The sequence below is a fragment of the Aricia agestis genome, chromosome 2 (genome assembly GCF_905147365.1).
Source record: "Aricia agestis chromosome 2, ilAriAges1.1, whole genome shotgun sequence".
Lineage (NCBI taxonomy): Eukaryota > Metazoa > Arthropoda > Insecta > Lepidoptera > Lycaenidae > Aricia > Aricia agestis.
In genome coordinates, this window is record NC_056407.1 from 16,310,163 (window position 1) to 16,411,950 (window position 101,788).

The window sequence follows — 101,788 nt, forward strand, 5'->3', positions numbered from 1 at the left end:
TAGTCGGAAGCATTGTTATATTATTATGTTTTGTTGTGGACCCCGTGGCGTCAATGGGCAAGGTTATGATTTGACCCCCGCGCTCATATTACATGATAGTAGTAATATACAGTACACTATCCTTATGCTGCACCACCTGTATCACATGAACGTGACATCAAATAGGAATATTATCACGTCGCGAGTTATGGCTGCGATTTCATAAGATTTGCGTTGCAAGGAATTTGTTTTAGATCCAATAGAATCGGTGCTGCGCTAGTAAAGTACGGCAAATATTAGGAAATTGAATTAAGGCGATTCTATTAGGTACTTCAGAAAATCATATACCTCGTGCAGCTTCGGTTACACGCACCTAACTTGCAAGCTATACAATCTTTGTTTCAAGGACCGAGTTATTCTACTGTATGATATATTTTGTGGATGAAGCCGCGAGCGCGTTACGGAAAATGGAGTACACCGGCAATTATTCACCTCGATAGCGAAGTTAATGAAGCACCGCCGGGCGGCGCGGACGTGTCTGTGGGTTTGTGTGTCTGTGACAAGATGGCCGACGTCGAGGGCCAGGGCGAGGGCCCGCCGAGGACGGGGCCGCTGCGGCTGTTCCTCAGGAGCGTGTTCCACGGCCTGTACCTGCTGGGCAACCTGGTGGTGGTGGGCGTGGGCGGCTTCGTCATGATCAGCCGCCTGGCGCAGGGCAACCTGGACGAGCGGGTCATCGTGATGGCCAAGTTCAGCGCCGCTTACTTTACCAACTGGAACTTTGTAAGTGTTCACATCTATGCCAATATGTTATTCCAAGTGAAAACAATAACTACATATATATAATAATACATTACTTATTCTTAAATGAACTAAAAAGTATTAAATATTTCTCTTTAGTAGTGCCTCTTTCAGAATTTGCCTAAACTATTTCTGTACTTAAGTATACAATCTTCACTATTTTTAAGTCGGTAACAGCTCAGAATCGAAAATTCTATGATACTGGTACCGACTTCAAAATTATGGAGACTGTATAAGTAGAGTAAGTAGATAGATGTAATAGATATTAGATATACTGTCTCGGCGAAACATGGCGGTAGCGGTCATTGACTCCCTGTCAAAAACTTGGCATTTTCTATATAAACCGCGATTGACAGTGAAGTGTCAGATGTTGTCAATCGCGGCTTTGTATAGAAAATGACAAGTTTTTGACAGGGAGTCAATGACCGCTACCGCCATGTTTCGCCGAGATATATATAGCGTTTTAAGCATCTCGACCTGTCTCGGGGCAGGGCAGGCAGGTCGAATGGATACGGAAATAGCCGAAAAAAAACCGATGATCCACGAAGCACGTGGACTAAGTAGGTACTAGTGCAATACGTAGTTTATTTTCTTAATTTAAACTTCGGCTATTTTCGTATTCGTTCGGCCCGCCCTGCCTGCCCTGCCCCGGGGCAATTCGAGATGCCGAAAACGCTAATAGATAGATTAAATTAAGCTCGTCGCATCAGGTTTTGGTAGCTTGCACCGAATATAGGCGAAAAAAAAAATAGACTTAACAATTGTTTTCACAGTTACAGATTCCGCCTGCAATGTATTTAAATTACCGATGACACACTAGGCCGAAATTCCGTCGCGTTATATTGTATGTGTTTGACATTGCTGACGTAATCATGCGGAATTTCCGCCGCGGAACTTCGGCCTAGTGTGTTTAGACACCAGATGTGGACTTGGTAATGCTAGTAAGCGAGCTTACGATATACGAAAGTAATATAACATAATATTTTATGAAGTAATTTCTAAATGTATATTATATGACGTTAAGTAAATACAGCGTGTAATTTAAGTAAAAACTAGCTGTCCCGGCAAATTTTGTTTTGCCATAAAATAATTTACCCTGTTTTCCTGCTTTTCTCTTGAAGTTTTTTCAAAAACAAAATTCTATATGCCTCACGGAGCCCGAGACCTTACCAACGAATGCAAAACCGTGAAAATCGGTTCGTGCGTTCTGGAGTTATAGCGTCAGGAAGGAAAACCCGACTTATTTTTATATAATTTATATTTTCTTTGTTAATCTTCTAATATTATTAGAAGATTAACAAAGAAAATATAAGTAACAGGCAGTAAATTACAATGGAAAACAGCAGTAGAAATTAAAACAGCAAAAAAACTAAGCATGTTTACGTATTATAACAATATAATAAACATTTATATTCACAACGGATACATCCACGAACAAGTTTTTGGCTGTAGCTTGTAAAGGTCAAAGCCAAACTGGTAGGTTTTTAAAATATAATGTAAGTCCTTGTCACTACTATAAACGTTTCCGAATTCCGCCGTTCCGGGGTCTTAACAAAATTACACTAGTGTGTCCTCGGCCTTTAACCCAATTTTAAACCCTAAAAGTTGTCATATAGGGTTCAATATGGAATACGATATCTTATTTTAAAGTCATTGTAGCCATCTTTAAACCTGTCTGAAACGTCTTGGAAAATCCCACTTATAAGTTGTTATTATGTACGAAATAATAATTAGATACCAGCTGTTTACTTCGTCTCCACCAAACTTAGCAAAATAATTAGCCTCTTAAAGTTTTAGCAAAATATAATTAGCCTCTTAAATTTTACACTGTATCTACATAGTTTCTTATTATTTAAATACATCGTTAATGTTTTTCTTGCATACAAACTTTAACATAAGTTAAATGTACTTATAGTTAAGGTTTGTTTTTTTTAACTAAAAAAAGACTTTATCATAGAACGATAATGCCTTCCTATTATGGTTATCGTTTGTCATTAAATAGATTTTATGTCATTTAATTTTTTTCGTGTTTACAAACGTGGTTACATTTACTAGCCCCAATTTCACTAAAGTTAACGTTTCTTATGAATGAAAGAGATGACATAATAATAAGTTAAAAAGCTGTTAACACTAACAGGACTTGTGTTGGCTTATGCTTTCAGTTGTTTAAGCAACGCCGAAATCCCCGAACCTGTATCTATAAGGATTCAAAAGTTCTGTTGGGTACCTTCGGATCCAAGGTTAAACCTGGTTCGAAATCTTACTTTTTTGGTAGCATTTACCTCGAATGCTTCAGAAAAATTTGAAACCACTATATGTTTCCATACAAATTTCAAGGAGTCCCCTCGATTCCTCCAGGATCCCATCATCAGATCACCACTTTTGTGAACATGGTACCAAATTCGAGTTAAACCCTATACAACATAAAACGAATTTTGAAAATCGGATCATAAACGGCTGAGTTATCGTTGAACATACAAAAAAAAAAAAAGATACATACAGCCGAACGTATAACCTCCTCCTTTTTGGAAGTCGGTAAAAATGTATTTGACCCATAGATTCGATTTTCCAAAAGGAAAGCCGACGGGAATCGGGTTACATGGACTCTTCGCCACTTCACGGTAATTTTATCGTTACTGTAATATTCACGTGTTTCGCCACGATTCACACGAATTTTGTCTTATCTTCGAATCGAAACTTTATTTAGCTTACAGCGAATTAAATTATTGTTTGATAAAAAATATAACAAAAACGAGTGCAAAGTACAACGTGTGTTAATATTATAATCTATACTAATATTATAAATGCGAAAGTATCTCTGTCTGTCTGTCTGTCATTCTCGCTTTCACGGCAAAACTACTGAACCGATTGCAATGAAATTTTGTACACAGCTATTCTAGAGCCTGAGAAAGGACAGGTTACATTTTGATGTGGGAAAATATCTTATTTACATGAAAATATCGATGAAAATGAATTCGCATTGTAGTTCTTACATGTGACAGTAGATGTCGTTTTTGCCGATGGCTCCGTAGCTCATGTGGTTAAGCGCGTGGTCAGCGCTCTTCCGGGGGGTCCCGGGTTCGAGTCCCGCAGGCGGAACAAAAAGTTTTCAATTTTCCTGGGTCTTGGATGTGTATTAAATATTATATAATAATTATTATGTATCATAATAATATTTCAAAAATCTTAAATATATTTTATGTATAATGTTGTAAAAAATCCAGAAATATATCGATGCAATGAACATATTTTTAGTTCTAATATATAACAAAGATGGCGTTTTATTTTTTACTTCATTGTAACATAGAACTAATCATACTTATTATGTTTTTGTTTATAGTTTTTAATACGTTAGAATATTATGTTTAATAATATTATCACATAGTATAATAATAATCAATCTATCTTATCTTATAGAATTCCTACTGCATTTCTAATTATGTGACAAGTTGACAACAGAAGGCGCTCTAAAATAAAGGAGTTCGAGTGTACCGTGTTGGCCTATATTCCATCCAGAAAATATATCAATGCAATGAACATTTTAATTCTAATATATGAAAACAGACGGCGTTTTATATTTTACTTCATTGTAATAGATTACAGAACTAATCATACCTACTTTATTATATTGTTTTTATTCATAACTAGCTGTTGCCTGCGACTTCGTCCGCGTGGACTTTAGTTTATAGCGCGCTGTGTCAACAAAATTTGTGTCAAATTTAAAAACTTTTTAAAACCCTGGTTAGTGGTACCCCTAGGGCCGCGCTACACCGGAATGGCAGCGCTGAAAGTGCTCGCTTCGCCGCTGCCATTCAGGTGTAGCGCGGCGTGAGCGCGGCCCTTAAATAATCAAAATACCCAAAAACAGCGGTGCAGTGTGCACATAATCTATACTAATATTATAAATGCGAAAGTATCTCTGTCTGTCTGTCTGTTTGTCTCGCTTTCACGCCAAACGCCAAAATTACCGAACTGATTGTAATGAAATTTTGTATACAGATAGTCTAAAGCCTGAGAAAGGACATAGGCTACTTTTTTACTGGAAAAAAGGGTTGTAAGGGGGTGAACTGGAAAAAAGGGTTGTAAGGGGGTGAAAATGCGTAAATTTGTTCAAATTAAGTTAGTTCCAAAAGTCATAATAGATGGCGCCGTGCGTCTTCTACATCGCGCTGACGCTTGCTCAAAAGTCTTTCTATAAGAGGTGGTATCATCTTACACCTAAGTTTCGATTTTTTTCGATTGTTATATCTATTCTACGTTATTAAATAACTCAGTACTTTATCAATGCAGTGACGTAACCTTAAATCTATCAATCAAAGAGAATATAATCACTACGTTTTACTATCAATGATAAATCATCATCTCCCTGCTGAAGCAGACGGATCCTGATGAGGTGCCGGCTTTTGTGGCAAAGGAGCTCCACAAGCTGCCACCCGTCACATTGGACCACGTCAACGTCGTCAGCCTACTGAAGGATATCAGGTTCCTGAAGGAGGAGCTGGCCGGAGTTCGAGGTAGATTGCAGGCATCAGAGTCTACGATCAGTGACATTTCACATTTTCTTTCAACATGTTTGTCAGAGCAACGATTTGAATCTAATATAAGAATTTTAATCTAGGGTACCTAGAATTTATCTAGATTTCCTTACTTGAAATAAAATAAAAGAGGTTTTATTACTTAAATTAACTTTTATTATCATCTTTGCACATATATACATGAAATAAAAAGTAAACCCCAGTTAATTTGCGTTCTGTGGAATTAAATTAAGTGTTTGAGGAAAACTAAATATTATAATAATTGACTTCAAGAAGCTATTTATTTCAATACAACGATTGTTGTAAGCAGCTGTTCAAATAACACGGAAAAGATCAATTTAAAATGTATCAAGGCTAGATTAAGATTCACATAATTTGTTAAAATTTTGTTACAGCACGTCATAAGTCATAACTCAGAAAATTAAAATTTAACCCAAAAAACCGGCCAAGTGCGAGTTGGACTCGCCCATGAAGGGTTCTGCAGCAACAATAAGGTTTATTTTTAATTTTTATGAAATTACAAGGTTTTTGATTTATTTTTATGTTTCAGTTGATTTAATGAAAGTTAATTATTTAAGGTATAAAAAAAACTAATAGCTAGGTCTCGTTCCAACCAATTTTCATTGGTAGTTTTATATCATATATTTTTCTTAGACTTATCATGCCACGCTACTTGCCATGCTACTTTAGAAATTAGAGGGGGGGACACACATTTTACCACTTTGGAAGAGTCTCTCTCACAAACTATTCAGGTTAGAAAAAAATGATATTCGAAACCTCAATATGATTTTTCAAGACCTATCCAATATCCATAGATACCCCACACGCATAGCTTAGACGAAAAAAAAAATTGTTTCAGTAGTACCTATTTTAGGGGACCCCTAAAATTTTTAATAATTTTTCCATTTTTCTATCAAAATTTTATGCGGTTCACAGACTACATCTACTTACCAAGTTTCAATAGTATATCCCTTATAGTTTCGGAGAAAAGTGGCTGTGACATATGGACGGACAGACAGACAGACAGACATGACGAATCTATAAGGGTTCCGTTTTTTGCCATTTGGCTGCGGAGCCCTAAAAAAGGTGGTGAGGTGATTGTCGAATAAATAAAGACAGATATTTCTTAATATAATAATATCTAAATTTTATAATAATACTAGTTGACGCCCGTAGCGCCATTGCTCAGAAATTTAAACGCGCACACAGAGATACTAAACCGTTTGTTTCTGATATCTATGATCGTGCAGGAACTGCACATTTTTCTTAGAAAAAAGTATCCTAATGTCCTTTCCTGGTATCTAAATTTCATTAAAATCTGTTTAAGGTGAAAAAGTAACAGACCTCTGTCTAACAGACTTACTTTAGCATATTTTATAATATTAATTATTAGGGTACCTACTATCAAAACTGTGAACAGAACTTCATAATCAATGTCAAAGTGAAATTTTGTAACAAAGCCTCGTGAGTCTGTCGAGGTTATTAAACAATGGTTTAGTAGGCCTGTCACAACTGCACACCGTTTTGAGAACTGCACAGAACTATTATATAACTTCGTTTTAAATACAATAATGATCCTTCGTCAGGCCCCTTTGCGCCAATCCGAGTTATCTATATATTAATACGTGAGCCAAAATCTTTGTATCCCTTTTGACGAAAAATGGGGAAACATAGGTAAATGAAATTTTGCACAGTTATAGTTTATATGGTGAAGGAGTGCATCGAGCTAATATTATTTTGAAATTATGCTTTTATTAAACATTTTTTTAACAAATAAAACATTACACACATTAGGAAAAATTACAGATTTTTGAGCGACAAGCCTATACATACGAATTATACTCTTTTATTTATGGTTGAAGTCTGTTGACAATAAGTTGACAAATTAAAAATGGATTATAGTTTTTTTTTATTGAATCTAAGATACTATTAGACAATGCTTACATGGCCAGTCTGAGATCAGCTATGTCCCAGAGACAAGAGTTGAAAGAAAAAAATTATAAAGTCAATATTTTTTACAAAATATAGGTAGTAGTCCTAATGTCGTTGAACTAAGGTCGAATTTCGACCATTGGGCGATCTCTATTAATAATTATTAACCCTGTACTAAAATGTATATTGTTAACCCTGCGTTAAAATATATATAAATTTTAGGACAGGGTTTACGTGTCTTAGTTTTTCTGACAGGAGTTTAATAACTCAATGGCTTTGTCAATTAGCTGTTAATTTTTTGATGCTAACCGATCAAAAGCGGGTAGAAGTTAATTAACCCATCGATCGTGGAATAACGAGACACAATAGCTTATCTATTGTTATCGCGGCCGGATGCGGCCGCTTAGGGCTTCATGAATATAAACTCCTGTTAAAGAATATCAAAAAGCGTCATTTAGCAAAATAATAATTATTAGATGAAGCCCGGGACTCCGTTGCGCCAAAATACGTTTATCGCGCGATATCCCTAAAATTTTCGGGGGGATAAAAAGTATCCTTTGTCCTTTCCCGGGACTCAAAGTATCTCCAGACCGAACAGCAAAATCGATTCAGAGATTTGTGAAAAGGTACCTAACAACTAACAGACAGGCAGACACACTTTCACACTTACAATATGTGTTAGTATGGATTATACTAAACTATAGAACACTTGCCAGTGATCCCAGTTGCAACAGCGGCGCCGCTCGACTGGCTCCAGTAGCTAGCAAGTTACAACAGTGTAATGTCCGACGCGGGTTTCGCACTCGCACCTGAAAGTTGGAGTCTAGAAGGATCTGCGATGGAAGCATCACTATTCTTTTTTTTTATGAAATAAGGGGGCAAACGAGCAAACGGTTAAGTTCTAGTGTACCTGGTTAAAACCTTATACTATTATAGAGCCACTATAATAATTATAAAATAAAGAAAACTATTGATAAATTCACTTAATGTTGATTTAAATTACAAAATAAGTTGAAGGCTTGACTTGAATGTGATCTGAAAACTTTTTACGAAAGATATATTGCATGGCTATGCAATATTTTGCTTGGCTCCTTTTTAGATATTTTAATGTTTTGGTGGGATATCGTTTACGGGCTTCACGTATACTTTCGTTTTTAGAGTCGTACAAATATAATAAATAAAAATATAATAAAATAATCACTAATATTTAATTCAATATCACTAGAAGTTGTCTGTAACTTTTCTTTCAATGTACGAGCTTATTTTGAAAATGTTTTGACGAGGAAGAGGCGGTCGCAGCCTGAAATTTTGGGTGGGGGAGGGGGGGGTCACTCACTTACTATGATTGTATATATATGTCACTGAGAGTCGAAACGAACGAACGTGTCTAAGGTGGAGAATTCATTGGAGAAGGTCTCTGAATGGGGTAGACGTAACTTAGTCCAATTCAACCCCACCAAGACACAAATCTGCGCGTTCACCCCTAAAAAGTCACCAATGGTCGTTTATCCTCGTTTCGAGGGCACATCTTTAACCATCTCCCCTAGCATTGAGATACTTGGCGTAAACATATCGAGTGAAGTCTAGTTCCGATATCATCTTGAGGGTAAGGCCAAATTAGCCTCGAAGAAGCTTGGCGTTCTTAACAGAGCGAGACAGTACTTCAGTCCGGACCAACGCCTACAACTATACAAGGCGCAGGTTCGGCCTCATATGGAATATTGTTCTCATCTCTGGGCAGAGGCGCCAAAATACCAACTGCTCCCTCTGGATCGTATCCAACGAAGGGCTGCTCGAATTGTTGACTGCCACAGTGTTTCAAACAGCTTGGACCCCCTGGAATTACGCCGAGATGTAGCTTCACTCTGCATCCTCTATCGGTTGTATCACGGGGAGTGCTCTGAGGAATTGTTCGGAATCATACCACCTGCAACTTTTCGCTATCGTCCCACGCGAAAAACATACCATCTTCATCACCTTGATGAGTGGCAGTCTTCCACAGTGCGTTTTTCGCGTAACTTTCTGCCGCGCACTGTAAAACTCTGGAATGAACTGTCACCAGCAGTATTTCCGGACCGATACGACCTGCAAACCTTCAAGAAAAGAGCGTATTCCCTCTTAAAAGGCCGGCAACGCACCTGCAGCTCTTCTGATGTTGCGAGTGTCCATGGGCGACGGTAGTTGCTTACCATCAGGTGACCCGTTTGCTCGTTTGCCCCATTATTTAATAAAAAAAAATTTTTTTTTATCTGCGCCCTCGGACGGTTCTGAATTGACAGCTGTCTAAGGTTGGACCATAAAGTTAATATACCTTAGGTTTATTAACTTTATGGGTTGGGGATAGCTAGAAACTACTAGAAACTTCCTTTTATTATTTGGCAAGATTTTGAGATTTTTCAATTTGAGCTTAGACTTGGGGGGGGGGGGTCATGTCTCCTGTGACCTCCCCCTTCGGACCGCGCCTGGGAAGAGGTGATACATAATAGCACGTCACAAATCACATCACAGTAACGTCTCGGGTTTTCACATAATTTTCTGCAGAATTCCTTCAGTAACAGCATAGTCATTATCGTAATAACTTAAACAATGCGAAAATTGACCGTAGTGCGGTGAGCGCAAGTAAAATGACTCGTGGTCAGAATAAACTGACTCTGGGCCATAAAATCCAAAGAAATCTTAAAATCAACTAATGTCACGTACTTGATATTAGGAAAAAGGTGAAATGCAAATATACGTGCGTATTTTCTTAATGTTTTTATAAATTTGGCATTTAAAAGATAATATTATAGAGTAGGTAATGCTATTCTGTATCTTTATTCACAAGTACTTTTAGAAGTATTGGTAATTTAGTAAATAAAATTAAAAATAAATTAGTTACTTAAAACACTTAAATGTAAGTCATGTGGTGTCGGGCTAGGTTTCAGGTACATTAGCTTAATAACTTGCTACGTGTATATTGTATAAACATACTTCAAATGTGTACACTGATGATATTTTAAATAATAATTAATAAAACACATAATCTTATAATATATAACACAGATAATCTTATATATAGATAAAATTCTCGTGTCACAATGTTAGGCCCCGTTCTCCTCCGAAACGGCTTTACTGATTTCAACCGAATTTCATATGCATATTCAGCGGGTCTGAGAATCGGCTACTGGGTACTTTTTATATTGATAAGTGCATTTGTTGAATAAATAATAGTAAATTATTACAACACGAGTCTGACGGCGACCATTGTTTGTGTGACGGGATAGCGATGGACGTTGTCATGGTAACATACTTATTTAGTCACTTCAATAAAATAATATGGGCGAAATACTTGATTTATATTATGGCAAAGCAACGTTTGCCGGGACAGCTAGTATTATGTAAAAATATTTCTATACTGAGTTCAGATACAAAATCAACAAGGCCTAGGCCCTCCTTAAGTTTTTCTCTTATTGCTTAAGCGGGGAATTCACTACCGGGCTGCCCGCGGGCCGCTCGGTCTGGCACAAGTCTGCCGCTTGCCCCTATTGAACACACACAGAACAGGCAAGTCAGTCGAATAGATAGAGGGCTGCAGCTCGGTCGTGGACTCATGGACTCAATCTTCTTTGAAACAAATGATAGATCAGCATCGGCATTGATTCCTTTGGATTTTTCAATAAATTCGCTGTATTAGCGGCATTACGTAGATCGGTGTTCATGTAATCCTTGCTTTTAACTTTCTACAAATAAGGATACGGTAGACAGGTAAATGGAAATAAACGAATGTCAAAATTGTTTTTGTTCTTTCTTTCCTAAGTGTGTTTGTATTTTTAAAAGCTTTTATTTAACTTGCTCTGTATGTATGTAAGTATGTATGTTCGGGTGAAATCTGGGAACTCAATTTTGAAGCAGATATATTTAACCTATTAAGCTGAAATTTTGCATACACGTTTCGTTTGGATGACAATACACGATATGGTATGTGGCATCACTCTAAATCCCATATGGCCGACAATCCAAGATGGCGAAATAGTTATTTTCGATGCAGTCCTACAATATGGATATTAAATGAAAGGGCTTTTTGAGAGTAACTCGAAAACAAAATATGTAATGTCATTTTACATCCAATATGGCGGCAGATCCAAGATACAGGAATAGTTATTTTTAATACACTCTGCAATATGGGTATCAAATGAAAGGGCTCATTGAGAATAACTCGGAAACGAATGTAATGTCATTCTACATAGGTTCAATATGGACGCTCATCCAAGATGACGAAATAGTTATTTTCGATTATACAATATGGATTTTAAATGAAAGGGCTTTTTGAGAGTAACTCGAAAACGAATTTAATGTCATTCTACATCCAATATGGCGGCACATCCAAGATACGGGAACAGTTATTTTTAATGCACTTCTGCAATATGGGTATCAAATGAAAGGGCTCATTGAGAATAACTCGGAAACGAATGTATTATGTAATGTCATTCTACATAGGTTCAATATGGACGCTCATCCAAGATAGCGAAATAATTATTTTCTATGCAGTCCTACAATATGGATATTAAATGAAAGGGCTTTTTGAAAGTAACTCGAAAACGAATGTAATGTCATTCTACATCCAATATGGCGACACATCCAAGATACGGGAATAGTTATTTTTAATGCACTTCCGCAATATGGGTATCAAACAAAAGGGCTCATTGAGAGTAAATTGAAAAGTAATAGTCAAGTCGTGTCGTATCGTGTCGTGTCGTGTCGTGTCGTGTCGTGTCGTGTCGTGTCGTATCGTATCGTGTCGTGTCGTGTCGTGTCGTGTCGTGTCGTGTCGTGTCGTGTCGTGTCGTGTCGTGTCGTGTCGTGTCGTGTCGTGTCGTGTCGTGTCGTGTCGTGTCGTGTCGTGTCGTGTCGTGTCGTGTCGTGTCGTGTCGTGTCGTGTCGTGTCGTGTCGTGTCGTGTCGTGTCGTGTCGTGTCGTGTCGTGTCGTGTCGTGTCGTGTCGTGTCGTGTCGTGTCGTGTCGTGTCGTGTCGTGTCGTGTCGTGTCGTGTCGTGTCGTGTCGTGTCGTGTCGTGTCGTGTCGTGTCGTGTCGTGTCGTGTCGTGTCGTGTCGTGTCGTGTCGTGTCGTGTCGTGTCGTGCCGTGCCGTGCCGTGCCGTGCCGTGCCGTGCCGTGCCGTGCCGTGCCGTGCCGTGCCGTGCCGTACCGTGCCGTGCCGTGCCGTGCCGTGCCGTGCCGTGCCGTGCCGTGCCGTGCCGTGCCGTGCCGTGCCGTGCCGTGCCGTGCCGTGTCGGGTCGGGTCGGGTCGGGTCGGGTCGGGTCGGGTCGTGTCGTGTCGTGTCGTGTCGTGTCGTGTCGTGTCGTGTCGTGTCGTGTCGTGTCGTGTCGTGTCGTGTCGTGTCGTGTCGTGTCGTGTCGTGTCGTGTCGTGTCGTGTCGTGTCGTGTCGTGTCGTGTCGTGTCGTGTCGTGTCGTGTCGTGTCGTGTCGTGTCGTGTCGTGTCGTGTCGTGTCGTGTCGTGTCGTGTCGTGTCGTGTCGTGTCGTGTCGTGTCGTGTCGTGTCGTGACGTGTCGTGTCGTGTCGTGTCGTGTCGTGACGTGTCGTGTCGTGACGTGTCGTATTGTGACGTGAAGGTACGTGTCGTAACGTGACGTGACGTTACGTGTCGTGTCATGACTTTATTACATTTTACGTGACGTCACGTGACGTGACGTGAAATAACGTGACGTGACTTCAAGTCAAATCCAGCCGTGTTTCAGAAAAGCCCGGTTGATTAAGCCGGTCACTTTTGTTAAATTAAATTTAACTTTTTAGTCATGCAGAAATAAACGGAATAGAACTCGCTAAATATAGATTTTTCACTACTCAAAGTCGAGTACAATTTCTTAAGGACTTAAGTTAATCAGATTTTAACAAATTCTTGAAACAAAACAAAATATTATGTACTATCAAACAGACTAAGAAATCTAGCCAGAGATAACTAAAAAACAAAAAATAAATTATAAACAAAAAACTTTTTGAAAAAAAGCTTTTATTTAAATAGTCTAAAAAGAATAAAATAAATTTCTCCTTAAAATTTTTAACTTTTAAGTTAAAATCCTCAATGTATTATACAATTTGCATGATAATAAAAGCTTGTCGCACGATTTGTAAATAAACTATATTATGTAGTACCAATATAACTGAGTAAATTAATATTATATTTTTATTTAAATAAATTTATCAAGTACTGATAGATTGTTAAGTCTTGCGAGTCGCGACTATAGATGCTGGCGGGAAAGATTCCGAATTATTCCCGTCGAATACTTCGGAAGTATTCCGAAATATTCCGAAACTTTGGGAATATTTCAACTGTCAAAAATAACGAGGAAAATTGCGCTTGGAAGTTGTAAACTATTTATCTTTAGTTGTGTATCTAAGAATATGTGATGCCGGTTACTAACATTATTAGCCAAGCGGCGAGAAACGGCTTTTTTGGCTTATTATCATTACTAGCGATAAATAGCGGCTGGTAACGGCTTGTTACTTTTCTTTGATAATACCTAATCATATAAGTTCGTTTATTTTTTATGGTTTTTATTCTGATTTACTTACAATAGGATATATCAGTATGGATAGTATGGATATAAGTAAGTAATAAGTAGGTAAGTATAGATTAATCAATCCTATTGGCCATTACTAATTTATGATAAAACTAGATGACGCCCGCAACTCCGTTGCGCCAAAATTCGTTTATCGCGCCGGAACCGTACATTTTTCCGGGATAAAAACTATCCTATGTCCTTTCTCGGAACTCAAAGTATTTCCATGTCAATTTTCAGCCAAATCGGTTCAGCGGTTCGAGCGTGAAGAGGTAACAGACAGACAGGCAAACAGACGCATTTTCGCATTTATAATATTAAACCTAGAAGTAGGTATAGATAAACAATTTATATTTTACTTAAGTACCTACGTAATGTGCCACTGAACAAATAATTCACTCAACCACCACAAACCACAAACAAACACGTATATTTCCATTGAATTATTCCGGCGAAATATTCGACGGAAACATTCGATTGCGGGGTACGAATCTTTCCGCGGGGTGAGGGAAAACTTCTCCGGGGAGCATCTCCCTTCCGCACCGCCGTCGCCCGCTCGTACGGGCGAGCGAGTCGTGCGAGCGGGCGACGGCGGCGCGGAAGGGAGATGCTCCCCGGAGAAGTTTTCCCTCACCCCGCGGAAAGATTCGTACCCCGCAATCGAATGTTTCCGTCGAATATTTCGCCGTGGCAGTCGGCGCGTGCGAAGCGGTGACAGCGGCCGGCGGGCGACGCTCTATGCGCGGCGGCGATCGATGATTGATGCAAAATACGATTTTTCAGCATAAATAAAAATTCATATTTTTTTTATTAAATTCATTTTGAATAATTCAAATTTATAGAAACTTTCCCAGAAGTATTCCGGAATTATTCGGAATTTTTCAGAAGTTTTGCAACTATAGTCGCGACAAGCTTTTATTATCATGCAAATTGTATAATACATTGGGGATTTTAACTTAAAAGTTAAACATTTTAAGGAGAAATTTATTTTATTCTTTTTAGCTTATTTAAATAAAAGCTTTTTTTTTCAAAAAGTTTTTTATTTATAATTTATTTACAATAATATTTTAAGTGCACTCCAGTAGTCCAGTCGCTCTCCAAGGCGCGAATGACGGCGGGCCGCCGTATTCATGTACAGACTTGCCCGTGCCCGCGCGGGAAAAATGCGATCTCGCGGACAGGCTGCGAGTACGGGCCAACGGGCATGTCTGTGCCCGTACCTAGGAATTGACGAGCAGACATGCGACAGACCTGCCCGTGACGGGCGGTCCGGTAGTCAATTCCCCGCTTTACTTGTATGTTTAAGCCTTTGGACCTTAAAAAGTATTTTGTTTAACCGGAGAGCCCTGAACCAACATGAATATTATGTTACAAGATATTAAGATCTACTGTACCTGAAACTAAACCTCACACCACATGACTTATTTCTATATAACAACATCGTCACTACTGCTATTATATCCATAGCCTTGTACAACTACACTTATTTATTGAATTAAACTTTTGTTGTACTCCTCGCCTTGCACATCTCCTAAAATGTTTTTAAAACGAAAAAATGATAAAGATAAAAGTAAATGCCAAAAATCGAATATTCTCCTAATTTTTCACGCTTGCTACTTGCTCGTCAATCTCTTCGTGTTCCACTTCGGTGTATTCGGCATAATGTACGGTGTCCGTGAGGGCGAGACCGACCCCGTGGTGGTGAGGAGTGTGAAGTTGTCAGGGTTCTACTTCACGAACTGGAACCACGTGAGTACAGACTGTACAATGTTCATAGTTCGACAGTATATATTAAGTCTATGGTTATTTCAGTTCTGACAGTCCGCATTTTTTTTAACGAGCAAAAGGCCTATCACGTACTCCCACCACTGCAACTCCTGAAAAAATTGACAGTCGGCATGGTTGGATAGAAACGGTTTCTTTCAGTAAGAACAGACAAACTGCCACCGACTTAGGGCGAAGCCAAACGTAATTTGTGACTTGTGAGTCGCAGAATTTCTGCCGGGCAGAATTTTTTTCATACAAATCGCGACTCATAAAATTACGCTCGTGTGAATCAAACAGGACTTTTGTATGAAACTGAATGCAACAAAATTCTGCCCGGCAGAAATTCTGCGACTCACAAGTCACAAATTACGCTCGGTTGGCTTCGCCCTTAACTGTAATTAAATGAAGATTTTGACATAAGCCCCATACTCCCATACATTATCTGTCAAACTCTTCACTAACTTGAAATTTAATCATCATTAAATGTCTCTGACTGCCGCACTCAGAAACGAACATTAATTATTAAATGTGATTAAATGAACGTTTTGAAATAAGCCCAATATATTACCTGGCAAACTCTTCATTAAATTGAGGTAAATCATAATTAAATGTCTCTGAGTGCCGCCAAAAGTGACAGATTGACAAAGGTGATCCGCCATTTCGTCACTAAATCAGTCAGTATGTCTATTAGGCCCCTTGTTCTTTGCAAATTGAAGTTTTTTTTCTGCCATCCAACTTACTAGAAAATCTCTCAAATCTTCTCATCGCTACTTGTTCTAGACACAATAGATAGAATTATAATAGAAACATAAATAATCTGGTCAAAGCAATCCAATGTTAAGTCGATGCAACCAGTATAAAGGCTCCAAGAGAGCAACCGGCCTCTAGAAACCGACCAAACAGTGCAGATTTCCATCACGTTGGTCTTTGTGATGTTAAACCATTTTGTATTCCAGCAATGCAATCTGGCAAATGCGGACGGTTGCTTTTTATGAGTCTAGGAGATTGACCATAGTATCACTAAGAAATTGTCTCTTGTGCTGGAGTTAATAAAATAAAAAAATCGGCCAAGTCTGAGTCGGACTCGCACACGAATGGTCGTACCGTTATTGAGCGAAAGTTGGGAAAAATTGTGTGTTTTGTATGGAAGCCCCCCTTAAATAAGTATTTATTTTATTTTTATTATTAATAATTTATTATTATTAAAAAATAAGGGTTCCGTTTTTTGTCATTTGGCTACAGAACCTTAAAAACGGCTTGCGTTTCATCTGGATTTACTAAAATCACTCGAACTTTTATCAAAAGGTAGGATTTTTTTGTAACAAGAAATACAACTCAGTCTATAGAGTAGGATATTATAATAAACGAACTAGCCCTAAAACTCCAAAACAAAAGAAAAATTGGGCTGCAGAAAAAGACATTAAATCAGTCCTTTTCACTCCTTAGAATATTGCGGTCCTTGTTAAAACCAACATCTTAATATTTTTTAAGTTTAGAATAATTGAAAATTGGGCTCCAGTCCCAATACAAATATTATCTGAAGAATGTACAATTTCTACTAATTTTGTTCAAATTAAGCTTTTCTGAGAACTGATAAATTTTTCTTAACAGCTTTGTTGTGTACTTACTCAACATTCTTTAATATTTGCGAGTAATGCCAATGAACCAAAAAAGGAAACTAATTAGTTAATTATACAAACAGTTTAAATAAACAAAAATTAAAATTAAGTATTACTCTTATCATCAAAGCCGATATGTTACACAACCGTTAGTGTTGTCAGTCCTCTGTTGTGCCTCTGTAGCGCAAAAATGGGCAAAAGTCAATTAAATCGCAGTCTTGTCGTAAGATATTTTTTGTGTAGATTATATTACTATTTATAATGTATTTTTGTAATATTTTACGGGACGATGTTACTTGGTATTTTTGATATGTAAAAATGTTTGTTTAAGAGACAAGTGAAGATATTATAATAGTATTTTTAGGTAAGTCGTAAAAGATGTCAAATATTTAAATAATAATTATTATCTAATAATTTAGTTACTATGATAATTTTAAGTGCTAACATAATATATAAGTCCATATATAATTATGATAAGTCTAACCCATTATCTCGTTAAGGTACTAGAACAATAGCTTACTAGCTATTTATACCCGTAATTAAAAACAATACAAACGTAAAATATTAAAAAAATGTTACATAATATATAATTTCATTTCATTTTACATAATAAATTATTATTTTCAATAACTATTGGGTTAAAATTACAGGGGAGATTGTGGGCAATTTTATTTGCCAGTATGGCAACACGGGTACCCGTCGTATCGCTTTCGTTCGATTTTCGAATTCCATAACAAGCGCCCGAAAGAACGGGAGCTGTTAGATAGATAAGTTAGGAGTTTAGAAATAGTTACTATATTATACAATAATTTAGAATAATTAAATATTAGCTTATAATACTTAAAAATAAGTAAAAAATGGAGGAGCTGTGGCGGGATAGCAACATATTCTACAACGTCCTGTGTTTCCTGATCACGGAGAATGAGAAGCTGTTCGACCGGAGTGATGCGCGGCTGTACTGGCGGACGGTGTTCCACCTGCTGGGTCTGCTGCACCACGGCTACATCGGCCTGTACGCCGTCTCCCTGGACCTGCTCTCCCACCCCCGCCCGGAGATCAGGAACCTCTACACGTACAGATCCGCCTACCTCACCGGCTGGAATTTCGTAAGTACCCTCGGTGCGGTTAAAAAGTTTGCAGTTACTTATTATGTTTGCGGTTCTTACTAATTTGTGTAAAAGTGTATTGTTGTTATAGCTTTAGTTATTCATCTGTATACAGCAGTTAAGTAGGTAAAATAGCTAAAAGAGTTTTTCACATTTCGTTATTAATTCCAATTTCGGACTGTTTATGTTGCTATCGGTTAAGTCGACTCATACCTAATCGATTTAGGATAAGTATTAATTTCTTTAAATTATAATTGTTTTGTTTAAGGTATATAAGAAAGTCTGAAATTAACAAGACGTAAGTGGAAGAATCAGCTAAGTAACATGAAAAAAAAAAACGTTTTTTTGTTTAAATGGAGGCTTTAGTGCCGGTAGAATTATTTGAAATAGAAAAACTGTGGATTATATGTGTAGCCAGATATATTAGCTAGGTTATGAAGTAGATAAATTACAAGGTTTAATAAAATAATGAGGGAAAAATGAGTTATTGTCCGTATGTTACGAAATGTTACTTATTTGATTCTTCCACTCACGTCTTCTTAAATGTAAGGCATTATCGTATCGTATTATCTGTAGATGAAACAAGATGACAATTATGATGATGATGATGAGATGTGATCGCGTGATGTGTTCGTGTGATGACAGATCTAAGCACGCGGCCGCGCGGCCAGTGTGTAATCACCACAGATTATAGAAGGTAATCACTGATGTACCATCAAGGAAATTGATTCCTATGCGATTGACAGACCAACGTTATTTGGTCGAATATGTCAATTCAATGTTAATTGTGATCTGTCAGCTGGGTTTGACGTAACGCAACCAAACTACTTAGGTCCCCGATTTGCATAGGAATCAAATTCTCTGATAGTACTTTTATACCTATAGGTAGGTACAGCCGACGATAGAATGTAATATTATAATCAATATAAATCTTCTTATATATAAAATTCTCGTGTCACAATGTTAGTTACCGTACTCCTCCGAAACGGCTTTACTGATTTTCATCAAATTTTATATGCATATTCAGTAGGTCTGAGAATCGGCTACTGGCTACTTTTTTTAAATAAGTGCATTTGTCGAATAAATAATAGTAATTTATTGCAACTCGAGACTGACGGCGACCATTGTTTGTGCGACGGGATAGCGTTGGACGTTGCCATGGTGCCATACTTGTTTAGTCACTTCAATAAAATAATATGGGCGAAATACTTTATATGGCAAAACAACGTTTGCCGGACAGCTAGCTAGTATTATATTAAATTCTGCAGAATACTGATCATTGATAGAGTAACTGTAATCAGGTAATGGATGCACGTTTATATTTTATAATTGCTGGATAATTTCTTTATATCCATCATATACATATCCAGTGTAGGTACCAAGTAAGTCAATTCAGCTAAATAAATAATCAAACAGTTCCGATATGCTTCTGTCGATGCAGTTTCAATATTATAAGACCTGATAATTGTATTCTTATCAAATGTTAGACCATCGTCAAACACATTGTTTGGTTGAATCTTCAAAATTTAGTTTATCACTTCGCTGCCGACACGAGCTAATGCAGTATGATTAAGCACTAGTACTAGTATTTACGTGCCTTAAATGAACGAAATCATATACATTTCTTTGCGAAATTATCATGTGTTCAATTGCGTGACTAGATGTACACGGATGCGACATAATATTGTGACCTCAATAATAAGGTCGCAGTATTTTTATCAATAAATTGATAGTTAATTACCCAATGTCTTATCAGATTAGTACAGGATCTGTATTCTGTATGTGTTGTGTCTGTCATAACTCTTACTATACCGTCGAAACTACAGAAGACAGCGATAATGAAAAGCAGTGACAAGCTCGATTTTGATCAAAACCAAAACTGTATTGTTAGTTGAAAAAATCAATTTTCCAAAAAATAGCTCATTTAGGACGAAATCTGTAGTTAATATTTTGTGGAGTGTATTTAGGTACACCAGTACATACATACTACATATGACGACCTCTGTGGCTCAGTGGTAAGCGCGTTGGTAGCTCAAGCCGTGGGTCGCGGGTTCGAATCCCGCCGACGGAACAAAAAGTTTTCGAAGTTCCTGGGTCATGGATGTGTATTAAATATGTGTATCATATAATAAAAATCTTAAATATATTATGAATAGTATAAAAGTATTAAATATATTTCCGTTGTCTGGTACCCGTAACACAAGTCCTTCAGGTACTTACCACGGGGCCAGGCTGACGTGGTGTGAAGCGTCCATAGATATTATTATTATTATTATACTTTTTTTTTTTTTTTTTAAAGAAGGCAGGTCACTGTAGCCCTGACGTCACTGCGACCCATGAGGATCTATTGTGACTCCTTCACACTAGAGTATCATCCCCAACCCAATACTGCTCATAAATTGAACGATATGGTTGGGGTTGGTGCCACGAATTTCCTCTTATTATACTACTACATTGTATTGCGAATTTTGAACGTAGATGTATAACATTTTATTAATAAAAAATTGCCCCCAGCCCCTTGAAGATACAAACTCTCACTCTAAATTGCACAGGGAGTAAATGTGTAACCCAGAATTGCTACCACAATATCAACGATACCCCGCTTCATAATTCATACCCATGGTTGCGACATTTGGGTCGCACGATGTTTGGACTTGCAGCGGGGTTGTTATCGTCACGTGACGCGGTCACTGACCGGGCCAAAGAGTGTCTCGTGCTGGTCACTATGGTCACTGATAAGTAATAGTAGACCTCACGGGACTGACCACGAGAGGTGCACGTGATGCACATGGACAGTGAACCCAGAGACAGTACCTAAAGTTGCATAAACTTTTTTGTCTTATCGATAAGAGCTTTCGGAGCTTAATTTAAGCTGTTTTCTTTAGGTACTTTATGAAGTACGTAAAGAAAACAGTTTAAATTTAAACTCTGCATGCTTGCATGCATGCAGGCAGCATAAATTTTCTAGGGTCCACTATCCCTACTTGTCTAAACAGGATTGATTATTATTATCTGTTGCAAAGGTATACAAAGATCCCATGTTCTAGGCGTGGCTATCCATGGGCCGCAAGCATGGGCCGCAGGTTACAAAAGTAACCTTTATTCCTTTATCCTTTAAAAAAAACTGTGAAATGTATTGTGATTCAAACCACTAAATCACTGTTAATGAACATGAAAACAATTTACATTCTTGATCGAAATGCCCTGTTAAACATGATGCATGCGATAATGATATTATGTAATGTAAGTCAATATTATTAACTGAAATGCGATTAAAAATAACCCACGTGGAATATCCTGTAACCCCTTTTTTGGAAGTCGGTAAAAATGCTAGGTACGTAGAAGGACTGGCTCTGATTTCTCGAAGCTGGCGTCGAAGTATACCTTCAGCAAGCCCAATGGCTTACGATGAGAGGAACAAAGTCTATGCACTAATAGTGTTGGTCATATCACGTCGTATCACCTCCATAAACATAATTAACTTATCTCTTCTCCGTCTAATAATTATGCGGTTACAATAAACTGTTATTATTGCTTTAATTAATTTCCTGCTAACTATTCTATTCTAAGCCTGTCATTAAAAATTCTTCCACACTAAACAATTGCTTCGTTAAGATTGAACAAACTGAGATGTAGTTTAAATTATCTAATATATAAAATTCTCGTGTCACAGTTTTCGTTGCCATATTCCTCCGAAACGGCTTGACCGATTTTGATGAAATTTTTTGTGCTTATCCGGTATCTATGAGAATCGGCCAACATCTATTTTTCATCCCCCTAAATGTTAGGGGTAGTCCACCCCTACATTTATTTTTTATTTTTTTGACAAAATTTTTAATTTCTATTTTTTTAAGATACAACATACAAAAATACATACAACCCTAAATTTTTACTTTTTTGTCACCAACCCCTATTTTTTATAGCCATTTTAGTAATATAATCATTGTTCATCCCCGGTTTATATGGGAAAACAACGTTTGCTGGGTCAGCTAGTTATTAAATAAAATTAAATTAAGAAATTAAAAAAAAACCCGCCAAACAACTTTAAAAAGTAATGAAATAATATTTACTGCCTTTAAGTTCAAATAATTCCTAACTTGTGTAAAGTAATATTTTAGTCCATAATTGTTGTCAAGGTGTGTCGGGGGACCGCCAAGTACACTACACCCTACAACCGCCAAGTCGATGATTATCACGATTCAGTTCGCTGTGAATTGATCCAAACTTGTTAATTGTTATGTGAAATCAAACATAGACATTAGCGGTCCCCCGACACACCTTGACAACAATTATGGATTAAAATATTACTTTACACAAGTTAGAAATTATTTGAACTCATATTTGAACAGTAAATATTATTTCATTACTTTTTAAAGTTGTTTGGCGGGGTTTTTTAGGGTTCCGTACCTCAAAAGGAAAAAACGGAACCCTTATAGGATCACTTTGTTGTCCGTCTGTCCGTCTGTCAAGACCCTTTTTCTCAGGAACGCGTAGAGGTATGAAGCTGAAATTTATATCAATTACTCAGGTCTACTGTCCCTTGAAGCTGTAAAAAAATCAAACTTCTAAGCCAACGCAATCAAAAGATACAGCCGTTTATGCCGCAAATTTTCGACACTTGCAAGGGAATCAAAACCTACAGGGTGCTTCCCGTGAACTCAGAATCTTGAAATTTGGTACGAAGCAACGTCTTATAGCATAGATAAAGGAAAAATTACGAAAACCATAAATTTTTAGTTACATCACATAATATATTTTTTTTAAATAATTTTAAACTTACTACCCATTTCCTCATAAACGCGTAAAGGTATTAAATTGAAATTCATACCAAATACTCAGGTCTATAATACCTTTAAGCTGTAACAAAATCAAACTTCTATGTCAACGCAATCAAAAGAAACAGCAATTTAAGCTGCATATTTTGAAACTCGCAAGTACTCGCAAGGGAATCAAAACCTAAAGGGTACTTCCAGTCGACCTAGAATCTTGAAATTTGGCATGAAGCAACGTTTTATAGCACACATAAAGGAAAAATTCCGAAAACCTTAAATTTTGTTATAAATTTCATTTTGCAATAAAAATACCATAGTTATGACTCGATTGTCGTAATGAACGAACTTTGTAAACCTTGCAGGTTTGTACGGAACCCTCGGTGCGCGAGTCCGACTCGCACTTGGCCGGTTTTTTTTTTTAATTTCTTAATTTAAGTTTATTACATACTTTTTAAACTTGCGTTGGTTATAGTGTAGAATAATTCCTATCAACGTAATTACCATCCATCAATGTCCTTTTCGATGAGGCCGTTAATATGAGCCCAAACATGAAACCTCCACTTTGGGTTCATACGAAGCTCGGTTCCTATAGAATCCAGGTGATGCTGCAGCAGCAGCATGTAAATATTTACTGCTTATCTACTTCTTACTGGTTGTCGCAATTAAAATGAGCCCAAACACGAAACCTCTGCTCTAAGTTGGCGAGGAGTTGGATATTCTATTGATTACCAAGTGATGCTGCAGCACCAGGTCAACTTTCCAATATTATGTGTATACGTCTATCGTATATTCACAAATGTCACGAACTAGAATGAAATATAAAACCCATCAAACGACTACAAGTTTCTAACGGCCTTTCATGAACCAGATAAACAATGATTGTCCAGCACAGAGCAGGCTGATGATGATGAAATATAGCTAAGAACACTCTCGATCATGTCAGCTTTCAAACAAAAAAATCGGTCCACCCGTTTGGATGCTACGATGCCACGGACAGATACACACACAGACAAAAAGACACACAGACAGACACGTCAAAATTTTAACACCTCTCTTTTTTGTCGGGGGTTAAAAAGTACTTAAATCGGTTAAGCTTTGGAGAAGGAATCAGGGGACAACGAATCGTTTATTTTCTGCAGTTGTCTCTATCGCGTTCTGCGGTATAGGCTTGAGGTAAGGGAGACAGCTATAGATATTACACGTACTTTTTTTCATTTCTCTAGCCCCTGGTGTATCCTCTTAAGGCAACATTCCAAACGACCGACAAAAATTCATACAAGACGCCACTTCATAGCCTTATCATTTTTCTCCGCTAATACCACAGAATATATTATAATATTAGTAGTACCAACCAATACTTACAAAGCAGCGACGGCATGGGTCGCCAATGTCGGCTGAAAATGAAACCTACAGCCTATGACGTCTTAAAGTGGTATTTTATTTTAAATTTTTGTCGGTCTCGTCGCTTGCGGCATATTTTGGAATGTCACCAGCTTTATGTTATTTGGTAGGATTATGCTCGGTTAATATTAGTTATAATAACTTAATGTATCGTATCGGCTGGGCTTAGGCCTTAGCACAATCCGATAATAAAGGATGTTCGCATTCCGCTCATGATTTTTTCTCTGTAAGGTACTTGTTATAAATTATAATATATTCTGTGGTATAACTTAGAAGTTGCAAGTTCTTATAGACAAGGAAACTCGAGAAACGTAAGGTTGTAATTATCGTCTCGTAAGTTGTGATGGAATGAAAGATACAAAGTATAATGAATGAGGTTTTTATGAACAAATTAATTATTATTGTTATTATCAAACTTGCATTGTTTCAATGAGAAAATATCATGAGGAAGACTGTACTGTAACTTATAGCAATAATAAAATACTTGTCATTTTAGTTATAAGCTTTTTTAACATAGTAATAAAATGTGTCCAATAACTTAAATAATTATCAATATGTGCGAAATTTTACAGCACCTTGGCATGGTTATCTCAACTTATCGATTAAGTTAAGTTGATCCCATTATTATATTTTTTCAAGTCATTTGCAATTTTTGTTTTAAGATACAAGTTACATTCTTAAAATAATACTGTGACAACGTGTTCGTTATTTCTTAGCTCATTTATTAGTGACATGGCTCCTATTGTATAGTCTATACTAATATTGTAAATGCGAAAACGTGTATTTCTGCCAGAATTCTGTTGAATTTCGGAAAGAAACGAATTTCCGCACGAAATTACGGCAACACCTTTGAGCGAAACAGATTACATAAAATCAAATCTCTTGTTACAGTCGTTCCAAATAATGTTCCTGTCTCTGTCAGTGCTGTACGACATGCTGGAGTGGCTGGAGCACAGCGGCGGGCGGCTCGCCCAGCGCGTCCGCTACTGGAGGGACATCATCTTCTGCGGCATGGTCGTCCCCTTCACCATGGTAAGTGGACAGAATAATATATTTTAACTTTAATGATTACTTTACAAAATTGTAAAAAAGTTTTTCATAAAAATATACATAATCTATACTAATATTATAAATGCGAAAGTATCTCTGTCTGTCTGTCTGTCGTCTCGCTTTCACGCCAAAACTATCGAACCGATTGTAATGAAATTTTGTATACATATAGTCTAAAGCCTGAGAAAGGACATAGGCTACTTTTTTACTGGAAAAAGGGGTTGTAACGGGGTGTAAATGCGTAAATTTATTCAAATTAATTTAGTTCCAAAAATTCATAATAGATGGCGCCGTGCGTCTCCTACATCGCGCTGACGCTTGCTCAAAACTCTTTCTTTAGAATGTGGAATCATCTTACATTTAAATTTAGACAGCAATTTTGTTGACATCGCGCGCTATAAACTGAAGTCCACGCGGACGAAGTCGTGGGCAACAGCTAGTATCTTATATATAAAATTCTCGTGTCACTATGTTAGTTACCACTTACCGTACTCCTCCGAAACGGGTTTGCTGATTTTTACCAAATTTTATACGCATATTCAGTAGGTCTGAGAATCGCCTACTGGCTACTTTTTATATTGATAAGTGCATTTGTTGAATAAATAATAGTAAATTATTACAACTCGAGACTGACGTTGCCATGGTGCCATACTTATTTAGTTACTTCAATAAAATAACATGGGCGAAATACTTTATATGGCAAAACAACGTTCGCCGGGACAGCTAGTATTTTCTAAATTCTTCATCATAATAAAGTTATTAAGTAATCATTAAATATCTCTGAGTGTGGCTGATCGTCCGAACATGCCATGTGCCGACTGAAGATACGTGTCTCTCCACAGAATAGATAATAGTACAAGTAGTTCTGGTCTCTCTTGGTTTTTAATCGATTTGCCGCGTTCATAGCCCAACCCGCTTTAAAATCTACGCTATAGCTCAATATAACTTTTTTTCGTTTCAGTTCGTGACGCACATGTTCTGGACGGTGTACGCGATAGACCGGGAACTGGTATTCCCGAAGGTATTCGACGAGGTGGTGCCCTGGTGGTTCAACCACTGCGTGCACACCAACACCGGCGTCATGATCCTCGTGGAGACGCTCCTCCAGCCCCGCCCCTACCCCACCTGCAGGCTCATCGAGGAGCTGCTGTATTGGGTCATCGCGGTGGCGTACGCTGTTGTGTGAGTGTATTTTTTGGAATGTTCTTCCTAATCGCGCGATGCGCCTTGGGCTAGACTGAAAAAGTAGTAACGACACTTTTTTATTACTACCTACATGGTAGGGGCAGAGGGCGTTGATAGTATTCCTGTGTGTCAACTAGATGGCGTTTTTTGAGAATAAACAGCGACGCGTTGTTAGTTCCTGGGCTAGATGGCTTTTTTAAATATTTTTTTTGAGTGTATAATATTATGTATACTTACAGGTTTTTCCCAGGTCCCTTGACACTTCTCAAGTTTTTTTTAATATTAAATTAGGGGGTAAACGAGCAAACTAGTCACCTGATGGAAAGCAACTACCGTCGCCCATGGACACTCGCAACATTAGAAGTGGTGCAGGTGCGTTGCCGGTATGTGCGGTGTGTGCGTCGGTCGCTGTTATAATTTTATACCTTCTCAATGTCTCTTTGATAAAGTCCCAAATCCTCGTATCTAGCTCAGACCTATAAATACATAATTGTCTTTTTTTTTCATTTGACGTTAGTTTAAAATTATATTTTACGTGGTGCAGTTTGATTATATTAAGATTGCATCGAAACCATATCGAAATATTAAGGGGCGTAAAAATTTGATTTTTTCTTTAGGCTTACTAAACATAACATATTTAATCAACTATCTATTATTTTGTCTTATCGCTTTAAACTCGTGCCAGTTTGCGTTATTGCTATTATATTTTTATCGAATCATGTCTATGTAAACACGCGGATAACGAGGGAGACAATAATTTATTAATCACTAACTTCAAACCCTTAATTGGATATCTCCTACTCCTCCTAAATTTCTTCTGATTAATTTCGTTGTCCCAAGACAGATTTAGCTTGTCCCTCGGGCATCCCTGAGATCATATCAAAGGGTTGTCGTGGTTGGTTACCACTGTTGATCCTGGCGACACAGGATTTGTAGTGGTGGGAATGTGTGGGCCTCTTGCCCGTTAAAAAAATAACTTCAAACCCGTCTGCCCTGCTGACGGGCTCCTTACACCAAAAAACTTAGGATTAGTAATATGACTACATAAGTTAACATTATCGTCTTTCTATTTTAGGTTCTACACGATATTCTTCTCGACGAATTTGTGGCTGTACGCGGTGTTCGGCGTGATGACGTGGTGGCAGGTCTGCCTCTACCAGCTCTACATCTGGCTCTCCTCCTACCTGGTCTACCGCCTTCAGTTCCCCCTCAACCGCCTCATCCACGGCACCCCCGGCACCCCCTGCGAGGAGAAGACTCTCAGCCAGCAGGAGATCAACAAGGTCATGTCCGAGGAGGACAAGGCCAAAGATGGCGACGGAACCTGGAGCCTGAAGTTCCGCAGCATAAAGCCAGGCTTCGAGGGAACCAGACTGTGATACAGATAGCGAAATAAATAAAAGTGATAGTAATTTTAAGTAGGTGCAGGCCGCTTGGAAATATTTTACATCAGGCTTAGGGCCGCCGTTACGGAAGAAAAGTGATAGTTTGAAAAAAATCCGTTACTATGTCTTTCAAATCTGCTGCAAACGTGTTGATAATTAACGACACGTTAAGGATATATCTTCAAGTTAAAGTAGCAGAACGGACTGTGGAAAATATACAGGGAACCAGGAACCACGGTGTCTAACACAGCTGAAGAATAATAAACAAAAACAGACTACAGGACATACTAGATTGTAGCCGCTAGAATCTAGATGAATCATAAAACATATCCATACTTATGTCGATATAAATGTAATAATATGTAGTTATGCCAAAGTGTAACCAATTAATTATCCATTATACAAGAAAAATACGATAAAGGTTTTTGTTTCTGTGATATTATTGTCTTACTGAATAATTATATGCAAATATAGACAAAATATTATAATTTAATCAATAAAGAAATGAATAAGTCAGTTTTTTCTACCGTTTATAAACTTAATGCATTATGAGTTAATTAATATACACAGGAAACCAACGTTATTTTAAGCGAATGTACATTAAGAATATTCTAATTTTATACGTTGACAATATTTATAATTAATTAAATGTAATATTAAGTATAATATAATATAAGATAAAAACATATCGATATCGAGTTATGGGATGATCATCTAATGAGGTCCGATATGATCACTCACGTGAGGATCATCACATCTAAGGCCAAACTAATTTGGCCTTCGCTGTGCTCATCCTCACGAAACTGATCATTTCATTTTTATCTTAAACTTATAGGAATTAAAAGGACATTATAAGAATTTAGAGCGCTGAAAGCTTTTGTAACCACTTGCCAATCGCCATGAAGAAGTTAGCTGCTATTAGTACGGCGCCGAAATACCGTCCCTATAGTAGCGCACAATATAACATATTCGATGTCAAAATTATTTTAACTTCTTTGGTGACAAAAATTCGCAATTAAACATGAGATGTTATGTATATGTACAGAATATAAGATGTGCGTTTAGTACAGAGTGATGGGCCTAAGAACGCTTTCGTACCGCTGAATTAGATCCAAATCCGAGATTCACCGATGATACAGAGATTTTCGAAACTAGAAACCGGATTTAGTGACTGAGGGCAAAAACAACGCCAAAATCGGCGTCAAAATCATTCAAAACTCATATTAAAAAACTAAATAATTTCGCCAAATTTGGCGTTGTGGTGCCGCAATTTATGTGTTTCGGTTATGTGCTTCGGCCTTAAGCTCTTCTACGGCTCTTACAGACCGTATTCTGAGGGGTTCGAATCGGATTCAGATCGGTTGTAGTGCGAAATCGCTCTTACATTGAAAAGTGTAAACCCCCCGTGATTCGATATCGCCGATGCAGCGGTCAGAGGTGCATCGATGTCATTGCGTGCGATCCCGCCATTGGCTCCCAATGTATTGTAATTACAACCTTATCTATTGTAATTAAATAATATATCAATAAACCGTATTATCGAGGAGTAATTGTTTTAATGTTTTTAATATTTTTCCCAAGACTTAGGAAGATTTAAGTGGCCAAGGGACACCTTAGCCACTTAAACCTTCCTTAGTTATATTTCATTTAGAAATGAGTGAAGTTTGGCTTCCTCATCTCTCGCTGGTAGCAATCCCAGTCCCGCCCTGAACCAAATTTCATCTCGATTGGTTCCGCGGTTTTAGTGTGAGGAGGTAATATGGTCGCCGTCAGTCTCAAGTTGTAATAATTAACTATTATTTATTCATCAAATGCACTATCAATGATTTTTTTTATTTAGAAGCTTTGTCAAACATGACGATGTCGCTTCATTGGACTAATCTCTAAATATAACAAAAAATATCACTTTAAAGAATGATTACTTACATAAAAAAGCTTAGCTATAAATAACGACATTGTAAAATATAATATATTATAACAACATTACTGAGAATATCCCCGTCGTCGTATGCCAACTTCAACTAATCGGTATAGAGCCATGGATAATTCCGACATAGGGTAAGACAAGATCGTATTAATGGTACCAGTGCATTTCAAATCAGATAATACACTCATCAGCTCAAAGCGAAAGTCCTCGTTTCGGTCACACTCCAACAAAATATGAATTACATCCTCAACTACATCACACTGCGTACAGAGAGGAGCTTTTCTCATCATATGTGCAAACTTATTTAGTGGAATGGTCACATTCCACTAAATAAGTTTGCGAAGTCGAACGAAGTCTAAAAGCTATGACGAGTGTATTCCGACTGGAAATGAAATTGTCAAACCATGGAATCCTCCATGGCTCGACCTGCATCGTCCTGTACCAGATACCTTTTTCTACTGATCTCACATCAAAATGTTCTCGCCACAACTTAAAACAATTTTCTTTTATTAAGGGAATTAAATCAGTAAAAAAAGGTTTCACATCGGTCACAAGAAGCTTCTTTTGCCAATCTGTCGACAATATCGTTCCCTACTAACTCAGTATGTGAAGGGATCCATTGGAGAAACACCTCTTTAGAACGAGCCTTCAACTCAAATAAAATTCTTAGAATACTGTAGGCAATCGGTGTTCCTCTCACACAAGAGGTACACCGAGCCAAGTGTTGTAGGGCACTTTTAGAGTCCGACAGAATAACAAATTTATTAAAATTAATTAATTGAATGTAAGACAACGCCTTAAAAATAGCAATAAGTTCAATATACATAATTGACATGTTAGCAGTAACTGACCATTTAAAAGATTTATCAGATTGAGGGTCATATATAGTAGCTCCCATACGGTACGTATTATTATGAATTCGTTCTTTTGAACCATCTGTATATTTAGCTCTCCCAACAACTACCTTCGCTGGCCAACCATGCAGAGTACTGAAATCAGACACCAAAACGATAATAGTATTCGAATGGGACGCGCAAACAGCCTTTGAACGGGCATGTTCGTCTTTGAAGGAGTTGGGAGCAATGGGGATAAGACACAGTACCACCCCACGCATAATCAGCGTAGACGCCATGTCACTGGGACAGGACAAAGGCAGGGCTGCAAATTACTATGGAATAGTAAAAGCCTCAGAACATCATGAGATAATCGTCTACGAGAACCGAGGGGATGACCTAAGCTTCCTCAAAAGGAATCGTGATGATCAGCCAGCAGCGTCCCAACCCAGCAATAAGGCGAACTCATCCTCCGCAAGTGAACGACTCCAAGCATCACGGGAGGACAAAAAAGAGGATGAGAAAGAGAGAGATAAAAATGAAATTAAGAAGTCTCTAAACTCAATGGCCAAATTAAAACCGTTTGTGGGATCCATCAAAAAAGTACTTCATCGTGAAAGAATGATCGAGGATAAAAACACCCTTTCTCGGATCAAGGCTTCGTCACAAACAAATCGGCAGGCTTTAGCAATGGAGGCTTTTTTGAGGGAACCATCTACACAAACACCGACAAATAAAAACAAAAGATATAGGGCCGATCTCGGGCAAGTGCTCCCGCCAAAACTCAGACTGGCCCAGAACCCCGAAGATCATATAATAAATGCCTTCCTCGAGTTCCAGGCAATAATAAGAGCAAACAAGACCATAAAGCTCTTGACCTGCAATAAGATCATGCAGGCCTATCAGCGGAAAAATCAAAAGCTGTTAGAAGTGAGACTCGAGGATGCAAAAGCTGCCATATACGACAATGTCACCTCCACAATAATTGCCGGGGCGATGACAGGGCAGTATATGGCGGCATTAAGTGCCGACTGCGGATTTGTGGTTCTGGACGAGGATGAGACAAAACGCACGGGAACACTCAAATTTATCACAAAATCTGAGGATCCAATTGTGGTAATAGCGGAATGTACCAGAATAATGCTGGAAGACAGGATACTAGAAATGGCAGAAGTCCTATCTGGGGACCCCGAATCTAGCATGGACTGGGACATATTCGCGAAACTTATTAACTACACATGGAAAATGAAATATTGTCAGTGCCTGGGGCCGTATCACTACTCTTTATTGATTTAACTAATTCGTGCAAATTTATTGGGGATTCTAATTTAGAATTAAAAAAACGAAAGTGAGGTTTTATCGGGGTAACAAATGGAGGGCACAAATTATTTAATAATAACTCACATTTATTTTTGTCTAGGTAGGAATTTTGCGTCTTATTACCTTTTAACCATTTCATTTTTGTCCAAACTTCACGCGAGGAAGAAGCAGCATTTAAAGAGTCGCAAAACTTGTGCCAATTTTCAGATGATGCCTTTCGTATTAATTTTTGCGATTCCTTAATACATGATTTTAATATTACTAAATTAGACGGGGTGGGATTTTTACGGAAATTAGATTCTTCCGACAAATCCATCTCAATATTTTTAATAATGCCGAACGATGAATTGACTTCCCATGTTTTCTGCATAAGCCATCCTTTGTTTATAAAGTTTTTACACGATAATAATTTTTCAGCCCTCGAAATATCATCAAAAGTTATTACAACTTTAAAGGGATTTATATATTTGACACGATTAATTCCCAATATATTTTCACAATGAAGTAACTTGGCCAACGCGAATTGTTTCGGTAATTGTTCTGTACTCGAAACACATATATCTATTTTTTCCACCTTCCGTCGTTTCTCTCTTCCTACTAATGTCCAGTCTGCATCATCATTTTCCTCTACCAATTCTGTATTAATATTGTGTAAGTTCTCATCAAAATTTTGTGTTAAATCTTCACCAGTAAATTCTTCCTGCTCCACAATTCCACCCTCCAACTCAATCTCGTCTTCCAACATCATCGACTCTTGTTCACTCATCATACACTAGTATCTATCACCCGATTAGGACCGGCGCGCAGCGGCACGCGCTCGCCGGTCGAACGATAGCAAGTTACGATAAACGCAGAAATTGCAATAAGCAGTACACGTCTAACGCACTCAATAGTCTAATTGACACTATGCACTATCAATGATAAAAGTAGCCAGTAGCCGATTCTCAGACCTACTAAATATGCACATAAAATTTGGTAAAAATCAGTAAAGCCGTTTCGGAGGTGTACGGTGACTAACATTGTGACCCGAGAATTTTATATATTAAGATAATATCTCGGTATTGCTCGTGACGTTTGTTCCTACAGAAATCCGACTACCTATGTTCATTTTCCACGTCCAAAACTACCCCCAGGACTCGAAGCATCTCCAAACCAAATTTCATCTCGATTGGTTCCGCGTAGTAAGTCTGATGAGGTAACAGACAGACATCACAGACAGGCTTTTACATTAGTAATGTTCATATCGATCGATCAAAGGGTCCAATCTATCCTGGTCGAGTAAAATGAGACCATAATAGCACAATAGTTCCTATCACCACAGTCACGGATGTAGTAAGATAACCCTACCCTCAGCTGATAACAATTAACATCGTCTGGGCCTCAGACGACTAATAATGTAACTCGATCACAAATAAGACGGTATGACTGATGGCAAACTCTTTAAAAATGTGTATCTACTGTCACTGACCTCTATAATACACTGAACAGGCGATCGCTATCAATAAAATGTTCCTATTTGAAAGTCGCCATAATATTGGCGCTGATTGCTATGTAAAAGCAGTAGTGAGTGTACTTGGAACTACTATTTTGCAAATGGTGTTTTTTTTTCTATGCAATTAGTTCACAGTACGCTCACCGCGGCGCTTCAAATCGGCACAAAAATTAGCTGTCATTTTGTACGGCATAGCCTGTCCAGTGTATTATAGAGGTCAGTTGTACGGCATAGCCTGTCCAGTGTATTATAGAGGTCAGTTGTACGGCATAGCCTGTCCAGTGTATTATAGAGGTCAGTTGTACGGTATAGCCTGTCCAGTGTATTATAGAGGTCAGTGATCTACAGTACAAAGTACTGTAGATACACATTTTAAGTTCAAAAATAAAATTATAATATGATTAATCATATTATTATAATTTTATTTTTAAACAGTTTTATAGTTAAAAGCCTATTAAAGTTACGTTCATTATAATTTAAATCATTCCATGACGTTAAATGGCTGAGTTATCCAAATTATATTCGGGGACAATGAGTTCTGCGGGGCTAAAATGGTCGCTTTGAAGAATCATGATATGAATCATAATATGATTTATTTGTCTAAAATCGCAAAATGCAACTCTGCTTGCAATTCATTTCTGTATTTTTGTACTGATCTGACTTTTGTCAGTTTGACAGTTTTGACAATTCATTTGCTGAATTGATTGAGAGGAATTGCTAAATGTGACCATTTTAGCCCCGCTGTCTACAATTAAGATGATAATTTTGTCTACAACTCATTTTCGTATTCCTGAACGCTTATTTGGAGTCCGATAATAACAATATCGGGATAGTTAAAATTTGAAGCTGGCAACACAGCACAGATAAGCAGTGTTTTGTTTATCTCCATCAGAAAAATAAACCGGATCGTTTGGTTCGATCACTTGATGACGCGATGGAGATGAGTGACGCTGGCTGCAGCAAGCTCATCAACAGGGTGCGGTTCTCGATACACAGCAACAGGAACCTATGCTGGCGGACCCTGCTGCACGCGCTGTTCCTGCTGCACCATGGCTGGGTTCTGGTGTACACGGTGCAGATCCCCATCGAGAACCACGAGAACCCGGTGTTTCGGAACATGTATACATACAAAGTGGCCTTCCTGACTGGTTGGAATATGGTAAGTCTTTATTTTCTTTTAGTTCATACCTACTTCATTGTACTCTTTTATTGTATTAACTAGCTGTCCCGGTGAACTTCGTGTCAATTTAAAACCTTCCCTGGACTTCTACGAATATTTTAAGACGAAAATTAGCCCAATCGGTTCAGCCGTTTTCGAGTTTTAGCGTTACTAACACAATTGAAAATCCATTTTTATATATATAGATTTGTCTTAAGTACATTGTCCACAGAATTCGTTTCTTTTAAGCAGTATTTGGTTACAAGTAAGCCGTCTAGTATTTTTTTATACAACATTTGTAATGAACAAGTAAACAAAAGAAAATATATTATTGAAATTCAAATTAAATTTACGCATATCGGCAGTTTTTCAATCTACCCTCAATTTAATTTTTTGGAAACATCGGTTCGAAACAAAATTGTGACATTTCATATCAAGCAATAAGAGTACTCCCCAAAAAAAGGTCATCAAACCACAGCGGGATGAAATCACGAGCTGATAGTGGTGGTCGGCGCGTGCGCAGCGTCGCGCGAGGGGACGCAGCTGCAGGGCAAAGGGCACGGAATCACTTGATAAGGGTGTCTAGTACGCAATCACTCCATGATTTTACCCAACAAAACAATGATCCTGTTAAATATTATGTTCGTATGAAAACTAAAATAGGATCAATAAATTGAAGATTTATTTATAGATATTAATAAAACGAAAAACTTTGTTAAAACTTTAACTATTTTATTGCCCGATAAATGAATGTAAATTTCTCAATTTTAATTTTTCAGATGTTTCAAGGGATTTTTATTAACCTATCGTTAACGAACGATATTATGGAGTGGCAGGATAAGCACCTCAGCAGGTCGGGAGAAAAGATTCGATACTGGAGAGATGTCCTGTATGGCGGTTTGGTAGTGCCGTTTACTTTAGTGAGTATAATATTATGACAATATATCTGTCTAAATAATGCACTAATCAAAGTGAATACAGGCCATACGAGATAACTAAGACTAACACGTAAAAACTTATATTTTTAATAACGTAAGAATATATTTTCTTACATTGTTGCTTTACAGATAACATTAATTAAGAGCTCACCTGACTCTAAAAATCAAACATCGTCCTTCTCTCTTCACACTCACGCCCGTCTTTCATATGCCAGGTGAAAAAGGACGGCGCGAAATCATCGCCGAGTTAGTTTTACTTGAATAAAAGACGAACTGTAATGATTATGAAAAAAGTGTTTTGAGCAAATTTAGGTTTTATCAATACCTTTTTAGATATTAAAAAAAAATTAAAGAAAAGACAGCAAACTTCGAAGATCCATGCAAAAATGTGTCTAAAACAAGGTTTTTTGTAAAAAAGAAACTATCGAGCATTTTTTGAGTAATCGTGTTTTCGTCTTGAGCATTTAATCTTTATGAACTGAAGTTACATGTGTCAAAAAATCAGTTTTCTAGACCTTACAGATTTTGAGATCTAGGTTAAAGTATGTAGTCAAGTTAGGGTCATATGGGCTCTTAATGTTAGCCCAATTAAAATTATAAATATTTTGATAACTCATTGGCTATTTAATTGATTATTTCTGATCAATATTATGTGGACGACAGAGCACAATAGCTTGCAGCCGCGGGGGTAAACGTATAGTTAATAGTGTTTACAAAATAAAAGACAGAAGAGAAATAGTATTTACAAAATAAGAAATTATTTAAATTATCATAGCTCCAAAATAATTAATAAATATAATATTTCAGTTCGTGACGGGTATATTCTGGGGCGTGTACTGCATCGACCGGGAACTCATCTTCCCCAAGTTCTACGAGGAGGTGATCCCCTGGTGGCTGAGCTTCTGCGTCCACACCAACATCAGCCTCGTGCTGGTTGCGGAGACACTCCTCCAGGACCGAAGACAGCCGGCGAACAGGAGCTTGGAGATATTCCTGTGTTTCTTCTTCGCGATAGGGTATGCTGTCGTGTGAGTATTACGTATCTTTTTTATTCATGTAATAGACGATACCTTCAAGTATGAAACAAATATACTCCACTCGGGCTAAAACTTGTCATTTTCCATATAAATAGCGATTGACAATGAAGTGTCAGATATTGTTTATCGTGGTTTTATATGGAAAATGACAAGTTTTTGACAGGGAGTCAATGACCGCTAGCGACAAGTTAGCCCGAGTGGAGTATAATTATATGTAAAGTACTCAATAATAATTATTGGAACGGAGTTCCTAATCGCTCGTTGCGAAAGGGTGCTAGAACGAAAAAGTGTTAGTATTCCTGGGCATCAATAGATGGCGTTTTTTAAATGTTTTTTGAGTAAGTATATGTATTATACAGATTTTTTGAACATAAGAAATAACTTCGTTCCATTCGGGTGTCCCTTGACACCTCTCAAGATTTTAATATGTAGTTAGTGACTAATAATAAATAAAATCGGCCAAGTGCGAGTTGGACTCGCGCACGAAGGGTTCCGTACCGGTATAGAGCGAAAGTAGACAAAAATTCTGTTTCTTGTATGGGAGCCCCCCTTAAATATTCACTTAATTATTATCTTATAAATTATTAAAGTACAAAATATATAATTAAAAATTTTGTGAAAATTTCAAGTGCTTAGCTGTTATCATTGATTACGAGCGAAAAAAGCTAAAAAAATCACGTTTGTTGTGTGGGAGCCCCCCTCAAATATTAATTTTATTGCGTGTTTAGTATTTGTTGTTATAGCGGCAACAGAAAGCAGAACAGAACGAAGAAGTCGCAGAACAGACGGACAGACGGACAGACGGACAGATGGACAGATATCGAAGGCTCAGTAATAGGGTTCGTTCTCCGTTTTCACTCTTTGGGTACGGACCCCTAAAAACCGAGTGCGAGTTGTTAACGTAGCTTAAGCAGATGATATCTGTGCCAGATTGATGAACAGAAGAACGGGCTAACAGATAGAGATTTTATCGCGTGCGGCGTTGGCAGACTTCGGCACGGTGTTATATACGTATGCGAATTATAATTGCACTAGCTGTTGCCCGCGACTTCGTCTGCGTGGACTTCAGTTTATAGCGCGTGATGTCAACAAAATTGGTGTCAAAAGCTTTCATAAAAAACCCTGGTACCCAATAAATCAAAGCAGCTGTGCAGTGTTTTTATTTTTATTTTTTTTAGATAAACTTTATATTTTATGCCAAATTTTAAAGCATATTTAGCCCCCCAATTATACAACCATAAACTATTTATCATTGATCTAAGGTTTATAGATAAAGTACTGAGTTATTTAATAACGTAAAAAAGAAATAACAATCGAAAAAAATCAAATCCCAAATGTAAGATGATCCACCACCTTACATTTGGGATTTGATTTTTTTTTTTAGAAAGTTGACCACCTCTTATAGAAAGACGATTGAGTAAGCGTCAGTGCGATGTAGGAGACGCACGGTGCCATCTGATATTAATTTTTGGAACTAACTTAATTTGAACAAATTTACGCATTTTCACCCCCTTACAACCCTTTCTACCAGTAAAAAAGTAGCCTATGTCCTTTCTCAGGCTTTAGACTATCTGTATACAAAATTTCATTACAATCGGTTTGGTAATTTTGGCGTGAAAGCTAAACAGACAGATAGACAGACAGACAGACAGAGATACTTTCGCATTTATAATATTAGTATAGATTTTTATCAACTTGCATTACCGCGGCAGTCCTCGAGTACCACACGTATTTTTGTATTTCAAGGCTCGTTAACTTATTGTAGTATCCCTTATTTCAGGATCTACTTAATCTACCTCCTATCTGGGACATGGCTGTACGAGCTATTTAAAGCAATGAGCTTCTGGCACATCTGCCTCTACCAGCTCGGCTGCTGGGTCTCCTCCTACGTCTTCTACGAGATGCAGTTTCCTATTAACAGATATTTCCATCCCGTAAAAAGAATAAGTGAGCAAGAGATCACACAGAAGAACGAGTAACTGAGGATTTTTCGTTTTGCTGAAGACAACATTTTAGAAATAATAGAAGTTTTTATGATCAATTAATGATATTTGATACTCGAAAAAAAATATTTATAAGAGGTCGTAGATCGACTCAGTATCAAACTTAAAATATCCCAAAAGAAAATCTACACGTAGCTGAAGTAAGAGAACGACAGAGGAGAAAATTATAGCTAGTATTTTAGTATAATAAAGTATAATTTTATATTTAAGTTATTTTTATTGCACTGTAGACAGTTTTAACAATTATATAAATAATGTAGATTTAATTTTATGCAGCTGTTAAAATAACAATAATTACATAGGTGATATGCCTTATTTTACCAGCCAGTTAGCCAGGTTTCAAAATATTTTAAAACATATCAACAAAAGTGGAAAGCAATGCGCCATATTATAACGATTAATATTTTGTGAGTAGGATCGAGTAAAAAGCATTGTTCATTTGTATTTTTTAATAAGTTTTTACAAATTTTTTACACCTACAAATAAGAATAATTTTACAAGTCTGATCACCGATTTAGTGCTAAATCGAAAAACTCTTCGTCGATTATCTCAACATGGACTCAGTTCGATTTGGCACTGAGGTAACCTTTGAAAAATATATCTAAGTAAAGGTATTCATGAGTATTGTGTCTTGGCAGTGAAATGTATGTTCAGTCAATTTACGACTATCAGGTAACTATTACAGAGCTCACATTCCATAAGCTCCAACGAAAAGTTAAGGCAAAAAATTCAGCAAACAATATTAAATAAGTATTATTATTACGGACACTTAATACTGTCATGTTCACCATTCTCCAGGAAAAAAATGGAACGTTAGATGAGACCGGACATGTACTAAATCTATCGATAAAAGCTGCAGAGAGGTAACTTTAAACTATTTAAATAATTTATTTTATTCTCTTTATTCCAAACAAAACCTGAGGAATCTTCATCAGTCTCCCGCAGGTTTTTCGATCTCTCAAAGGTTACCAGAATTCTTTAATTAAAAGAAATCACCTAATTGTCTATACACCAGTTGTCTCGTGGGTCTCGCTAGGGAGTCATCGTAGACCTGCATCCTTTGTGGTTGTAGGTAATATGAGGTCGGCGTTCTTATACTAACTCCAGATATCTGGGGTCTCTTCCTAAGTACGTGGTACTGACTAACTTCGGACGCAGCGTACTGCGGCTCGGGATTACTTCTGAAGCGACTGTAGGAGTAGTCCCTCTCGGCGGGTATGATGAACCCGCTCGGCAACCTCACTTTAGGTAGAACGGGAGCGACGGCCTCGTTGTACCTCAGGTCGTAGTCGCTTTCTATCGAATCTGCGAGGTTTTGTTTAATGTCTGGTATTTTTAGAGGTTTCCCTGTGGCCGAGTAACCGTTAGAAATTTCCGGATTCGGCTCGGGAATTGGCTGAATAATTTGCGACATCTTTGGCGCAACGTAAGTTTCTCTGAGATACGGTTTCTCGTTATCTCTCCCCTTCACTTTAGGTTCTAGTGTTTCTTTAATTGCTTCATAGTTGTCATTAAAAGTTCTCAACACTTTTGTAGCTAGAACCTTTGCTCTATCGCTCGTGGTTATTTCTTGTGTTGTTGTTGTTGTTCTTGACGTCGGAGTTGTTGTGGTTCTCGTCGTCAGTGTTGTTTTGGGTTTGGGTGTCGTCAGTGGCTCCGTTTTGTCCCTCGAGTCGTAATCGATTTCCTCCTCGTCGTAATACTCATATTCTTCCTCGGGCGCCGACGGTGCCAACGGTTCAGTACCCAGAGACTTAGGCTGCTCGGTTGTATGCCTGGTTGTTGTTGTTGGAGGCGGCGTTGTGGTTGTAGTAGTGGTGGTGGTAGTAGTAGTTGTAGTAGTAGTGGTAGGAGTAGGAGTCGTCGTAGTCGTAGTCGTTGGAGAAGTTGTAGTGGGTGTAGTCGTAGTTGGTTTATGAGTAGTATTGGGTGGTAAGTTTAGGTTCTTGCCACCTACGGGCTGTAAACCTCTTGGAAGGTAGGGGCTGCCACCTCTCGATGGGAGAAATGGTCTTTTGACGACTCTGACGTTTGGTTTAACGTCTCTTAATTTAGTGGAAATTTCTACTTCTATATTTTTCTTTTTATCTTTTTCTTCATACTCATAATCTACTTCGTCTCTTAATTTTGACGGACGCTCGTATTTATTACGTTGATACTTTTGAGATTTGGTCACAGGGGTTTCATAATAATATTCATATTCCTCGTAGTCAATGGGTTTCTTTACTTTTTTATTACTAAGACTTCCTGGGCCGGTTACTTGACGCGTAGGCTTAAATTTTTCATGAACTACTGGTTCTGGTCGTGGCCTGTGTTGTACTGTGCTAGATTTTACTGATGGTAAGGGCTTTTTTGTTTCTTCTTCTTCATATTCATCATAATATTCTTCGTCATGCTTAGCGGGCGGGGCCTTAGTCGTAGCAATAGGGACATATTCATATTTATCTTTTTCGTTTGCTGGTACCGGTCGTTTTATTTTTGGAGGCATACGAGGCTTGCTAAAAATTCCATGTCCGGTAGGTTTTACCAGAGGCTGATCATCTGGCAATGCTGGTGCTTGACGTTTCTCTTCTGACACTTTTTCTGTATTATAATTATTATTTCTTTCAGGTCTATAGCTAGGTCTGTCATCTCTATTTCTATAAGGTCTGTCAAATAATCTACGCCCTTCATTGGATTGATAACGATCATCTCTCGTACGAGAGCTTTGTTTGCTATCAGTAGCCGTTGGTTCGTCTCTAAGTGGTCGATTTTCATCCTTGGTCTCTTGATCATACATTTTTGAATCATCTTTGTTTCTTGATTCATCTCTTGATCTTATTTCGTCTCTGGACTGAGATTCATCCCTGGGTCGAATTTCATCACGCCCTGGACGAGATTGATCCCTCGGTCTAAATTCATTTCGTGGCTTAGGACTGCCTCGTGGCCTAAATTCATTTCTAGGTTTAATCTCACCTCTAGGTTTGATTTCAGCCGGTTCTTCAACATCAGCGGTAAGTTCTTTTTCTAATTTTTCATCTTCTTCTATTTTTGTATCATAGTCCACTCTATCCTCATCTCTGTACCTTTCATCCCTAGTTTCATCACCCCTAGACCTATTTTTATCTCTTGGTCTATATCCATCTCTTTTCTGTTCTCGTGGACTCGATCTTACTCTATCACTATCGTCTGACCTATACTTATCTTCCTCCTCATCACGGGGCCGAGTAGGCCTTCTCCCTCCCTTATAAGAAGGTCTTCGGTCTTCGTCGGCGTAAGGTCTCTTATATAAAGGTCTTTTACCGGGTCTTGGCCTGTCATAGGGCCTTCTATCCTCATATTCATCTTCTTGCGCATCATCCGCTTTTTTTCGGCCTTCGTATCTAAAATATATAAAGAAAAATATTAATTTGGATTAAAAAATGAAAATGAAAGACGATGCACAACTAGAGGAATTGATTCGTAGGCAGATGACATACCCTTTTTTTTTTTTTAACGATGGGAAATGCGTTACGCATCCCCAGCGGCCCGGGGGAATGGTCGCCGGGGTATGTGGGACTCCCCAGGTGCTGCGGTAAGGAGGAGCACCCGGGGTTACCCACTAAAACCCACCGGTGCCTCCTTACTCCGCTACGCTGCTGGGCCACCGGACCCGCCTACGAGGGCGATATCTGCGGCAGCCCAGTTAGCGGCGTCTACTTAAGCAGACTCCTCCGCAGCAAGCTATTAAGCTCTGCTGAGCCTCCCGGGAGCAGCCCGAGGCACCGGGCGCTCTTCTGTCGGGCAGAGCTCGTGCAATGGGCAACGGATTCCCCAATCCGCCGCCCTAGCCCTGATTACGGCGGGAGCTGGCGCTCATGAATGGCGCGTCTGCGCCCTCCGCGCCGTCTTCGAACGGGATCCGCGGCCACGTCCGCTTCTCTTTCTCGTTCGGCAGCCTCTTTCTGCGAGATGACGGCCTCGCAGAAGTTGGCTATTGCGTCAAATCCTTCGCTCGACCGAACCATAGCCGTCACTATGGCCGGGAGGCTTAGGTCAATTCCGGTGGTAGCGCAGAGCACCGCTCGTTGTTCTGCCCATGCTGGGCAGTCCTCGAGCGTGTGCTGCGCTGTGTCATCTCCGTGATCGCAGTGGTGGCAATGCGTCGTCGGTTCTCTCCTAGCCATACAGTGCAGGTAATGGCCAAAGCACCCGTGCCCGGTCAACATCTGCACCATACGGAAGGTGAGGACGCCTTTGCAGTGCGTTACCCACGTCCGCAGGTGCGGGCGAAACGCACGTAATGTGGTCAAGTTAAGTTAAATGAATGTTAATAGTATCTGTGAACTAAGTTTGACATAACCGGATCAATTAATTACGTCATGTCAAAATTTGCCTATTACAGTCCAGTCATAATAGGGGCTTAAACTCGGAAACCAACATACACATATAATCCTCGTAAAAACTTGTATTTTAGCATCCTAAAACAGTTCTCAAAATTCACATATAATTGAATGATTGCAAGTTTTAAAATCAGGGGATTTTTCAAGTTTTTAAATCAGTAATTCTCGGACTGCGCGCTCAATTAAATATCTACAATATCCCTAATAAATACAAATAGCGTAAAACCCATAGAAAACGAAATATTTGCAAAAAATGTAAAAAAAAAAACGATTTTTGTGACCTTTGACCCCTGATTTTAAAACTTGCGACCATCCTATTATGTGTGATTTTTGAGAACTGTTTAAGAATGCCAAAATACGAGTTTTTACGTGGTAATATTCCGGGTTTGTCAATTTTCCGAGATATACACCTAATTTGGCCTAATATGACCAATCAATCAATTTCTCTGATAGTAAATATTATGTAACAATTGATTAACAAAAAATGCTCTGATAAAAAAAAAAAAAAACTACCTGTCATCATAATCATCATGAGGCCTAGGCCTAGGTCTCGGTCTTCTTCGGCCACCTCTGAAATAATATGAAATTCATTATCGTACAAGATATTATATTGTGCAATGAATAACCGTCATGAGAAGATGTAAAACATTAAATCCTAAAGGTACCGTACCTGTCTTCATATTCGTAGTCATCTCTGGGGTAGTAGTAGTCATCATCATAGTACTCGTATCTGTAGGGGCGTCTTCTGGGCGGTCTGTCGGGCCTGTCGTTTCTCTCTGGCCGAGGAGTGGTTGTGGTTGTGGTCGTCGTGGTGGTGGTTGATGGTGGTTCCGTTGACGCTGCCTGGTATAACGCATCATTTCTGAAAAAAAGTCAAATGAAATATTAGATGACAAATATTTAACGAAACGCATTTTTGCATTTTTTATATGACTAACATCTGTAATATGCGCGTATACGGTTGTAATCTTAATATATATATTTCTTGTGTGCGTGTGTATGTGACTGAACTCCTCCTAAACGACTGGACCAATTTTGATGAAATTTTTTGTGTGTGTTCGTGGAGATTCGAGAATGGTTTAGATTAACAGTTTGGTCTACTGGAAAATGTTTTTTCAATTAATTTCTTATTTATAAGGAGTTGTTGATTTTGGAATGTTTTACATTAGATCCGGCGGACGGCGCTATCATCGCATTCAATATTATTCTATTTCAATTTTAGTTTGTCCTGACAGATGGTGCTACGATTAATTTGAAAAAAATTTTGTTATTCAATTCATGTGCTGATTAAAATATTAAATAAATAACACATAGGCTACAATTTTAACCGACTTTCAAAATGGGGGAGGTGTTATGTTCGTTTTCTTATATTCAACGATTACTCCGCCGTTTGTTAACCGATTTTCAAAATTTTTCTTTTGGTATATAGGGTATCATCCCAATTTGGTATTATATTCAGAAAAGTGGTGATCTGATGAAGGATCCATAAGTAATCGAGGGAACTCCTCAAAACTTATAGGGAAACATATGGTGACTTCGGTTTCGTGAGAAGTATTCTAAGCATATGCTACCAACAAGTAAGATTTGGCACCGAGATATACCTGGTATACCGTGGTTCGGAAGGTGCTGAGAGAATTCCTGATTCTTTATAGATACAAGTTTGGGAGTTTCGGCGTTGTTTTAAGAACAGAAAGCATATGCTACTATGCAAATTACATTCTTCATCATCATCATCATCATCACTACCATATTATACCATTTCATAGTCTTTTAGATCGAGACTCGAGTTTGTCAAGCGATAATTAAAAAAAAATCTATATCTACCTAATATTATAAACCTGAAGAGTATGTTTGCTTGCACGCGTCAATCTCAGAAACTACAGGTCCGATTTAAAAACTTATCTCAGTGTTAGATAGATCATTTATCGAGTAAGACTCATCATTTATCGAGAAGGTTATATTATATTATTACTCTAAGACTAATACGACAGAAGAAACTCAGGAAAATGTGGGAAAAACGGGGGATATATTTTTTATGAGAAAATGTACCTACGGATTCTGTAAAATTTCTAATTTACGCGGGCGAAGCCGCGCGGGACATCTAGTCTTATATATAAAATTCTCGTGTCACAACAGGCCTCCTCCGAAACGGCTTTACTGATTTTAACCAAATTTTATATGCATATTCAGTGGATCTGAGAATCGGCTACTGGGTACTTATTTTATTGATAACGCCTCCGTGTTCTAGTGGTATAGAGCGCGGCTCATGACTCGGAGGTCGTGGGTTCGATTCCCGCGTTGGAAACATGTTACTTCCAAGTTTGGTTAGGACAATGCAGGCTGATCACCTGATCGTCTGACAAGTAAGATGATCCATGCGTCGGATGGGCATGTAAAAAGTCGGTCCTGCGCCTGATCTCTCGCCAGTCGTGTCGGTCGTCCGTCCCAGAGGTGACTAAAATATAGGTAATGTTTGGCAACTTTTAAAAGAGCAAAAACTAACCTGCTAAAATAGTTGGGCGAGTTCTTGCAGTCGACCTCGGAGACGAAGTGGCAGATGAAGGTCTTCTGGTCGAAGGCGGTGTAGTTGGCGCAGAGGAAGTCGTACCTCGTGCCGAATAAACAGTGATGGTACACCTGGAAGAAGAAAAAATGAAAGTAAAATGTAATAACGACAATTTTTGTAAGTTTCATATGCCCGAACCTTGAACAGAACAACGATAAAGAAACGAGCCAAAACTCCTCAAACTACAGTCTACCAGGATCTGATGGCAAATTTGGATGGCTCTTCAAAAATATCCTTGATCATTGGATAAATTTTTATATTTGCATGTTTCACACACATAATCAGCCGCTATAAAGAAAAAAATATCAAAATGTTTTATTCCGATTACCCCGGTATTGCGAGAGTAAATTTATTTTCTCACTTTTTGCAACCAGATTCTGGTAGACCTGTATAAAGTCCCATATCGCGTTTTTTATTACATTGGAAAAAAATATAGTTTCTTGTATGTCTTCTCAAATCCTAATCCATACTAATATTATAAATCCTACCAAAAACATTTTCATGTAAAAATGTTGCCAAGATGAGAACATAATATTATAGTTCGTCGTGTCAAAAAGTAGTGAGATCTCATGTAGAGCCAAGTTTCTAACCTTACATACTCAACCCTAAATCTAAAAACCTTAATTTTACCCTAATAAAGCACGGCAAAATATTTGATAATAATATTATAATGTGTCAGCCGCACAAGGAGAGTCTATAAACTCTACACATTAGTCAAAATCGGTGGCCAGGCCATTTATCATTACTGTGTCTTTTAGTTTAGTTTAGTATTAAGTTCAAAGCCCTGGCGAATAACAAAATTTTCGATTGTTATATCTATTGTACGGTATTAAATAACTCAGTACTTTATCTGTGCAGTGACATAACCTTAAACCTATCAATGATAAATAGTTTATGGGTAAAGTTGTGTAATTGGGGGGCTAAATAAGCTTTAAAATTTGGCATAAAATATAAAGTTTAATTAAAAAAAATTAAATACTTATTGTGTGCACACTGCACAGCTGTATTGATTTAAGGGGTACCAGGGTTTTTTTTATAAAAGCTTTTAACACCAATTTTGTTGACATCGCGCGCTATAAACTGAAATCCACGCGGACGAAGTCGCGGGCAACAGCTAGTTTAGAATAAGCATAAGAGCATTAGAGGCTTATGTATGGATATTTGGATAAGCCTCAGGTCACATAATCCAGAAGCCCATTTACCTGGCACTTATGCGGCACGGAGGCGTAGAACCCGTCGTGGCGGCCGTCGCACTTGAAGTCCATGGTCTCCGGCGGAGGCACAGCCTCGTAGAAGGGGTACTCGGAGAGATTGTACCCGTTGAGCTCGCGCGGCAGGTTGGGGTCGTGGATGTAGTCGATCTGCGGGATGCCCGTCAGCTTGATGGTGGTGGCGTTCTCCGCGCCCTCCGCGCCCTCCGCTGTTGTCTCTACCTGGAATATATGATATTGAATGTACTGTAACTTCTTGGTGGAAATTCATGTTTCAAATAATAATATACAATTAAATAAAGTGGAATAAGTGCATGAAAAGTGTAGGTACTTATATTATTACGCTACCTGGAATGTTTATGGTGCTATGTGAGATAGATAGGTAATATTTGCTGTCGATTAGCGGAAGTTTCCTATAATTCAACATTCAAGTGTGTGTGTCTTTCTGCCTAAGCTTTTACCCTTTTACTCTAAAACCCCTCAACAGATGATCGATAAAGCTAAATGACTGGGAAAGCTCATTTAGATAATTTTTTTGCAGATAAAGTGACCTGCAACATCTAGTCGATGATATTTTGTATTAACAATAGTTGAAATTCATTGAATTTCATAGAATAGTTTATTATTCTGTCTGAAGAAATGGAAAGATTGATGTCTATGATGATTAACATTCTATAATTTTTTATCCGTAAATGTGTTGATGAAGAAACATTCTTCAAAAACTACGATGATTTATATGCGATATCAAGTGCAACATATAATTGGTGACGATTGATGATACTCGTATTGCCAATCAGAGTCAATCAGCTCGTCGAAGCGTAAACGAAGGCGAGCGAAATGACCGGAAATGCCTTCTCATTGTAATAGGAAACGGCGCAGGCGCAGGAATCCGCAGGAATCCGAGGCGAACTACTTTTTATTTTGCCGCCGCAACTTATTAATTACATGAACTGCATCAATAAATAAACATAGCGATCTAGATCCTTCCTTATTTTCCCGGTATGATCGTACCGCCTTACAAGACGCTGTGACATTTAAAAGGTAAATGTTTTTTACGTTTCAGATACCTAACAGAACTTGTTGACCTTTCTTGCCTATCATCAGGTTGGTAACTTGGTAGACGTGAATAGTGAGGTACGAAAATTGAATATGCAAAACATCTTCGCAGAAATTAGCTCTCACACGCCACAATAGTTTTTGTTCCTACGTGGCTTTGATATTCTTTAAAATTATCTGCAGCAAACTCTGCAGTTTTATCGTCACGTATTTAGGTGGACTAAAGCAAGGTTAGTGTACTTTGTGATGGGTGTGCACGATGTAGATTGTAGACGGTTGCTATAGATCCAATCGTACCCGCAACTTTGCCTTCAACAGGATGTGGAGCACCGTGGGGTTCTAATGGATAGAATGTGAAGATCCAAATACCCCGACCGATGTACCCATTGCGCCAGAGATGTTTAAAGTATTTCCGAATGTAAAAAGGGTACCTGTGCTTCATCTTCCGGCAGCGCCTCGTCTTCTGCAGCGGGTGTGGTGGAGGTGGACTTGGAGAAGATGAGGCTGGTGGCACGCGCCGCTGACGTCGCCGGCAAGTCCATCGCGAGCGCCGCCAGCACCGCGCCTGCAGCATGAGAGAAGGAATTATAGTCATAGTAATAAGTAGGAGTATGAAACTTCATTTTAACTCTACGGAGCGTGCCGTGTCTGTGGGGCAATTCACATTGATCCAAAGACGTGGCACGCGTCGCGTCGCGAGGCGTTTCGATGCATTGCAACTTCGCAGGCAGAAAGTCTGTCAATTCAAAGTGTATGTTGTTGTGTAGTTCATAAGGCTGGTTTTACGCGCAACTTCAACGGCGCTGCCGAAACGCTTAATGATAAAACCAGCCTTAAGGTCACTTATGAGTAGTTCTAGTAATAGTTGCAAAGTGAACTGAACCATACTATTTAGAGTTACGTACCATTCATCCTACTATATAATATTATAAAGGCGAAAGTTTGTTTGGATGTATGGATGTGTGGATGTATGGATGTTTGTTACTCTTTCACTCAAAAACTACTGAACGGATTTTAATGAAACTTTACAATAATATAGCTTATACATCAGAATAACTCATAGGCTACAATTTTAACCGACTTTTAAAATGGGGGAGGTGTTATGTTTGTTTTTTTTTTGTTAAACGATTACACCGCCGTTTATTACCCGATTTTCAAAATTTTTCTTTTGGAATATAGGGTATCATCCCAATTTGGTATTAAATTCACAAAAGTGGTGATCTGATGAAGGTTCCATAAGTAATCGAGGGAACTCCTCAAAATTAATAGGGAAACATGTGGTGACTTCGGTTTCGTGAGAAGTATTCTAAGCATATGCTACCAACAAGTAAGATTTTGCACCGAGATATACCTGGTATACCGTGGTTCGGAAGGTGTTGAGAGAACTCCGGATTCTTTATTTTACGGAAAGCATATGCTACTATGCAAATTACATTCATCATCATCATCATCATCACTACCATATTATACCATGCATCGTCCCATGATTATAAGCCTACCCTGCTATTGGTACTTATCATAGTCTTTTAGATCGAGACTCGAGTTTGTCAAGCGATAGTAAAAAAAATCTTTAATACGACCGAAGAAACTTAGGAAAATGTTCATGAAATTTCAGTGTTAGATAGCTCATATTTTATTGAGTAAGGCTATAGGCTATATATTATCACGCTAAGACTAAGACGACCAAAGAAACTCAGGAAAATGTGGGAAAAACGGGGGAAATATTAGAAAGGGTTGATTTCACGAACTATTAAAGCAAATTTTATGGCAATATTTGGCACAGATATAGAGTAGACCACGTGAAGGGAGTAGGGATATAAGAGCTATTTTTATGGGAAAATGTACGGCTTCCGTAAAATTCCTAATTTACGCGGGCGAAGCCGCGCGGGACATCTAGTTTGCAATAATTTAGTCGGAATGGTGTTCATAAAATGTCTCGCTCTATTTTCATACAAAATATCGCCATCTCTTTCACTCCTATGAAAACCGTTAATGTTATACAATGAAACAAAAGAACGCGAAGAAGATTCCATGATGTTGTTTCATGAAAACTTGATTATTCGGTATTAACAAATGAAGCAAATAACATGTTTTTAAAAAATTATGTTGTAATAATACGAAGAGGAAAGTACCTATTGCTGTAATCTGAAGCATTTTTAACCCCCGACAAGTTAGTTCCAAAATTCGTAATAGATGGCGTCATGCGTCTCCTACATTCTATAAGAGGAGGATATCATCATACATTCGAGTTTCGATTTTTTTCGATTGTTATTTCTTTTTTCTTCTTTTGTTATTTACGTTTGTTATTTACGTTATTAAATAACTCAGTACTCTATCCATGCAGTGATGTAACCTTAAGAGGATACACCAAGGGCGAGAGAAATTGAAAATAGGTATTTGAAAATGTATTGCTGTCTCACCAATCTCAAGTCTCCCACCGCAGAGCGCGATAGAGACAACACGAAAAGTTCTAATAAAAGAACAGAAAATCTTTGATTCGTTGTCCGCTGATTCCTTCTCCAAAACTTAACCGATTTAAGTACTTTTTTCATTAAAAATTAAAGCAAGTCTTGAGCTGTGTTTTCTGAGTGTTTGAACACAGAGGAAAATCTGTCAATTTTTTTGGTTTTTGGACGTTCTTATCTTTTTTAATAATAAAATAATTAAAAAAAGAAAACATAGGGACATGCTAATAGTGGCCATAGATATTCAGGAAAAAAATCATAACTCTATCGGCATTATCCAGGGAGGAAACAGAGGACAACGTTTGTATGGAAAAACGGCGGTGTGGACTCCTCCTTAATCGGTAGATCTACTCAGCAATTTGTCATATTTTTTTTCCTCATAAAAAATGTTCAAGGAAACAAGAAGACAAGACAGCATTACGACGTAACTAATTGTTTAAATAGTATATAAATTATACAAACTATAAAAATAAAAACCAATAATACATTTTGTTAGTCTCGCTAAAACTCGAGGACGGCTGGCGTGTATTGGCTAATTATAGTCTTGATGGAAATAGGTACGTTCATGGGAGGCCAGGGAAGGGTTATACTAGGAGGAAAGTGACACGAAATTCACCAGGTCTAGTTCATTATAATATTTTCCGTAACCTAAATTCCAGCGTTTAGACCACTAACATACTGGAAGGTTATATCGGAGCTAGCGGTTAAATAACGTCTATAACAGGACATTACAGAACGAACCAAAACCCGCTGTACGATGTCGGTACACTTTTTATACTCGATCGTAAGTCACAGCTTAGTGTTGTTATTACAACGTGTGGGATGGTCAGCTAGCACGTCGACGAAACGTGACGAGACGATGCATTTTAATTGACAGTTCTTAGATTTTGACTGACTCGTGTCAGAACACACTACACTGGACACTGCATATGCATGATGCAATGTTCAGCTCCACAAGTGCTATGAAACTAATAAGAATATATTATAATGTTTTTCTAGTTGTTAAAATTCGTGGTGACAATCCTAAGTTAGATAAATATGGAAAACTAAAAGATTTTTTACACTGATGATGCCCTGAAAACTTAAATGAAATGTACAGAGGTAGGTATATTATAACATCGAACAAATTGATTTATCTGGCAGATGGCGGACCCACGTCATTGGTCGAGTTAATATTACTAGAGATCGCCCAATGGTCGAAATTCGACCTTAGTTTCAACGACATTTAAAGACTACTACCTATATCTTGTAAAAAATATTTATCATATTTTTTCAACTCTTGTCTCTGGGACTGAGCTGACCGTGTAAGCATTGTTTAATAGTATCTACCTAAGATTCAATAAAAAAAACTATAATCCATTTTCCATTTGTCAACTTGTTGTCAACAGACTTCAGTCATAAATAAAAGAGTATAACTCGTATGTATAGGCTTGTCACTCAAAAATCTGTCATTTTTCCTAGTGTGTGTGTTCTAGTGTGTGTAATGTTTTATTTGTTAAATTTTTTTATGATAAAAGCATAATTTCAAAATAATATTAGCTCGATGCACTCCTTCACCCTATAAACTATAACTGTGCAAAATTTCATTCGCCTACGTTTCCCCATTTTTCGTCAAAAGGGTAACAAAGTTTTTGGCTCACGTATTAATATATGGATGACGGATGTCAATTCAATATTATTAGTCGTGATCTCCTATGAATCAACTTGTCTGATAATACATTTATTTTTACACACATATAACAAAACTTTTACCCTTTATCAGCTAAAAAATGTACTATAATATCTAGTAAAAGAAAAATTTTGAAAATCGGTTCACAAACGGCGGAGTAATCGTTGAACATACTAACAAAACCACAGCCGAACATATAACCTCCTCCATTTTAGAAGTCAGTTAAAAATTATTACTGTCTTAATGTAGGCTACAGTGTTGTCACCCGAGCCTGGAGGCTAACACTAGACAGTAAACAGTCGCTGGCGATTGCCTCATCTCTGTTAATATTTGAATATTATAATTCACAAGGTTATTGTGGTATTACTTTGTAAATAAAAGTTGAAATAGCTTTGTGCAAATAACTTAGCAGTCCGTGTTCAATCACGAGTTAGCCTTTTACGGAGTAAAATAATGCATTAGAATAATCGTTATCAGTGACAATAATTATTGATAGATATTTAATACTTAATAAGATGTATTCGTAAGTTACCTAAAGAGTATTGAATTAATATGTCGGAGACCAGCGGGGCCAAATGCTAAAATGGTCGCTTTGGAAAATCATAATTATTATGATTCATTTTTTTTTAAATCGCAAAATGGTCACGCACTATGCTTGCAATTCATGTCTAGTAAATCGTATGTACTAATTTGACATTCGTCAGTTTGACAGTTTTGACAATTCATTTGCTGAATTGATTGAGAGGAATTGCTAAATGTGACCATTTTAGCCCTGCTGATATTTTACGTTCGATAATATTACAAATACGTACTAGCTGTCAATAATTGACAGCTAGCACGTATTTTACGTATTATTCTTCAGTTCATTGTGCTGACCTTACAGTATAGCCACAGAATAGATAATAGTGGTATAGCGAAGTTTTTGCCAACTTGTCTTGATCAATTTGTATGGCAAACACTGTAGGGTAAGTGACAGCTGCTTGAATGTAGTAGTTTAACGGCCGTTCCCAATATTTGATCTATCTCTGGTTTTGTCCTACTAGAGATAAGAATAGCTCACAATTGACATAAAATATATGTCTCTAATGTCTAATGTGAGCTATTCCTATCTCTAGTAGGGCAAAACCAGAGATAGATCAAATATTGGGAACGGCCGTTAATAAACTAGTAGCTTTAATACTGCGACTGATTCCGCTCACCCCTCTGTACATCACATTTTGTTTAGCACCTAAAGTAGAGTAAAGAGTTTTAACTTACAGGCAATGCTGAATCCCAGCCATCTATGCCTCGCCCGCTTCATCGTCACTTATCTGAAACAAACACAGAATACTCATAAACACACTGTCAAACTTACTCATACTCAAAATTTTTCTTCAGCACATTATGTATCAAATTCTTAATAAAAGTTAGTTTATAAGTTTTTCGGTAGATGGCGTTGTCCAAAGCTTATTGCAGGGTACTAAATATACAAATGGTCTACTAACGGCCGTTCCCAATATTTGATCTATCTCTGGTTTTGCCCTACTAGAGATAGGAATAGCTCACAATTGACTTATAATATATGTCTCTAATGTCTAATGTGAGCTATTCCTATCACTAGTAGGGCAAAACCAGAGATAGATCAAATATTGGGAACGGCCGTAAGACATTTTTAAGCTCTTTTGATATAGTTAATATAAGTTATTTATAAACTGGATATAAATTATCTTCAAAACATCCGTAATTCCAACCGATGGTCCATTATTTACGTTACAAAATTTCGACGTCATTTTTCCATTATTTTATGTAAAACATCATCGATAAATCACATCACGACATTTGAATAAGTTTCAAACTTCGAACACCGAACAATGGGACACAAAACATACGAAATGACTATCAAATAATAGCTGTATCGCATAGTCGGTATGTAGACGTCTGGGGCTTGCAATCGAAGCATTATTCTATTGTCTATCAATATGGCGAACAATGTGTATAATTATCTGAAAAACGCTCCACCGGTAACACACAAAAAAGAAAATTTCGCTAATGAATATCAAAAAGAGATTTAAATAATAGCGCTGTGCCTTGATACTGCTTAGATCCAGTTTGGGTATTATCAATGAATAAAAAAATCCCATCAAAAACATCCTGTAAAAAAACCAAGTCTCGCAACTCAGTTTTTATACCGTAAAAATTTATGAGATCCATGCAATACCAAGTCGGTTAATTTATTCAGTCCCTACCTAGGGGGTCCCCTAGATTCCCCGCATGATTAGATTGTTTAGTATAATTATACTATTACACAGCACGTCTACAGGACCTGCATCAATCGCATGGAGCACAAAAGACTAAACAATCTAATAATACAATAATTAGTTATGTATAAATTGTAAGATACATTGTGTTTTCATGCGATGTCCAAGTCGATCTATTTATTTAAAATGTAAAATATTTTTAATATTGATATGATAATAACTTACGTACTAACTTGACACATAAGGTCCCCTAGGTAGGGACTGAATAAATTAACCGATTTGGTATTGCATGGATCTCATAAATTTTTACGGTATAAAAACTGAGTTGCGACTTGCGAGACTTGGTTTTTTTACAGGATGTTTTTGATGGGATCTCACTTCTTTTTGTAGAGTCCTACTTTTCTCCTTTTTGGTACCTTTTACTACTATAAATATCAATAACGATTTATAGAAACAAATAAAACTTACAATTAATAATAATATAATCATTATGTATAACAGTATTACTATACTACTTGCTTTTCATGACTATCCAATATCCATACTAATATTATTATAAATGCGAAAGTGTGTTTGTTTGTTTGATTGTCCTTTCTTCACGGCCTAGCGAAGCCACCAATCGACTTGATTTTTGACGTAGACTTAGTTGAAAGGATGAATTGAACATAGGCTACTTTTGGTCTTGGAAAAACGTCAGGTTTCCAAAGGAGGTTTACAAGAATATTCGTATTTTACGCGATTTTTCAATTCCACGCGAGCGAAGCCGCGGGCAAAATCTAGTGCTTCATATATAATGATACCTATCTGCAACTATTACTCCTTCGAATATATGTACGGAAATATCGATGGTACCGATACAATGATTCATAAATTGCCATTAATGTAACTTTGTAATCTTATACATGTATTATATGGAATTACAAAGTTATTCACGAAGTTAGAGAAAGAAGAAGAAAACTGGACAGTAATTATGAAATTTTTATTAGGTTTTCCCTTAATTAAGACACTAAACACTAGCTAGATATCTCTCTACCGACGATAAACCGGAGATATTGATAGTACGGGTACAATGATTCATAAACCGCAAATGTAACTTTGTAATCCTATACATTTATATGGGATTACAAAGTTATTTACGAAGTTAGTATATCTAGAAAACTGGACAGAAATTTTGAAATATTTGAATTTTTCCTTGATTTAGACACTAAACACAAATTATATTCTAAGTTTGAAGGTTCTATGTCCGCTAGAAGTGCCTTAGACTTTTGGTGATCGGTCAGTCAGTCAGTCAGTCAGTGACAAAATTAAGAAACTTTAACAAGTTACAGCTCTTAAACTACTCGTTCAAATTTAATAAAATTTTAAATATACCGTGGTTATACAATGCTTGCTTAGCAACTAAAAATTCAGGCTTGTTGGTTTATCCACAACGAAGTTATAGGGGGTCAAAAAGAGCCTGAATTGGTTCGAGAAAAGTATGGTACGGCCGTGCCGCTTTTTTGCTCGACTTGGCGGGGGCACTGCCGTGCCCCCAGATAATCGGCCATGTGCGAGTTGGATTCGTACGCGCAGGCGCACGAGTCCAACTCGCACATGGCCGCGCACGAAGGGTTCCGTATCCTTATAGAGCAAACTTAGGTAAAAAATGTGTTTTTTTGTATGAGAGCCCCTTAATTATTTATTTTCCTAGATGTCCCGCGCGGCTTCGCCCGCGTAAATTAGGAATTCTACGAAAACCGTACATTTTCCCATAAAAAATAGCTTATGTCCCTACTCCCTTCACTTGGTTTACACATTTTCACATTTTCCTGAGTTTCTTCGGTCGTAGTCTTAGCGTGATAATATATAGCCTATAGTCTTACTCGATAAATTAGCAATCTAACACTGAAATAAGTTTTTAATCGACCAGTAGTTCCTGAGATTAGCGCGTTGAAGCAATATTAAGTATAGATTTTTTTTCAATTATCTCTTGACAAACTCGAGTCTCTATCTAAAAGACTATGAAAAGTACCAATAACAGGGTCATTATAGGCTCATAAGTCATAACCATGGGACGATGTATGGTATAAAAATATGGTAGTGATGATGATGATGATGATGAATGTAATTTGCATAGTAACATATGCTTTCCGTTCTTAAAAAAATGCCGAAACTCCCAAACTTGTATCTATAAAGAATCAGGAGTTCTCTCAGCACCTTCCGAACCACGGTATACCAGGTATACCTCGGTGCAAAATCTTACTTGTTGGTAGCATATTATGCTTAGAATACTTCTCACGAAACCGAAGTCACCATATGTTTCCATATAAATTTTGAGGAGTTCCCTCGATTACTTATGGATCCTTCATCAGATCACCACTTTTTCAAAATTTTTCTTTTGGTATATAGGGTATATACCAAAAGAAAAATTTTGAAAATCGGTTAACAAACGGCGGAGTAATCGTTGAACATAAGAAAACGAACATAACACCTCCCCCATTTTGAGAGTCGGTTAAAATTGTAGCCTATGTGTTATTCTGATGTATAAGCTATATTATTGTAAAGTTTCATTAAAATCCGTTCAGTAGTTTTTGCGTGAAAGAGTAACAAACATCCATACATCCACACATCCATACATCCATACATCCAAACAAATTTTCGCCTTTATAATATTAGTAGGATTTGAATTTTATTATTAATTATTAAAGTATAAATACAACAGAATATTTTGTGAACATTTCAAATCCATCCATTATTGATATCGAGCAAATATAACAAAAATAATTGTAAAGTTTGTTGTATGAGAGTCCCCCTTAAATATTTAATTTGTTTCCTTTTAGTATTTGTTGTTATAGCGGCAACAGATATACACAATTTGTGAAAATTTCAGTAGTCTAGCTATAGCGGTTCTTGAGTTACAGCCTGGAGACAGACAGACGGACAGACAGACATCGAAGTCTTAGTAATAGGGTCCCGTTTTTACCCTTTGTTTACGGAACCCTAAAAACTAATTAAACTACAAAATAAGTAATTGTGTTTACTTGTAGAGAAAAGATAATAATACTTAATTATTATTATTGTGTTTACTTGTAGGTCTCCAAAATTACTTTTTTTCGGAGAACTACAAGTTAAAACACTTCTTTACAGTGGACAACTGCAGTACACACTCGACTCTTTATTTATTATTTAATAATAATTATCTTTAATTATCTATTATGTATGGCTCATTTATGTAAATAGCTTACAGTTATTTCAGTACTTAAATAAAATATTATTTATTTTGGTTCATTCCATTTCTAAAGGATTTAAATTTTAAGGATAACATCGAGAGCATCTTCACGAATTTGCATTGTTATTATAAAGAAGAACCTTGAAGTATCAGGGAACGGATCACTCACGAACCAAATGAACCGACTCATTATTGAGCTGATGATGGATGATGATCCTTCTGAAGGTGACCTCGAGCTCTCACGCCGGCGCATCTCCAGTCGTGAGTTGCGACACTAGACCTAATATAGCCTAGACTAAATACCTAGGTCGTGTTGGCTATAGAAAGTGTACAAGTCGGCCTTAGGAGGCCGTTCGTATTATTGAAATATTTATCGGTTTGAACGTCGAATGAGGCCGAATTTATTGAATTACATTTAGTTGGTATATCTATCGACGTTGTATTTAGTTGGTGTGACATAGACAATTGCGTAATTAGAAATAGTTGTGCAGAAATAACTTGCACAGAACAATTTTGTGCTATCATGTCATAATCGTCCTGCCATGAATTAAAATACGAACGTTCTCTAAAATCTAAACAAAAATCGACTGTGCTTTGTTAATCTGTTCTCTGTCATGTTTTATTTCTTATATAATGACAAGCGACCTGCCCCGGCTTCGCACGGGTATAAAATATATATCCTATCACCTATGTTACTCACTGAAAAAATTATTAAAATCGATTCAGTAGTTTTGATTTATATATTCATTACTAGCGACCCGTCCCGGCTTTATTAGTAAGCGGAAAAAAAATATATTTACGACATCACATTAGAAACCCCGACAATAACCGTATGTCTTCACTATTTAATTATTGTCATTATACTTTTAAACTTTCCTCTTTAATCACTCTATCTATCTAGTTGCGTAGATATAAAGATTAAACAAAAGGAACAAAGGGACATGACGGAAAAAAACGACTTTGTGTTATAATATGTTGTGATAGTAAAATTGTGATGATAGGTAAGCGTGCAGGTCTGCTCTTAGTTCTCCATGTTTATATTGAACTAAAAGCCATGGCTCAATAAAGTTTACTTCTATAACGCACTAAATGAAAGGCTACATATTGGTTGTTACCAATAAATAGCAGCAGTTGACCAATATAGGAAGTGTATCTGAGTGTGGCTCGGTACCGGCAGCGGTCGTTCGCCTTGCGCTGTCCTTGCGTTTACTTTTACTATTGTTTTCAATACGTACCATTAGTTACGACGATATTAGATACGTAATATTAGGTTTATATTTGAAATAACCTTAAGTTAGCTAATTGAGAGTGGTTTCGAAATACTGCAGCATTACTAAATGCCGTATTAATAATTATTATTTAACCTAGGATGCATCAATGAAATTGTAGTTACAAATATTTTTTTAGCAATCGAGGAGGATTGCTAAAAAAATTACTCTAGTCATGTTCCTCATGGCTGAGGGTCGTGACCTCCCCCTTCTATAACCTTCCTTCTTATGGTGTTACGTCAGCTATTCCTAACTATTTTTCAGGAATACAAAAACTAAAATGTGTGTGTTGAAATTGTTATTTTCTTTGAGGTCCATTATGCCTGCTTTCGTCTATTACTTGGCGAGCTTAAACTATAATTATTACAGCTTAAAGTTAATAAAAATATTGACCCGTGGGCCGTGGCCCCAGACACATGTTGGGCAACCGATATTACTAACAAGTTTAAGTTAGCCAACGTCGGGACTCTGCGAGTGTCGAAAGTCGTCAGTTTGCCGGCAAATTATTTTTGTTAATCGCGAAATTCATTTGGGACGACAAAGCTTCAAATTAGCTTTTTTCTGTTAAACATTTATTTTACTTCTAGTATCTGGCATAAGTCGTAACTTGTAAGTTGTAACACTGGAGTATTCTCGTTTTATGATTGGTTAGGTTTGCGCAGTAGGTTCTGATCGAGTAAATAAACAAACGAGCGGCATATTTATGATATATAATATGGGCTTGTCACTTTAGTATACTTTTTACTAACATAAAAAGATAATGAAGATGACCAATATTTACTATTTATATTAGTATAATATATTAAATAAGATTTAGTGAAACATATTATGAGCGCAGTCAGCTGCATGCGTGTTGAGTGTTCCAACCCGTGAACATTCCGACACGCGAGGTCATTGACCCCTTTACTTTCTGTGATAACTGCGAGCCGAGGTGCAGCAGCAGCCTCAATGAAGAAGAAGCTTTGGTCACAGAATAAGTAAATAGGTTTCGTTGTTCTTTTATTGTGCTGCATACAGCAAAGGCCAAAACTAAGCCAGAGTAGAGCAGCGCTGCTCGATACAAAACAAGTACAACAAAGACAACATAAAACAAAAAAAATAAAATACAAATGAACTGTGCAACAAATATAATGCCTTTTAATTTTGAAATTAGCCTTTTAATGTTGGTGATAAATTCAATTTTTACTTATTAGATATATAGATTATAGATCAAAATTATTAGAAACGAAGTATACCTACTTATAAGTTACTAGCTATCCTGGCAAACGTTTCTTTGCCATATAAAGTATTTCGCCCGTATTATTTTATTGAAGTGACTAAAGTAAAATAAGTATGTCACCATGGCAACGTCCATCGCTATCCCGTCGCACAAACAATGGTCGCCGTCAGTCTCGAGTTGTAATAATTTAGTATTATTTATTCAACAAATGCACTTATCAATATAAAAAGCACCCAGTAGCCGATTCTCAGACCCACTGAATATGCAATATAAAATTTGGTTAATATCAGTAAAGCTGTTTCGGAGAAGTACGCGGCCTAACATTGTGACACGAGAATTTTATATATAAGAAGATTATAACTTATAACTGAATACGTAATAAGCTCTTTGGTACTTTGGTACTTTGAACTGTATAAAGTATAAATCTTCGACTTGTTACACCAAGACAGCTTAATTGGCATAAAATACTAAAACGCTATTAGGAACCTATGCTGCTTTTGTCCTCTGAGAAAGTGACAGTCATAGCTGTCTTGGGAGTTAGCTAAATAAAGGAGAAATAATGATTACTGTTGAGGTGTAAGTTTATTATTTATTGAGTTACAATAAAATTGTGATCTGTCGTAGCTGGTTTCAATGCTGAGAATTTAGGGTAGGTACACAGTGTAATAAGACAAAACGAGGCACGACTTCGCGATGCATCAAAGCGATTCAACATCGGACTATCGAATCTTATCTTATATGTTTAAACGAGCAATTCTTGTATATATATATATATATACATGGGCGTACCCAGGTTCTGGGCCAGGGGGGGGGGGGGGGCAAATCAGATTTTTCATAAGCTAGGTGTTTATAAAGAATAAAAAATTAATATTTATTAGTTGTAAAAATATTGTATTGCAAACAAATGGCAAAAATTCGTTTTCTTAATTTTAAATTTTTATAGATAAAAGTACGAGATAATATACTTAGTAGGGACGTCAACATGATCCAGGGGGGGCAGCCGCCCCCCCTGCCCCCCCCTCGGTACGCCCATGTATATATATATAATTGGAATCTCGGAATCGGCTCCAACGATTTTCATGAAATCCATACTAATATTATAAATGCGAAAGTATCTCTGTCTGTCTGTCTGTCTGTCTGTCTGTCTGTCTGTCTGTCTGTCTTGCTTTCACGCCAAAACTACTGAACCGATTGCAATGAAATTTTGTATACAGTTATTCTAGAGTCTGAGAAAGGACATAGGCTACATTTTGATGTGGGAAAATATCTTATTTCCATGAAAATATCGATGAAAATGAATTCGCATTGCGCGTGGCCAGCGCTCATCCCGGGGGTCCTGGGTTCGAGTCCCGCAGGCGGAACAAAAAGTTTTCAATGTTCCTGGGTCTTGGATGTGTATTAAAATAAAATTTCAAAAATCTTAAACATATTTTATGTATAATATTATAAAAAATCCAGAAATATATCGATGGAATGAACATTTTAGTTCTAATACGATTCAACAGATGGCGTTTTATTTTTTACTTTATTGTAACATAGAACTAATCATACTTATTAGTTAGTATGTTTTTGTTTATAGTTTTTAAAACGTTAGAATATTATGTTTAATAATATAATCACTTGGTATAATAATAATCAATCTATCTTATCTTATGTAGAACTCCTACTGCATTTCTAATCCATACTATCCATACTAATATTATAAATGCGAAAGTATCTCTGTCTGTCTGTCTGTCTGTCTGTCTGTCTCGCTTTCACGCCAAAACTACTGAACCGATTGTAATGAAATTTTGTACACAGATAGTCTAAAGCCTGAGAAAGGACATAGGCTACTTTTTAACTGGAAAAGGGGGTTGTAAGGGGGTGAAAATGCGTAAATTTGGTCAAATTAAGTTAGTTCCAAAAACTCAAAATAGATGGCGCCAAGAGTCCCCTAGATCGCGCTATTGCTTGCTTATGCGTATTTCTATAAGAGGTGGTACCATGTTAAGCCATGTTTTTCGATTCTTTCGATTGTTATACACGTTATTAACTAAGAACTCACCTACCAACTTAGATTAGATATCAAATTCAAAAACAAGAGCGCCAAAACTACTGAACCGATTGTAATGAAATTTTGTACACAGATAGTCTAAGGCCTGAGAAAGGACATAGGCTACTTCTTACTGGAAAAAGGGGTTGTAAGGGGGTGTTTATGCGTAAATTTGTTCAAATTAAGTTAGTTCCAAAAACTGGAACAGATGGCGCCAAGAGTCGCCTAGATCGCGCTATCGATTGCTCATATGTATTTCTATAAGACGTGGTACCATGTTGAGTTAATATTTCGATTCTTTCGATTGTTATACATGTTATTAAATAACTCACGTACCAACATAGAAATCAGAAACAACAGTCTACCAATAATAAATACTAAATAGTTTATGGCCTATGGGTATTGGCTATTGGGCAAAGCTAAAGTTGTGTAATGCATTATGCAGCTAAGTTGTGTACCGCTAAATAAGCTTTAAAAGGTATAAAAAAGTTTAATTAAAAAAAATCATATTATGTGCACACTACACGGCTGTTTTGGGTATTTTGATTTAAGGGGTACCAGGGTTTTAAAAAGCTTTTGACACCAATTTTATTGACACCGCGCGCTATAAACTGAAGTCCACGCGGACGAAGTCGCGGGCAACAGCTAGTTTAGTATATAGGAGGTTTCGGGGGCGATAAATCGATCTAGCTAGGAATCATTTTCAGAAAATGTCTTTTTATGCGTGTTTTATCGATAATCGATAAACAAAAAATATGACTCTTCCTGATATCTATTGGCGAATAATAATACATACTATTTTGTAAGCAACTAATTGTTTTAACGACCAGCAGATGGCGTTATTAAGTAACACGAAGTCAATGAGTGTTTGCTATACATGTACTATATCTTATATCTTTAAACGAGCAATTCTTGTATATATATATGTATATATATATATATATATATATATATATATATATATATATATATATATATATATATATATATATATCACGGAATCGGCTCCAACGATTTTCATGAAATTTAGTAAATAGGGGGTTTCGGGGGCGATAAATCGATCTAGCTAGGAATCATTTTTAGAAAATGTCATTTTATTCGTGTTTTATCGAATACCGAGCCAAGCTCGGTCAAATAGCTAGCATTATCATGACGTCGCAAACCGCATCGTCGCTAAACTATGTTGGTACTACAGTCACTTTTAGTAGAAAACAAGACTCTGATAAATGCTCCAATATAAAGATTTCCCAATACTTGCAATAGCGATCAACACTCGACGCGAATACCAAGCACCCTCGACGAGGCGATTCACTACTCACTTTCATCGAGAATTGTAAAACATTAACGTGATAAATACTTGTACGTAAACGCGTGACACGGCGGCCTACGTGTGAGGCAACACGCGAAATCCTCAAGGTTCAGGTTCTCGAAAACAGAATAACTTTGATGTTAAGCAAAGGATAGCGTTGAAGGTTGTTATTATGTCAAATGAGAACTATGTCTCTATTGAGAAATTATTTTAAGAGCTATTTAAAACAGTATTTTATTATCAGTATTAGTAAGTTAATTAGAAGTTGAATACACAGCGACTCAGTGCAAATACAATATAGATTAATTATTATACACACATTGTCATTACTCATTACTTTACTAGTGAGCAAAAAACTTCCAAATACGCAAATTACGAGTATAAAGCATAGGATCCTTGAATTATCCAAGCCACAGTTTCAAATACATTGACACCTCATTCATTTAAACCGTTAGGGCGCTACATAAGAGCAAATTATATGTATTTTATACACTTCATTACTCTTCTTTTTAGCTTCGACGCAGCTGGTTAAAAAGTATAAGCTGTGCATAATGCAAATGCAGACGTTCATGAGATAAAAGATGAGTTACGTCAGTGACCAAGGAGGTCAGGACCCAACAGTCATTCAGCACACTTTACACGACCGTCAGTTCCAAACGTCCAATTGTCATGTTATGTCAGCATGTTAATTAACATCACAATAGAGTTTACACGCGGTCAACACGTATTTCGAAGGGAAAACGTATATTTAGTTTTAATTTCTTCAGCGTGACAGGCCAGGTTCACACGGCACAATCCTGCACGTTTCCTGCACGTTTTTTTGTATATAATACATCTTAACGGATAAATAGTGGCGCATACAATGTGTATAGAACCATTCACACGACGATTGTACTGCACGATTTGTTACAGTACAATCTTAATAGTTTTTCAGAATACCTGCCTTTTATTCATACGAAGGACGAGAGTGGTAAAATATTTGGTTAAAGATTAACTTTATCCGATGTTGTTGTAATAGGCTTATTGTCAGGGTTACTTTCAGTTTTCAGTTTCTTCAGCGTAGATATTGGATTTTTAAGCTGCTGATGAGATTTTCGAATAAAAATTGACTTAGTACTCAGAATCGGTTTATTATTTTGGTCCTACGATGTCACACACAAACATGACACAAACTGTTTGTAGGGTTAAAAACCATGGTCAAGCCGTCTGCGGACTGACGACGATGAAGTTTCTCCAGCAATTATACAGTTTGATGTGCAGCGAACCGCGGCGTGCCGTTTCCAATCCCGACCATCGCTAATGATACAATACTTAATATCCATTACGCGGAATCACTTATAGAATAACGTAGGAAATCCGGTAACTTAAAGACGAGCTAAAAAAAACAGGAAATATTGATCACACCGCATCTCTAAATATTTTATTTTTACTTAATCTGTGGATGGCACCTGTTTTATCACGCAAACTGTTTACCATTAAATTATATCCCTAATATAATGTCATTTCTATTTCAAATAATTAGATTATAATATCCATAAGGTTGTGCGTTGACGGTATGTCTATTTTTCAGTTTTGATCGTCTTTGCAAAATACAAATTTTCAAAGAAAGTCTTCGATATACAATATGTATGTCATATCCCCATGGGTTCTTCAGCTATTATCTATGTATTAATACGCGAGCGGAAAACTTTGGATCCCTTTTGACAAAAAATGCGGATACATAGGTGAATGAAATTTTGCAAAGTTATAACTTGCTAAACTATAGTTTATATGGTGAAGGAGTGCATCGAGCTAATATTGTTTTGAAATTATGCTTTTATCATAATTTTTTTTTTCACAAATAAAACATTACACACACTACAATCTGCACGCTACGATCTTTTGAATGACAGGCCTATACACACGAATTGTACACTTTTATTTATGGTTGAAGTCTGTTGTCAAATTGGAAATAGATTTTAGGTTTTCTGTATTGAATATAAAAAATAATAAAGTCAATATTTTGACAATAGAATATCAAAAAAAAAAGCGTGAAAATTTGAAACTCATTAATTTATTTTTTAATTGAAGTCCAATTTCGATCATTGGGCGATCCCTAGAGTAAATTAATGGCCTTCCATGACACCTACTATCTTGAAAGAAAAGGGTGCTGTAGCCCTCTCTAACAATAATCTTTCAGGACCGCGTCAAGGCATGCCGTACTTATTTCATATACACTATACTCGTACCCATCTGCATAGGTAATTTCGAGTTGATCGCAACAATCAGACGAGCTATCTCTGACTTTCTCCGCTGTGGGACCGTCCCCCCCGTCTCCCCCACCTGCGCTATTGTCATCCCAAATGTAATGATAGCTCGCCACTATTGTTGCGTGGTAGTGACGTCACCGTCACGCCTCAGTACTGGGTCTGAGACCAGCTGTTAGACTTAATTTTTGGAACAGACTCTATCTTAACGCTAATGTGTCGCGTAATGTGGTGACTCGTTGTTGACCGATACGAGTGATAACGAATCATCAACATCATCATATCAGCCTATAGTCGTCAACTGCTGGACATACGCCTCTCTCAATGAACGCCAAGATGACCGATCTCGATAACGAATATAGACATAATATTATTAATAATTATTAGTCTATTTTCGCTCATGATCAAAATCAATTATGAAGTGTGCATGCTAGCTTCGCAATATTGGTGGCTATAATCATGGGCGTACCGAGGGGGGGGGGGCAACTGCCCCCCCTGGACCAAGTACTTTTATCTATAAAAATTAAGAAAGCGAATTTTTGCCATTTGTTTGCAATACAATATTTTTACAACAAAAAATTATTAATATTTTATTCTTTATAAACACCTAGCTTATGAAAAATCAGCTGAGTTGCCCCCCACCCCCCCCCCCCCCCCCGGCCCAGAACCTGGGTACGCCCATGGCTACTAGCTGATAAACTATGGACATTGGTAAAAATGTGTGGCATGCCGTATGCTCAGTCAGGACTCAGGCCGAAGCCCACCGTATTTACATGACCTCAAGTTGCTGTAACTATATAATATATATATACCGACGCACTTATAAAACGTCGATGGCGCGCTGCAGGACTTTGGAGCTAGTTTGGTCCACCACAAAAACAAGAGTCCTAATACCCTGATTGTTTTGTGTCAGTTGTTTATTTTTTATTGAGAAAATTAAATTACATTGACCGAGTTACTTTATAGCATACGGATAGCCTTTTCTTATTTTTAGTCAAGATCTGAGAACTAAACGATATTCTTATCATCAAACAGCTCGCTATTATAATTCGCTATGCAATTTCAGATTTTTACATAACAAATTATTTTAATAAAAACCGATTAGTACATTTTGAATTCAAACAGCTGTGACCGTGATAGTGTGATACTTTTTTTTTATTAATAAATGAAATCAAAATCAATTGATAATTTGCGGACAAACTAAAATTTATTATTTCTATGTATGAACATATTAATACTTTAAAACATAAAGCGCTTGATTGACCTAATTTAGAAGGGTTAAAAATGTCTTCAGATTATTATTAGGAGTCCATAGACATTATAGTAAGTGTAAAACTCAGTTTATTAATATAATCACTGTAGTATAACTAACTTTGAACCCATGCTAATCATAAAACATGATACTGTAATATCTTGACCTTGGATACGTAATATGAAAGAAATCTGAATATTTTATTATGAAAATGACCTTTACAGGAAAGTTAAAACATCAGTTTTCTGTACTGTAAATATAACGATTTTTATCGTATAAGGCAATTTACATCTTTTAGTATGGCTTATACTTCGTTGCACAATTTATTATACAGTACCTGGATGACCGAGCTTTGCTCGGTATAGCAAACACTAATTGACTTCGTGTTACTTAACAACGCCATCTGCTAGCGCCATCTTAGCTGTTGTTGTGTCGTTAAAGCAATTAGTTGCTAACAAATAGTATTATTATTCGCCAATAGATGTCAGGAAGAGTCATATTTTTCAGTTTATCGATTATCGATAAAACACGAATAAAATGACATTTTCTAAAAATGATTCCTAGCATAATATACATAATTTCATGAAAATCGTTGGAGCCGATTACGAGATTCCAATTATTTAATACAAGAATTGCTCGTTTAAAGATATAAGATTGTAAATTTTTCATATCAAATTTTATTCAAGGTTAACTTACAAGGTCTAAGCATAATATTGCATCTAGGCTGACGGGCACAGTTTCAGTCCCGACGGATGTCGTTCCGTCATATTACTTATGATTTATGAATAAATTGTGATAAATAATTGAACAACTTAAAATAATATGCTCTAGTTCAGCAATCGAAAGGTGTTGGAAAACGCTTATCAATATCATATCGCCTATTAATATCATAACGCCTCCGTGGTCCAGTGGTCAAGAGCGTGGCTCTTGACTCGCAGATCGTGGGTTCGATTCCCGCGTTGGAAACATGTTATTTCCAAGTTTGGTTAGGACAATGCAGGCTGGTCACCTGATGGTCTAACAAGTAAGATGATCCATGCGTCGGATGGGCATGTAAAAAGTTGGTCCTGCGCCTGATCTCTCGCCAGTCTTGTTGGTCTTCAGTCCCACTGGGTTATGAGAGTAGAGGAATAGAGAGTGCTCTTCTGTCCTGCGCACACACTTGGGCACTATAAAATTACTCCTGCGCATCTGGCCTAGTTTCAATGAAACCGGCCACTGCCACCGAAACCGGTGATTATTATTATCATTATGAATATCAGAGGTAGTCGCGGCGGTGCGCGTGCGCAGAATGCGGGCCGCGTCTCCGTCTGTCACGTTACATAACTGTAACTGTACGTGCGGTACACCGACGATGTACAGCTGTAGATATGTACGAAATTTGGGACGGGTATCATGCCAACAGATATGACGCATTTCCATGTTTTTAGTCTGGTAAATCGGCAAATACATTTCAAACGTTCAAATATCAATAGACTCTTGAGTTGTTTATATATAATAAGTAATATAATAAGCGAGAGCCATTTTATAGCTTGAAGGTAGAACAAGCTAATTTTATAAAGTTTATCATAATAAGTTATTTCGTCTGTCGCACACATACTAAATGCAATATTTGTAATGAATTGTGTTCTGGGTAGCCATTTATTCAGATTATCTTTTTCGATACAAAATCCATAAAGCACACTCTTTGTAAACGACTAATTTTTGTACAGGTAGTATCTAAATTGTTTTACATCGCTGTCTTTCCGCATTATGTTTAACATTATGATGTTAAACAGCCGAAAATATGCAGATGCATGCTCACCGCACAACACACAGCACACACACAAATGCAGACATGAATACAATTATTATTAAGTTACTTTTGTACCTGTTTTTTAACAAAATGAAAAAAGATATTCCTTTTTAACTGAGTATGTACGAAAAAGCGGTGTTTTAATGGACCAATTTGTTGCTTTAACCCAGCCAACAAAGAGGAGAAGACATGTTTATACATATTACTAATTCGACTCATGAGCCTATCTTAAGAGGATACACCAGGGGCTAGAGAAATGAAAAAAAAGTACGTGTAATATCTATAGCTGGCTCCCTTACCTCAAGCCTATACCGCAGAAAACGATAGAGACAACTGCAGAAAATCAACGATTCGATGTCCCCTGATTCCTTCTCCAAAACTTAACCGATTTAAGAACTTTTTTCACTAAAGTTTAAAGAAAGGCTTGAGCTGTGTTCCTATGTTTTGCTTTTTTTGTATAATCTAGCCAAATCTGTTTTCTGGACGTTTAACCGATTCGTTGCCACCTTCATTTTCACGAATTCTTACCACAGGCCAAGCAGTTTGTTCGATAATGCGCCATAAGCGTCATCGGCCCTGCTAAACGATGACGCCCCACGTGCGGCATTGGCTACTGATTGTGTTTTATGCACATTTAGACTAAGGAATTGTAATTACAGTATAATAAATTAGTTTTAACGTGTTTTTTAACAATCCTTGTATGCCGCGCCTGGCGCGTCATTGGCCTCACTGAATCTTTTTAAATGACGCGCTGAGCGCGGCAGTGGCCACGAATCGGTTAAACAAAGCGGAACATCTGGCCATTTTTTTTGGGTTTTTGAACGTTCATATCTTATTTAATAATTAAATTATGAAAAAAAAGAAAGCATAGGGACATTGTGTTAGTGGCCATAGATATTCAGGAAAAAAATTATAACTCTACTAGCATTATCCAGGGAGGAAACAGGGGACAGCGTTTGTATGGAAAAAAGGGCGGTGTGGACTCCTCTTAATCTTATGATCTGAAGATAAAAGCCAAGAAACCATGACACAAACATACATTAAACTCACAGTCTTCGCTGCACCGCGGTAGTTTAATAAGTTAACTTATTTGAAATACTAAGAAAGTAGTTTAAAGAAACTTTTTTATACTACTTAGATACTAGGGCAGTATGAGCGTACTGGCACGGTATAATGAAATCAGTTTCCCGCCAAATCTGGCGGCCATTACGCTGAGTTTGGGCGGCCTGGTCACCCACTGGGAGGTCAAGGTGTCCTGTAACCTAATTACAGTTCAGATTTATTAACGAGGCCCTTATGCCATTGACATAAGGACCACGCTCATTGAAATTTCCAGGTAAAATAACTTTGAATAACTATACGGCAATACATTTTACTACTATGCGTCCAAGGATATTGAAAGTAGTGTCAGCTAGTAATCAGTTTGATACTTTTGAGTAAGTATTAAATTGGAACTTCAGAATACAGACAGGTTTTATGAGTCGGATCGCTTGATCGGTTTTATTTTCATTATGAAAAAATGTATGAGCACTCAGCAGCTTCACAATAGTATGTTGAGTTTATTCAAACTACATTTCGTAGAAGAATATAATAAATTAATGTGTATTCACATAAATTCAAACACAAAAAATATACGTCTGCTTATAATTTTTTTGTTTTTTATGAAATAAGGGGGCAAACGAGCAAACGGGTCAGCAAGTCAGCAACGGGTGATGGAAAGCAATTTCCGTCGCCCATGGACACTCGCAGCATCAGAAGAGCTGCAAGTGTGTTGCCGGCCTTTTAAGAAGGAATAGGGTAATAGGAGAGGGTAGGGAAGGGAAGGGAATAGGGGAGGGTAGGGAAGGGAATAGGGTAGGGGATTGGGCCTCCGGTAAACTCACTCACTCGGCGAAACACAGCGCAAGCGCTGTTTCACGCTGGTTTTCTGTGAGAACGTGGTATTTCTCCGGTCGAGCCGGCCCATTCGTGCCGAAGCATGGCTCTCCCACGTATAAACGCATAATTCAAATATAACGCTACCAATCCTTTGTAGGAAGAGTTACGTCGTATTTAATATTGAATATATAACTTAATATAAATAAGCGTTATAAATATCACGTGGTGAAGGGGTGATTTATACACCCAACCTGCAGTTGTAACAGCTTCGGCCTCAATCATTGACCAGCTGGTGTTGAGTAACGCCTACCATTTCGCCTACCCTGCAGATTTAGGAGATATAAACTGCTAGATTTATGCTAGCTGTTGCTCTCCTGATTTATGTGAATCTTGATCATAAAGGGTAAAACTTAAAGTAAGAACTAAACATTTCCATATTAAAGTTGTTGCTATACTTGAGCATTTTATATCAAAAATGTGACAGCTACCTAAAAGCTAGCGACCTAAATTTTATTCATAATTATGTTTATAGCCAAGCTGCAATTTTTTTATAATTTTACCAACTGCACATGATATTATTATATTAACGTAAATATAAATTTAGAACGTTTTTAACCTTCTCCTTTTGGCTACCACCTCAACTACGTAGACGGTAAAAATATAGTTGTAAAATGTACTCGTAAAATGCATTATTATTTATTTGATACTTGAGGCTATCTTGCATAAAAAATAATTTTAGCACGTCTACTTAAATCTTGGATTCTGTTAGAGACACTAAGAAGTTTCCTTATCTGTAGTTTTGAACATTTCAAACGCAATTCAGCAAACCCACGCGCAGACAAAAGTTATAAAACTTAGATAACTTCTATATAACTGACCATTTTAGGTCCACTTTAATTTGGTCTAAGATCTAAAAAGGATTTATTGTCATTTTGTCTTTAGTGTTTCTGGTGGGCGATGGAAAATTTAGAATGCAAGTAGGTGTAAGTTGGTCTTTAAATGAATATATTTTAATGTCATGTTGAATTGTTTATACCATAAATAAAATTATCCATAGCTATTTAACCTTCTTTGTTTGGAAGTCAGATAAAACGTCTGTAGTTTAAGCAGAATAATTCAATAAAAATTCTACACTGCAATGGGTATAAAATGCAAACTATATAAATGGTTGCATATTTTAAGTCCAAACCAGCTTTATTATCATCTTAATACAAAGAATAAATAGAAAACACACTTACAATTCTCAAGTAGAATCCAAAGTAGGTCCAATGTCGTATTGTTTTCAGTGCAGTGGAAATAAATTAAAAAATCCTGTGCATGCGCATCCTGCGCTGTGCAGTGGCTAAACCTTATGCGTACAACTTTTAAACCTTATTTTAAGTGCAATAAGATCGTGATGGGATACTTTAGATATGTTAGGGACTGTACAATTGTACATTCAGGTCGTGAGCATCGTTTTTTATGTCCCTTTGTCCTGTTCTGCGTATCGATATTATCGGAACTTAAAATATTATTCCTATCACTTGCGTGGAGTACTCGATGTCGAGAAAAAGAAAAATAAACATCAAAACAAGGTTCGCTAGCTGATTGTAGCGATATGTTCTTACGCACTTGGGAACAGATAGACTTTTGTTGAATGTAAGTAAAGGTGGACTTTCAAAGCGAGTGTCTACAAGCGTCAGTGACGCCGCGACTGTAAAAATGTATGGTTTCGCGTCAGTGACGTCCATAAAGTTGATATACCGAGCGGAATAGAGCAACAATCTTAAGCTGTCATACCAAACCGAAATTGGTTTACATCTGTGTGTAAAAATATGTGTACCTATACACTTACACAAGTATCTATATCTATGAGATTAAATTGTCAACGTACCGATAAGTGCCGACTGGACGTCAAAAAAAGAGTTCTGCTGTCATGTATCACAGGTCTTTTTTTACCACGCAGTGTTACTGATAGTGACATCTCTCTTGCTCAGGCCTTTGTTTCTCTATTCCGCTAGGTATATTAACTTTATGGTGACGACACAGACTCCGCGTTAATAATAATAATAATAAGCCCGCAGGGCAGCTTGTGGCGAGCTGTTGGGGAGTAGCGACCCCACGTACCCGAGTGCTCCTAGGGAAGCCCCTGTTCTCCATCGCCGGCTTGCTTTCACCGGCCGGCCGGAGTGAACACTGACGGAGAATCAGGCCCTGCCTCTGCCTTGCCTTAACCGGCCGGTCAGAGTGGAGTCGCAAGAGCTTCGGCTCGGAGGGAGGATGTGAAGCGTAAGTGGCGAGTGGGCGACGTGATGGGACCCTCTGAAGGTTCAAATGATCGGCGTTTAAAGTCGAGCTACACCTCTCCTGCCTCAAGCCGCTCCGTCAATGTTGCCGCCTCGGTGCACCGTGCGTGCGACCATTTTTAAGGGGCCCATTCAAAGAGTTGGCGAGTCACCGTCTGCCAATTTTATGATACATGTTGCTACGTTGTATCGGCAGACGCCATAGTCCTTCCATAGTCCTAGTTACCCAGTCCACTAGCACCTCACCCCCATAGCCCGGTATCATTTCTAATATCCATACCCTGTAATAGTCCTACACTGACCGCTGGCTCTCCTTGGTCGTACTCCCATAGTGCGGACAGGGAGAGTCACCGGCCAGTGTCACATAACATTTAGATTAAACTGTGTAACGGGCCTCTACGTGTTGGCTTCGGCCCCACGCATGCCTTCCAAAGGTCCGGGATTTAATTGCCCGTGAGCAAGGAATACCTTACACAAACATAATAATAATAATTATAATAATAATGATGATTTATTGCATAAATGTGGTACAAAAAGGTCTTACAATAATATTATTTAAATGGATCCAACATTCTGCCTATAAGTGGCGTGCAAAACAATTTAAAATTTTATGACATTAATTATAAAAAGTAATAAATTTAAATATTATCTCATTACATTATACATATTCCATTATAAATAAGTCTATGATTCCATTTCATGAAATTATTAAGAATTATAGGCATTACATGAAATAAATTTAGACATTACATGAAATAAAGTTAGTGTCGCTTAGCTCGATCTCAAACCATACATTTTTCACAGTCGCGGCGTCACTCACGCTATAGACTCTCGATTCGAAAGGTGACAGACAGACAGACAGACAGACAAAGGTGACAGAGAGATTTAAGGTATAAAGGGGGTGACAGACGTGCGAGTAAGTACGCGGACTTATAGCTCGACGATCTTAATCGCCTTTGTGTCAGCAAAGAGCCGCGAGCCGCGCTCCACGGACCGCGAGCCGTGAGCCTGGGGCATGGTAATCCGGGGTGACTTGTGAGCGATTCTCGTGTGTCACCGACGCGAGCCGAGTAAGGTCGCGAACTTAAGAGGATTCCACACCGCCATTTTTTCCATACAAACGTTGTCCCCTGTTTCCTCCCTGGATCATTATCTAGTAGAGTTATAATTTTTTTCCTGAATATCTACGGCCACTAATACAATGTCCCTATGTTTTATAATTTAATTATTAAATAAGATATGAACGTTCAAAAACCTAAAAAAAATGGCCAGATTTTCCGCTGTGTTCAAACGTCCAGAAAACAGATTTGGCTAGATTATACAAAAAAAAGCAAAACATAGGAACACAGCTCAAGCCTTTTTTTAATCTTTAATGAAAAAAGTACTTAAATCGGTTAAGTTTTGGAGAAGGAATCAGGGGACAACGAATCGTTGATTTTCTGGATTTTCTGCAGTTGTCTCTATCGCGTTCTACGGTATAGGCTTGAGGTAAGGGAGACAGCTATAGATATTACACGTACTTTTTTTTCATTTCTCTAGCCCCTGGTGTATCCTCTTAAAACCCGCGTACTTTAAGTTCGTACGTCTATCAGGCACTTAAAATGTAAAGTAAGAACTATTATAGCACTCTTGTAAGGACGAGTGCATGCGAATTGTCCTCTTTGTAAGTAGTAGTTATATTAATATTACTAGGTGCTTCCCGAAACTTGGTAGTACTCGTATAGAAATAGCAAACTATCAAGTCTTCTACCGAATGTACCAAAAGATGGTAATACAATATCCTAAACAAAATAATGATTTGTAGGGTAAATGACTAGTAGATTGGACAGTACTAGTCATTGGAAAAAGCACAAAAACACAATATTTATTAATGTTGCTTTAAAAATTGCCTGCTTTTAATGTAAAAGAACGCCTGATTTTAAAGTAAAAACAGGTAGTTTTTAAAGTAACCTTAATAAATATAGTATTTTTGTGTTCTGTCCAATGACTAGAACTGTCCAATCACTAGTCATGTTCACCCTAGTTGAAAACCTTTTTTACGCTTTCAGTGTTGGATCATGGCTGGTAGTGACCCGGTGTCTGGTATCGCAACCGAAATAATTGTAATGCTAATGATATTGTTGCGATATAATATAGGTATTCAGGTTGTGACCAGCGCGGCGGCGGCCGTGCGCTACACTCGCCTTACATAAGCCTATCACACTCGCCAAACACGCGATATGAGTATCCAGATACAAAACAATCCACATCATCAAAAACTATACGACTATTAAAGTGGTAAATTATCTTTTTTTTATTTGAAAAAGTCCTAGTCTATAAATTGACTACGAATTTGGATGATAATCTTCAAAAAAAAAAATATATCCACAGCCGAATATATAACCTCCTCGTTTTTTGGAAGTTGGTTAAAAAATTAAAGGCACAGCTTAATATGATTGGAGTTATAGGACTTCTACACCACGAGTTCGTTTAGGCACTATGGTAGAACAAACATACATGTAACTTCTCTTTGGTTTTGCTTGTATGGTTGAACGTTGTCTTATACTTATGTCTATCTTTTGTCAATATTTAATTTTAGAGTAGTAATATAGAGCCAACGCATAAAATATAATTTACCTTATTTATAGAATTTAAGTTTTGACGGGTAAATTGTTCACTTATTTTTTAGTTCTCACTTCTCCGTATAACTATTACTATACAGTATACACAATCACACCAAATAGTAGGGGAGGGGAAGGTGCTATTTGTGTAGTCACTCGAGCTTCATGGAGACCTAGTAGGTTTATTGCATTAGGTAAAATTGATAAAAAAATAATAAGAGAGTTTCTTATTTTAGCGGTGGGTTCAAAAAATGTCCCTACAGGCTTACCTAACCTTTGAATCGTCAGTGCTTAATATGGAAGCTTCTCTGGGGTATACTAAACATCCCCTTTCTTAATCTGACAGATCCAATGACATTTCAATATTCAAAAAAAATAATTTTTATCCCACCACGTGAGAAATCTGATTTCTATACCATGATAACCAGACACAATATTCGCAAGCCTATACAAGCTTAATCTGACACGCTCGAGCTTGTCCCGAAATCCCCTCTTCCCCTCCCCAACTAAAATGAACAAGGTATTAATAGTCTTCGAGGTAGCTGTATGGGGACACCGCCACTTATTGTTTTTATTTTAAAAGGACTTTTCTAGGTTATCCAGCTACACGGTAGGCTCCATTTTGGAGCCGTTCCCTTGAATCCAACCGCCTCATCACACAAACAAAAACAATACAAAGATAGTAAAAAAAGGATATGGGCGCAGAGCCCATAGGCGGCCCCAAATTAAATAAATAAATAAAATAAAAACCGCCTTATTAGCTGGAGATGGGCAAAACGTTCGGGCCATGTAAAAATGTTACAAGTCTACACTATCATATTAGGAACGAATAGTTAATTATGAAACATCTAACAATTGATAAGTGTGAAATAATATTTTTATGTAATTGGTCATTTATCTGCCATTATACAATTGTTCGAACAATCGGCCGGGTGTAAGTGGCTTGTCACACTTACATCACTCAGATTGGCCCACTCACCCACTCACCCACTCACCCAAATATAACAATAAGCACTCGCCACTGTTCTCTTCGGGCTCAACAAAGGTTAGTGTGCTTAGAGCCTTATATAACTGACCAGTGACACTCGAACTTATCGACGAATGAAGAAATTTCACACCTTATTAATTAAATCAATATAAAAATAAAAGCTTCCGCTATAAAATTAACCTTTATTGCAATGTAAACCTCGACCTATTGGCGTATATTGACGTGAAGCTAAGCGTTACTATTATAAATAATTTATTGACATAGGACTCTTTATTTCACTACTTTGCACATTGTACTGAACTCACACTACCCAAGTCCCAATCCCCTGCCCTATTCCCTTCCCTACCCTCCCCTATTCCCTTCCCTCGCTACCCTCCCCTATTACCCTATTCCGTCTTAAAAGACCGGCAACGCAACTGCAGCTCTTCTGATGCTGCGAGTGTCCATGGGCGACGGAAGTTGTTTTCCATCAGGTGACCCGTTTGCTCGTTTGCCCCCTTATTTCATAAAAAAAAACCACTGTATTTAACGTTGATTTCAAAATCTTTGAAATATTATTTACTCTTGGGGAATACCAAGAAAGCAAACTGCATGCAAAATGTTTTAGAGGAAAAGAGTTCAACGCGCGCACCGTTCTGTCGTTAGTGGTTTTGGTTTATTGTCCGCAATTTGTTTTCTTACTTATTTTAGTGCCAACAAATTAATTTTTGGATCAATAATATCTACATTCTGCAATAATAGTATAAAAAAAACTAGGCCTTTACATCCGTTGTGGATGATTTATACAGTATTTTTCAGAGCGAAGTAACCACTCCTCAAATATTGTAGTGCCTGGGACAAGATTTTTAAATGTCCGTATGGTTGCCCAAGCGCATACGGCATTCTCGCATCATAGTCGACATAGTCCAGAGGAAAGAACTAGTCAATACGTCTGGGACCAACTATGTGCGGGTTTCCTCACGATGTATTCCTTCACCGTACGAGCGTCCGTATTATGTACTTCAGATCAGAAAATGTCTCATAGGCACAGGCCTCCACCCGGGTTCGAACCTGCACTCTCTAGGAGTGCGAACCGAAGGTCTACCCATTAGGCCACGGACGCTCAAAAAAATAGTATAAGTACATTTAATACTGGTCAAGGATGGTGTAAGCGATAAAAATTGAAATTTAGTATGGAGATTCTTAGAGTCCCGGGAAAGGACATAGGATATTATTATGGCGGAAAAATGTACAGTTGCAGTGCAGACAGAGTTGCGGGCGTAATCTAGTTCCTCATATAGATGTCCAGATAATTACATAACAGCACTCGTACCTAGATCTGTTGAGCTCAGATCCGGTAATTACTATTCAAATCCGCTAATACGAGGGCTGCTATTTATGTATCCGGAATAAAAAAAAGAAACAAACATATATCATTTAATATGGTTTTATTGCTTTTCAAAATATTCGCCGCGATGATCGACACACTTTTGCATACGCTGGAACCAATTTTCATAGCACTTTTTTCATTCTGATTGAGGTATCTCCAAAACGTGCATTTTGAACGCATCAACAGCCTCTTCGCGGCTCGAAAAACGTTGACCACGTAATTTGTTCTTCGCGTATGGAAATAAAAAGAAATCGTTAGGTGCCAAATCAGGGCTGTACGGCGGATGACCAGTCAATTCGATCTTTTGACCCTCCAAAAACTGAGTTGTTTCAGCTGAGGTGTGACAGCTAGCATTGTCGTGATGTAATATGATTCTGCGTTGTCGGTTGTCCTTTCTTATTTCTTCAAAGACTTCTGGTAAACAAATGGTCGTATACCATTCAGAATTAACCGTTTTACGATTCTCTAATGGCACTGTAGCCACATGTCCATTAATTCCAAAAAAACAGGCGACCATTTGCTTCAAAGTACTTTTTGCACGAGTAACTTTTGTTGGTTTCGGCTCATCTTGGAACACCCACACCGTTGACTGTTGTTTAGTTTCGGGGTCATATGCATAGATCCAAGATTCATCACCTGTGTAGATATTATAAACGGCTTTTGACGTACCACGGTTGTATTTTTTTATCATTTTTTTGCACCAATCGACACGAGCCCGTTTTTGATCGATTGTCAAGTTGTGCGGAATCCAACGCGAACATATTTTTTTTACAGCCAAATGTTCGTGTAATATCTTATGTATGCTCGTCATACTTATGCCTAAGGACGCCTCTATCTCGCGATATGTAACATGACGATCACGCATTATTAGTTCCCGCACAGCATCTATATTTTGTGGGACAACAGCTGTTTTTGGGCGACCTTCTTTATTTTCATCCGTGAGCATAGACCGCCCACGATTAAACTCACTGTACCAGTGATAAACAGTGGTTTTTGATGGTGCTTCATCTCCAAAAGTTGCGGTGAGTTGAATAAAGCACTGTTGTTGATTTAGCCCACGCCGAAAATCGTAGTAAATCATTGCACGAAAATGTTCACGCGTTAAATCCATGGCAAATGAAGACACGCAATTTTCAAAATGACGCCACAATGGAAAAATAATTGACAGTCACATGAAACAAAATGTATTCTTCAACCAAAGAGTTCTATTTTCAAATGTTGTAATTACTTTTTAAATATTGTTCTTGTAAGTGGCCAGTTCCGGATACATAAATAGCAGCCCTCGTAATTTGATCGATCGTTAAAGAGCATACTACACGCCTACACCTACAGTGGACACCAGGTCCGGGAGTGTCGCAGAGCGGTGTCACGAGGTCGCTGTAACACCAAAGTATCTTATTTACCATAATAAATAAAACTCCCGCACCGGTTTCGGCGACCAGGCCAGGTACGCAAGAGTAATTTTATAGTGCCGAAGTATGTGCGCAATACACAAGAGCACTCTCTATTTCCTTTATAACCTACGGACGGAAGACCGACACGACTGGCGAGAGATCAGGCGCAGGACCGACTTTTTACATGCCCATCCTACGCATGGATCATCTTACTTGTCAGAAAATCAGGTGATCAGCATGCATTGACCTAACCAAACTTGGAAATAACATATTTCCAACGCGGGAATCGAACCCACGACCTCCGAAGTCACGCTCTAAGCCTCTGGGCCACGGAGTCTTTATTTACCATGCTACGCTTAATAATATAATGCCCAAAGTTTCAGAGTATCTAAAGAAAATACCAATAGTAGTAAAAATCTTAGCTTTAAATTTATTTGAAACTATACAACTTTGAATACAACAGTGTGTTCAAAAGCAATTTATTAAAAACTTCATCATCGTACGAGATTAATAGCGGGTCTGGAACATTGAGCGAGGGTCTGAGATATGACTTCAATATTAATTATACGCGCCGCATATTGCCCAGCCCCATCCTTTTATCTTAATGGCATCATAAGCTACAGAACTGCATTGGCCATCCGTACTGATATTATAAATGCGAAAGTGTGTCTGTCTCTTACACCTTCACGTCCAAACCGCTGAACCGATTTTGCTGAAATTTGGTATGGAGATACTTAGAGTCCCGAGAAAGGACATAGAAGGATATTACATCCCAGAGCCGAGTTTTGGCGCATCAAAGTTACATACGTCTTCAAGTTTATTATAAACGCGCCGTATATATTGCCCATCCTTTTATGTTTATAGCATATTAAGACGAAGAAATGCATCAGCCATGTTGCTATTATTTAAAACTTAACCTAACATAGATTTTTGATTAAATTTCTTTGCAGGTTTCTCTGTACTGAGCTCATATTAGAGATTATGTAGAGACCGGCGGTTGATACTAGCTTACAGCAGACTTAGCATGGGCTCATTTTAATTGCGATAACCAGTAAGACGTGGACAAACAGTTAATATATTTTCATGTTGCTGCTGCAGCATCACCTGGATTCTATAGGAGCCGAGCTCCGTATGAACCCAAAGTGGAGGTTTCATGTTTGGACTCATAATATTGACGGCCTCATTCAAAAGGACATTTATAGATGGTAATCATGATGATATGATTCTCTTGATAGGAATTATTCTGCACTATAACCTACACAAGTTTAAAAAGCATGAAATAAAATTAAATTAGGAAATATATCAAAATCCCCACCAAACAACTTTAAAGAGTATTGAAATAAGACTTTAAGTTTAAATAATTCCTAAGTGTAAAGTAATATTTAGTCTATAATTATTATTGTCAAGGTGTGTCGGGGGACCGCTAATGTAGAGACAGCTAACCGAATCGAGACAACCAGCGACTTGGCGATACAAAATACAAAAGGCGCTGTTGTCGCAGTTTACTTGGTGGTCCCCCGACACACCGCGACAATAATTATAGACTAAAATACTTAGGAACTATTTAAACTTAAAGACAATAAATTATTATTTAATTACTTTTTAAAGTTGTTTGGCGGGGGTTTTGATTTAATTCTTAATTTAATTTTATATGTTACTAAAATCTGTCAGTATGTCAATTCTTTCCCGTTTCTAATTTATGCTAAGCCTGTTCTATGTATAGTATCAAACGTACTCGAGCAAGTGGCCTTCTCTTTAATATGACATTTCGTATAGCATTTACTGCATTCATTTAAACAAAATATTCAAGCCCAAGGCGGGATCACATACTTGAGATTGTCTCACAGGTATTTAATATCCACCTTCAGTGTCATTTTAACAACTGTCAATAAAATTTTAAAACAGCAACTATACTTATATTTTTTAAGCAAAATAACTATGACCTCCATTAACATTTTAGCGATGCGATGGTATTGTGGGAAATTGAAGTTGTTTACAAACAATTTTATATAATTTCCTTATGTATCCAGCTTAGATAAATAGCCAAGAATATAAACCTTATACCTAGTTCAAGTTCGAATCTTAATATTTTAATAGAATCTAAATTACTTCTGCCAGCAATCGTACAAATCAGTAGCCTTTAGTCAAATTGCATTTCATAGTTTTTGGTATAAAATCTGCTAGCAAACTAAAAAACGGGGCAACTGATGGAAAGTAGCTACTGCACTCGCAACATCAGAATGGTTGCAAGTGCGTTGCCGGCCTTAAATTTTTCGATAGTTTCGATAGATCTGAGATTAATTAAAAGATTTGATTTAAATTTGATATAATGCTCTGCTAAAACATACCTCTTGCGATGTTTGGAGTTAAATTCCAAACATTTTAATTTCTAACTTCGCTATCGAAATTTTCGAATGCAATGTGACTAAAGGCTCTGTTACGGTTTCGAATACAAACGGTAAAAGTGTTTCGGTGTGACGTAACAGCCGGTGGCCTCGGATAATTCGATCGAGATTCGACCGATCCGACCGCGTCCGACCGATTAGTCGCGGTCGGCGGTCGGATCGATTTCGGGTCGGTTACGTTACAGTTAGGAAACATATTGCTTTTGTGTTATTTGGTATGATGGATATTTACTTTAGGGTGTATACCCTTAATCCTTGTACTTTAAAGAGTTCACTACGACGACTGTAGATGCGCTGAAAAGTTACTTTTTTTAAAATAATTGCATGCAAATGCGTCGCGTTGAGTCATTTTTCATAGAAATAATAGAAGTCAAAAGTAATTAGCGCTGTCACTGTTAACAGTGAACTCTGTATAAGGTAATCATTATAAAATATACGATGTTATTAACTCTAGATTCAAATACCAATTTCAATATAAAAAATACAATAAAATGATTTCACTAAAATAAACAATTAAAATAAAATACAATTAGAATGTCAAACGATAAAACAACGGCACAAATATGAAACAAAAATAACAGAGACTATCCTAATATCACAGCTTAAATTTAGAACCTTTATCACACAAAATACTACTATCACGCTTATTCACTACACCCACGATCGTCCTGCAAAGAGCCAGGAAGATATCCCTCTTTTTACCCCCCAGGATGGATGGCAGATTCTCACCTATAGTGTATAGTGTTACACAGTATGTAGCTAATGCAACCTTCTTGAATAAAGGCTATCGTAGTCAGCAGTCAGCACGTTTACTATAGGAAATTTCTTTCTATAGTTAAAGGCCGCTACCGTGCAGAAGACAAATAAATTTAATAAGAACAGAGAAAATGACATTTCTATCCTTTTAAAATTCTATAACGTAATGTAGACAAATAACAAATAAATGCTGCGTCAATAATGTTCAATTCTATTTAAAATGAGTCACATTTAAAATTGGAAATGTGTAGACCTTGACGAAATTAAAATTAATTTCTAATTAAGCTATTAATATTCATTAAATAACAACCTGTATATAAATGTTATGTCAACCTTTACCGATAATTTGAAAACACGTCGTAAATAATATATTTTTATATAAATAATAACTGACAAAACACGTGTCTGACTTGTGCACGATGAGTTTCGTACCGAATTTAGCATTTTTAGGGTTCCGTAGCCAAAGGGTAAAAACCCTATTACTGAGACTTCGATGTCTGTCCGTCTGTCCGCCCGTCTGTCCGTCCGTCCATCCGTCCGTCCGTCTGTCTCCAGGCTGTATCTCAAGAACCGCTATAGCTAGACTTCTGCAATTTTCACAGATTGTGTATAATACCTATTGCTGCTATAACAACAAATACTAAAAACAAAATAAAATTATTATTTTAGGGCTCCCATACAAAAACACAATATTTGGTCTATTTTTACTCTGTAATGGTACGGAACCCTCCATGCGCGAGTCCGACTCGCACTTGGCCGATTTTTTTGTTTTGGTGGCAACCTTGTACAAAACTGCACTCCAAAAGGTAATCATATTTTGTAACTTCTAGTATTGTACAGTTTTAGTGCAGCGTATGGGTTGCCATATTATGTAGATTTCAAAAATCTGTTGTTTAGCTTTTCAAAGTGATATTTTTCCTAAAAATGCGTAGCTCGTAGTTATTTTCTTGCCAATCGATACCTTCATACACTAAAACTTTTACAGTTTAGTCACGAGAAAATAATCATTCACACAATACTACTTATTAATAAGTATAGTATTGTGTAAATGATTTTTTTTTCGTTCTCCCTATAATATATAGGGAGGGTATCCCCGCAACCCAAACTACGACACGATTGTAGGCCTCTACAACCTATTTACTATTTATATTTATGTTATATATAAATTTTTTGATTTTGTGAAAAATACTGCGCTGTGTGAAGTCCTATTTTAATAATTTTACTTAAAAAATAAACAAAACAACTTACCAATTGATATTGTCCTCTCGTCAAACTATGCACCAAAGTTCTGTACACTGATTTGTATCACTAAGCACTTTCACATCTCTAAAACACTAAAAGACACCAAAACTCACTACAAGAAGTAATATGTGTAGTAGGAGAAGAAAATATATATACCTAGCGCGTATAACGCGAACTTAATGTATAAGTAAAGAAAGTCCTTCACAAAATTCCAAAAAGTCTGCCGAAAATTTTGATTGGGCATTAATATCTGCGAAATTTTAAGCAACCGTAGATGATATTATATTAAGGAAACATTAGTGCTTATATCATTAAATATAATTTTAGTTATTCATAAATTAATTGGACTAATTAAAAACATAAGTCGGTAAGCAGCACATATTTATATAATTATGTTTCAGATTATTATCAATAATTAAATTAATAATTATGTAAAATACGTATTACTTTAATCAAAGAAACCAAGTTTTAAAATTTCATAATATCTATTATACGTGTAACAAAAAAAATATAAAAAATTAAAACAAACAAGTAACGATAAGAATGAAAAAAAGCGAAAAAAATAGCAGCAGCCTATACCTTAGTATACAACAAATATAGCTCGGACGCGAGTGTTGGAGGCGGTCGTGGCGGTCGTGGTGCGCGCGGCGCGGGACTGCAGTGAGCCAGCGCGGGTGACCATGAAACTTTGAAAGTAACTCGGACAGACCGGTGTTACGTGTGTCGCTGTGCTCGCATACTCACCGCGTCTGAGCCCGGAGGTCGCTGGTTATTACCATACTTTGACGATACTTTGACCAAGGTTCGTGTAAAAATGTTGATTACATTTTCTGCTAAATACTTGAACTGGCTACGCAATTATGGGATAATAATCCCTGATCACTGCTAATACAGCAAAGTTATGTACTACCAGAGTAATCGATTCGCAGGCAGATTGCGGAGCTACGTGAATCGGTCGAGTAACGTTGAGCCCAGACAGACAGATCGATCCAACCGAGTAATACAGGTGGCGGACCTACGTCTCTACGTTGTCGTCTACCCATAAAGTAGCTAAAAGCCGAGCTTTGTGAGGGCTCGGTCGTCACACCTTGTCTGACAGATGATAACACATCTATATTACATAAATAATTACTATATAAAAGCACAAATCAATCCATACTAATATTATAAATGCGAAAGTGTGTCTGTCTGTCTGTCTGTTACTTCTTCACGCCAGAACCGCTGAACCGATTTTGCTGAAATTTGGCATGGAAATAGTTTGAGTCCCGGGAAAGGACATACTAGGATACTTTTTATCCCGGAAAAATGTACGGTTCCCGCGCGATAAATGAATTTTGGCGCAACGGAGTTGCGGGCGTCATCTAGTAGGTGATATAGTTTTTCCGTGAAGTGTACCACAAAATGTTCTGTTGGCCTAGCATGCGTACAACGATATAAATCTCACTCTCTAGCGTAGTTATATTGTCCATATCGACATATATCTCTTTTTCCCTAACATGTGTACGTCGAGAGATAAATTTCTCGTTCGTAGACTAGCTTATTCGATAAGATATTATGTCGATGATGCCATTTGAGATATATATTTTTATTAAAATAAAGGACAGACATTGCAAGCGTGTTTCTTTACCTTCCAAACCGTAGAGGACATACTACTCTTCTCATAAGGTCAAAATCTCAACAAAACTCGATAAAAATGTATTGTCATATTAGGGTTCGCTCGGAGACAAAAATAGCACGGATTAAAAAACACAATTATCTCTAATTTTGACGACAGATACAAAAAAAGAAATTATGTCATGTTAGGGTTAATAGAGGTGAAGAGACAAACCATCAAACATCGAGAAAACATGTGGACAAAATTTTCTCGTTGTGCGCATGGGTTGTAGGATATAATAGGGCTCACTTCGTTCGCCCTAATAAACTTCCCTGGTGGTACACGACTCAACATTTTAAATTGTTAAATATAATTGCTTTTACTATCTGCATATATTATAATTTTTCGTCTATATTTTAAAGGTCAAATATAAGTATGTTACCAATTAATATTAAATTACATCCATGATGACAAAACTAGAATACCTAACCCGTTGTTGCCTGTACTAATGAATCATTCATGTGGAATATTATACAATGTTACACATGAAATGTTTATTTTGAAACATTTGGGAGCACATCTGCATAATACGATTTTAATATGCAAGCGAATCTTGTTTATCAAAAGACCATGTATTTATTAGGTAGTAATTTTAATATTGTTCAAAATGAAATATTTTTGCTTTACCTAATTATAACGATTTGTGCGTTATAAAGATTTTTGAATAATTGTGTGATTAATATTATTGATAATTACAAATATATAAAATGTTGTTACCACTGTTTTTAAATACCTACTTGAATTTCGAACGTTATCAAAACAATTCCTATCTCAAATAGATTGCGATTTTCGTAGATTCCAATTACATTTACGTTAGGTAACCTAATTTAACCATATTATTTACGTTATAACCTAGTTATGCAACTTATTTCAGCAAAAAACAAATGGGACGTGGTCCCGATTGCCAGCAATAATGGTCACCGCGATTGCGCCGACTGTTGCCCAGTACTGGCGGTACCAGTAGTTGCCGCAGACGGACGACTCGGTATATTTTAAGACCCGCAGGTCTACATACGCATAATATGTTCTTTTTAACTTCCACATAGAGAAGGACTTTGACCTGATCTAGAGACGTGGCTATTTTATACAGGGTGTAACAAAAATAAGTGATAATACTTTAGGGTGTGTACGTGTTCCTTGTAGAGAGTTCACTGTGAAAGTAGCAGCGCTGAAAGACAAAAATTTTTTTTCTCTTTTGTATGGGGAAACTCGGTCGGTCGGTCTTTCAGAGCTGCTACTTTCACAGTGAACTCTCTAAAAGGAACACGTACACACCCTAAAGTATTATCACTTATTTTTGTTACAGTCTGTATATTAGTGTAGCCGGATTTAGTTTTATGTAGGTAGGGTATATTGACACAGTAAACAAATAATCAAGCTACATATATTTTTTTACTTGTACATCGAATATATAAGAGTAAGTCGGGTTTTGCTTCCTGACGCTATAACTCCAGAACGCACGAACCGATTTCCACGGTTTTGCATTCGTTGGAAAGGTCCCGGGCTCCGCGAGGAGCCCGAGGAGGAAAAATCAGAAAAAACTTCGAGAGAAAAACAGGGAAATTCATTTTATGGCAAAACAACGTTTGCTGGGACAACTAGTTTTATAAAAAAAAAAGTCACTTAAAAAATTTATAGAATTTCATTGGGACATGGCCCAGATTTACAAAAATGATCTATCATTTTTTATCAAGATATATTTTAAAGAGCTATCAACTTTCTGAACTGTTTTGTAATACATAACAAGTGTTTTCTTGTTTGTATGAGACACACATCTCATCGAAGGACTATCTTACGACATGTGACCGATGCGCGCGCGATTAGGGTCACGGGACACGTACCTCTATAATTATTATGTATAATATATTACTAGCTATTTGACCGAGCTTTGCTCGGTAAAACACAAATGAAATGACATTTTCTAAAAATGATTCGTAGCTAGATCGATTTATCGCCCCCGAAACCCCCGATACTTATACTAAATTAAAAATTTCATGAAAATCGTTGGAGCCGATTCCGTGATTCCAATTATATATTTATACTAGCGGCCCGCCCCGGCTTCGCACGGGTGGACATTGATTTTTAAATATTTTTTTTTCAATCTTTATTTCTTAGTCACTCTTCATGTTAAGCAGAACATAAAAATGGTTTACACTATTTAGCCTGTAACTACTATATTATAATTAGTATACACATTTTTTTGAATTTTTTATTTTTATTTTAAGTGTTATGTTTGATTATTAATTCAAAAATAATAGTCATTCAAAACGTAATGAATTAATGAAGCACTATAATATTATCCCATCAATGAAGCGGCACCCGGCTGTCGCATAACTATTATATTATAAATCTATTGTGTCTGCGATTCCCATGATCGAGGGAATAATAATTAATATTTACGTGGACTCTCCGGGCGAGCACACCCGCGCGGCGCGCCTTGACGACGCCCAATTCGCAACGTGCAGCAGAAATCGTAATATTTTAATTTCGCCATAACATTAAAACCAAACGTGCAATTTTAATCATTCAAAGACCAAATATTATCTACATTAACTGTAGTTAGTAATGAAATAATTTATTTTGATAAGAATTAATGCTATGAGTAAAATAAAGGCATTTAAATGTAGTCCAAAAACATATCAAGATTTTTTAATAAAAAAATGGTTATTGCGCCTCACTCAACATAGATAGGTATAGTGTATCGCGGACTTTTTTGTATATATTTAAAAGATCTACAATTATTTAGAACATTTTATGGTTCTATCTTTTATAGTTTAGACAGCGTACGCGGAAAAAGTAACATTTCTGGTTGATTTTTTACACCTTGCGTCCGAAAATCCCAAATATCTTACGGAACCCTATTTTTTTCCAAAATAAAATTTAGCCTATGTTCAGCAGAATTAATGTAGCATTTCAATGGTAAAAGAATCTTTCAAATCGGTCCAGTAGTTTCGGAGCCTATTCAAGACAAACAAACAATCAAATCTTTCCTCTTTATAATAGTAGTGTAGATATATAAAAGAATTGCTAGTTTAAAGATTGTAATTAACATACCGAAAATCGACAATCGAATTGAAATTCAATAATCGGCCAAGTTGGACTCGCGCACGAAGGGTTCCATACCATTATCTAAGAGCAAAAATTGGTAAAAAATGTATTTTTTGTATGGGAGCCCTTAATTATTTATTTTATTTAAATTTTATTTTTAAATATTAAAGTATAAATACAACTGAGTATTTTGTGAACATTTCAACTACCCACTTATTGCCATTATTGATATCGAGCAAAACATGCCAAAAAAATAACGCTTGTTGTATGGGAGCCCCCCTTAAATATTAACTTTATTTTGTTTTTAGTACTTGTTGTTATAATGGCACCAGAAATACATAATCTGTGAAAATTTCAGAAGTCTAGCTATAGCCTTTCTTGAGTTACAGCCTGGCGACAGACAGAGAGACGGACAGACAGATGGACAGACATCTAAGTCTCAGTAATAGGGTGCCGTTCTTATCCTTTGGGTACGGCACCCTAAGAATCAACAGTCGAATTGAAATTAAAAAATAAAATTGTAGTTAATTGATGTACGCGCCGCGCTCGCGTTAAAGTCTTTTCCTTTGTACAATAGGCTACTTGACCTATATTCAATTTCATAGAACAAATGCATATTTCTAGTAGAACTTGGTCTAGGAAACCGTATTTCACCCTTATCAGCAAATAAAAGCTTATGATTGATAAATAAAGTCGATTTGGGAATATGATTTTATGAAAATATGATTTGTACTGACGAAAACGCTTAAAATAAAATAAAATAAAAAATCTCCACAGCTGAACATATAACCTCCTCCTTTTTGGAAGTCGGTTAAAAACTAACGTTAAGACACCGAATTTCTGAAAATCATTTATGGTAGTTGGAACATAATTTGCAATCAATTATTACCTAGCTGTTCACTGTGGGATTATTTTAGTAGTTTAAGAAGATAGATCAGTTAGGCACTTTCGTAGTTCAGTGTCGAAATGTTGTTGAATGTTGATGTTACGAAACCGCATCGAATATTGACAGGCATCATTAGTTAATATGCCACATTAAGTAATGATTCACAATAGCATTCCAATGAAGGAGTAGACGAGCCACTAGAAAATCGACTCGATCTAACAAAACGTTTTCCTGTCACAAATCAATTTTGGCACGTCAACCTGGACACACGAGTAGATGGTTGAAGTAGCTAATAGCAGCTACTAAATAAAAAAACTTGAGAGGTGTCAAGGGACTCCCGAATCGAACGAAGTTATTTCTTATGTACAAAAAACCTGTATACATATACACTCAAAAAAATTATTAAAAAAACGCCATCTATTGACGCCCAGGAATACTAACAACGCGTATCTCTTTATTTTAAAAAACGACATCTAGTAGACGCACAGGAATACTTATTATCAACGCCCTCTGCCCCTACAGATACTAATAAAAAAGTGCCGAGGTCAAATCAAGGTCAAATATCGTTCTGCCTAGCCTTCAGATTTACGCCGAACACGCTATTAAGAACTTCGTTCCAATACATTATACATATAACCCTACTATTCCTTTTTATATACGAATATGTTCTATTTACATCGGTAGCGTAACAATTAACTTCGCATTTAGTTGTAGTTCAGACCAATTCGCGTGTATCGGCGCAGGCGCAGCAGGAAACGGGTTATATAAAAGGTTATGAAAGGAAATGTTGAAATGATTTAGTTTCTAAGTTAATAGGCCAAGCTTGGCGGAGTACGTGCGCGCCGCCATTACTGGATGGAGGAAGTATCGCTCGATATTTACCTACTCGTGTGTTCCAATCCGTTAACAATTGGAAATTAGGTTATGTAAATGAAAGGTGCAGATATATGTTTGATCGATATTCTTATATATGTATTTTTGATCTACGGAGATATAGTTTGAAAAAAAAGGGAAAATTAAGCGGATTTAAGGTAACAAATAACACTATTATGGTAATTTACGCTGTGTAGACGTCAGTATTTAAAAGTTTTTATATTTATTATGATCCCAAATAAAACTTAAATTGATATAAGAGTTAATATAAACAACTTTTATAAATAAAATTTGATGTTTCTTACTGTGCTTCTTACGGCATTGAGATGTGGATTCAGATATGTGTGAATAAAAAACTTTAATTTATAAAGGTATCACTTCTAGAGTGCTCCTAATTAACAGACTATAAAAAACTCATAAAATTAAAATATAACATGTTTTTGAACGAATATCTAACGATTACCAAATAATTTTAAATACGGATATCACACGAGGCGACCGAGCAGCCTTGATGCCAAATGTCAGTAACATGTGAATTACTAGGCGCAGCAATACTTTGGTTAAGCCTCCAATCGCCGCACTCCAGTCTAAACATGATAATTCATGTAAAAATCACATTCTAGGCCAAAAATCGCGTAAAATAAAAATATTTATTTACATATAAGTCCGCCTAATCTTATATCTTTAAACGAGCAATTCTTGTAGATCTATACAAATAAATAAAATTGGAGTGTCTGTTTGTAATATTGAAAGAACCGTTTTTACTACATGCATATTATGAATCTATATACGCTACATACACCAAAACAACATTTTTTACAATTTTTGTCTGTATGTCTGTCTGTCTGTCTGTTTGTTCCGGCTAATCTCTGAAACGGCTGGAGCTATTTTGCCGGGACTTTTTTTGGTAGATAGCTGATGTAGTAAGGTGTAACTTAGGCTACATTTTTAACCGACTTCCAAAAAGGAGCAGGTTATATTTTACTTTTTTCATATTTGTTAGCGGACTACCCATGTTTGTTGTTATACTATGTTGACGCGGACGCTAGGAATCATGTTTAGAAAATGTTTTTTTATTCGAGTTTTATCGATAATCGATAAATTGAAAAATATGACTCTTCCTGACATCTATTGGCGAATAATAATACTATTTTGTAAGCAACTAATTGCTTTAACGACACAATAACAGCTAAAGCTATTCCAGCAGATGGCGTTGTTAAGTAACACGAAGTCAATGAGTGCTTGCTATACCGAGCAAAGCTCGGTCATCCAGGTTCTGATATTATTATAATGTATACATACAAGCTACGTTTTGATAACGTGCATTTAAAAATACACATATTTTATTCACTATATAACGCTTAGCGTTTATTCCTCCTGAACAAAATGTTAGTAGTTGTAAACGCGCTTTGGGCGCTTGTCTTACAATAATCACTAACTAGATCTATATTGATCGAATGTCGTGTGATATTTACTGATATTTAATATTCGAGTCAACATCACTTTGTACATTAAAATTCCTAGCACTTTGCGCAACGAGAGCTAAGTACGAGCGAAATATCACTTGATGTCATTTAGTGATGGTGTCAATCTACTGAAACCAGGCACATTATATAGACAAGATACTAAATAATAATTAATATCATGTTTAAACACTTTGCTATTATAGTACCATCGAGGAAGTTGATTCCTATGCAATTGACAGACCAACGTTATTTGGTCAAATATGTCAATTCAATGTTAATTGTGATCTGTCAGCTGGGTTTGACGTAACGCGACCAAACTACAGGTCCCCGATTTGCATAGGAATCAACTTCTCTGATAGTACCTAGTCTTAGGGCCTGTTTCATCACTTCCTGAGAAAGTGCCGGATAGGCTTTCCACAACTTATTTGACAGATTTTACCCACTTTATCTGTCAAGTTAAGAGTGTAAGTTGTGGATAGACTATCCGGCACTTAGCGGGAAGTGGTGATACTGGCCCTTAATCGCCTGAAATTATCAGTAACTTGTTGGTTAAATGCCTTGATTCATAAAAATATGTAACCAGCGCTTTATTGGCTTTTTCGCTGATCGCCCGCTACATACTAAATGTGAAAAGGCTACTGCCATAATTGAATTTTATCTGGCGCGCCTCGAATTTCATTATCGAGCATACCGCAGTCGTCGCCTTAATAGTCGGATTATGCGTAATGATCTACAATTACATGATCTACGACGATGCGCTGTGGATGCGCGATGATGATTGTAAAAGTAAACACTCGATCATTCGCCGGCGATAATTAACACGAACATAACTTGCCGCCACACGCACTATTGCAGACAAAAGTGATATGCATAAAAGTTAAAACCATAATTCTCTAACTATAGCTGTAAAGATTTGTAAAGATTGTCTTTTAAATATCCACTAGCTGTTTGACCGAGCTTTGCTCGGTATTCGATAAAACACGAATAAAATGACATTTTCTAAAAAAAATCATGAAAAGTACCAGTAATTGGGTCATAATGTGATGACGCATGGTATAAAATTTATTAATATGGTTGTGATGATGATTAATCAAATTAATATATTGGCTTATGCTTTCAGTTATTTTTAAACGATGCCAAAATCCCCAAACCTATCTATAAGCCGGATTCAAAAGTTCTGTTCGGTACCTTCGGAACCATGGTATAACCTGATGCAAAATCTTACTTTTTGGTAGCATGTGCCTCGAATACTTTAGAAAAATTTAAATCATTATAACATGTTCCTATACAAATTCCAAGGAGCCCCCACAATTCATCATGGATCCCATCATCAAATCACTACTTTTGTAAACATGGTACCAAATTCAAATTAAACTCTATACAATAACAAAAGAATTATAAAAATCGGTCCTCAAACTGCGAAGTTATGGTTGAACATAAAAAAAAATATATACACACGAACATAATATTATAACCTCCTCCTTTTTGGAAGTTGGTCAAAAATCTTGGTTCTCATAAATATATATTTTATTAAAGGGTATGGCGTTCCCAACCTTTACAATAATATACCTCTATTACATAATCAATTTTCTACACCAATGAAATAAGTAACGCCAATTACCTCTGACGACAGAAAATTCAACTTTTAATTATTGTTGAAGCTAAGATTCATAGAAAAATTAAACAGTGATTCTTGTGTCGGCGAGTGTACTCGTACTAGTAGAAAGTGCATGACGCACGTACATGCATATTGCACGTGTATCACACCCCCACCCCCGCCCTCCTAGCACCCCCCAGTATCTAAATCACGTCCGAATTATTTATTAGCTCATCTTAGCTCAAAATGCAAAATTCAAAAAAATCAGAGTCATTTTTATGTTTTACGATACGACTTACGAATATAATTTTTTTTTTTTTTTAGAAAAGTCATTCTAAAATTTTTACAAAAGTTATTTTGAACGTCTACATATTGTACATACCTACCACGGGTATAGCTTGAGACGTATTGTGCTTGAGCATAGAGTCATAGTAAAAGGAGGGGAAGTAAGTTATCTTCATCGGCCAGTTTTAGACGCTGGTGCCGCCGAGATTTTGTTGTGTGCCGTACGTGGCGACGCATTGATACTATGGCGCACACATACAAGCCGCGCGCGGTGTCTTTGTATGAAGATAACTTACTTCGCCTCCTTTTACTATGATAGAGTATCAGCTGTTCCAACATAATTAATTAGATTATTTTTCCGACCCAAATATCGACCAATAGAATTGCACCATTCGACGTCACGTGGTACAACCTACATGGTATTATACTGATAATTTTTTGAAAATTTTCTCTGGTAGTTGCTATATATAAAAAACAAATTCTAATTCTATTGGCCGACATTTGGGACGGAAAAATAATCCCCCGAATACCACACGAGCTTCAAAATTATCTGGCATTTCCCTCAAGGTTCCCTGCAAATAAATAAAGTCGTCAAGTTTTTCAGGAAAAATCACTCGCGTTTCGCGCTCGTGATTCTCTTCTCCTTCATTTGTTTGCAACGAACCTATCGGGAAATACCCGATAATTTTGAAGCTCTTGTGGTATTTTAAGTGATAATTTACTCTTATCAAACCAGTGAAGTTCATAGCCCATGGCGCCACAATCCTTGGTCGCATTCACCAGAAAGCAATATCTCGTCTTAAGACCCTGAACTTTAAGACTTTTTGACAACTTCTATGGCTCAGTTGGTGGGCTATTGGTAGCTCAAGCCGGGGGTCGAGGGTTTGAATCCCGCCGACGGAACAAAAAGTTTTCAGTTCCTGGGTCATGGATGTGTATTATGTAATAAAAATCTTAAATATAATATAGTATAAGAGTATTAAATATATTTTCGTTATCTGGTACCCGTAACACAAGTCCTTCAGCTACTTAGCACGGGGCTAGACTGACGTGGTGTGAAGCGTCATGGACGCTTAATAATATCCCATAGATAGTCTTAATAATATCTATGGGAGACTTAAATACTGACGTATTACGCTACAAACTTGCCAAACCAACGATTTATCATGTCAGAAACCTTTAGACCCAACACGTTAAAGTCAACTTCTAACGCCTGCATCGCAATGGCTTCATCTTCTCAGGAAACCTTGTCGCTAGCAGCTGAGTACATCGCGCGTAACCTTCCTCCTATTGTTGCGGCTCAAGGCTAGCGGCAACCATACGAGTTTGATAACTCTTCAGTGAAAAAATGTCTGCGCAGGACAAGACATCAAGGCGCACGATGCTCTCGAATACATTAAATACCAAATCTATATATTATATAAAACTCAAAGGTGACTGACTGACATGGTAATCTATCAACACACAGCCCAAACCACTGGACGGATCGGGCTGAAATTTTGCATGCAGGTAGGTGTTATGACGAAGGCATCCGCTAAGAAAGGATTTTGATAAATTCCAACCCCAAGGGGTTAAAGTGTAGTGTAGTGTATGAAAGTTTGTATATAATAAGCTCGTTATAAATATATTTCATAGAACAACGTAATAATTTTAAAAAGCAAACTACAAACAGCGACATAATCATCAAAAATATATGTTCCGATGCAAAATTTCATGAAAAGTACCAATAATTGGGTCATTATGTGATGACGCGTGGTATAAAATCAAACCATGGCCAATGGCATGGTATTGTTATTTATAATTAAACTGTACGATGCAATTACAAACCGACGTGACAAATGTAAAATGTATTATGAAATATAAACTATGTTAATTGAAAGTTTATTTTGTTAGTAAAGTTTAGAAAAGAGATTCCTATTGTTACTCTACAACAAAAATATTTTAAATTAATTTTATTTTAGTAATATGGCATGAATGATATGTTCTTTTTAACCGGCTATTAAATATTTTTGACAGTATTAATTTATTGTTATAATAATTATTATATTTGCTGTTAGTTTCCTACTTTGACAAAATGTAAACATTATGTCATACATTTTGTTTATTTTATATTGTGTCGAATAGAGTAGAAACAAGTGACAATAAAATTACTGGAAATTTCGGCAAACATTTCCGCATCATAGATCTAGCGTCAAATTGTTAAATCTGTATCGATATTAACCTAAAATTGGAAACCTTAAGCAAACATTGCATAACACATCGTAAATTATTTTGACATCTTTTAAATAAAGTAGATTATTATTACAAACATAAACTCATATATTTCGTACAAATCAACATAATAAAAGCTTTTAACTAACAAATGAGTTTATGTAACTTATTTAAATAAACTATTTTCATTCTATAAAATTGAAAAGGATATAGTCTGTTTTTGTAAAGTGTACAGTTTCCGCAATATTTTCTTTTGCATGCAGAAAGTTTGAGCAAAGAGCTACCTTTTGTAGTAAAAAATGACTTCTTAGAAATGAAGCTGGTAATAATAACAATTAGGTTCATTTTCCGTTCTTTTGTTATAACAGCTACCAGAAGTAATCAAGTTTTATGACATGATAAGGGCTAATTGTTTGTGACAATAAAACTGCATACACATATAAACATTAAAAATGAACAACGCTTTCTCCGAACACAATGCTTTGTCGTTTCGTTGTTTGTTAGACATAGGACAATGTAATTAATAACTGTGAGTTTATCTTTTAAAAATGGTAATAAATAATAAAAAGATGAAACTACAATTATATAGTTTTACATCAAATTATACAAGGTGTATCAAAACTAAGTGATAATACTTAAGGGTGTGTATGTATTCCTTGTAGAGAGTTGACTGTGAAAGTAGCAGCGCTGAAAGACCAAAACTGGGGAAACTCGTGACGCTAGGGCGCTTGCCCATACAAAAGTGAAAAAAAAATTGGGTCTTTCAGCGATGCTACTTTCACAGTGAACTCTTTACAAGAAACACGTCCACACCCTAAGTACAATAATTTAGTTTTGTTACACCCTGTATAGCCTTAACCGGTCCATCATGATCAATATTTAATCTCTCACACATTAAAATAAGATAAGAAGCTCAGGTGGCACAGTAGAATAAAATATATCAATAAATGTAGAGACAGACAGAATTATCATCATTATCTTGACTTCGCCTTAGTCCATTAAACTCGTATTCGATTTTGAACTATTTAATTCTTACTAAAATATAATTGAATAATGATTTAATAGGGTTTATGCAAGTCATACATAGTCAATGATACTAGGTGGTAGCAGTGACGGATTAACCTTAATCAAATTAACTCTGAACGCCTAACTGAACGCCTCCGTGGTCTAGTGGCTAAGAGCGGTGGCTCTCGACTCGGAGGTCGTGGGTTCGATTCCCGCCTTGGAGACATGTCATTTCCAAGTTTGGTTAGGACAATGCAGGCTGATCACCTGATTGTCTGACAAGATGATCCATGCGTCGGATGGGCATGTAAAAAGTCGGTTCTGCGCCTGATCTCTCGCCAGTCGTGTCGGTCTTCCATCGCACTGGGTTATGAGAGCGAAGGAATAGAGAGTGCAATTGTGTTCTGCGCACACACTTGGGCACTATAAAATTACTCCTGCGTACCTGTACCTGGCCTGGTTTCAATGGAAATCGGTGTGGGGAATATTATTATTAATGAAATTAAGCAGTTGCCTAAGGGATCTTTTACTCTTCTGGTGAACCCTCAGACGCCGTCTGAGGGTTCACCAGAAGAGTAAAAGTTCAAAGTCCGATTCTAGTTGAGATACTTACGGATAGGGCCCACAGGCATGAATTACTTAGGGCATCAAGTATTCTTAATCCGTCACTGGGTGGTAGTGGTAGTGGTAGTGGTGTGGTGGCGGCGCTTGTCATGCGGCGCGCGCGCCGGCCGCCTCACTTTTGCGTAACGGAGAAAGTATCGCTAATGCCGCGATTGGGCCGCAATTGTCTAATGTATAACTGGAACTACGTTAAACATGTAAATGTGGAATCTATAACACTATACTGAGGTTATAAACAAGGAATACTTTTTGTGTTGAATAGACTCCAAAACTGTGGCTGATTATGATAAATTTTGACGCATATATAGAGAAAACCACGGAAAAGAACAATGGCTTTTTATCGTGACGAAATACGCGGTCCCCTTTTGCGCCAAGAATTTTTAAACAACATCTGTTTGAACTAAAAAATGTTTTACCAATATATTAGATTTCACATCTCTACAACAGTTAGTTATAAGCAACTAGGAGTGTTGACTATAGTCTATAGAGAACTGACCATTGCATACTTGTATATAAATGAGCCTTGACACGGAATTTAGTAGATTCTGAAGTCTACACGATAACGTCCTACGATGAATATTTTTTCTCGATAAAATCGATATCAACACATTGATATCGATTTTATCGAGAAAAAATATTCTTTAAACGAAGACTTTGTTGATCAAATGCATGCGTTTTATGCATTTCACATTTTACCTCTCTTTGAACGGAAATAATTTTAACGTTTGTGCATAAATTTGAGGTTTTAATTTAACTACCATTATGCTATGAAATATGACAAACGCCATAATGTTTACTATAGATACATCAGCCACAAAAATCCCCTTGCACGTTTCACCCCCTTTTCCATGGCTCCTGGCGACACTATCGGTGCGGAAAGTATCAGTTATCAGATAAGGTTGCACGTCGCCCTTGAGCGGGCGGGCGGTTGCGCGCGGGTTGCGAAAACTTTTGCTCAACGGTTACGCAACCGACCCAGCGACAGATGGCGCTGGCTTTTGACATTTCACTATTTTGACAGCCGAGTGTTTGTTCAACTGAGTATTGCAGGGATAAAAGCATTTCATAAGTGCCAAAATGCCGTTCTAATGTATATTGAGCGAGCAATAAGTACTTATTTATTAGACCCCCTTGTACACGCCTTCTCTTTCGTAAATACGAGGAACGAACGAGACATAAAATTCACGAATAATTTTCGCATGAGCTGGCGTAATTGGGTATCGCTGATCTGATAACGGGCAACTGCATCTACAAGCGCCAAAAAGTTGCGAAGAGATCAAAATATAGCGCAAAACTACTTTAAAAATGACGACAATTAATTTAAATAATTACGCTTCTAACAATTTTTATGACTACTTAACTACCCGTTTAAATGGAGGTAGCAATTAACATTGGGAACTTTCATATTTTGTGATTTGAAGTTTACATCTAAACAAAACTAATTCGTTCAACAGTTTTATTTATATAATGTTAAATGTAGTTCAGACTATCGCGTTACATAAATGGCACCGATTTAAAATAGAGAATAAAAATTATAAATCGATGAATATTCACGTTACAAAAGTAACGTTCAGATATAAACTTGGTGAGATAATATCTGGCCAATGTTACGTGAATAGCTAATCTTAAATGTTAAATGTTTTAAGCCGATATAGAGTCCTTTTTTACCGGAAATGGGTATTATTTATTAAATAGTTCTTAAACTCTAGTCTACATAATATCTACCACTTGTCGGTAATGTATTAACTATTGTATATCGCTTTTTATACTAGATATACTATTTAAATTAACTTTTATTGGGTTGGTAAGTGTTAATTAATTTATATATCTGCCACGGAAATGTTAACGCCAAATCAAAGTCTATTTTATTGAATCAATCAGGAACTATATTTAATTAACTTTGTAAAAACTTGATTTGTACTGATGTGTCAAAACATCGTAAAAACCCAATTAAGGTTCGTGTAGCATACGACATCATTTACTTCGTTCGGACATTAATGAATCATTTTAACCGGCTACGGCAGGAGGATGGTTATATTCTATACATCTATAAATATTGTTACGGTACGGCATCAGGTGCGCAAGTACATACTCGAACCTTCTAGAAAGGTCCAATGTTTGTTTACGTGTTTACCGTTTATTTGTTAGGGTGTTTACGTGTTTTAATTTAGACCTTATGACTGAGTCCATAAGGTCTAAATTAAATTCAACTTACTGCACTTATCGCAATGACGGCAGTTTTATTGTGGTACATGCCCGAGCCTCCTAGAAATTTCCCACGGTTGTTTACTTGTTTACGTGAATCGGGAAATTTCTGGAATTCGTCTCGCCATATAGAAAGAGCCGCAGGCAGGTCCGGCAAGTCAGTTCGGTTCGAGCGATCATCAAGGCGATTTCCGAGTGACAACAAGTGATCAATAGTAAGTGAACCAGTGAAACCTTCGACTTGGCTACGACCTAGGACAGTGATAGTGCTTAGTGATTGGACCTAGTGATTAGTGTTTGGACTTAGTGCTAAGTGTTGTGACCTAGTGTTTAGTGCAGTGTTAATAAAGTCTTCAAGAGAGTCACCAGGTCTTTCTCTCCAAATCCTCGAACCCTAGCACGTAACAACTGGTGTCAGAAGTGCGATTTGGAGATGCCATTGACTCCGAGAGAGGACTTCAAGGGGAGTGTCAGGACAAGGGCGCAGCGAGCTGCTGCCATTGACTCCGAGAGAGGAGTTGCGGAGGCCACACCCACTGGGGACCAAGCTCCGCCCACTGAGGGACAGGCCCCACCCACTGGCCCCGCCCACATGGCTCCGCCCACAGGCCACGCCCACCAGGCTCCGCCCACTTTGGCTGAAGCCACGCCCGCTGGCTCCATCCACCGGGACACGCCCACTGGCCACGCCCCTCAGGCTCCGCCCACTTTGGTCATGGCCACGCCCACTGGCTCCGCCCACCAGGCCACGCCCACTCAGGCCACGCCCACTAGCTCCGCCCACCGAGCTCCATCTGCTCAACCCCTGCCTACTGGCTCCAGCCACCATGCATCGCCCGTAGCTTCTGCGGCCCTTCAAGTGGCTCCCCAATTACAAAGCCTAATTGAGTTAATTCAGGCTCTGCAAGAATCACAAGACCGCAAGTTCGGCGCTTTGCAGGAGTCTCAAAAAGCTGAAAGTCAGGCGTTGAAAGATTCTCAAAGGGCAATGATGGAGTCACAAGAATGCAAGCTCGGCGCTTTGCAAGAATTTCAGAAGGCTGAAATCAGAGCGATTCGAGAATCACAAGAGCAGCAAAAATACCTCCAAGAAAAAGCACTTGGAGCTATAAAGGATGTTAGTGACACGGTGACTAAGCTTCGTAAAGATGTCGACGTAATGGACGAACGCGTTACCGGGTTAGGAGTGGATGTGGAAAATGTAAAAACCGGCCTCACTGAACTTCAGAAGAAAGTAGTGCGCCTGGAAACCACAGGAGTCGTGGCGTCTAGTGGAGCTTCCGTAGTGGTACAAGGACCAAGAGTTAAAGTGCCACCATACGACGGTACTACTTCTTGGAACGCTTATCGTCAGCAATTCCAGACGGTTGCTTCTGCCAACGGATGGACTGACGAACAATGCCTGACCGCTCTCACTGTCGCGCTCAGAGGGCAAGCCTTGTCAGTCCTGGAAGCGCATACAGGAAATGGGTTTAAAGACCTGATGGAGGCCCTTGAATCCAGATACGGGGAGCGACACCTGGAGCACGTATTCCGTGCTCAACTTCGTGACAGAGTCCAACGCTCAGGAGAGGGACTACAACAATGGGCGTTGGAAATTGAAAAACTCGTCAAGAAGGCACACCCAGGAGCTGACGCCAAGATGGTCGACACGAATATTGTGCAAGCATTTGTCGACGGAATCAGGGACCTGGAGGTCAGAGCTGCAGTGAGGCTACGTCACCACACCTCGCTTAAGGAAGCATTGGCGCATGCTTTAGAGGTCGAGGCTGTTCGGCGTGACATACGGCAGACATATAAGATCCGCGAGGTCTCTGAGGAAGTCAAGGAGGTTAAGGCTCCTACGAAGAGAAGTTCTGGAGCCATGTGCTACAAGTGCGGCGAGAGGGGCCATCTTCAGCTTAACTGCCCGCAGAAAGAGACCCAAATGGCAAGGATGAAAATGCTCGAGGAACGTCTGGAACAAATGGAGGAGCTGCAAAAGCAAGGGGCCTCGTTCCCTGCCCGGGATCAGGGAAACGAATAAAAGCCAGGACTAAGGGGCGAGTGCTGGCTGACACGGAGGAAGCCCCGATAACGGTTGTCTCCCAAGCAAGCAGCGGGAATAGTCTGGTGATTCAGGGGACTATTAAGGGGACGGACTGCAAAATGACTCTAGACACAGGAGCCTCTAGAACAATAGTGAACCCAAATTTGATAAAAGCCGCAAGGAGGCGCAAGAGGAGAATTAACTGTCGGCTTCTTACCGCCTCCGGTCAGCCAATACCCGTCTTGGGAGAAATGTCAGTTACGATGAATGTGGGGGAGTCCTCATACCCTCATGA

The 101,788-nt window shown here is 37.5% G+C and overlaps 3 protein-coding genes across 7 annotated transcripts; 2 read left to right on the forward strand and 1 right to left on the reverse strand.

Annotated features, from left to right (window-relative positions):
* The first annotated feature begins 476 nt into the window (after nt 1-476).
* Nucleotides 477-29,636, forward strand: LOC121739753 (androgen-dependent TFPI-regulating protein-like). Of its 3 annotated transcripts, XM_042132305.1 has the most exons (5): nt 477-762; nt 25,362-25,502; nt 26,482-26,702; nt 27,781-28,132; nt 28,165-29,636. In XM_042132305.1, the coding sequence occupies exons 1-4, from the start codon at nt 544-546 to the stop codon at nt 28,082-28,084; spliced, it is 885 nt and encodes a 294-aa protein (XP_041988239.1). In that variant the 5' UTR covers nt 477-543; the 3' UTR covers nt 28,085-28,132; nt 28,165-29,636. The 3 variants fall into 3 exon arrangements, with proteins under 3 accessions (XP_041988239.1, XP_041988238.1, XP_041988240.1); XM_042132304.1 differs by having other exon boundaries at nt 27,781-29,636; XM_042132306.1 differs by lacking the exon at nt 477-762 and adding an exon at nt 17,894-18,297 and having other exon boundaries at nt 27,781-29,636.
* A 4,891-nt stretch (nt 29,637-34,527) lies between these two features.
* LOC121737939 (androgen-dependent TFPI-regulating protein-like) lies at nt 34,528-39,003 on the forward strand. The gene is made up of 4 exons (XM_042129678.1): nt 34,528-34,821; nt 35,601-35,741; nt 36,567-36,787; nt 38,577-39,003. Exons 1-4 carry the CDS (start codon nt 34,597-34,599, stop codon nt 38,773-38,775), a joined length of 786 nt encoding a protein of 261 aa, XP_041985612.1. The 5' UTR covers nt 34,528-34,596; the 3' UTR covers nt 38,776-39,003.
* Nucleotides 39,004-39,751: 748 nt separating this feature from the next.
* LOC121739676 (proteoglycan 4) lies at nt 39,752-84,263 on the reverse strand. Of its 3 annotated transcripts, none has more exons than XM_042132203.1 (9): nt 84,190-84,263; nt 83,617-83,702; nt 53,385-53,437; nt 48,425-48,558; nt 46,929-47,159; nt 45,664-45,797; nt 43,831-44,022; nt 43,674-43,730; nt 39,752-42,161 (listed from the first exon to the last, which is right to left on the reverse strand). In XM_042132203.1, exons 3-9 carry the CDS (start codon nt 53,425-53,427, stop codon nt 39,782-39,784), a joined length of 3,171 nt encoding a protein of 1,056 aa, XP_041988137.1. In that variant the 5' UTR covers nt 53,428-53,437; nt 83,617-83,702; nt 84,190-84,263; the 3' UTR covers nt 39,752-39,781. The 3 variants fall into 3 exon arrangements, with proteins under 3 accessions (XP_041988137.1, XP_041988136.1, XP_041988135.1); XM_042132202.1 differs by having other exon boundaries at nt 83,617-83,722; nt 84,190-84,230; XM_042132201.1 differs by having other exon boundaries at nt 83,617-83,830; nt 84,190-84,215.
* Nucleotides 84,264-101,788: the final 17,525 nt, after the last annotated feature.

Excerpts from the sequence above, each read along its gene's own strand:
- LOC121739753 (XM_042132306.1), top strand. The coding sequence starts at position 18,049 with ATGGAGGAGCTGTGGCGGGATAGCAACATATTCTACAACGTCCTGTGT. Across the intron at positions 18,298-25,361 it reads ACCTCACCGGCTGGAATTTC|TCGTTCCAAATAATGTTCCT; the intron begins GTAAGTACCCTC and ends CTCTTGTTACAG. Across the intron at positions 26,703-27,780 it reads GCGGTGGCGTACGCTGTTGT|GTTCTACACGATATTCTTCT; the intron begins GTGAGTGTATTT and ends TTTCTATTTTAG.
- LOC121737939 (XM_042129678.1), top strand. The coding sequence starts at position 34,597 with ATGGAGATGAGTGACGCTGGCTGCAGCAAGCTCATCAACAGGGTGCGG. Across the intron at positions 34,822-35,600 it reads TCCTGACTGGTTGGAATATG|ATGTTTCAAGGGATTTTTAT; the intron begins GTAAGTCTTTAT and ends TTAATTTTTCAG. Across the intron at positions 35,742-36,566 it reads TGGTAGTGCCGTTTACTTTA|TTCGTGACGGGTATATTCTG; the intron begins GTGAGTATAATA and ends ATAATATTTCAG.
- LOC121739676 (XM_042132203.1), bottom strand. The coding sequence starts at position 53,427 with ATGAAGCGGGCGAGGCATAGATGGCTGGGATTCAGCATTGCCT. Across the intron at positions 43,731-43,830 it reads GACTACGAATATGAAGACAG|AGGTGGCCGAAGAAGACCGA; the intron begins GTACGGTACCTT and ends ATATTATTTCAG. Across the intron at positions 42,162-43,673 it reads CATGATGATTATGATGACAG|ATACGAAGGCCGAAAAAAAG; the intron begins GTAGTTTTTTTT and ends TATATATTTTAG.